Source organism: Trachypithecus francoisi, unplaced genomic scaffold (assembly GCF_009764315.1).
Source record: "Trachypithecus francoisi isolate TF-2019V2 unplaced genomic scaffold, Tfra_2.0 Lachesis_group8, whole genome shotgun sequence".
Lineage (NCBI taxonomy): Eukaryota > Metazoa > Chordata > Mammalia > Primates > Cercopithecidae > Trachypithecus > Trachypithecus francoisi.
Window position 1 is genome coordinate 106459635 of NW_022681473.1, and position 143241 is coordinate 106602875.

Sequence of the window (143241 nt, forward strand, 5' to 3'; positions counted from 1 at the left end):
GTGGGGACAGAGAGACAATTGCCCAGTAGGTGAAGCAGAGGATACACAGGCTTTTGGCAGGAAGGGAGTGGAGCCAGAAGCCAGGAGAGGAGAAGGTGGCCAGCAGATGCTGTGGCTGTTTGCACAGAGCTGTGGGGCCAAGGGCCAGGCCATGTAGGGGTAGGCAGGAGGGGCCCACCGGGAAAGCGTGGCCTCTGTTCACAGTTTTGCCCTTATGTTGCTGTCCATGGTCACTTTAGGGTTGGCTCCAAGCCACCCTTCCCCCACCCCCAAGTGCTTGGTCTGCAAGAGCCCAGTTCACCGTCCTTTCTCCTGATGTCATGGGATAGCTTTGGCTTCACCAAGCCCGAGCGTGATTTTGGCTCTGCTGTTTCCTAGCTGTGCCACCTTGTTTGTACACATACTTATAACACCACAGAACTTTGTTTCCTCATGTGTAAAAATGAGAAAAGGATGCATTTGGGCGGGGCGTTGCCCTGAGGATGAAGTAAGCTGATGTACATCGAATACCTAGGTCAGCACCAGGCACAGAGTAGGTGCTCGGTAAATAGTGGCTCTTCTTTTTTTTTTTGTATTTTTTTAGTAGAGGCGGGGTTTCACCTGGTTAGCCAGGATGGTCTCGATCTCCTGACCTCGTGATCCACCCGTCTCGGCCTCCCAAAGTGCTGGGATTACAGGCTTGAGCCACCGCGCCCGGCCAATAGTGGCTCTTCTTATTGATCTAGCCAAGAGTCCCATACCTTCCTCCCTCAATGCCCTTAAAGGTCAAGATGGCCATGAAATCCACCCCTTAGCCCTTCCAGCAGGCTCAGCTCCAGTGGACAGCCTGCACGGGTATGAGCGTGCTATGGGGGAGTTGAGGGAGATGTTGACAGATTTGGAAAAGCTGGGGGCACTCAGGGAGAGGGAGGCAGGGAGGACTTGCATCTTCCCTCTACAGTCTTGACTGGAAAGACGGGAGTTTCTGACCTGGCTAGTGGGCCTAGGAAGGCAAGTTAGACTTGGCCTCATCTTTGGAAAGAAGCTCCCCAAGGTCACCTGGCTTCAAATTTCCCACCCTCTCCCAGCGTATTTCTCACTGTACATAGAGGTTTGCCCACACTCCCCACATCCCCACCACGGATAAATCAGATACAGAAGAACCAGGTAAAGTGGTACAGGGGTATAGAGGGGGCCTGGGGAAAACCACAACTGAGTAAGAAAGCAGAGGGCCAGACGCATGTGCATGTTTGCCGGTGTATGTGTTATACTTATCTTCAGGCAAGCAAGAGTTCTATCCCACTTCTATCATTTGAGTCCTAAAATGAGGACTGCAGAGGGCCATTATCAGTAAACTTAAAGGCTGTCTAAAAGTATGCCCTGATATATGAATCTTCCCAACAACACCCCTAAGTTATGCTTAAATACCTTCTGGGATGGGGATCTCATTACCTCAAAAACTCAACCCCCTGCACAGCTCTGATTTACATTGGATCAATATCTGTCTCTCCCTGCCAGTCCTAATGTCTTGCCTTGGGACAGAATGGGACAAGTCTAATCCCTGTCCCTGAGGCTACAGCCTGGGCCACTCTATCGGTCAACAGCTATGATGCACACTTCCTTTCCTGGCTGAACACACCCTCCTCTTCTGCCTATTTGCCCACAGGAAGAACTCTCAATCTGTTGGGGCAAACCGTTCCTAGTCCCTTTGCCACCTGTTTACTGGGAATTTGTCCCACTTGAGAAGCAGAGGCAACTGTGGTTGGGATAGAGGTGACTTTGCCAGGGCCACAGGGGAAAACCCCTCCCATGGAATCCCAAGTAGCCAGGCTGAGTGCCTGGCACCCACTTGCCCCTCCTTCCCCAGCACCTCCTAGACCTCGAGGTCATTATTGCCAGAGAAAAGAAAAAGTTGCCAAATCAGGTCACCAACTCCCCCATCCCAACTCGTCTATTCCCATCACCTCTTCCCCAGGGCCTTGCTCCCTTTTCTCCTAGGCTAGGCTCTACTAACCGCCCCCCACCACATCCATGTGCCATGTCAGGGTGCCAGGATGTGGTTCTCAGTGGCGCTTCCTTCGCCAGGCCCTCCGGAGCCCTCATCCACTGGGCTGCTGGAGCCTGTCCTAAGAAGCAGCTGGCACTCTGGACATCAGCCTGGTAGCAGGCAGCCAGGAATGACTAAAATATGGTGGGTTTCGGGGTGAGATTCTGTAGGAACAGTCAGGGGCTACCAGGGCTCTCTGAGAAGAGTTCCTGCAGAGTCCTTCCCGCGCGGACCTTCTGAGCCCCCAAAGAGCCAATGAAGAAGGCCAGGAGACCTAGTGGGGGCCTGCCCTTCTGTCCTGTGTCCAGTTGCCCAGCCTGCACCCCACCAGACACTACCCCAGGTTCCTGTCACCTGAAGATGTTTTGATACTACCTTCCACCCTTGCAAGATGGGAAGGAGATAGGTAACCTAAGAGGGGCCCCTATGCAAACTGACATGAGGCACGTCATGCTAATGGGGGATGGGAACGGGACTTCAGGAACTAGTGCCAAAGGACATGAGCCTATTTGCCCAGGGACATCAGGTCAGCCTAGGGAAGGCATTTACTGGGGGAAGAGAGACTTGGGTTCTATCCTAGGCTCTGTCATTAGCCAACTGTATGACTGGGCAAATCATGTTCCCTCTCTGAACCTCAGCTTTGAAAACTGGGCCCTTAAGGAAGCATGAGTGCCTCTTCTGCACCAACTCAGGCCAAGCTGGGGAGAGCAGGGGAGGGGCCTGGGCTGGTGCTTGCTGTTGTGTCAAGCACTAGGTGCAGCACCTGTGGACTGCAGGAAACACAGCGGACTCAGAACCCAGTGCCAGACTCTGTCTGTGCTTGACTCATCATGTCGCCTTAAGCATGTCAATTCTCTGTTCTGGTCCTCAGTTTCCCCTTTAGAATAATGAGGAGCCTTGACAGATATTCTGGGGGCCCTCCCATCTCTGCTGTTGCAAAGGTCTACTCTGTCACCCCTACTCCTTTTGACCCAGATTCCTATTCCCTAGCAACCGTCCATGGGCAGGCCGATAGCTATCCCACTGGGATATCCCTAGCAACCGTCCATGGGCAGGCCGATAGCTATCCCACTGGGATATCCCACGCATGGGGTGTCCAGTGGGAACTGGGAGGCTCTTGTACGGGTATCTCCATCCCAATTGAGGGGCACAGGAGACCAATCATTTTGAGCACCAGGGTAGGAGCTATCCCTTCCCCCACCAAGGCAGTTCATTCTGCAATCGAAATTAATCCACCCTGCCCCAGGCAGGCCAGGCCAAAGAACCCAAATTTAGGGGAGATGCCTGAACAAAATCCAGCCTTCCCAGAAACCAGGCCCAGTTCATGACTTCCAAGGCCCTCTTCCCCAGGGCCTTGCTCCCTTTTCTTTGCCCATAGGAAGAACTCTCAATCTGTTGGGGCAAACTGTTCCTAGTCCCTTTGCCACCTGGTCCCCAAAACCAAGTGTTTGGGAGAAAAGCCCAGTGAGGAAGTCCATCCTGAAGACATAAGTAGGAAGGAAGATTACTTGCTTCATCACCCGTTAACTGCACCAAGCCATTCCTATGGCCTGGGACTATCCTTTTGGACCTGCCCAGTATTTTCAGTTGTCTGTCTGCTTAACCTTACCTTGCAAATATTTACCAGCCCAACCTTCCCAAGGAGACTCGCAGAGATAAATATGGATCCGATCAGCTTTTCCTTTTTATAAACTGGCTGCTGGCCTGGCCGAATACCAGGGGCCTGTGTCCATCCTGGAAGGAACCAACCAGAATCCCTGGTGCCTTTTGCAGCTCAGTCCATGTCCCTTGCCCAAATGTTTCTATCTGTTAAGTAGAGAAGCACCCTCCCCGCCAACACCCCGTTCTTGGAAGGACTCAGGCTCCAGGGATAGACATTCTTTTAAACCAAGGGAACTTTGGTGCTGTTGAATACCAGCCACCTTTGTTTAACGCTGCCACCTCCGGTCTGACTTCTCTCCCAAATGGCAGCTGTCATCCTTTAAACCATTAGAACGACCAATATCAAGGTCCTCTTGGCGTATTCCTAACTACTAACCACTGGTGAGGGTCTCTGGATCACCAGGGAGCAGACAGGAATGAGACAGAAACCAAGAGAAAAGTAGGAACCAACTACCTAAGTATGTCTTTGCCATTCAGCAAGTTGAGGGTTTTCTTGCTGAAAAGGGTTAGCCAGCCTGTCTCTCTTTGCAGTGGCCCTTAATTAGGAGGAAGAGACGGATGGGGGGTGGGGAGGCGGGGGGAGGTTCTGAGAGAGCAGGAGAGGCTACAGCGGTTGAGAAACTAGCAGAGTGTGGTGGTGGGAACATGCAGCCAGAAGTGGGGCTCGAACCTTAGGGTAGGAAGAGGAAGGTAAGCCTGGTAAGCCTCCTAGGAGAGGGAGAGAGAGAGGTGCAAGGGAGGGAGGGAGAGATGCAAAGAGACAGAAGAATGGAGAGCAAGGGAGGAAAAAAAGGCCTGTCTTGGACAGTGGAGCCCCTAGCCAGGAGGTTGCCTTTGGTCCTAAACTTCTTAGGGCTGCTTTGGCACATGTAAATAGGATCCAGCAGTATGTAGATGGGACATGAGCCACCTGAACCTTGCCACAGCCACCCTTCTCCATGAATTGCATGAGGGCAGACTGACCAGCTGTCATCTATTCTTTCTGAGTCCAGAGGAGGCAAAAGAAATGTCTAATCCAACACCCCCGTGCAAAGAACAGGCAACATCCGCATGACAGTCAGCCTTGGGAGCTTCCAGGGTTGTCTTCATCTCCAAAATAATCGAGAGCCCTCCAAGAAGTAGGTGTTCAGTCACCCTGTCTCAGGGTGGGCAGAGTCCCCAGGGAGCTGGGGAAGGCAAAGGGATGAAACATCTGTGGGGGAACAAGTGTGGGTTAGACAACATTCCCCTTGTGAGACAGGGGCGTTGAGGCCCTCAGATGCTGGAGATCTGGCAGCACCAATGGGATTACCAGGCAAGGAGCACCTAGGGTTCCAGTTAAGATCCTGGCAAAGCTTCAGCCTACCCTGCCCTGAACCCCTGAATAAAGTCACACTCGAGGGATTTTCAGGGGAGACAGTTTATTGTCGCCAGTAGACCCAAACAATAAGACAAATTGCAAAAGAAACTCAGTCTGCTCCCAAAGCAGATACATCCCAGCAGTCAGGTCATAGAGGGCCATCTCAGTTTCTCTCCCCTTCCAACCACCCCTTCCAACCTCTCTATAGCACACACAACCAAGAAAGTGCATATGTAGTTGGGTTTTCCCCTCCAAGTGCACAAAGCGCAAGAACATTCCAAAATTTGCCTTTGGTGAATCAACTCAAAACACTGAGAAGTGATTACACCTCCCCACACACACACAGTGTAACTTTTGGGGTGGGTGTGGTGAGATGTTTGATATTTGTATATATAATATATCTATACCTATAGAGAGAGACTATGTACAGTGCATCAGCAAGCTTCAATAAAGGAACACGCCAGCAAGAGGCACAGCAAGAGACACAGGCTGTCCATCCTGAAGACATAAGTAGGAAGGAAGATTACTTGCTTCATCACCCGTTAACTGCACCAAGCCATTCCTATGGCCTGGGACTATCCTTTTGGACCTGCCCAGTATTTTCAGTTGTCTGTCTGCTTAACCTTACCTTGCAAATATTTACCAGCCCAACCTTCCCAAGGAGACTCGCAGAGATAAATATGGATCCGATCAGCTTTTCCTTTTTATAAACTGGAAATAACTGAAGAGTCCATAGCTAAGGGGCAGATAGCTATTTCCAAAGCCAGTTCCAAGGCACCTCAAGGCATTTCAGTCCTGAAAAATTGTGCTTTGTTCTTATAAGCTAAATCCCAAGGGTTAGCCGCCCGTCTCTCTTTGCAGTGGCCCTTAATTAGGAGGAAAAGACAGATTGGCGGGGGCGGGGGGCAGGGGGGCAGGGGGAGGTTCTGAAAGAGCAGGAGAGGCTGGAGCAGTTGAGAAAGTCAGCAGACTGAAACCAGCAGAGCATGGTGGTGGGAACATGCAGCCAGAAGTGGGGCTCGAACCCCATGGTAGGAAGAGGAAAAACTTGTCAGCATAAGTTAGGAAATAGGGTAGAGAAATGGCCGCTGTGGAAACATCTCACTGGTTTTCCACCTCTACTTACAGAAGCCCCATTTTGCTCCCAACCTCACCGTCCTGGGGGAGACAGCTCTATGAGTCCTCTGGAGGAGATTCTAAGAGGCTCCAGAAGAAAATGCATATGTGGGCTGAGCACCTGGGACAGAGATAGCTCCTGACCCAGCCCCATCTGCCGGGGCCCTGAGGCCCATGAAGAGACATTGCTTTTCCTGGGCCCCAACTGGTCAGGGCAGAGGGAAAAAAGACTCCAGAAATCTTGGGCTTCTTGATGGAGAGTTAGAACTTCTTAGAATACGCTAGGAAAGCCTGCAAAAAATTCCCCTAAATGTTATGGATCCTGGAGAAAGAGAAGTTTCCAATATCAGCACAGATCCTAACTCATCCTGGGAGAGAAGGACACTTTAAGAGTGACCAAAAAAATGAAATCTGCAAGCTGCAGAAATGTATACAACCACTCTTGGTCTCAGCTGGCATGAGGTGCCCACCACCCACCTCTCTGCCCCCAGCTGGCTGGCTCGAGTATGGGCAGTGTCCATCTGCTGCAGGCATCCTGGTGGCTTAGCCCACCCACATTGGCAGTGTGTTGATTGGCAGTTAGGTACCCAGCTGATGAGTTTAGCATTTCCAGATGGGCTTGACTCACTCACCTCACCCAGGTGTTACCAGGCTGGTTGCCCATCCCCCACTCTGTGCCCACTCTGCCTGGCCTCTGCACCCTTGACCCTGTTGTATCGCCCCTCTTCCCTGCTGTTTCTCCCTTCCCAGGGCCCAGATTCTAGAATCTCTTCATCTTCCCCAATTGTAGCCTTGGAAGCAGTGTCTTGCAAAGGTGGAATTAGATGCACCAAAAAGTTAATCTTGGTCCCTACAGTGCCAACCTGGCAGCCCCCAATGCTTATGGCTTTGTGTATGTCCCCAGTGCCTGGCACAGTGCCTGGCACATAATAGATGCTCAATGAATGGTTGCTGAATTGAAGCGAATTAAGCTGAATCTCCCAGATGATATTGCTCTCTCCCCAAATTGGCCATCTGATGGGCAGAGGCAGGGATTGGTCCCTGAGACTGTCACAGTTCTGTCTCCACCCCCTTTCCTAGACTTATTCCCTACCCTGGGCACCTGACTCCCTGAGCAGGGGTGGGGCTGAGCTCCTGGAAAGGCTGGGAAGTGCTGGGGCAGGGAATGCGGCATTTGCCAGCAGCTGTGCCCTTCATGCTTGCTCCCTCCCTCCCTGCTTCCCTCCACTCCTCCTCAGTCCTGGCCAGAGGGGCTGGGCTCCTGGGACGGGGGCAGGGCTAGAGGAGCCCACCCCTCCACCTCGCCCCATCATGGACCAGGCCCCAGAGGCCCCTCCCACCTGGAAAACGATGGCTCTGTTGATTCAAACTGGAGACTGAGGAGCCAGAGACGGGGGCAGGATCCTCAGTTTCTGTCAGGTGGAACCTCAGTTTCCCCATTTGCAAGTGAGTGACTCGGCTAGTTGATGTCAGGATCTTCCAAGGTCGTGTTCTCAGAGTCAGTGTTTCTGTCTCTTGCTCCTTCTCTCAGGCCTAACCAATTTCCATTGAATGTGAGTGTAATGGCAGTGATGGTTGGCTCCCTTTTTTTGGGGGGGGGAGACGGAGTCTCTCTATGTCGCCCAGGCTGGAGTGCAGTGGTGTAATCTCAGTTCACTGCAACCTCCGCTTCCCAGGCTCAAGCGATTCTCCTGCCTCAGCCTCCCAAGTAGCTGGGATTACAGGCACACGCCACCATGCCCAGCTAATTTTTGTGTTTTTAGTAGAGATGGGGTTTTACCATGTTGGCCAGGCTGGTCTTGAACTCCTGACCTCAGGTGATCCACTCGCCTCGGCCTCCCAAAGTGCTGGGATTACAGGCGTGAGCCACCGTGCCCGGCCTACAATTGCCATTTTTGTCCCTATGAAGGGAGTTGTTGGGAGAGGAGCGAGTAGCGTGGCCACAGATGGGACAGGGCTGCCACTGGGGACTCAGGTTCCAAGGCCTCCCCTCATGCCGGCCTCAGACTTTCCCTTCCCTCTCTGCAGCTAAAAGCCAGGTGGAAATCCCACCGAGGGCAACTGGGAGAGTTCTCACTGAAGCCCCAAAGAAAGCTGCCCCACCCTGCGCATGGCCTCCTCATTTCCCAGCCTTGGCTGCCCCTGCCCAGGTGAGGGTGGTTACCCCAGGGAGAAGTCAGAGCCTGCAGCAACCTGCATTCACCATGGCGCCCACCCCTCAGCCCCTCAGCTGACTTCGAAACTGGCCTCTGTTGGTGGGTGCCCTCTGTGGAACCTGGCCCCCTACCTGGAACTGCTCTTCCAGTCTGGCTTCATCCACAGTCCCAAGGGATTAGGAGCCAACGGGAGCCCCAAGGAGGCCACTAGCAATGGAAGCGAGGGCCCGACACAGCCTCCCGGGCCAGGGCACATGTCCAGCTTTGCCTGCAGCCCTGGCTTTCCTTCAGTGCCCTGGAATGCACAGTCATCCCTTTAACATGCCCCTCCAAATTTCAGGAACTCATCGTCACCTCCAGCGTGACGGCTGCTCTGGGCTGGGAGCAGGGGAGGAGCACAGCCATGCCAGGCCAAGCCCTCCTGAGGGAGCTCTGTCAGCACAGGAAAGCCCTCCCTCCCAACCAGGTCCTCTCTGAAGCCACTGCCAGGCCAAGCACTGGGCAGGTGGACAGCGGCCTCCTCCTCCACCCCTGCCCACCCACTCCCTTCTCTCTGGGGACCCTCACACGTACCTCCTGCCTCCCCCAGGGACTGGCAGGTGGGAGCCCTTTCTCTCCTCTCCCCAGGGCCCACACGTCCCAGAGCATGGCAGGTTTCTCAGATGGAAGACAGTGGGTCACTCTTGGTGCAGGGCGGGAGATACGAAGTGGAGGGTTCGGGAGGCCCCAGGTGGGCCCTGGGGTCCTAGGTCACGGGAAGCACACCAAGAGCGGGCAGGCAGGGTCACTGTACAGGGCAGAGAGGGGAGGAGACGGGACACAGGAGGCTGCAGGGCCGGCCACCCACTACTTGGCGCCATCATCCGGGTTGCCCTCGCCATCCGTCTTGCCCTCCTCCTCGGTCTTCAGGTCATCTGTGCTCAGCTTCTGCTCCTTTTTTCTCCTCACACACTTGACCACCATCAGCACCAAGATGACCACAGCCAGGAAGCCCCCGACGGAGGCACCCACAATCACGGCCACTGTGGAGTCCCGCTCAGGGGGCTCTGGAAAGGAAGGGGAGCCACTGAGCACCAGGGCTGGGAAAGGGGCCTCCCCCACCACCCCACTACCCATGGCATGCGTGGAACCACCCTGACTTTGCTCTCCTCCAGAGACAGGACTTTAGCAAAGCCAAAAAGCAATCCAGGTGACTGCCCCGGAAGCGCCCCCACCCTTAAATCCCAGGACACCCAAAGGCCCCAGAGGAGGTAGTGTGATGAAGTATTTAAGAGCACGAACTTTAAGATCAAACCAGACCCAAATTTGAGTCCTGATTGTACAACTTATGAATTGCATGCCTTTAAGTAACTTATCCTCTCTAAACTCAGTTTTCTAACCTGTAAAATGGGGTTCATAATAATACCTTCCTCAAAGGTTTTCATGAGGATGAAATAATGCATAAACAGAGCTTAGTCCTATGACTGAGACATAGAGGTGCCCAATAAATGAAAGCTGCCATCATCACCGTCATTATTATTATTGTTGTCATCTGAAACAGGGTCTTGCTCTGTTGCCCAAGCTGGAGTACAGTGGCACAATCATGATTCGCTGCAGCCTCGACCTGCTGGGCTCAGGTGATCCTCTCACCTCAGCCCCCCAAGTAGCTAGGAGTATAGGTGCCAGCCACCATGCCCAGCTAATTTTTGCATTTTCTGTAGAGATGGAGTTTTGCCATGTTGCCCAGGCTGGTCTCGAGCTCCTGAGCTCAAGCTATCTGCCTGCCTCAGCTTCCCAAAGTGCTGTGATTACAAGTGTGAGCCATCACGCCCAGCCCCATCATTAAGACCGGGATTATAGTCTATATCATTACCAGGACTCTCTGGGACATGTTCCCAGGTTCTTGAGGACTAGAGGGAAGAAAATGGATTCCTTCTACGCAGCACAAATGGTTGCTCCCACGCTCAGGAAGGCATGGCCTCCCCAAAGAGCCCTGAGCGAGTGCTGCTGAGAGTAGGTGGGTGGGAAAGGTCAGGGCCCCGCAGCTGGCACCCCAGCCTTCACCTTCCATGATGACCTGCAGATGGATCTTGCCATGGCCTCGGTGGCGGTCAGGGGGGTTCATGATGTAGCAGTTGTAAATCCCCTCGTCCTCAGGCTGCACGTTTCTCAGCATCACGGACACATCGTACTTGCTGGGGTTCCCCGAGAACTCCACGCGGTCTTGAAACCGCTCCAGCTTCAGGTTAATGATCTTCATGCGGAACTGGAGGAACTGGGGATGGAGCGAGGGACAGGATGGGCGGATGGGCGGCTGAATGAGCAAGCAACTACAAGGACAGCGAGGATGCCTCCTCTTCCCATCCACCCTTTTCCTGGGGAAGAGAGGCAGTTACCTCTAGGAGGCACCTGGGTGTGCAGCACACCTTGTGTCAAAGCCTCCAGAGCACGCAGCCCACCCAGGGTCCTCTGGGGCCCTAGTCCAGCGCAGGGGCCGGTGGCGGGATGGGAGCTTCATGCTGCAGGGCTCCTGCCTCCTCCCCCACTCCCGCCTTCAGCCCAGGACTCACCATCTCCTCGGAGCAGTTGTTGCACCCCTGGTAAGTCCAGTTCAGGGAGAACTGTTTGTGGTTCACTGTGTAGCAGGAGTTGAAGGTGCAGGGCAGGCGGGCGTCAGAGCCATTGAGGACATTGAGGGTGGCAGGTACTGTGACCTCCATGCTCCGTCCTGGTGGCACTGCAGACGAAGCCACAAGCTGGTGAGGAGTCTGGCTGGAAGGGCTGGGGAGGGGCAAGCCCTCTGTGCCTGAGGGTGTTGGGGGATGAGGCAGAGCAGAGCAACAGGCAGAGAACTGGGTCCTCGATAGCTCCAGTTAGTCAGGAGGTGGGAGTTATTGTTATTTGCAACAGGGTCTCTGTTGCCCAAGCTGGAGTGCAGTGGCGCAATCATGATTCACTGCAGCCTCAACCTGCTGGGCTCAGGTGATCCTCTCACCTCAGCCTCCCAAGTAGCTGGGAGTACAGGTGCAAGCTGCATGGAATTGGGCTTTGTTCTTCCTGGCAGGGGCCCACTCAGCCTCCCCAGTCCATACTCCTGGAGTGGGCAGGCACATATGGGGCACCAGATATGGTCTTTGAGGCAAAGTGGGGTGGCAGAGCAGGTAGGGGAGAAGAGAGATCAAATCATCACGTCATCTATCTGTCAAGCCAGGGGCAGCCAAATGGCCCCAAGCCTTTTCCAGAACCACTGTTAGGCAACCCCCACCCCCACCACACTTGCCCCACTTCTATCATATGCTAGCAGAAGACCACAGACAAGGGGCTTCACTATGCTTACCTCAGTTTCCCCCTTATTCTCACCACTTCGAACCATCTTTGCTGGGCCAAAGCCCTTCCAGCTGAAACTGCAGGGCTCCCCTGCAGTTCTGTTCTCAGGGCAGCAGCTTGAGAACAGCTGGAGATTTGGAAGGCCTCGCTCTCCATATCCCAGGGACAGAGCAAAGCTGTGTCCCAGCACAGCACAGCCCCCTACCTTCCTCAGGCTTGTGACAGACAAGAAAGAGGGCAGACAAGCTGTGGGAGGGAAGAGGTGCCCCAGAAGGTGAGGCACCATTCCAAGGACCAGCTGATGGGTCTACAGGGACAGGAGTCCCTCTTGGAGATGTCAGACCTGGAGACACCACGGCAAGGAGCTGCTACAGGAGGGCAGGGTGGGGGCTGCTGGTTCTGTGGAGGAGTCCTATTAGGAACACCAGATGTAGGCCAGGAGACCTTGGTGCTGGGGCTGAGAAAGGCCTGTCCCACTCTGACATTCTAAGCAGGACAGAGCCTATAGGGAGGTGAGCGAGGGGCCTGGGGCAAGATACTTAAGGGGCATCCACTCTCTGGTCATGGAACTACCTCCTTAAATGTCACGCCCTAGGCACCTCACTGGACTCACCTGAGCCCTGGCCTTCATTCCAAGATGCTCTGCCCATATCCTCAAGAACCTTATCTCAGAAGATTCCCTTTATTTATGGAGGATAAACAGCAGTGTTCGGCGTCATTCATTCACTCATTTACCAAATATTTATAAATCACCTACTGTGTGCCAGGCACTTAGTCTAGGCCCTGGGGGTTACTGCTGTGAACAGGACAGGCAGAGTCACTGCATCATGAAGCTTATATTCTGGAAAGAAGGATAGACATCAACAAGGAAAAAAATCATGGAGTTGTAGGTTAGAGACACACGGCAAGGTAGAGGGGCATTGTCTGACGTCGGGTGGGCAGCGAAGACTGCTCTGAGGGGTCACGCAGGCAGTGCCACCTGAAGTGAGGGAGTGAGCCCGCTGAAGTTTTGAGGGAGTCGAGTTCCCAGGCAGGGGTACTCCCAGGAGCCAAGTCCCAGTGACTGGAAGGAGCTTCGTGTGCCTGAGGCAGAGGGAGCAGAGTGACTGAGGGGGCGCATGGTGAGACCTGAGGTCCGAGAGTAAGGCAGGGACCAGCTCACAAAGGCTTTGTGGGCCAGGATGCGGAATTAGGAGTTTCCTCTTTGGAGTGTGATAGGAGGTCCCTGCAGGGTTGGGGAGTGCTGGGAGGCTGTCCAGGCGAGCCCAGTAGTGGCTGATGTGGGAATAGCGTAGACAAGGGGATGCGACTAGACTTGGGTTCAATCCCAGCCCCAGCATCAGAAGCTGGGGGGGGGGGGGCTGCTCTTTTGTAAAATGCAGCAGGGTTGTTTCCATAATGAAAATAAGCAGTAAGTATTCAGCAAATGGTAGCTGCTATTATCCTCAATTCTCCCCAAGTTCTGCCTTGCAAACAGGAAGGGCTTCTAGGGGAGCATCTGGCCTGGCCTGAGGGCACCTTGGAGACTGTCCCCTCCAGCCAGTCCTTAGGAATTGGCAAGCAGCCCAGGCCTGCAGGGCTCCTATTTTTCAAACTTTTTTTTTTTTTTTTTTTCTGCACAAAGCTGCAGAAGCAGCTGCCCTGCAGCCTGCAGGGAAACCGACGTCTGCCTGGAGCACCCTTCTGCCGGCCCCGCCCCTGGCCCGAGTGATCAGGGCAAGTGGTAGGACTTAAGAACCAGAGATTCTCTGAACTGGAAGCAGCCCTGGATGGAGGCGTAGGCATGGGGACCTCATCTGTTCTCCAAGCTGGGAGACAGGTGTCACCATCTGCGTTTTCTCAAGGAGGAGCCCAGGGCTGAGAATTCCAGGTGTGAGCTTAAGTGCTCATTAGGGGAGTACGGCCTGGGGAGGATGAGTGGGCCCCTGCCAGGAAGAACAAAGCCCAATTCCATCTCCTGCACTTTTATCACCATTCTGAAAGCATCTGGCACCGCACCAGCCAAGGAGGAGGTGTGCAGAAAATGCCAACAGCATCTCTATCTGCAGAGGCACAGAGCTCTGAGGGAAGGCATTGACAGTGCCTGTCCTGAGCTTACCTCCCATCCCAGCAATGTGCTGCCCCTCTCTAGCTCTTCCCTTGGGAGGTCGATCATCTTCCCAGGGGCTCCTCAGGCCAAAAAGTCTGCGTTCTGTGAAACCCGGCAGACTGCGCGGACCTCTGCCCGCCCCCTCCACCAAGCCCAAGGCAGTGCTCCAGATTAGAACTTGAACTCCACCATCTCGAAGGAGCTAGCACCCTGCCGTGGAGGAGGGCAGGGTAGAGAGGAGTGCGGGGGCGCCTTTTCTGGCCCGCAGGACTGGGGCAGCCAGAGAGGTGCAATGCGGGCTCCCCCTCCCCACCCTGCAGCGCGGCACTGCAGAAGGTACCGGGCGGAACACGCGTGCCCTCTAGTGGTCACAGAGGTCAAACGTCAAGTTCCATCCGGCGAGGGAGCGTGGGATCCGGAGCCAGAGTTGGAGCTGAGATCAGAAACCGTAGATCTAGCCCCATTGTTTTACCGATGAGGAAAGAGGCCATGAGAGCCACACGCAGAGAATAGGGACAAGCTGAGGCCAGAATCATGGTTCCTAGCCCCTCATCCAAGATCCCCACGTGAGCCTGTGACCTTACCAGAATCCCAGCAGCTTTAGGGTGCTGGGCCTCAGACCTTCCGCCAGTCCGGGCCCTCATTAAAGACGAGGGGGCCATGGCTCAATAAGATCACAGCTCTGAGCAAAACTCTGGTCTCTTGATTAACTGTCCTGCTTCGGGAAAGCACCCGAATGCATGGCCAAGGCCACAGAAAGGACTTCACAGCCACAAACCCTTACAAAATGCTTACAACGAGCCAGGCACTGTCTAAGCACTCTACATCTATCACCTCATTTAATACTAACAAAACCCTGTTATCACTCCCACATTCCGAATGAGGAAGATGCAGCACAAAGAAGTTAGGAGACGAACCCAAGTTCACGGCTAGTAAGAGGCGAAGCTAGAATCTGAAGCTAGCCTGCCTGGCTCCAGGCAGGGTTGAGGCACTGAAGCTGAGTGGGGAACTGAGCCCCATCCCAAGGCATCTGGGCTACCAGATCTCTTGCTGACTATATGGCAGGTCCAACTCCAGGCAGGCCGGCCAGCAGGGAATGGTTGCATTTAAAGGAACCTCCATACAAGGAAGGCATGCAGTCTTCCTGGTTGTCCCATTTGAGACCAGGTCTGGGGCCTGTGTCTCCTGATTTTCAACTCACAGAAGGGAAACGATCATCAACGGGATGTGACTTCTGATCTTAGATCCAAAATGTCAGCAGTGGTGGGCCCCCTGCTGTCTCCAAGGCACATCTGGGCCCTCAGGCACCGTGTCATCCACTGTTCTAACTAGCCCATCTTGCAGAGACTATGAAAATTTGCTCATCCGCCAAATGCTATCTCTTGCAGAGACTGGAAGTTAATCTCTTCACTCCTCTTTCCACCCTACAGCAAACTATGAGGTAATTATTTCCTCCTTTTTTTTTTTTTTTTTTAAGTGTCTAAACAGATGAACTGTCTCCCAGGGCAGCTCCTGCCTCCCAGGTGAGTGTGGCATCCAGCCCGTATCTCTGCACCTGCACTGCCGTACCATCCAGACCCTTCCTGCTCCAGGGCCTCCCCAGCCCTGGCCACTCCAGTCCATCCCCGTGCAGCCAGGAGCAGCCCACCCTCATCACTCCTCACCTCCAAACCTCCAACGGCTACCCACCGCTTTCAGGATCGAGTCCAGGCTCCTGGGCACGGCTTCCAAGCCCTTTGCCATCTGAGGCCAAACTTATACCCTAGCCTCATCTCCTGCCAGCCCCCATCTCCCCAGGTCTCCTTCACTCCAGTGACCCCAGTTCTGATTTTTTCTGAAAACACCACCTTGCTTCCCTTTTCCATGACTTTGCACATATTTTTGCTTCAGGTTGGGAAGCTCATTTGCCCTCCTGTCCCTGGGGCCCTCCTACTTATCCTTCAGGTCCCAGCTCACAGGGTATTAGCCTCGGTGACTGTTTCCCCAGTGTCCTTGTCCTCACTCAAGCCCTGTTCCTATCTCTTCCACATGACTTGGGGGCAGAATGGCAGGATAGTTAACCCCCCAGTGCCTCAGTTTCCTCATCTGTAATATAGCCGACAATAAGTCCAACTTCATAGGGCTGTCGTAATTACTATCTGCATGAAGTTCAGCACAGTGCCTAGCACATGGCCTGGACAAAAGTTAGCTGCGACTCTGATGATCATTATTGCTATTATTGTTACCATACATACAATGTTGTCTTGTTATTATTTGTTTACGGGCCTGTTTCCCTCAAGAGGCTCCGGGGAACTGATTCTTATTCATCTTGGTATCCCTGGTACCCAGGACAGTGAGTGGCACAGAGTGGGGCTCAATAAAGTCTACTAAAGGAAGAAGAGACAGCTTTCTTGCCATGTCTGGGTCCCTGCCACCACAAGCAGCAGATATGTGCAGTGGGCCAGAGTGAGGACCAGACTTCACTTTCCCTTTTCTTTCTTTCTTTCTTTCTTCTTTCTTTTTCTTTCTTTCTTTCTTTCTTTCTTCTTTCTTTCTTTCTTTTTCTCTCTTTCTCTCTTTCTCTTTCTTTCTCTCTTCTCTTTCTTTCTCTCTTTCTTTCTTTCTCTTTCTTTCTTTCTTTTTCTTTCTTTCTTTCTTTCTTCTGACAGGGTTTGGCTCTGTTGCCCACGCTGAAGTGCAGTGGTGTGATCACGGCTCACTGCAGTCTGGAACTCTTGATACTTCTACCTCAGCATCCTGGAACAGTTAGGACTACAGGCACACGCCACCATGCCTGGCTCATTTTTCTTTTCTTTCTTTTTTCTTTCTTTCTTTCTTTCTTTCTTTTTTTTTTTTTATAGAGACAGGGTCTTGCTATGTTGCCCAGGCTGGTCTCCAACTCCTGGCCTTAAGCGATCCTCCCACCTTAACCTCCTAAAGCACTGGGATACAGGCGTGAGCCACCGTGCTCAGCCCAGACTCCACTTTCTATGCCTCCCCTAACATAATCCATACATTGGTAAGCGGGCCAGTGACTGTGGAGTTAACGGTCTCAAGAAAAACTTGAGGGAAGTCCAGTCATTTGAATTGTTTCTAGCTAAAACTAGCTCATATGCTTCTGTTGTAGGTACAGTTGGTTGCCCACCTGCCCTTTCTCTTATGGCCCTCTTCTCTTATGGCCACCTCCATAGTCATCCCCACAAGCCCAGCCCCGACAGAGTCCCCTCCCTCATCACTTGTGGCATCCTCCATCCCGGGGATCGATGCTACTGCAACACCACCAAAGTTCCATTGTCAACTCGGCCCTCAGCATTGGTGTGCCAGGGACATGCCTCATTACAGCACCAATCAAGTTCAAGTTCAGGATCCCTATTCCTGCATCCTCTCCCACTCAGCTTTGCAGAAGCTTTAGCTGCCTCCCACCACCATCTCCCCACCCCCAACACTCAGACCTCTTCATCCCAGACTCCCTCTTCCTTGCCCTAGCCCAGGGCTCTGGGTCCTGGTCACTGAGCCCCCTTTCTAACTTTACTTAGCCATGGCTCTCACCAGGCGGCTTCCCTCCTGCAGGAAGCGCTTCCTAACTCCTGAGGGAGGGGTCCTGTCCTCCATTTGGGGCTCCTTGCAACAGTCCACTCACCCAACTCCCCCTCTTTCAGCGTGTCCTGAGACTGATCAATTAGGTACTGTTAATACAGCAGTGCCATTTCTTGAACATTGGGGGCAGTAGAATCCAACGTTTAAGAATGTGGTGAAGTCAGACACAGGGAGTTCAAATCTCAGCTCCCGTTACCCGTTACCATAGTCATCTGTTTCCTCCCTGTAACCTGAGGTATAATAAAATCTACCTCAGATTGCTGTGAGGGCTGAACAAGACACACAGTGCCTGGGCTCACAAAAAGCATTCTTACATTAGCCATTCTTGAGTTCCTGCCGTGCCCAGATCACAAACACGCCAGGCAGTAGGCGTTCTTTAGTTTACCCGGGAGGGAACTGAAGCTCAGAGGGGTTGAGTAATTTGCCTGTGGTCATTACGTAAATGACAAAGGTGGCTTGAAACCCAGGTCCTGCCGGAGATTCCATAGCATTCCTGCCCTGATGTTAATATGCCAAGTAACTCAGCAAAGCAGGCTGGCAGGGCCTCTGCACTGTCTGTGTTTAGCACTCCTACCCCAAACCCAGCACATCACGCCACAGAAAGAGAGGGAGGCTTTGTGGTGGCCAATATTTCCATCAAGTCCTTGGACTTGACTCTCAGTTGCTGCTCCAGCAATAAGTAAGTTTAGGAGCAAGAACGAAACTCTACAAAGCAGGCTTGCAAATAACTTTCTAGCCCACTTCCCCACCAGGAAGTCTGTGAGTGGTCAAATACAAATTAATACTTGGGGCCACTTGACAGGACAGTCTGCAAGACTGGGCTGGGCAGTTCTGAGGCTGGATTTAAAGGGCTGCAACCTCGCTCAGCCCGTGGGTTCCATTTTTTCCTGAATCTCTACACCTGGCCCCTCCTCCATTCATCGGGCCCAAGCCAAAGGTGCCTTCTCCATCAGTGCGTGCCTCAGCAGGTCTCCTCCCAATCCAGACACCATTCCCCAAGCCCGCTTCCCACCTACTCCCACACACGTTCCAACAGATCAGTGAGACCGAGTGCCAGGAAGCCAGACCCAGACTCAACTTTCTGCCACCAGCTCCCCCGCACACTCTCCTAACACCCTAAATCCACCAGGATCAAGGTTCCGAAAAGAAGCCCCTTAAGGGAACATTAAGTCCCAGGACCCCACATCTGCGGCAGCTACAAAGAAAAAAAAATCCCTGAAGAGACTGCAGGTCAATCCACTCTCTGCCCCACCCCCACATTGGTCCACTTACGGGAAATCCAGAGAAGATTCACCTCCCTTGACCACTGTCAGCCCCCAGCAACACTCAGATCCCCTGACCCAACATTTCTGTGACTAAGTAGTCCCAGGGTTCTGCACTCCCCAGCAACGTCCCTTCCAGTCCCCAGCACCTCCCCTCCCAAGGACACAGAGGGAAGGGCTAGCAATGTCTTCTTTCCTATCCCCTGCCCCCATCCTCTTCACGTTGCAGCTACACTTCTGAACCCTCGGGAGCATGCAGATGTGAGTCTAACTTACCCAAAGAGAAAAAGAGACTGAGCCCCGTGAGACTGAAGGCAGGGCGAGGTAGCCAGGCATCTCTGTGCATTTTCAGAGACTGAGATGTTAGTCGGGTGGGCTACGGGAGAGGGTGATTTGAGGGGGCGAGGACTACAGGGGAGGAATGGTTGGATGCTAAAAAAAAATGCACGGATGTACTTCAAAGACATATACAACATTAAGGAAGCTTTATTTCCATCTCTCTAATATGGCCGGCTTGTATGTTGCTGCTAAAAAGAGAGAGAGAGGGAGTGTGTAAAGGAGAGAGAGAGAGATGGGGGGAGAGAAGAGGGGGATGGGGTAAATATTGTGGTTGGTGGATTTCAAAAAGCAGGTGGGAGGGCATAAAAAAGTCATTTTGAAAATAACGAAATCCCCAGAAATTTTTACCCTCTAAAACAAGAAATAATACAAATCTTGCCTTTTTACTTCACTGGGATGATTGTTGGATTTTGAAAACTATTAGAGGAATCCATTTATTTTAAAGATTCTGGAAAGGGGAAACACTTATTGTCATTTAAAAACAGGGAATGGTCCCATTTAAAGGAACCTCCATACAAGCTGGCGCAGTGGCTCACACCTGTAATCCCAGTACTCTGGGAGGCCGGATGGATCATTTGAGTCCAGGAGTTCAAGACCAGCCTGGGCAACATGGCAAAACCCATCTCTACTAAAAATACAAAATTTAGCCAGAAGTAAAGTCTCACGCCTGTAGTCCCAGCTACTGCACCACACTCCAGCCTGGGCCCAGCCTCCAAAGGAAAAAAAAAAAAAAACTAAAAAAAAGGAGATGCTTGTTCTTGTGTTATTGAAAAGGATTCAGGAAAGTGAGTTGGAGAGACTTTCAAGTGGAATGATTTCCTTATTCTAGCATTTCCACTGAAAACAGAACATGTTGAAGCAGGCTGATAGAAAAATACCCAAGAGATCTTACAATCGAATGTAACACAGGCCTTTGGAGAAATCTGATCCAAACAAATCAACAGGAAAGAAAAGTTTTTGAGACAATTGGGAAAAGTTAAATATGGACTACATATTAGATTGTATTAATGAATCATTCCTAGTTTTGTTGGGTGTGATAAATGTGGTTTTGTCCTTTAGCATCTCTATCTGTTAAAGATACACATGGATGGCCGGGCGGGGTGGCTCACACCTGTAATCCCAGAACTTTGGGAGGCCGAGGCAGGCAGATCACAAGGTCAGGAGTTCGAGACCAGCCTGGCCAGCATGAAGAAACCCTGTCTCTGTTAAAAATACAAAAAGTAGCCAGGCATGGTGGTGTGTGCCTGTAATCTCAGCTACATGGGAGGCTGAGGTAGGAGAATTGCTTGACCCGAGGGGGGAAGAGGTTGCAGTGAGCCAAGATCATGCCACTGCACTCCAGCCTGGGCGACAGAGTGACACTCTGTCTCAAAAATGACAACAACAAAACAAAAAACCAAAAAAAAGGACACATATTGGTGTGTTTGTGGGTGAAATAATATGATGACTGGATTTGCTTTAAGATATTCAAAGAAGCCGGGTGCGGTGGTTCACGCCTGTAATCCCAGCACTTTGGGAGACAGAGGCAGGCGGATCACTTGAGGTCAGGAGTTTGAGACCAGCCTGGCCAACATGGTGAAACCCTGTCTCTACTAAAAATACAAAAATTAGCCAGGTGTGGTGGCAGGTGCCTGTAATCCCAGCTACTCAGGGGGACTGAGGCAGGAGAACTGCTTGAACCTGGAAGGCAGAGGTTGCAGTGAATGGAGATTACTCCACTGCACCCCAGCCTGGGCCACAGAGGGAGACTCCATCTAAAAAAATAAAATAAAATTCAAAGTAAAAAAGAGATGGGAGTATAGGTGACACAAGACTAGATGTTTTGCTTGATAGTTGAAACTAGCTGGTGATGGGTGTAAATATAGTTCTCTCTTCTTTTGTGTATGTTTAAAACTTTTCTTTTGAAGAAGGAAGAAAAAATATGCGAATGTCATAAGCAGGAGGACTTGGGGGGTGGAGTCCAAGGTGACCCTAAGCAGAGGTGACTCCCATACTCCTGGGGAGATAGTTAAGTAGGGCAGAGATTTGCATGCAGCAGTCACTTGCATTTGTGATGGGCCCTTTGTGTACCAAACAGGGAACAACTAATACTTTTGAGCCTAAACTCTGTGCTAAGCACTTTACATGTGATATCTCAATTTTTTATTTTTTTATTTTATTATTATTATTTTTTTAGACAGGGTCTCGCTCTGTCACATGGGCTGGAGTGCAGTGGTGCAATCTCAGTTCACTGCAACCTCTGCCTTCTGGGTTCAAGCAATTCCTGTGTTTCAGCCTCCAGAGTAGCTGGAACTACATGCACATGCCACCACCCCCGGCTAATCTTTTTGTATTTTTAGTAGACACAAGGTTTCACCATGTTGGCCAGGCTGGTCTCGAACTCCTGACCTCAAGTGTTCCACCTGCATCAGCCTACCAAAGTGCTAGGAGTACAGGTGTGAGCCACCATGCCCAGCCAATGTCAGTTTAATCTTTTCTTTTCTTTTCTTTTCTTTTTTTTGAGATGGAGTCCCACTCTGTCACCCAGGCTGTAGTGCAGTGGCGCAATCTTGGCTCACTGCAACTTCTCCCTCCTGGGTTCAAGCGATTCTCCTGCCTCAGCCTCCTGAGTAGCTGGGATTACAGGTGCCTGCCACCATGCCTGGCTAATTTTTGTATTTTTAGTAAAGACGGAGTTTCACCATCTTGGCCAGGCTAGTCTTGAACTCCTGACCTCATGATCCACTCACCTTGGCCTCCCAAAGTGCTGGGATTACAGGTGTGAGCCACCATGCCCGGCCCTGTCAGTTTAACCTTAACCCTGGGATAGGTGATTTCTTTTTCCTTTTTCTTTGTTTTAAAATTTATTTAGTATTATTATTATCATTATTATTATTATTATTTTGAGATGGAGTCTCACTCTATGGCCCACATGCAGTGGCATGATCTTGGCTCACTGCAACCTCCACTCCCAGGTTCAAGTTATTTTCCTGCCTCAACCTCCTGAGTAGCTGGGTTTACAGGCTCCTGCCACCACGATTTCTTTTTTCTTTTTCTTTTTATTATTTTTTGTTGTCGTTCGGACAGAATCTTACTCTGGCCCAGGCTAGAGTGCAGTGGCACGATCTTGGCTCACTGCAACCGCCACCTCCCAAGTCCAAGTGATTCTCCTGCCTCAGCCTCCTAAGTAGCTGGGATTACAGGCTCCTGCCACCACACCCAACTAATTTTTGTATTTTTAGTCCAGACGGAGTTTCGCCATGTTGGTCAAGCTGGTCTCGAACTCCTGGCTTCAAGTGATCTTCCCGCCTCTGCCTCTGAGATTATAGGCATGAGCCGCTGCGCCTGGCCTTTATTTTACTTATTTATTTATTATTTATTTATTTATTTTGAGATGGAGTCTCACTCAGCTGCTTACGCTGGAGTGCGGTGGTGTGATCTCGGCTCACTGCAACCAGCGTCTCCCAGGTTCAAGCGATTTTTCCTTCTCAGCCTCCTAAGTAGCTGGGATTACAGGCACCCATCATCATGCCTGGCTAATTTTTGTATTTTTAGTAGAGACGGGGTTTCACCACGTTGGCCAGGCTGGTCTCGAACTCCTGACCTCAGGTGATCCACCCGCCTCAGCCTCCCAAAGTGCTGGGATTACAGGCTTGAGCCACCGCGCCAGCCCTATTCTTTTTTAATGGCAAATGAGGAAACAGAGGCTCATGGGGCTCAACCCACTCAGGTTTACATATGAGAGTTTAAGGGCAGAGTCAGGATTCAAACCAAGGTCTTCATGAAACCCTGGGTGTCTCCAGCATTCCACATTGCTTAGCACCAAGGGAAGGAGACATGGAGCTACCCCCAGGTTGTCTAGAAAGGCACCGGGAAGAGAAGACCAGCAAGACATATGAAGCAATTAGCCTCTGCAGGTGACATAAAAGCAAGGGCTAAGAGGCAGGCTATGGAGGAAGAGTAAGGATCCAGCACAGTGCCTGGCTCAGGGCAGAAACTCCATCAGCAGGCGGTGAGTGACTGCACAGGGGCACAGCTGAATGAATTAATGAATCTGGAGAGGGAAGGGGGAAAGTCGACATTGTGGAGGAAATGAAATCCTGCCACGGCCTCTCAAGCTGTTCTGGGCTGGGGAGGAGCAAGGGGGCCAGGGCTTTGAGGCAGAGTTGCCAGAAGGCAGAAGGGTGGGTAGTCTAAAAGCCCTTTATGGTTGTCCCTGCCCAGATCACACACAGACTTTGTCCCCAAGTGCCTCTGTCCCATCCCTAGGGTCTGGCTCTGGCTGGCCCATTCACAGAACACAGGGCCCACAGGGCAGAATTGCAGGGAAGGAGAGGTGGGGCAGCATGGGAAGAAAAGTGCCCTTCAGTGGCCACACCTGGCCCCATCCCCAGTGCCCTCTGGCCTTGAGGTCCACCCCGCTGTCAGCAGCTCACAGCTGTGCCCCGAGGGATGGACTGGCACAAGCCGGGCCTCAGCTCCCGCTTCGGCGTGCACTGCCAAGTCCTACTCTGCAGCACAGCCATCCATGCTGCCGCAGACACATGTCAGCCCTGCCCCGTTGCCAGAAATTTTTGGTTTGACGTAGCCGGCCTCCTCTTTTTTTCTTAATGCAGCAGAGGGTGCCCGTGAGGCCCAGAAACTGAAGGAAGCTGCTTGCCTGTCTCACTTGGTCTCACATTAGGTCCAGAAGCTTCTATTTTGGAGGCATCTGAGGCACGAAGTGGATCCAGAAGATCTGTTTCTATCCAGAATTCAGCAAAGAGAAACTAGATGTCCAGACTTAGAACAGTCTTCATCCAACTCAGCTCCCCAGGACCAAGGGTCAGGAAGAGCCAGATCAAGGGCGAGGGGCAGTAGCAGGCAGAGCCAAGGGGGGAAAGGAGGAGAGCTACCCCGGAACTTCCCCACAACCCACTTGGGCCTCCAGACGCCCATTTGCTCCGAAAGAGTAAGCCTGCCCGAGGAGCCAGTGAAAGTCGGGGAAGCAGCAGCTCTAAGCGGTGTTTTGCCGAATGAAGACACCAGTGTCAAAGATGCACTTTTTTAGGAGTGGAACCCTGTGGTTTGGGCATTTGTGCCCAGGGTTATTTATCAGTGAAGGTTTTATTAGACAGCACTCAATTACCTACCCTGTTGGCAGAAGCAGTGTTACAAATAAATCAAAGAAAAGTAGTTTCCTTTTACCTTTGGAATGCCTGGTTGAGGCTATAGAGAGCCTCCTTAGTTATTTACTGTAGAGCCTTACTTTTCAAAGTGTGGTCCCCAGGCCAGCATCATGGGTGTCACCTGGGAGTTTGTGAGAAAGGCAGCACTACAGGCCCCACCCTAGTCCCAAGGAATCCAAAACTGCACTTTTTTTTTTTTTGAGACAGAGTCTGCGTCTGTCGCCCAGGCTGGAGTGTAGTGGCTCAATCTGAACTACAGGTGCCCGCCACCACGCCCAGCTAATTTTTTTGCGTTTTTAGTAGAGACGGGGTTTCACCGTGTTAGCCAAGATGGTCTCGATCTCCTGACCTCGTGATCTGCCTGCCTCGGCCTCCCAAAGTGCTGGGATTACAGGTGTGAGCCATTACGACTGCCCCGAATCTACACTTTTAACAAGATCTCCAGGTGATTCTTGAGCATAGTAAAGCTTGAGAAGCACTGCCTTCAGCCAATATCAAAAGGTTTGCATACCATGAGCAAGGGGCCATGAGAAGCCAGGTTTGGGGGTTCAGGGAGAGGGGAGTAGGAAGCAGGAACAAGCCTTGGATGAAATGCTGGCCTCAGTGATCTGCAGAGCACTCCGCAGTCTGTTCATGAGCTGCGAGGTAGGGATCCATTTCACTCACCTTTCTTCTCTGCCCTACACGCCTCTGAAGCCCTTCCTTAACAGGCAAGGTTTCTCTAACCCCGCATGCAGCCTCACATCTCTGTATTTGCCTTCACCATTTTCTCTTATAGGAATGCCCTTTGTCTCCTGCCTGCAAACTCGTGGTCTCTCTTTAAAAATGTGCTCCAAAGTCACCTACTCCTGCTCTTCTAAATACCTCTTCTCTCTGCTCCTGTGACCCTGGGTACATTCACTCATTTGTCAATCAGATCTCTCAATGAACAAACTCAAATATCTATAGAACAGCCCCTATATGCTAGACTCTCAGCTAGGAACTAGAGACCAAGACATGAAGGAGATACAGCTCGCCCTTAGAGAGTTCACATTCTAGATAGGGAGATAAATGCATACACTCGCAATACAGCATGGTGAGTGCAGTCCCATCTACCGGAGACATGGGGACCCAGGGACACCTTATATTGAACTAACGGGAGTCAAAGAGTACTTTTATTAGTTACTTACCCATCTGACCTCCCCAACTAGACTGTAGTTCTTTAAGTACTGAGATTGCATCTTATTCTTCTGAGCATGCACTGGGCCTCTACTGGTCCTTGAGCAGATGAAAATGAGTGAATATCTACTTTACATCTGGGGAAGGGGCAGAAATTCCATCAGCCTGACCTCCCCAGTCAAGGTATGGTAGAACTGGGAATGGGAGCCAGGTCCAGCTGCTCCCTGCGCATGCTGTTCCCCTCCACTCCCTAGGAATTTCATTCGACAAGGGATTGTCCCCCTTGGGGTCAAATGCTACAAGGATCACAGAAAAGACCTAAAGCAGAATTTCTTTTTTCCCCCTCAAACAGGGTCTCACTCTGTCGCGCAGGCTGGAGTGCAGTGGCGAGATCACGGTTTACTGCAACCTTCACCTCCCAGGCTCAAGTGATTCTTATGCCTCAGCCTCCAGGGTAGCTGAGACTACAGGTCTGTGCCACCACGCCTGGCTAATTTTTGTATTTTTAGTGGAGACAGGATTTCACTATGTTGGCCAGGCTGTTCTCAATCTCCTGGCCTCAAGTGATCCCCCTGCATCGGCCTCCCACAGTGTTGGGATTACAGGCATGAGCCACCGTGCCTGGCCTAAAGCAGAATTTCTAAGAGTTGGAGATTTCTAAGAGAAAATGAAGTATCACACCCATGAAACAGTTAGAAGACAAGGAAAGACAAAAGCAGATCAAGTGCAGACACATCTAGGAAGAGCTGAGAAGTAGATCACCCAGGTGGATGATCTAAAGCAGGGCCTTGAAGGAATGTTCATGTGGGGAGGCAAGAAGGAAAGGAAAGGGGCATCCAAGGCGAGAGTACACCAACAGCAGGAAAGACAACAATGCATGGAGCACAGGGTTCCTGTTATGGAAAAAAATGAGGGATGCAACATCACTAATCATCAGGGAAATGCAAATTAAAACCACAATGAGATATCACCTTTCTCCTGCAAGAATGGCCGGAATTAAAAACTTAAAAAACAGTAGATATTGGTGTGAATGCAGTGAAAAGGGAATACTTTTACACTGCTGGTGGGAATATAAATTAGTACAACCACTATAGAAAACAGTGTGAATATTCCTTAAAGAACTAAAAGTAGGCCGGGTGCAGTGGCTCACACCTGTAATCCCAGCACTTTGGGAGGTGGAGGCATGTGGATCACCGGGGGTCAGGAGTTCAAGTCCAGCCTGCCCAGCATGGCAAAACCCCATTTCTACTAAAAATACGAAAAATTAGCCAAGCGTGGTGGCAGGCACCTGTAATCCCAGCTACTCAAGAGTCTGAGGCAGGAGAATCGCTTGAACCCGGGAGGCGGAGGTTGCAGTGAGTCAAGATCATGCCACTGCACTTCAGTCTGGGTGACAAGAGTGGAACTCCATCTCAAACAAAAAGACAAGAACTAAAAGTAGAACTACCGTTCAATCCAGCAGTCCCACTGCTAGATATCTACCCAAAGGAAAGGAAATCATTATATGGAAAAGACACATGGACATGTATGTTTATAGTAGCACAATTCACAACTGCAAAGATACGGAACCAACAGCAGTGCCCATCCACCACTGAGTGGATAAAGAAAATGTGGTGTATATATACACCATGGAATACTACTCAGCCATAGAAAGGGATGAAATAATGTCTTTTGCAGCAACTTGGATGGAGCCGGAGGCCGTTATTCTAAGTAAAGTAACTCAGGAATGGAAAACCAAACACGGTATGCTCTCACTTATAAGTGGGAGCTAAGCTATGAGGACTCAAAGGTGTAGGAGTGATGTAATGGACTTTGGGCACTCCGGAGGGAGGCTGTGAGGAGGTGGAGGATAAAAGACTGCATACTGGATACAGTGTACACTGCTCAGGTGATGGGTGCACTAAAATCTCAGAAATCACCGCTAAAGAACTTATCCATGTAACCGAAAACCACTTCTTCCACAAAATCTATTGAAATAAAAAATACATATATCATTAAAACTTTTTTTTTTTTTTTGAGATGGAGTTTCACTCTTGTTGCCCAGGCTGGAGTGCAATGGCATGACCTCAGCTTTCTGCAACCTCTGCCTCCCAGGTTCAAGCAACTCTCCTGCCTCAGCCTCCAGAGTAGCTGGGATTACAGTTGCTCACCATCATGCCCAACTAATTTTTTGTATTTTTATTAGAGACGGGGGAGTGTCACCATGTTGGCCAGGCTGGTCTCGAACTCCTGACCTCAGGTGATCCACCAGCCTGGGCTTCCCAAATTGCTGGGATTACAGGCATGAGCCACTGCACCTGGCCTAAAACTTTTTTTTAAATGAAGTATAGATGGGCCGACAAGATGGCACCAACACACAGAATGCCATGAACATACAAGGCAGAGTTCATCCAGCTTTGAAAGTTCTCAGACGGGTAAATCACTATGGCTTGCACCATCTTTGAAATGAGAAAGGTCTCAGCTTTCTGAGAAAACTTTAAGTTCCCTTATTTTTTGAAGAAGAGATGTTTTGGTAGTTGGGTTTTACAGAAGTGGTCATGGATTGCCTGACCTCCCTAGACCACATCTGCAAACCAGCTGGCCAGAACAGAAGGTCAGTGGTCCTGGGAAACTTTGTTTATGCTGAATTAAGAGGATAACTGCAACCTAAGTTTCTGCAGCTCTAAATAACTGAGCTAACTCAGTGGCTGCCTCCAACCACACACACACAGAGCTAGTGTTTTATGAAGGAAAATGGCCAATTACCAACAGACAGGTGAGAATACCGACTAGTCAAAAGGGAGAAAAGGACACTGGTGGAGGACAAACCAGGAACAGATAACTAAAGGTCTGGCAGAAGGCTGCAGCCCTTTTATTTATTTATTTATTTTTTTGAGACTGAGTTTCACTATTGTTGCCCAGGCTGAAGTACAATGGCGCAATCTCAGCTCACTACAACTTCTGCCTCCAAAGTTAAAGCAATTCTTCTGCCTCAGTCTCCCAAGTGGCTGGGATTACAGGCATGCGCCACTACGCCCAGCTAATTTTTTTTTTTTTAATGCAAGTACCTTTTTTATTTTTTAATTTATTTGTTCACGTTCATCATAAATCTGTTTAAAAATAAACAAATCCTTGACAAGGGTTTAACAGGATTTTCAACATCTGTGCAGATAAATGTAATTTATTCCTAAAGAAAAAACAGTTAAGAACATGCCAGGAAACCTGCTTTTAACATTTTTGTATAAAGTGTGTGTGTGTGTGTGTGTGTATCCAGGCAATACAGTAGTGGTTTCAAATCATTCTATTTCACGCAGAAGCCTGCAGGATGAATTTTATACTGAAACAGAAGTTTGGCTGATACTTCTCTAGCATTTCATCTTCTTCCTCTCTCTTTTGATTTAATGCACCCCACTCAGAGTTAAAATCCACACATGTTTGGACCAGGTTTGTGTTCTTCAAAAGGAAAGGCAGCAGGCATATTTTTCCAAACCTTCTTTGGTAGAAAATGAACAAAGTATAAATGACATATTTAGTCTTTTGAAAAAAATCAAGCAATGTATATAAGTTACAGCTGTCTGTAAAAGTTACATTGTTGTTGTTAGTATTTCCCAAATCATCTATTCAACATTATAAAAGTTATGTTTTATAATGTTGTAGCAAATATTTTACTAAATACGTTTTGGGTACAGATTAATATTCAACTTCCCAAAAGATAGGTTTATTACTAACTTATTGATGTTTCTCTTTAGACTGAAATCTGATTTGCAGTATATAAAAGTACATGAAAGTGAATAAAGTGAACAAATAGAAAAATCTCCTTTATTTTGCTTATTTAAAAATTGCTCCAGGTTTATTTCTGGCACACTTAGTTCATACAAAGCTAAACATTTCTAATGCCGAACTTATTTGAGTGTTATATAATTACATGGTATAAAATGCATATACTAAGCAGTATACAGAATGTGCCTTTAAAAAACTCTACTCATAAAAATACTAGCTCACGTACATACTGACAACTAGCCATGTTTAAAAATAAACTGTCCTCAATGTTGGGTCGTCTCCTCTCGGCCCCCAATCTAAAGGAGTGTGGTTTCCAGGCACAATGGAACTAATACTTTCAAATAAGATAAATCTAAAATATTTGGTGTTCAAAAGACATTATTAAAAGAGGAAATTCTCATCAAGTGTATTTTTGCAGCTTGGCTCACAGAAGTCAGGAAGCCATAAAGATCGAATACAGCAAACACACAGCATGGGCGGGCTGCCATCAAGGTCTTCTGGAGCTCTGCAGGTGAGTGCAAAGGTGGCTTCGGACTTTGTGGCTTCAGCTTTCCTAGGTTTGTGCTAGATTATTCCATGATGGTAATGCAACGCTGGGTCTCTTTTCCTCCCAGCTTCTCTTCCAGGATCTTCAGGGTCAAGCTATGCTGTGGCATAAGGTGACAATGTTCGTAGGGAAACAGGCTTTGAGCAGGATGCCCCTTTCCCGGTTGCAGTTCAGCTCCTATTCCAGTAGCTCCAGAACTGGTCATGCAGGTAGGCGTGGTGGCTACATTCATCACCAAATGAGGCTTTGCTTTCAATCCAGTGAATTATGTGCCCTTCTACAGCAACTGGTACTTGTAAAATAAAGTCTGGTGTTTTGTCATAACCCTTTGCACGGAGCTGATCTTCATCAAGGAAGGACAGGTTTTTCTCTAGAAGTAAGTCTCTCAGCAGGACTTCATGCTCATGACCAATGGCATGCTTGATGCAGGCCACCAGTAGTCCATAACAGCAGTCGTTCACAATGCACTGATAGACCTGATTTGCTAGAACTCCATCTGGAATCTGAGAAGGGTCCCGTAGCATACTATTTATAACAGACTTGGAGGGTGCAGTTTCCTCATGTTCCTGTAGAAACCTCTCCAGGATAAGCCGAGCCATTAATGAGGGTACATAGTCCACCTCATTGGCCAGGTCCAGGAGCACTGGGGCAGCTCCATTTTTCACCACTCCATTCAGGTACCTCTGGTAATAACTTTCAATTGCTTCCGAAGTATGATGTTTGGCATGTGTTCTTTTAATGTGTTTCTGGTACTCCTGGGAGAAGATGCTCAGCAGAGTGGCCTGCGATTGACTGGGAAACCTCTGCTTCAGCTTCCTCAGGCTCTGCCTGGTGGGCGGCACAGACACTAGGCACTGGGCTATCTCCTCGTACTGAGCTTTGGTCAGTATCATGTTGGGCCAGGGACTAGGAGGTGGCGGGAACAAGGAAAAAACACCCTGGGGCTCGAGTAGCCTTGGTGCCGAGGGATGAGGGATAGGCAAACAGCGGCACAGGCCTGGGTCCTCGCCTGCCTGGTTTGCCCCAATCCCCCCTGAAACACACCCCTAGCCACGCCCAGCTAATTTTGTATTTTTAGTAGAGATGGGGTTTCTCCATGTTGGTCAGGCTGGTCTCGAACTCCCAACCTCAGGTGATCCACCCACCTCGGCCTCCCAAAAGTGCTAGAATTACAGGCGTGAGCCACCACGCCTGGCCAACAAAAGGCTGCAGCCTTTTAAAGGAGACTTAGCTCATCTTCTACCAATCCCCAGTGGACAGGCAGAACTGTTTTCAGTCACAATAGCCAAATTCTGAAGTTGCTAGGTTCTCCATTATTCATGAGTAGCTCCACTCCCTCCACCCTTGGGGCTGCTTTCTGTTGGCAAAGGCCTGTGTACTTCTGCAAACCTTCAAATAGGAGAGCATCTGGTGTTCCAGAGATCTAAAATACTGCAAAGTCAGGTAACAAAACTGCTTTCCAAAGGCTCTACTACAAGGATCTTCAGTAGCTTTATGGTCCTTCAAAATCTGTCTCCTCAGAGCTATACAAAGCCTTGGCCTAAGCTCAGCTTCCTAACTCAGTCTTTCTTTGAATAGGAAGAGGGATTTAGGGATTTTGGTAAAGGGTCTTTTGCCCATAGAAATCAAAATTAAGAGATGGGGACTGAATCACCAGAAGATATTGTTGTCCCTACTGTTAATTGTGTTATTAAGATTGAATAGCAAAGACTGACTAGCATTAAATAGAAGATAAAAGAACCCATTGCTGAGTGGGTTCTTCCTTTCTGAGTGATGTTAAGAAGATACGTCTACCTGGGAAAACACATTTGAGGGAGATGGAGGGCTCAGGCCAAGCACTATCCCCTATACTACCTCATTCAGTCCTTGCAAAAACAAACAAACCTCCGTGAGTCTCCATTTTACATACAGGGAAAACAGCCTCAAAGGATTTAAATACACTTTGCAATACTGAAGAGTAACAGGCAGCCAGGATTTGAACCAGAACTATTAGATATTGAAGCCCATTCCCTACACAATTTCCCTTCATGTTCCTGGGTGTAATGGATAAACCACCTCTAGCAGAAGGGGTGAGAGAGAAGCGGGTCTCTTTCCCAGTCCCCTGTAGGGCTGCTTTGGCTTTAGGTGAAATTAGTATTTGATAGTTGTGGACTTCCACCCTCGACCTTGGCTCCATGCCTGTGGATAAGAAGGTTTGTGGGGAAGAAGCCTTGGAGCAGAGATGTGGGCTTCCTCTTCCTCCCCCTCAGCCACAACTGCCGAACCCAGAATGGAAGCCAAACTCTGAATGAATCAAATGTGAATTTGGCCACACCTACACTTTCGCTGTCAAAGTGCCTGCTGGGGATCACGTGGATAAGTTGTCCAGCCCACCCTCCTGCTCTTATCCGAATTATTTTCTTAGACCCTGATCAACAGATGTAAAATCACCATCCACCCACCTAACTCTGTATCCTGAAGGCCATCTTCCAATGCACACAATATTTGAGGAAGTGGAAAAGGGTCCCTTATTCCAGGAGAGAATGTTACTTAATAGCTCAGAAATGAAACCACTTCCTCTCCATAAACACTCCGGATATAAGAGAGCCCTCTTCCCCCTCTACTCGTCTCACCAATCTGCGTCCCTGGTATGTCTGGGACAGGATACTGCCTTCAATACCCATATGGAAAACGCTGACATACTCCTCATTGAGAGCTGGCAGATAGGAAGGAAGCATTTAATGATGCTTATCCATGTCTAAACTAGAACATAATGGGTGTGTTATGAGAGGATCCTAATATTTGGATAGTTGGGGGAATCATTCAAAAATGTAGCCTCACCAGGCGCAGTGGCTCACACTTGTAATCCTAGCACTTTGGGAGGCCGAGGCGGGTGGATTGCCTGAGCTTGGGAGTTCAAGACCAGCCTGGGGAGCATGGTGAAACCCCATCTCTACTAAAAATGCAAAAAAAATTAGCCAGGCATGGCAGCGTGCGCCTGTAATCCCTGTAATCACCTGTAATACTTGGGAGGCTGAGACAAGAGAATCGCTTGAACCCAGGAGGCAGACGTTGCAGTGAGCCGTAATAGCGCCATTGCATTCCAGCCTGGGCAACAGAGCGAGACTCCGTCTCAAAAAAAGAAAAAAAAAAATGTAACCTCATTTAAGACTGGATCAGAAATCAGAAAAACAGAAAAGACCTCCTCTTTATCTGGCCCTGCATGGCTAAATGGGAAGAAAGGGTTGCAGAGAATGAGAAAGGGTCTGTGGCAGTCAAGGAAAGAGACCGGAGCTGAGCCCAGGCTGATCCCCAGAGGCTGGAAGTTGTTCAGAACCAAAGGATTTTCTTTTGTTTCTTCTTTTCCTTCCTCTTCCCTTTCCCTTCCTTTCCTCTTTCTTATTTTGAGACAGGATCTCAGCCTGTTGCCCAGGCCAGAGTGGAGTGCAGTGGTGCAATCATATCTCAGTGTAGCTTCTAACTCCTGGGCTTGAGCAATCTTCCTACCTCAGCCTTCTGAGTAGCTGGGACCAAAGGAATGCACCTCCACACCTAGCTAATCGATTTTATTTATTTTATTGAGATGGGGGTCTCACTATGTTGCCCAGACTGGTCTTGAACTCCTGGCCTCAAGTGATCCTCCCCCTCAGCCTCCCAAAGTGCTGGGATTACAAGCATGAGACACTACACCCAACTCCAAAGGATTTTTTTTTTCAATAGGTTTTTGGGGAACAGGTGGTGTTTGGTTACATGAGTAAGTTCTTCAGTGGGGATTTCTGAGATATTGATGCACCCATCACCTGAGCAGTGTACACTGTACCCAGTGTGTAGTCTTTTATCCCTCACCTCCCCACCCTTTCTGAGTCCCCAGAGTTTATTGTATCATTCTTATGCCTTTGCATCCTCATAGCTTAGCTCCCACTTATAAGTGAGAACATAACGATGTTTGGTTTTCCATTCCTGAGTTACTTGACTTAGAAGAATGTTCTCCAGTTCCATCCAGGTTGCTGCAAATGGCATTATTTCATTCCTTTTCATGGCTGAGTAGTATTCCATGCGTATATATATATATATATACATATATACTATATTTATTTACTTTATCCACTCATTGATTGATGGCCAATTGGGCTGATTCCATGTCTTTGCAATTGCGAATTGTGCTGCTATAAACATGCATGTGCAGGTATCTTTTTTTTCTTTTTCTTTTTTCAAGACAGAGTCTTGATCTGGTACCCAGGCTGGAGTGCAGTGGTGCGATCTCAGATCACAGCCTCCATCTGCCAGGTTCAAGCAATTCTCCTGCCTCAGCCTCTCGAGTAGCTAGGATTACAGGCATGGGCCACCAGCTAATTTTTGTATTTTTAGTAGAGACAGGGTTTCACCATGTTGGCCAGGCTGGTCTTGAACTCCTGACCTCATGATCCACCTGCCTTAGCCTCCCAAAATGCTGAGATTACAGACATGAGCCACCATGCCCAGCCTATCTTTTTCGTATAATGACTTCTTTTCCTCTGGGTAAATACCCAGTAGTAGGATTGCTCGATCAAATGGTAAATCTATTTTTAGTTCTTTAAGGAATCTCCACACTGTTTTCCATCGTGATTGTACTAGTTTGCATTCCCACCAACCATGTGAAAATGTTCCCTTTTCACCACATTCATGCCAACAACTATTTTTAAAAAATTTTTTTTTATTATGGCTGTTCTTGCAGGAGTGAGGTGGTATTGCACTGTGGTTTTGATTTGCATTTCCTGATAATTAGTGATGCCGAACATTTTTACATATGTTTCTTGGCCATTTGTATATCTTCTTTTGAGAACTGTCTGTTCATGTCCTTAGCCCACCTACTTATGGGATTGTTTTATTCTTGCTGATTTATTTGAGTTCCTTGTAGATTCCGGATATTATAATAGTCCTTTGTCGGATATATAGATTGCAAAGATTTTCTCCCACTCTGTGGGTTGTCTGTTTACTCTGCTGATTATTTCTTTTGCTGTGCAAAAGCTTTTTAGTTGAATTAAATCTCATCTATTTATCTTTGTTTTTGTTGCATTTGCTTTTGGGTTCTTGATCATGAAGTCTTTGCCTAACCCAATGTCTAGAAGGGTTTTTCCAATGTTATCTTCTAGAATTTTTATGGTGTCAGGTCTTAGATTTAAGTCTTTGATCTATCTGAAGTTGATTTTTGTATAGAGGAGAGATGAGGATACAGCTTCATTCTTCTACATGTGGCTTGCCGTTTATCCCAGCACCATTTGTTGAATAGGGTGTCCTTTCCCCACTTTATATTTTTGTTTGCTTTATCAAACATCAGTTGACTTGTAAGTATTTGGCTTTATTTCTGGGTTTTCTATTCTATTCCATTGGTCTACATGCCTATTTGTATACTAGTACCATGCTGTTTTGGTGACTGACTCTATAGTTTAGTTTGAAGTCAGGGAATGTAACGCCTCCAGATTTGCTCTTTTTGCTTACTCTTGCTTTGGCTATGCAAGCTCTTTTTTGGTTTCATATGAATTTTGGGATTGTTTTTTCTATTTCTGTGAAGAATGGTGGTGGTATCTTGATGGGAGTTGCATTGAATTTGTAGATTGCTTTTGGCAGTGGTATTGTTTGACTCTGTGTCCCCACCCAAATCTCATCTTGAATTGTACTCCCATAATTCCCACATGTTGCGTGAGGGACCCAGTGAAAGCTAATTTGAATTGTGGGGGCAGTTTCCCCCATACTGTTCTCATGGTAGTGAATAAATCTCATGAGATCTGATGGTTTTATCAGGGGTTACTGCTCCTGCATCTTCCTCATTTCCTCTTGCCTTCCCCATGTAAGAAGTGCCTTTTGCCTCCCATCATGATTCTGAGGCCTCCCCAGCCATGTGGAACTGTAGCTTCGATTTTTCTTCCCAGTCTCAGGTATGTCTTTATCAGCAGTGTGAAAACAAACTAACACAGTAAACTGGTACCAGTAGAGTGGGGCATTGCTGAAAAGATACCCAAAAGCAACTTTGGAACTTGGTAACAGGCAGAAGTGGGAACACTTTGGAGGGCTCAGAAGAAGACAGGAAAATGTGGGAAAGTTTGGAACTTCCTAGAGACTTGTTGAATGGCTTTGACCAAAACCCTGATAACAATATAAACAGTAAAGTCCAGACTGAGGTCGTCTCAGATGGAGATGAGGAACTTGTTGGGAACCAGGGCAAAGGTGACTCTTGTTATGTTTTAGCAAACAGACTGGTGGCATTTTGCCCCTGCCCTAGAGATTTGTGGAACTTTGAACTTAAGAGAGGTGATTTAGGGCACCTGGCAGAAGAAATTTCTAAGCAGCAAAGCATTCAAGACGTGACTTGGGTGTTGCTAAAGGTATTAGTTTTATAGGTGAAGCAGAACATAAAAGTTCAGAAAATTTGCAGCCTGATAATGTGATAGCAAAGAAAAACCCATTTTCTGAGAAGAAATTCAAGCTGGCTGCAGAAATCTGCATAAGTCACAAGGACCTGAATGTTAATCCCTAAGACAATGGGGAAAATGTCTCCAGGGCATGTCAGAGGTCTTCATGGCAGCCCCTCCCATCACAGGCCAGGAGACCTAGGAGAAAATGGTTTCGTGGGCCAGGCCCAGTGTCCCTGTTCTGTGTGCAGCCTAGGGACTTGGAGCCCTGCATCCCAGCCACTCCAGCCATGGCTGAAAGGGGCCAACATAGAGCTCAGGCCATGACTTCAGAGGTTGCAAGCCCCAAGCTTTGGCAACTTACATGTGGTGTTGAGCCTGCGAGTGCACAGAAGTCAAGAACTGGGGTTTGGAAACCTCTGCCTAGATTTTAGAAGATGTGTGGAAATGCCTGGATGCCCAGGCAAAAGTTTGCTACAGGGGCGGGGCCTTCATGGAGAACCTTTGCTAGGGCAGTGCAGAAGGGAAATGTGGGGTCAGAGCCCCCACACAGAGTCCCTACTGGGGCACTGCCTAGTGGAGCTGTGAGAAGAGAGCTACCGTCCTCCAGACCCCAGAATGGTAGATCCACCAACAGCTTGCACCATTCGCCTGGAAAAGCTGCAGACACTCAATGCTAGCCTATGAAAACAGCCAGGAAGGAGGCTGTACCCTGCAAAGCCACAGGGCAGAGCTGCCCAAGACCATGGGAAGCCACTTCTTGCATCAGTGTGACCTGGATGTGAGACCTGGAGTCAAAGGACATCATCTTTGGAGCTCTAAATTTTGACTGCCTCACTGGATTTCAGATTTGCATGGGCCCTGTAACCACTTTGTTTTGGCTTTGGCCAATTTCTCCCATTTGGAATGGCTGTATTTACCCCCATTGTATGTAGGAAGTAGCCAGCTTGCTTTCAATTTTACAGGCTCATAAGTGGAAGGGGCTTGCCTTGTCTCAGATGAGACTTTGGACTGTGGACTTTTGGGTTAATGCTGAAATGAGTTAAGACTTTGGGGGGCTATTGGGAAGGCATGATTTGTTTTGAAATGTAAGGATATGAGATTTGGAGGGGCCAGAGGTGGAATTATATGGTTTGGTTCTGTGTCCCCACCCAAATATCATCTTAAATTGTACTCCTAAAATTCCCACATATTGTGGGAGGGACCCAGTGGGAGATAATTTGAATCATTGAGGCAGTTTCCCCCATACTGTTCTCATGGTAGTGAATAAGTCTCATGAGATTTGATGGTTTTATCAGGGGTTTCTACTTTTGCATCTTCCTCATTTTCTCTTGCCACCACCATGGAAGAAGTGCCTTTCACCTCCTGCCATGATTCTGAGACCTCCCCAGCCATGTGGAACTGTTAAGTCCAATTAAACCTCTTTTTCTTCCCAGTCTCAGATATGTCTTTATCAGGAACAGGAAAACAAACTAAATACAGGAGTATGGCCATTTTCACAATGTTGATTCTACCCGTGCATGAGCATGGGATGTGTTTCCATTTGTGCTGTCTATGATTTCTTTCAGCAGTATTTTGTAGTTTTCATTGTAGAGGTATTGCACCTCCTTGGTTAAGTATATTCCTAAGTATTTTAATTTTTTTGCAGCTATTATAAAAGAGATTGAGTTCTTGATTTGATTCTCAGCTTGGTTGCTATTGGTATATAGCAAAGCTACTGATTTGTATACATTAATTTTGTATCCTGAAACTTTGCTGAATTCATTTACCAGTTCTAGGAGCTTTTTGGATGAGTATTTAGGGTTTTCAAGGTTTATGATTATGTCATCAGCAAACAGAGACAGTTTGACTTCCTAATTACCAACTTGGATGCCCCCCCCAAAGGATTTTTAAGACTAACTTTATCAAATCTTACAATAGCAACCAAAAGTATAGGAACCGCACATTTCAGACCAAGAATTAAATCAGTAACTGTCCACCATGGCAACTCATGAGTATCAAGAAAGACAAATGCCTAAGCTTCACTGAGAAATTTCAAATTAGGAGGCCTGTGTTGAGGCCCCGCAAGGAGCCACCAGCAATGCCCAGCAGGAATGAAGAACCACTGAGTTAAATCCCAAAGCTGTATTCATACCCCACTTCCAACCCATTAACCCCAAACCTTTCCCAGGACCAAAACCATCCTCTAGTGTGTTGGCACGGTTTGGCTTTCCTCCAGGAACTTCAGTTTTTCCAGAAGTTTCTAACTGTAAATTCCTCACCAGGACTTTACTTCCCCCATCAACCAAGGCATAAAAAAAGGACGATTTCCACAAACCACCCTTATTTAGAAATAATGTGCCAGAGGAATGATTTAGGTTGGTTTTTATCTCTGATTCTTCCCAGTAACTCATCCACTAAGAACACTGCCCACAGGAGGGTCTGATCCAGTGGGAGGCTTGAGGCCACTCAGCTCAGCCTGGTTCCTAGGGCCAGTGTCCCACTCTGGAGGCCAAGTCCCTGCTCCCCTCCCCTCACCAGAGCCTGTTCCTCCAGAGCTGTCCAGTCTCTCTGCCAGGCTCCAAACTCTCCACCTTCAGTGCATTGACCAAACAACGAGACAGGAGGACAGCTGGGAGGGCGGGAGTCTGAAATCACTGGTAGAGTGGCCCAGGACACACAGGGGAGTCTCCACTGCTGCTGAGATGAACGGACTCTCCATTCTTCTCAAAAGGCTTGTTGTGTTTTTGACACTCCCCCACCTGACTGTTTTTCAAGTGAGTTTTTCCGATCTGACCTCAGAGAAGGCCAAACTGGGTGCTGTTAGGGAAGGGCAGAAAGAAACAAAACATGCTTGTAAGAAGTAGTTCGTAATCATAGCAGCTGCCATTCATTGAGCTCTTCTCATGAGCCCAGCCCAATACTGAATTTCATATGCATCATCTCATGTGATCCTTACCACCAGGAGGTAGGTATTATGATTCCCATTCTAAGGATAAGGAAACTGACGCTCAGACAGGCCAAGTTACCTGCCCAAGACCATCTGGCTGCAACACAGAGTTAGAATTTGGACCCAGGTCTGTCCAACTCCACAGCTTGCAACCTTAACCACTGTGTGTACAGCCTCAGAAAGGGAAAACAGCAAGGTGCCACTACATTTACATGAATTTCATCAATTCAACAACAAAATACAAAGGCTCTTTGTTACCTCTGCTCTCTATCGGAGAACACCTTTATAAATGAAGTCTCAAACAAGTGGCCTGCAGTCCCAAATTCACCAACAGGCTTATTTAACTTGGCACATCATATTTTAAAATAACTTGACCAGCCCCTGCCGGCCTTTGAGTTTGCAGCGCAGGCCTCTCCTCTTACTCTATTGGATCTGGATCAAGAGGAGAGGAATGGTGTTTTCCACAAAATCGAAACCATAATCGCCTAGCATTAAACCTGGGGAAGGGAGCTGTGAAGACAATTGTTCCTCCTGCATCGTCTCCACCTCAGGGACTTTCTGCAAACAGTGCCACCCTGGCTGGTGACGCACTCAGCAGGAGCCACAAGGCAGCTATATCGGCAGGTCTCCAGGAGCCAGGATGAGGTCTCGCAAGTTACTGCAGCATCACATAACAAAATGGGAGAAAAATACAGGGGGAAAATGATTCCATTCAGCTGCAACTTCAGAGTGGAGTTAATGTTTCACTCGGTGGATCCAGGCCAGGCCTCTGATCTCACACTTCCCTGGCAGACCTCTCTCTGCTGCAATCAGCTGGGAGTCATGTGTCCTCAGGGCTGGTGCGACAGGAACAAACAAAGCCCATCATTCCACAAGCAGAGGAGGCCAGCCTTCCCAAACCCAGCAGAACACTGCTCCTTAATGGGCTGGGTGCCTATAATTAGTCTACAAATAGCACCATGCTCGTGTCGCCAGCTCACTCCTTTTGTTCCTACCCCTACTCACTGCACGCCCTGCAGTGCCTTTTCCAGGTGCTGTGGTTCTCTAAGGGCCTAAAGTCTAAGCAATGGGAAAGTAGGAATCAGACTCCAAAATATTGTATGAGATCCAGCATGTAGCCTGCCTGGCAGTTAGATTATGAGAAGGTACAATAAGTCACAAAATTAAGAAACAAAATCTAAGCAGTGGAAGGAACCCTACTTTGAGCTTTTGATAGCAAGGAAAACAACTCACTGCAACACAATACTTGACCAAGGATCTTATCCTATTTATCCTAGTTTCTTTCTCTCTCTCTCTCTCTCTCTTTTTGATGGGAATCTCGCTCCATCTCCCAGGCTGGAGTGCAGTGGTGCGATCTTAGCTCACTGCAACCTCCACCTCCCAAGTTCAAGCAATTCTCCTGCCTCAGCCTCCCAAGTAGCTGGGATTACAAGTAGCCCGCCACCATGCTTGGCTAATTTTTTGTATTTTTAATAAGACAGGGTTTCACCATGTTGGCCAGGCTGGTCTCAAACTCCTGACCTCAAGTAATCCACCTGCCTCAGCCTCCCAAAGTGCTAGGATTACAGGTGTGAGCCACCGCACTCAGCCTTTCTTTTCTTTTCTTTTCTTTTTCTTTTTCTTTTTTTTTTTTTTGAGACAGAGTCTCACTCTGTCACCAAGACTGGAGCGTAGTGGTGGATCTTGGGTCACATAACCACCACCTTCTATGTTCAAGCAATTCTTGTGCCTCAGCCTCCCAAGTAGCTGGGATTACAGGCACACATCTCCACATCTGGCTAATTTTTGTATTTTTAGTAGAGAGGGGGTTTTGCCACATTGGCCAGGCTGGTCTTGAACTCCTGGCATCAAGCAATCCACCCACCTCGGCCTCCCAAAGTGCTGGGATTTCAGGCATGAGCCACTGCACCCGACCGTGTTTTCTTTATTAGATTGAACTGATGAGGCAAAAGACATTCTCCCTGCCCCCAGTAAAGGCCACTCTTCACTTCTTTTCACCACTAATGTAAATAATCTCTGGTGATAACCTTTAATCCTTGAACTTGGGTAAGAAAGTTTGATATCACTCTTCTATCCAGCAGAACTTCAGTTTCTCAGACTTTCCTGCTACTTAGAAAAATCACTGCCCTCAGCAGCCTCCCTGGGCAACCCAGCCACACCCACCACCACCACCACCTGAGCCTCTGACACCTGGCTCAGCTGGGGCCAGAATCATTCTCACCATGGTCATGTAGGTGGCCTCTGATTTTTCACTTGGTTCTTCTTCCTCGATCACCTCCCGTATAATTATTGAAGAGTAAATGTTTTTCTAGAGGGGGAAAATGGTACAAAAATTCCTAAAAATTAGATGAATCTTATACACCAGAGAAAAGGCCACCTATTCCTATTTGCTGGGCATCGACCACCCAAACTGGGAGGTTCAAAGGTTACTGAGAGCTAGAGAATTCCCAATAATGATAATTCAGTCTTCGGTCTTCTTGAAAAATAACTGTCAAAGAACACAGTCTTAAGAACCAAACTCTTTGCTTCAAAAGCCAAACATCTTTGTTTAGATGGATGTTTAGGTAGCAGCAGGGGTTCCTTATCTTGCTAAATTCCTTGTATTCTGGGGTTATTTCCTTCTAATTACGGTAAAGGCAGAATGGCATTAATCAACAGTGAATTGTTATCGTTTCCTTCAGAGGGTTTATGTGGCAGGGCCAGCCCTCATTGAGCCTCACAACTGTGAGGTTCATGGTCCTGTCACTCGTTGGGAAAGCAGCAGCATCCAGTGGCCCATTCTTGGACTACTGCACTCTACTGGGAGAAAATCCTACTCTTGGGACAAAAACAGCCCAAAACAGAGAAAGGTAACTATTCAAAGAGCGTTTTAAAAATTACAGAAAGAAGAGAAAGGAGAATAGGAGTTAAAGAAAACCAATCAATTTCTCAGTCTCTAGAAGCAATTATTTATAACTCCATTACTAATCAATAAGGAGAGAAAAGTCCTTCTTAATCCTTTCTTGCTAAGGTCTTAGACTATTTCATTTTAAGCATTAGAACTCCTTAACTCCTGAATGTATTATAATTCCCCATTAGACTTTAGACAAACAGTACCTCCTAGATTACAAAGCATTTGAGTATCATCATCTTATGTGAACCTTACAACAACCCTGTCAAGCAGGCCAGGCAACTATAATATCTTTATCCTTATCATCATTTTGCTGGTGAGACTGCGGGGGTGGCAGAGCTTTCTGACTCCAAGCGCAGTGCTCTTTCCTCAGCCCAATACCAGAAATTGCTGCCTGGTTCTGGCCCAGAACCATTCCCATAGTTCCCGAGGGAATGAGAATGGCCCAGGCCTGCATCTGCTTAGTGTTTTAGGCTGAAGCGTGTGTTCACCTCCCCTTCACAGCTTTCAAAATAGCAGGGTTCTTCTTTTATCCTTGGATTAGTCTTCTTCGTGTTCTTCACCAAGACTGTAGAATTCACTAAACTGCAAGACATAAAGAGCATGTGGAATTAACCAGTTGGCATGGTTTATTCAAGGGTCCCTACATGAGACCCCCTCTTGGCTTTGTGAAGAGAGAGACCCCAGAGAAGAAACTATTCTCTCTGGACTCCTATAGCCAGGGCTACCCGGCTCACCTGGAAACCTGAGAAGCGCATCTCTTCTAATGAAGAACAACAAGCCGTTCTGGAGATAATTTAGGCTGAAAAACGGCTTTGACTTCTCTATTATCACTCAAGCCACTTTCAGTCCTTATGGGAGAGGTAATTTTAAGTGAATGAAGAGAGAGAGGGGAGATAGGATTCCACTTGACCATCGTCTCTACATTTCTGAGGACCAGGGAGTGCCGCGGAACCAGCAGGGGGCAGCAGGAGCTCAGCAAGACGCCAATCCGAAGGGCTCCTGGCCTCTCCACGGGGCGGAGCGGAATAATCCCCACAAACACCCCACCCAAGCCCCAAGCCCCAAGCCCGGAGCTCCGCGCCTGCCTTGTCGGGGCCCCTTGGCCTTTGATCTTATGACCATTTGCCTTCTGAATATACTTTCTTTTTTTCTATTTTGGCCCAAGGCAGAACTAAAAAAAAAAAAAAAAAATCAAGGTTTAAGCTAGAAAAGAAACCATATGTTTTGGTCTCAGTGGAAATACTTTCTCTTTTTTTTTTGAGACGGAGTCTCGCTCTGTCGCCCAGACTGGAGTGCAGTGGCCGGATCTCAGCTCACTGCAAGCTCTGCCTCCCGAGTTTACGCCATTCTCCTGCCTCAGCCTCCCGAGTAGCTGGGACTACAGGCGCCTGCCACCTCGCCCGGCTAGTTTTTTTTTTTTTTTTTTTTTTTGTATTTTTTTAGTAGAGACGGGGTTTCCCCGGGTTAGCCAGGTTGGTCTTGATCTCCTGACCTCGTGATCCGCCCGTCTTGGCCTCCCAAAGTGCTGGGATTACAGGCTTGAGCCACCGCGCCTGGCCAGAAATACTTTCATTGTATTTTCTGCTTTTAAAGTTGTATCTTCTCATTGTAAAATAATTCAGATAATACAGAAACGTAAACAGTTGGAAGTGGAAGTTCCCTGCAACCCCTCACCCCGTGGGATCCACCTTCTCCTTCATCTCAAATTCCACGCCATTACCCACATTTTACAACTATCCTTCCCAGCCTCTCTCAGTGTAAGCATAAGCTCACATAAAATGTATTTAGTACATATACTGCTGGAGTGAGCGTCATATTATTTTCTCTTTTATAAAAATGAGGTCATACCATAAATTCTGCAATTTTACCCCTTGGATATCTTTCCATGTCATTACATAGAGGGATCTGGAGTGTTTCATTGAGTGAAACACTGGTTCACTGAATCACTGCCTTTCTGACAGACACTAGCAATGATCCCTATTTTTAATTATAAGCATGATTGCAGTTTTGCACAAACCTCAGCATATCCATCTAATTATTTCTTTAGAATAAACGACTAGACATGGAAGTGCTACCTTTCCTTTGGGGGGGAAACTGAGGCTCAGACAGGAGAAGTAAGCTGAGAGTGGAACCCAGGTCGTCTAGCTCAGTGCTCCGAGCATGCCCAGGGCAAAGACCTTCAGAGAGGCCAGCCAAGTTCAAAACCAAATCAGGAAACCCTAGGGAGTGGAAGTGAAAACTTAGCAGGTACAAGTGTTTTCTGCACGATCAAAGACCCACTGGGAAAGAACACTCAAAAGTCAGGATTATTCATGAGGCCCTTTCCCACTGACACTATTTCAACAAGAGAGTCAATCTGCGTCCCTCATCGATAGTTGGATAAACTGAGGGGCGTGTATCTGCCAAGAGCCAGTGAAACACTAGTGTCCCTGTTGGAGCATCTGGGCACTTCTGAGACCCTGGGAGAACTACTAATGAAATCCAGGCCTTTAAAAGCACTTTTTTTTTTTTTTTAAGACAGTCTTTTATCTTTTAGATAAAACCACTGGCAACCCTTAAGATCTTAGCTTCTATGCGGAACGTACAGTGTGGATAATTTTAAAATCATCTCTTAGGCAGTGAATGGTACCATGATAGTTCTTGTGTAAGATTTATGCTCTGAATTATGCCCTACTGAGACCCCCATTTCTAAGGGAGTTTGTAGTCTTTACATAATACCAAAGTGAATGAGGAGAGTGTAGGAACACGAAATTCTTTTCCAGGCACAGTGAGCAAAGTGGGCAGGGTTACCACAGTGGATTCCATTTTAAAACACCCCCTTCTGTAGGACCCTATCACCTCTTCCACTTTGGGTAGAGGCAGCCTTGCACCCCCAGCCTCCCAACCCAAGGGGCGGGGGCAGCCCTGTACCTCTTATTCCCACAGGTTCTCTTCACGATCAATATCAGAACAGGGAGCAGCAAGATTGTGGCGCAGACAGTTCCCACGATGATCACCAGCTGATTACCACCCAGGACTAGAGGCCTCAGGGCTGCCGGGGTCACCAGTGCTGGGAAAGGAGAAAAGCAAGGAGAGGGTCTCAATAACTTTAGCAAAGAGCCGAGAGCCCCACAGCCCTGTACAAAGTAGCACCAGCCAGGTCAGGAAGTGGAGGGAAGGCCAGACTCTACCCCATATGTGGACACCAGGGTCACTTTCTCCATGAGATTGAGAACCAAAGTCTAACCCCCTTGTTTACCCTAAAATGTAGATTAAGGTGGGTGGGAGAAGAGGCTAGCACTTCACCTGTAGTAAAATTTCCTTTCACGTCAACAATTTTGTTCTAAAATTTGGCTTAACAAGTGACCGAGAAATAACAGGCATCTTAGAGGCTACTGATCTTCCCCAGGGCAAGTGGTTGTCTTCAAAAGAACACATGCCGCAAGACTCAGCCCCACAGCGACGATACCAAGGAAAGCCTCTGGAGGTACTTCTGCCCATAGGGTACCTTCTACTCATCTGCATGGTTCTTTCTAAATACATAAAGCAAGCACCTCCTCAGGGCCAGACAGCACTAGGTACAGGGGATTCAGAGACAAATGATGTGTGGTCCCTGCTTCCAAGGAAGGAGACAAACACGTCAACAGAAAACCCCAGGCTGCTGTAGGCACTACAACAGAAGTCTGTATGGGGAACAGAGGGACACAGAAAAAAGGGTGCCCAATTCTATGTGCAGCAAATGAGAATTTGCCAGCAAAAGTTCTAAAGTTTAACCTGAGACTTATAGGAAACATCCAGTTTCTTGGGCAGACAATCTGGGGAAGGACAGAGGGGATGTTCTGCATGGGATCTGAAGGCCTGACAGGATGGTGATTTTAGAAACTAGAAAGAGTTCAATGGGTCTGGCACAAAAGTGGCATCTGTGAGTGTGCTGGAGAATTTGGCTGGAGAGATGACAGGGTCCAACTCAAGAAGGACCTTAACTATCTCAACCAAGAATCTGGCATTTTTCTGCAGGCAATGAAAAAACCATTGAAAGATTATTAGCAGTGGAAGAAAAAGTTCTTAATGTGATTTAGAAAGATGGCACCAAGAGCCGTGTGAAGAATGAGGAGCAGTGGCTGAGAGAGAAAGCAGAGACTGGTTAGAGGCCTATAGTTCAAGAGAGAGATGAAGACAGCCAGAACTAAGGTGGCAGTGACAGACTGGAAGGAAGGCAACTTCAAGAGTCTGTAGTAGGAGTCAAGGACTTGTTGACCTGACCTGTTAGATTGGGGTCTAGGAAAGGGAAAGAATCAAGCACATCCCCAGGCATCTAGACAACTGAGGTTGGGGAGATGGGCTGAGGAGGGGTGTGCAGGGGTAGGTTAGACATGTCACATATGAAGGATTTGTGGAAAACTTGTGTAGAGTTTACTATGTATATCCATGAGTCTGTGTGAAATTGGGTCCAACATAGAGTGCATACAAAATATAGTGTCCAACGCTACTGAGGGAGAGAAGGCTGAGGATGGATAGTTGCAGTGCCGTTGGTGGGCTAAGCTGGAGTAGAGGTAGAATAAGCCAGAATGCAGTGCACTGAAGAGTTAATGGGAAATGAGACAGTAGTATTCCAAACACAGACCTTTAGCAAGCTATTTGGCTATGTTGAGAAAGAAATACATGATTGTGGTGGTGGCTGTACAACTCTGAATGTACTAAAACCATTGAGCTGAACACTCTAAATGGGCAAATTGTATGGTATGTGAATTGTATCTCAGGAAAGCAATCTTTTTTTATTTATTTATTTATTTTTTTTTTGAGACGGAGTCTCGCTCTGTCGCCGGGGCTGGAGTGCAGTGGCCGGATCTCAGCTCATTGCAAGCTCCGCCTCCCGGGTTCACGCCATTCTCCTGCCTCAGCCTCCTGAGTAGCTGGGACTACAGGCGCCTGCCACCTCGCCCGGCTAGTTTTTTTTTGTATTTTTTAGTAGAGACGGGGTTTCACCATGTTAGCCAGGATAGTCTCAATCTCCTGACCTCGTGATCCGCCCGTCTCGGCCTCCCAAAGTGCTGGGATTACAGGCTTGAGCCACCACGCCCGGCCCAGGAAAGCAATCTTAAGAAAAAGAAAGACATAGAATGGAGCTGAAGAAAAAAAGACATAGAAGGGAGTTGGAGTAGGTAAGTGGTAGAACTGAGCAAATTTGAATGGTAGAAGCCAACAGAAAGTAAGAGCTCAAAGAGCCATGTTGTGAGGCTCCTGAGAAGGATGCCACCTGGGCACAGGGGGCCAGATAAGCCCAGGGCAGAAGGGACCCTCCTCTGCCTCAGGATGGCAGGGCAGAGATAAGGATGGGGAGACATAGATATGTTTGTGGGTAAAGAAGCTGCATGAGCCCCCATAATAGCTCGATTTTCTCTGTGAATTGGACTTCTGAGAAGGAAGCACACAGAGAGATGATGGTTCTTTAAGAAACCCATCTGCCCTGCTCCCCTCTCCAGCTGGAGACAAGGTGCCTCCACAGACTTAAACCTCTGGCCTGAGGTATGAGGTATGTTCCATCCTCACCCCATCTTCCCCGCCCCCAGTCAACCACAACCAACTCCTGAAGGCCCTCGCAAGGGGCAAAGTCCACAGGCCACATCCTGATTGCTAACTGGGTTATGATTTAACTTCAACCCCTCACTTATCAACCTCTCTCTGTCAACACAATCGAGTCTTTCCTCTCCTACACACCACTGGCCTTGATGCACACTGTTTGCCAGAATCGAGAACCTCTGATCAGAAAACCCCTCCATTTTTGGCTCTGGTGCCTGCATGTTCCTCTCTGTTCCTGGCTGTCTCCCACTAGCTTAGGATCACTTCCCGCTCCACTCTAGCGCATACAGCACCTCCCTTGAAACCAAGTATGCTGACTTTGGACATCAACGCAGATCCTTCCCTGAGCTTCTGTATCTTTACATCAATAGACGACCCTGGCAATGAGTGGGGTCTGGCAGAGGATTGGTATTCACTAAATTAGCTCCCCTGTCCTTGGCCTAGCAGCGGGGCCAGAACTAGGGTGAGGCAAGTCAGGCACCTGAGGAGCCACCTCTGAGGAGGCATCATTCTCAGGGTTGTGCAAGGCCAGAGTCAGCACCTGAGAGGGATGCCTTCTTCAATTTTGCATCCTACGAACCTCTCCAGCCTCACTCTAGTCCTGGCCCCATGCACCAGCCAGGAGGTCCCTCAGTGCCCCCCAGCCAAATGTTAGATACCTCGAGGCTCTTCTGGGCTGACATGCAGCACAATAGTTTTCTTGAACACCAGGTTCCCTAGGTGGATACTGCAGGTGTAGTTTCCTCCGTCTGACTCCCTCACTCCTTGAAGCATGATGGAACCGTCATTGCGGAAAATGTCCCCCACCAGGTTCACACGATTCTGGAAGTGGCCCCAGCTCTGGGAGTACCCCACGGACATATTGAGTTTGTGGTAGTAACGAAACACAATCTCCTCCTAGAAGGGGAAGGCAAAAAGTATGAGATTGTGAGGACTGGAGTGGAGCGGGGAGCGGAGAAAATGGAGGAGGGAAGATCTCAGGACTCCCAAGGCCCTGCTAGGTGAAGGCAGTAAGGGTATTTTCAGAAAGCTTTAAATAACACAAAGTCATGTACACATACACATGTGCATGTGTGTGTGCTTGTGAAGGACATCACCAACCCATGAACAGTTGTTCCATCTGAACAGAAGGATGAGAAAAGGAGGACTTTCATTTTGTGTACCTTTCCAATAAAAAAAGCAAAAGTATACTTTTATTCTTGATGACATTTCTAGTTGGATTTCCAATAGGAACCTGAAACATGTCTAAAACGGAACTCTTCATCTTTCCCCCAAACCAGTTCTTTCCAGTCCATCCCATTTTGGTACATGGCAATGCCAGATACTCAGGCTAAAAATCTTGGAGTCATCCTTAATTTCTTTCTGGAAAAAATCACATCAAATCCCTCAGCAAATCCTATCACCTCAACCTTCAAAATATATCCCCAATCCAGCCAGTCCTCACCTCCTCCACTGATACCATTCTGGTCCAGCTCATCTCTCACCTGGGTTCCTGCAACAGCTTTCTTACTTGTCTCCCTGCTTATTCACTATGACAATCTATTTTCAGCAGATGAGCCTTTAAAAATGTAAGTTAAATCATGTTACTCCTGTGCTCAAAACCCTTCATTGCCCCTACTCCCATTTATACCAAAATGCAAGGCCCTGCATGACCCAGCCCATCTCCCTTTTCCTCTGACTTCAACTTCTACTTGCTCTTCCCTCACCTACTTAGGTCACTGCACTCCAGCCACATGGACCTCTTGGCTGCTCTTTGCATACTGACTGCAGGGCCTTTGCACTTGCTACTGTCTATGACTGCAAGAACATTCTTCCCCCTACACACATGCAGGATTCACTCCCCGACTTCCTTCACACCTCTCCTCAAATGTCATCTCAGTATGGCCTCCCCAAGCACCCACATAACAAAAACCACAAAGTCCAGCTTTATTGTTCCCCATAGGCTCTTACTATTGCCTGATGTATTATACACTTCTTTATTATTTTATGTGTATCTCCCTCATCTTAGTTGTAAGTTTCCCATCAGGTCAGGGGTTTTGAGTATTCTTCATATAGCAGATGCTTTAAAAACAACTTGTTAAATGAATATTGGCATTTAAAGAAAAGGCATGTAGATTGCTTTTTTAAAGCTTTTAAGAAAAGTTCATGGGTATGTAGACACAAACGTGAATGAAGTGACCTGGCCCCTAACATTTGTCTCTCGTGATTCAAATTCAGAACCTCAAAATGTCAACTCTCATCCTATTTTCTCCTGTGAATCACTCAATGGATGACATTTAAATGCATGGCAAGCTCTCAGGGGTGAACCTGGGACCGGATGTAATTCCCCTTACTCCATCATGATGTCACCCACTGTGACCCACTCAGATAGTATAGAGGAATCAAGTGCAAATGACTTTGTTAGAGAGATGACCTGGAATATGTTTTAATTTATAAAAGTTAATCTTTAATAAATTTTGCACCTTAACTTTTATTAATAACAAGTTACTTGGGATATCCCCATAATACATGTCGACCCATAAATATACGACCACATCATGTTGAGATCTACTGGTCTAATGAATGAACTTGCTGTTTACTGCTTTATAGATCTCCCAAGAAATACCCCTCACCCTGGCCCCCAGGATTGATCAATCCCAGCATGTGAAGTACCCATGAAAACTCCTTCCATCACATAAATGGGACAATGGAGCACAGATGAAAAGTCACAGAACTAACCCTAGTAAGAATAAAAGTGTAATCATTTTTATGCCTAGCCCATTGCTTTCCTGGCTGGGCCACAAAAATCATCTCCCTCATTCTCCCACGGACTCTACACAAAGGAAAAGGGAGAAAGAAGGAAACTAAAATGTAGGGGCCAAGTCATGTACAAAATGCTTTACATGTACAATTTCACATTGGCATCTAAAAGTTAAGCATCATCATCATCTTCTTGTTCTTCTTCTTCTGCATTAGAGTTATCTTTCCCACCAGAAAGCTGAAATTGCTAGGAGAAGATCCAGTTCTGATAAGCCCCAAAGCCCAGGCTCTTGCAACACCTCCTCATGTGCCTGATTCTACCTCTGTCCTGACACCATCAGCCAGAGCCTTCTCTAACACAGTGATGTTTCCTCCTTGTTACCTTTGCGCGCCGTCCTGAAAATATCCATTCTACCTTGGTCACGTGTTTCACTTCTGTGCTCTGGAAAACACATCCCATCCGAATCATTTCACCCACGTGGACCATGAGCTCTGAGGATAAAACAGTAAATCAAGTCAGACTCAAGTTATAATCTATAGAAGTCAAAGACTTTCTAGAAGAGATCATGGTTAGCCAAAGACCCTCAGCAGCAAAAATCACTGTCACCACCAAACACTATATATATTCCCTCTGTAGGTGATCCAGAGGATTCCATGTGGGCAAAGTACTCAGAGCCTCCTCCCTCAGACCAGCACAGCAGCATCCCCAAGATGAGAATACCCTCTAGCTGCCCACATGTACCAAACCCGAGAGTTTCTGCTGTCTCCATACCGCCATAAACACTTTCTGGTCCTCTTTGATTCCTTTCTCTTTCCCCTTTTTCAGAATTCCTCCCATGAACTCTAATTTCACATCAAGTTTGTACTAAAGGAAGTATGGAAAATCTCAAAGCCCCTACTTTATGTTCATCGTCTTAGATACCAACATCTGCTTAGCATAAACAGGAAGTGGAAAGTTATAGAACTCTCATTCTTATATTTAACCCACTGACTCTCCCAACTAAAAAATGAACCATGGGTAACTTTCTTCAACTTCTTTTATTCTTTTTCTTTTATTCTAGGACCTAGTTCTGGCCTTGGTACAAGTCACAGGACTTCTTGCTAATTAGGCCAAGACAAAAGACAGCTTTCTCCTTGACTTTTCTTTCTGTTTTAATCCTGCTCTCTCCTGCCCCCACCCTCCCCTCTTCCCCTGCTTCTGGCTTTCCAACTCCTAGGCTCTTCCTTCTGCCTATTGTATGTACAAGCAGCTGACCCACCATATGTTTATTACATAAGTCATTTTAAGTGGCCCGTGAAAAAGAAAAGAAGTGGAAAGATATTTCTGATTTTTCAGTAATGCTCTATGCAAATCAACCACAAAGTTGATTAAGCAATGAAAGGCAGGGTGGTGTATAAGGAAGACACAAGTCTAGGTCTTAAGTGCACAGAATTCCTTCAAAAGAGTGTTAAGCAAAGATCACGAGGGAACAGGGTGCATAAGCCACCCTTTTATCCAAACTGTTTCCCTGGGAGAAGAGTAACTTCCTGCCCAGCAGGAGAAATGCACAATAGGAGGAAAGCAAAAGAAAATATTATGAACTCTAAAATCTATGGAAGGAATTATTTTGAAAGCGATAAAAAATTTACTCCAAAGAATACCAGCAAGGAAGCAAACTCCCTTTAAATCTATCAGCACATTAAGAATTAAACTCTATTTTTAAAATGCAATAATAACAACTGAACATTCTGAGTCATTTCAATGCACCAGCCATGTGCTAGACACCCTGTACACGGTAGATCAGTTAGTCATTACAATATTTTGAGGTTTGTATGACTACTCTCCCATTTTACAGAGAAGGAGAGTAAAGGAGCCCAATGCCACATGGCCAGTAAAAGGTAAAGCCAACATTTAAGCTCAGACCTGAGTGAAGGCAAAGCCCAGGTTTTCTCACTCACTCTACTGTGGCACCCCAGATAAGTAGAATGATGGCTGATTCTAGAGCAAAAGTAGAGGACATTAATCTAATTATTATTTTCATCTATAGTATTTAAATTAAGAACTATGAAAAAAAGAATTGAAGTGGTAGAATCATAGACTGTCAACTGAAGGGTAAACTTTGTAGAGAAAATTATAGATGACTGCAAAAAATGGAGTTGCCACATTGGTGGAGGCAACTTACATAAAGCAAGTTGGAGCACTTTCCACTAGGCAAAATTGTTAGGGGTTGGATCTATTCCCATTCTAGCTGGAATTAAAAAAAAAAAAAAAATACAGTTTGCTCCACTAGCCACTGGGGAAATATCTGACTACCTCTAACATTGCCCTAGCCTGTTCCATGGATTCCTGAGCTCTTGAAATGGACTCCTTGTAATACCAGCAATTTGGGGAGGCTGAGGCAGGAGGATCACTTGAGCCCAGGGATTTGAGACCAGCCTGGGCAAGGTAGGGAGACCCCGTCTCTACTTAAACAAACAAACAAAGTCAGGCATGTTGATGCATATCTATGGACCTAGCTACTAGGGAGACTGAGGCAGAAGGATCACTTGAACCCAGGAGTTCAAGGCTATAGTGAGCCGTGATTGTACCACTGCAACTCCAGAGCCTGGGTGACAGAGCAAGACCCTACCTCAAAAAAAAAAAAAAAAAGAAGAGAGAATCCTTGGGCACAGGCATCTGATTTGCTTCTTCTTCCGGGAGAACCAGAGCTTTGGAATTAAGAGGAAAATGACAATAAGGATAATTAGGAGAGGGGCCAGAGGCCACCTCCTACAACTCCATTTTTTAGAAATTGGATTCAAGCAAGGGATGCTAACTCAATAACTTCATTCATTCCACAAATGCTTATTAATTGCTTACTCTGTACCAGGGGCTGTGCCCAGGCAAGCAGGGAAGACACAAGGGAATGGGTGTGATGAGTGTCGTAAGAGAGGAAGGAAGGGTGCACTGGAGGAGCTCATGAATAAAGCTGGGAGGCCAAGGACCTAAGCTAGCTACAGGTGGGAAATGGCCCCAGATTCTAGTTCCCTAACTACATTGCAAAGTTTCCTGGGGTCACAGACCGTTCCTTCTATTTCACAATCTTAAAGAATGCATCTAGTTCTGCAGCTTGCAAACTTTTACTTTCATTTATGTATTTTTTTGTAAGTGTTTATATCAATAAGCAAAACTAAATTTTAGAGACACTGGCTGACATTAGTTTGGATATCATTAGTTTATTATAAAAGAGAGACATGGAAATTATTTACACGATGAAAGATTTCAGAACTCCAGTGGAATGAGTGGCTTCACATGAGACTTTTTCAACAGTGATTTATTTCAATATATATACTTTCCAAGAATCCACCATCTCTAAATAAGGAATGATCCCTGTCATCCAGAACTACTTTGGTGCCTCCATATTCTAGATCCCGGGGAAAGAATTTTATCTCCAGCTTTCAGGCTAACTGGTTGAATCTCTCCACCCTTTCCTTTGGAGCCCAATACAACAGCTTCTACAGTTGCTTGCAATATTTTTGAGATTTTTCTGGAAGCATAATGCCTCCTTTGGTTACAGTCTCAGCTGCGTTCCTTTCAACTAATATCCAAAGAGGCAAAAAAAAAAAAAACTTTCTAAATGACTCGGGCCACCGTAGCTTATACTCTCCCTTTCAAACTGCTTGAAAGCAGCAGAATCCTTATTCAAACCAAATCTTACCTGGTAGCTCAATGAATACAACAGGAAAAAGGAAAAGGACTTTGGTTGCAATGCAGGTGGGAGCCTGGGGTCCTATCTGAGCAGATATGTCTGCTACCAACCCCCTGCCCCACTTTTACCCTTCATGTTCCTTGGAACTTAAGGTTTTACAGAGCACAAATTTTAAAACCACCCATCTACCACTCCCTCCACTTATAAATGGAAAAATAAAGTGCAAAGAGTTAGAAAGATCTGTTCCTTTCTTCTTTTTTTTTCTTTTTTAAGAGTCAGGGTCTCAGCTCTGTTACCCAGGCTGGATTGCAGTGGTGCAATCACAGCTCACTGCAGCCTCCACCTCCTGGGCTCCAAGTGATCCTCTCACCGCAGTCTCCCTAGTACATGAAACCACCACAGTCATGTGCCATCACGCCCAGCATTTTTTTTTTTTTTTTTTTTTTTTTTTTTTTTTTTTTAGACATAGGGTCTCGCCGTGTTGCCCAAGCTAGTCTCAAACTGGCCTCAAGTGATCCTCCCACCTCAGGCTCCCAAAGTGTTAGGATTACAGGTGTGAGCCATCACACCCATCCTTTTTTTTTTTTTTTCTTTTTTTAGATAGAGTCTTGCTCTATCACCCAGGCTAGAATGCAGAGGTACCATCATAGCTCACTGCAGCCTTGAACCCCCGGGCTCAAGAAATCCTTCTGCCTCAGTCTCCCAAAATGCTAGGATTACAGGCATGAGCCACTGAGCCTGGCCTGCTCATTTCTTTTCTATCCCCCAGAACACCTAACATAGGGTACCTATAAAATACAGATGTAGCATCAATGTGGATAACTGATGAAAGGTATTAGGGCATAGTAAAAAAGAACATGGACTCTGTTGTCAGAGGTGCCAGGGATCAAGTACCAGTTATGCCATTTAATAAATATGTGTCCAAAACATATTTGGACACATATGTGAACAAAACATCCTTCACAGGGCTTTTGGGAGGAGGAAATGTGTTTAAAGTAATAATACAATAATTATCAATATTTTATTTAATAAAATAACTATATTTTTATTATGATCATTTTTTGAAGATTCACTCTGTGGTAAGTACTTAGCCCAAAGGCTGGCATTTGCTCAAGGTAATCAGTTTCCTTGCCTCTTGCACATGAAATCTCTTGCCCCTTGGCCCCTCTTTAAGTAAGCATTTGCGTACCTTTAGGCTCCTCTGGTAGCACATGCAGTACCACCACCTTCTTGAACACCTGGCTTTCCCCTTTGACGCGGATTTCACAGGTATAGGTTCCCTGGTCAGCCTCTTGCACATCTTGGAGCAGGAGAGAACCATCATTGTATAAGATGTCCCCCATCAACTGTACGCGGTTCTGGAAGCGCCCTATAGGCACACTGAGATTGGAGTAATAGTATAGCACATATTCATCCTGAAGGGCAAAACAGTGTTGGAGAAAATCAAAAGAGGTGCCAGACCGAGGATCCTGGATCCCAGAGACTCTGTTATGTGGGGGTAGCAGAGCTATCATCATGATCATGATCCAAAAGCATTTGGTACCCAGTTAATAAAAATAATGTGCCAGGCAACAGTCCGACTTGCACAAGCTCTGCGGCTCACTTTCTACAAGGACAAATAGAGAAATGTGGTCCACATTTTATTTCTTACAGTTTAAGGTAAAATATAGCACCCACTCTGAAGATCACTCTACGGTTTTAAACTTACAACTTTTGAAAACCATCTCTCATTTTCACCCTAGTTTCTACCACGGCCCCAGATTAGATGGCATTCAGATGCATGATCTATTTTCACTAGTGCTGTGGCTGGTGTTGGCGTGAGAATTCCAGGCATGGCCGGCTGGCTGCCACTTCTCTCATCTCTACCCTCCTCCCGGCAGCAGTATCATAACACAAAAGGAGTCATCCACAGGCAATGGTTCCAGGCTGGGCCCTGGGGAATTCTTTTGTTTTTGGTTTTGGTTTTGTATTGTTTTCCTCCGTCACCCAGGCTGGAGTGCAGTGCACAATCACAGCTCACTGCAGCCTTCACCTCCTAGGCTCAGGTGATCCTCCCACCTCAGTCTCCCAAGTAGCTGGGACTACAGGTACATGCCACTGCAGCCAGTTAATTTTATGTTTGTTTTTTTTGTAGAGATGGGGTTTTGCCATGTTGCCCAGGCTGGTCTCAAACTCTTGAGCTCAAGTGATCCCCCCGCCTCAGCCTCCCAAAGTGCTGGGATTACAGGCGTGAGTTACCACACCCAGCAGAAATTCTTACTCTACTTACACCATGGACCTATCCCTCTTGTAAAAATAAAGGCCAATAAAAATTTGAGTGAGAGTAGCGTTATAGGGACAACAGGGAGTGTGCTCTGAGCTACAAAAACAATATTTTATTTGCAAACATTGGGAGTTTCTTGTTAGTAACAAACTACTTGGGATGTTTTTCACAAATGATCCTGATGTACGAGTATCTATACAGACTCTCTGATGAGGCTTAATACACTGTTCCTCACTCCAAAGAGCTCCATGAAAGACCCTCACCCAGCCATGCTGCATCTGCTCATCCCAACACTTTCAGCAGCCACAAAAGAGAAAAGGATGATTCCCCAGCACATAAATGGAGCAGTGAAAAACTCTGAAAGAATCTGTTCTCCTCCCCACCACAAAAAAGATCACTGTGGTATAGTTCTTATGCCTAGTTCAGAGCCCTCCTTTCTAGAACCTTGGAATTTACCCCTCTCACCCGCTTCTGCTACTTAACAAAGGGTAGAGATAAAGGAAGGAAACTAAAAGAATTTCATGTGCAAGAACAAGGAACCTCTCATTTCATGTGTGTGTCTCCCATTAGCCCCTTAACTGCTTGAAAGATAAGCATTACCATTATTGTAATTGCCTTCCTCTTCACAGCTCAGGAAGCTAAGATCAACAAGGTTGAGTAACTTACTTACCTAGCTGATAACATAGCCAAGTTCCTGAGCTAGTGCGAGGCCCAGTTCTGATCATCTCCAAAGCCCCGGCTCTTGTAACACCTCCTGGTGGCACCTGATGCCTGACTCTCACACCACTCTGTCCTGACACCAGCAGTCAGGGGCTTCTATTACATAATGATGTTTCCCCCGCGTTACCTTGGCATGCTCTCCTGATGAGAGAATCCAGTCTATCTTGAATATGCATTTGTCTTCTGTGCTCTGGAAAACACATCCCATCAGAGCTGAATCACCCACATGGACTGTTAGCTCAGTGGGGGAAACATTCAAGTCATTCAGGCCCAAAGAATAATCTATGGAAGTCAAAGGCAAGAGGACACATCATTTAGACAAATACTCTCAACAACAAAAATCAATTTCAATCATGGAGTACTAAACACCCCTCTCCCTGGATGATCCAACATAGACAAAGTCCTCAGAGGCGTGTTCAAAGGCAGCATGGCATCCCTGTCCTCTAGTTACCTATATGGCTCATCAGAAGGGTTCTGCAGTCTTCATACTACAATAAATGCTGTCTGGCTCCCTCCTCCTATCTAGTCCCTTACGCTTTTCTGGAATTCTTCCTCCCAACCTTTCTAAAGAAATAAGGGAAACCCTGGAAGTCTCTCCTTTCTGATCATCAATTTAGACACCCACCTCCACTTACCAGGAAATGGGATGTTCCTTGCTCTTAAGTCTCCCACTGGTCCCCTCTCTGAAAAAAGATCCTTTTGTCTACTTCCTCTTCGTCTTTTAGTTCCTTTACAAAAGCTTATTTCTGCATTTGCTGGCTGATTCTGGCTGTAGGGCAGGTCCTTATAATTAGGCCACCACAGAACATAGCTTTCCTCCTGCATTTCCACTGTGTTTGTCCTCTCCCTGCCTCACCCCTCCAGCTTTGTCATCAGCTTTCCAGCCTCTAGGTGCTTCACACAGGGACCCCTGTCCATTATCTCTATGTTGCTCTAGCAATTTCAAGAGGTCACTACAAGAAAAAAACACTACATGGATATTTCTGTTTTCACATGATATGCTCTATGCAAAGAGACAACAAAATCAAAAAAGATACATTTAGATGCTGCCCAGTTCATATCAGAGAAGAGCCAAGTGACGGAAATGAACAGAAAATGTGCCAGTCTTTTCATGCAAGCTGTTTCCCTGAGAGAAGAGAGTTAACTTCCTGCCCAACAGCAGGCTCACACAGCAGGGAGGACACAAAAGAAAACATCAACTCTAAACCCTTCAGAGGGAATTATTTTGAAAGAAATCAAAATTATCTCCAACAAATATTTGGAATTTTCCTGTAAGGAAGAATTGAGCAACTCCACGTGTGGTTGAAAGTGTAATAAGCGAATTTAATACTAAGAACACCGTGCGTAGAATTAAATGAAGAACTGCTAGGAAGCAACAACAGCAACCAAAGCAAAGAGAAACTGATGTTTGAAGGGCAATCTTAGTAGAGAAACAGCTGAAGAAGATGAGATTTTCTGCAAGAAAAGAAAACCTCTCCACAAAAACTACAAAACCCCCAGTGCCACCAAGTCACCACACACAGGGGTTGGACTAGTGGCTTTCTGGATTGGAGGGCAAAAACCTGCAGGCTGCTCCACAGATCTCTGGGAAAATGTCTATATGCCTTCTGAGATCATTATAACCCTGCTTCTTTGAGAAAAATTCTCTAATGGGCCGGGGGCGATGGCTCAAGCCTATAATCCCAGCACTTTGGGAGGCCAAGACGGGTGGATCACGAGGTCAGGAGATCGAGACCATCCTGGCTAACACGGTGAAACCCCGTCTCTACTAAAAAATACAAAAACTAGCCGGGCGAGGTGGCGGCGCCTGTAGTCCCAGCTACTTGGAGGGCTGAGGTAGGAGAATGGCCTAAACCCCGGAGGCGGAGCTTGCAGTGAGCTGAGATCCAGCCACTGCACTCCAGCCTGGGTGACAGAGTGAGACTCTGTCTCAAAAAAAAAAAAAAGAAAAGAAAAGAAAAATTCTCTAATGAACACCATTTTGTTGTGCGTGCATTTGTGCATGTTTGTACACACTCTGTATTGCCTAGAATAGGAACAAAGGCAACCCTGTTATATACTTTGCTGAGTCAGGGTTTAAATCACTGTCCAAAGTTCAAAAAATGATGATAAAGAGAAAAAGAAAAGGCTATGAGAGCAAAGCACCTGATTAATTTCTCCTCCTTCCAGAACTACACCCATGGGATAAAGAAAAAAGCATGGGGGAAAGGATGAAAACCTGGAAACCAGTGGAGATGAGCAACAAGAAGCCCAGCACTTAGGTGGAGGCGTAAAGAGGAGACTAATCTGGTCCGAGGAGATGGCCAGGTCAGGCTCCTCAGAAGTAAGTGGAGCATAAGGGGAAACCTGAAGGGTAAGGAAGCCTTGGGCGGGCTTGCTAGGGTGAAGTGTTAGGAGGAAGGTTCCAGGCAAAGGAAACCACCACAAATTGGGAAAGAGCTCAGTGAATTTGAGGAACCACAAGAACACTAGCATGGCTGTAGCATGAAAACAGCTCTGGGTCTCTCTTTGGTAATTTCAGTTCCTGATTCAAGGCGAACTGTGGTTTTAAAGAAAACAATTTAAAGTGCAGGAATGCCACAGAGAAACTTTCTTTTTGTCACGTAAGAGGGTCCCAGAACACCCTTTAGGACCCAAAGCCATTCTGTTTCTAATGGAAACAGGAAGATTCAGCTTCCCAAGAAACCATAAGCTAGCTGGCTTCAAAAACAGCTGCTTCAACAAAACTGTGAAGTTCCACATTAGGATTTCCACCTTCAAGAAACCCAGGGGAACTGAAAATATATAAAATTGGCTTTTAATAATGCACAGAACTTAGGAGAAATCAAATACCCCACACAGTTCCTTAGCTTCTACTTACCCAGTAACACTGGCAGCAGGATGAGTTTCAGTAGGCAAAACATGCTGCTCTCAACTTTCAAACCTTAAGGTAAAAGAACAAAAATCAGAAAATCATGTCAAGAGAAGTTCATTAACTTAAAAAACCAATAGTGAAGGACTATATGGAGCAGCCTCTGTTTGAGACACTGGTATGCAGCATTGAACAAGAAAAACAAGACGAGATCCCAGCTCATTTGCAGTTTGCATGTAGCGGGAGGTGGAGAAAAAAGAAGCAAATGAACGAATGAATAAGAAAATACCAGATGTCAATAAGTGCTATGATGCAACAAAACAGAGTAGTGTTTGAAGAGTCACTTGGGGGCTGCTTTAGATTGGCCGTAAGGCAAGATTAGATGAAAGTTGCTTTTATAGAGGAAAAAAAAAGCAAACGATTGCAGGATGCCCTTGAGATGACAACCCTAGACCTTCCACTACCTGTGTGTTTCACACAAACAAAAAATTACAGGATATCCAGTCTGAAATTTTCCCCCATCTCTCCACCTAAATTAGAATTACTGCTTTTTTGGGAGGAAGAGGTGGGGGGCAGGAACAGAGTCTCACTCTGTTGCCCAGGCTGGAGTGCAGTGACGTGATCTCTAGGGCTCAAGCAACCTTCTTATCTCAGCCTCCCGAGTAGCTGGGACTACAGGCATGTTACACCACGCTTGCTAATTTTTGTTTTTTAGTTTTTTGGGTTTTTTTTGTTAGTAGTAGAGAGGTCTCTCTGTGTTGCCCAAGCTGCTCTCAAACTCCTGGGCTTAAGTGATCCTCCACCTCAGCCTCCCAAAGTGTTGGGATTATAGGCATGGGCCACTGCGCCTGGCCCACGGTGAACTTTTTATCTTTTTTTTTTTTTTTTAACTTTTTAAAGGCAGGGCAGTGTGGCTAGAATGAGAATTGGGCTGTGCATTGGACAAAAGTATGTGTTTGATATGCATGTTATCTCTGTAGTATTCATTTCATTGCATTCACCAGTCCCTGGAAAGGGATTCACCGTTCTACAAACTACCCCCAAATTTTCTTAGCTAAACAGAAGAACCCTGACTCTCAGGAGTTACAGTGCAACCAGTCTTGGGTTCCCACCTACTACTGCACCTGGTCTCAGCCGAGGTCTTTACCCCCGGCCACCCGGCCACTGGCGAGATTCCACCTCAGGATCTGCTAAGAGGAACAATGTGTTTTTTGCAATAACAACAAGGTACCCCGCCCAGCTCTGCTGGGACATCTGGCACATATGGTAGCCGTTTTAATTAATAAAAATTGATTACTTAAGACCTTCCTTAATCGTATTTTCCAATCAACAAAATCCTCTACCTGGAAAATCAGAGTTAAGCTATTCAAGGAAGTTCCTACCTTAGGTCCCACTTACACAGAGAGGTCAGCTGATCTTGCTGAACCTGTTTCCTTGCCATTAAAAGGGATTGAAAAGGAAAGGATCTAATAGGATAATGTAGATAACAGTGCTTTGAAAATGGGAAGCATTACCATGGAAGATTCTTTATATAGATAAGAGTCAGAAACAGAGTTTGTAGTTTTAGGGGAGATTTCAGGTTCTGAGCTTCTGCCTTACTAAGAATGGCAAATGATGAATCAGAATGAACTGGAAACTTAAGTTTCCATTTTTGAACCTTGTTGTAACAATGTGGATAATAATTACACTGAGTGAGATATACCAGGAGTCACATAGATTCCCCTAAACAAAAGAAGCTCTAATGAAAACACAGACCTCTCTCAACATAACCAAAACCCCATTCCTGCTCCATGCCACCCACCTTGCCCCATACATACATGGATGAGGGTCATAAGGGGCTTCCTTTATGGTATGTCCTAACGTTAGTTCATCACATCTGGGACATCTGTTGCCTTCCCCAGGGAGTTGGTTGTGCTCCCTCCTCTGCCCAGAAAATAGCACTTAGCAGTGGGACATTCCCCCAGCAGCTCACCAACTGCAAGGAGGAGTAATGACTAATTTATGTGTCTGCCACCAACTCAAGTCTGCAGACTCTAAAAGGTAGCACCATACGTGCCTTGTTTATACGTGTGTCCTGGTACCATGTTACAGTGCCGGTAAAATGCCTGGCATATACTGAATAAATGCTCATAGCTGACAATGTGACCATTAAGTTGAAATCAACTTAAAGGCATCTTGCAGCAGCCCCCGCTCCACTCTATTCTAGGAGGAAGCCAGCAACTCTAAAAAGATTCTAAATTTCGGCACTAAACCTGAGTAACTCAGAGCCACACCCAAACCATCTTCAAACAAATTCTAAGAAACATAAGTATCATGAATAGAAGACACTCATTGTCAGTCCTACATACTCAAACGCACCATTAGAATTCGGTGAAGAGAGAAGCAATGATTTTAGCGGAAAAATTACTAAGAGTTTTTTTTAAACGCTCTTCTGGGCTCAGAACTTCCTTTAACTAACTCTTTGATCTTTGGGAAAATCACTGGGCCTTGTTTTCAATATTAAAAGATCAGACCTTTTTCTTAATAGAGCAGCACACTAGTAATCAGTAGTTGATATGTAATAAAGCCGAGAAGGTTAATGCCAGGCCCTGGGTGCTTTACACATTAACTGATTTAATCCTCACAACCACCTCATGAGGTTTTACAGATGAGGAAATGAGGCAGAGAATGGCAACGTGACTTGCCTGAGAACACAGAGCAAGTGGCAGAGCGAGGATTCAAACCCAGGCATCCTGGATCCGAGCCTGTGCCTTTGCCACACTATGCTGTTCCTCCACATTTGAGAAAGTAACCAATATTTTAGAGCAAAGCTTTTCTGAACTTTATTTGTCAAAAGAAGATTAATCTGTTCCTCCTGACTGAATGGTCTTCCAATCCGCCTTGCTCAGGCCTTCACCCAGTTAACACCTGCTCATCGCTCACATCTCAAGTTAAATGTCATCTCCTCGGGAAACCTCTCCTCAACCATTCATCCCAGGACAGGTCCCCAAGCCACATGTCTTTTTTCTTTATCTTGAGATGGAGTTTCAGTTTGTTGCCTAGGCTGGAGTGCAATGGCATGATCTGGGCTCACTGCAACCTCCGCCTCCCAGGTTCAAGTGATTCTTCTGCCTCAGCCTCCTGGGTAGCTGGGATTACAGGCATGTGCCACCATGCCCGGCTAACTTTGTATTTTTAGTAGAGGCAGGGTTTCACCATGCTGGCCATGCTGGTCTCAAACTCTCCACCTCAGGTGATCTGCCCACCTCAGCCTACCAAAGTGCTGGGACTACAGGTGTAAGCTACCACGCCCAGCAGCCACATGTCTTAATAGTACCTCTACCTTTCCTTTAGGGTATGAGCCACTATGTCTATTTATTTGGGTGCTCATTTAATTAAGACCTGCTCTCTACCTCCACTCCCAACACTATAAGCTCCATGAAGCCAAGAGCCATGCCCATGAGCCACCACCCTTCCAGGGCCAGCGTGGTGTGACATACAGGGACATGCTCAGTAACTACTTGTCAAATGAGTTCATAACACCTTGGACATTTACCAAGAACACTGAGTTTGAATTTCCTAGTTCGTTGACAGATATTTGCAAATTCCTCTCTATATATTCACCAACACACACAAATTCTGAATTTTTGTATACATTTAGCTGAATAACAAAATTCTGATTTCACATATAGATAAATAAAATGAATCTCCATTTTTTTAAAAATCCAGCAAAAATATTCAGAAGCACCTTAAGCACCTTGATAAGAGACACCATTGAAATTCTCAGCTTCTACCCTACTTCCTTCTCTTTCCAGATACTAATTTATCTCCCCAGCAGATGTTTTGAGATAATTCTCCATAGTAAGTTACCTCATCTGTTGGCCAAATATTTTGACCTGAGCTCATGGTTCTTTCACAATGTAAATTCTGGCAAATACCTTCTGTCTTTCTAGGGGGTTATGACTATCAGGATCTTCTTTTCTATTACTAATAGTGTAGGAGGGTTAAAAATGGGCAAATGGTCTGAACAGACATTTCTCAAAAGAAGACATACAAATGGCCAACATATATATGAAAAAAAATTCTCAATATCAGTAATCATGGAAATGCAGATGAAACCCACAATGAGTTATCGTCTCACTCCAGTTAGGGTGGTTATTATCAAAAAGACAAACACACACACGCACACAAATGCTGGTGAGGATGCAGAGAAAAGGGGACTCTTACACATTGTTGGTAGGAATGCAAAGTAGCACAGCCACTATGGAGAACAGTATGTGTGTAGTCCTGATAAGTAAGCAACAATGAGGAGAGGCCCCAGTTCGGGGAGGGCCCAAGTGCGGAAGAACAATGAACGACTGTTCTGAGACACAGCTAATCAACCTGAGGGCATAATGACTTCTATGGGCAAAATGACCTCTTTCACAGGTAGCCCCCTCCAGCACCACCCTATAAAACTTCCCTTCAGCCTCTGCCTCTTTGCAGACAGCGCTTTCTCTGCTGTGCTGCCCATTACAACCTTGCAACATATTTTCATACCTTCTCTAATAAATCTGCCTTCTTTCCTATGACTGTCTTGGTAAATACATTTGCTGCCAGTGACGTCGGCCCTAGCTAGTCACTACCCGCAACATTTTGGTGATCCAAAAGGGGATTGCTTGGGGACCTCTCCCCTACTCTCTCCCTTGCCTCTCCTCCAACTCCAATGTCTCGGTGCACAGCATCCAAGTTTGGAGACAAGTGAAGGTCCTGGCCAGGGCCACTCCCCAGTGGACCAGAAGGTCCTGGTGAGAAGTCGTCACCCAACCAGAGTTTGCTTTTCTTTTCAGTTTTCAATGGAAACAAACTCTAGTATCCCTCTGGCAACTTATGACAACAGGCCAGGGCCACTTCCTGGTGTGGCCTGAAGGCCAGGGGCTGAAGAGTCTTGTCTGCCTTGCCCAGGAGAGAGGAAAACCCTCTCCTACCTTTTCTGGTCAAAAGTCCCTCTATATGTCACAATTGGCACATGTGGTTTGGGGGACTCACACCCTCCTCTTTCTCACTCTAAATTCTCACCGTGAAGACAGGCAGACCTCCTGCTCTGGATATTCCCAAACTAGGTGAGCTCAAGCAACCTCAGAGCAGTGAGTCTCCCCATTCCCCTCCCGTCCTCATACCTGAACCAATCATCCGGTGCAAGGCCCCAGTGCCGAGAGGTCTTTCTGATAGCTGGGATGCCCTTTAGAAAGTGCACCCAAGTCCGTCAGTGAATGTGAGTGGAACACGTATCCTCAGCGAGAAGCCCCAAGAGAAAGCAGTTTGTGTCCCCAGCAGACACTAGCCCCCAGAGGCTGGCTCATCATTTTCCAGTCCCACCATGGGACAAATCCCATCTGTTCCTTCAGACTCACCTCTGCATTGCATCCTAAAACATTGAGACAAATTTAACCCTCAGACTCTCAAAAAGAAACACCTAACTTTCTTGTGTAATACAGCATGGCCCCTATGCAAAAAAATCTTCAACTTAGCCCCATCAGTCTTTTACAACCAAGAGCAGAATGAGGAGGGCAGGGCTAAGGAGAAAGAAAAATGCAGGGACAAAAGGCAGGCTCAATTGTTGGCTGATTTAGAAGCCCTCGGCCCCCAGTTGCCCTAAGGACACTCCTCCAGGTAAGTGCCCTCAGTACAGATGGCCAGGCCACTGGAAGGCAAACCGCCCCAATGGGATACATGGGAAAAAGCCCTTCACAGCTTGCCCCCTCTGCCACAAGCTCAGCTGCTGAAAATGGGACTGTTCTGAGGGCTGAAAGGCCCTGAGGACAGAATTCTAGCCCCTGATGGCCTTAAACTGAAGCGGGCTCGCTGCCCCGGCTGAATTCCAAATCACAACAAAACAAAGCCAAGGGTGACTCCGGAAGTGGCAAGTAAAATTATCCATTTCCCCTTTGAGTTCAAGAGCTGCCTGTCATGGAGACGCCTCCTCTCCCCCTTTCTGGAACTACCTTTTGCCTATATGGTAAAAATCTGGAAAATCACTATCTGGAGTTTAACAGGCTTTAAGACTGAGTCACTGTTGGAATTGAGTACACCATGTAAAGGAAAAGGCTAAATTAAAAGAAGGTGTGTAATAATATGGCTAGTCCTAGAAAGTTCTCTTGAGCAGTTAAAATTCTTTGCAAGCTTGCAAATACTCTAAACTCCTCCTGGAAAAACAACAGCGGTCACCTTGCACTATAGGTCACTGGTCCCCAATCTTTTTGGCACCAGGGACCTGTTTCATGGAAGACAATTTTTCCACAGACCAGGGAGGGTGGAGGATGATTTGGGAATGAAACTGTTCCATCTCAGATCACCAGGCATTAGATTATCATAAGAAGCATGAAACTTATATCCCTCACATGTGCAGTTCACAATAGGGTTCACACTCCTATGAGAATCTAATACCCTCGCTAATCTGAAAGGAGGCAGAGCTCAGGCAGTAATGCTTGCTTGTCTGCCTGCCACTTACTTCCTGCTGAGCGGTTCGGTTCCTAACAGGCCATGGACCAGTGCCAGTCTACTGCCCAGGGATTGGGGACCCCTGCTGTAGCTCAACTACTAGGGCTTTGCTCTCTCAGAGTGGTGCGCTGGGTTCAATTCCTGGCTTCAAAAGTGAGTCTTTTGTGGTTTAATCATTTATTGATTCTTTTCCCTTCCATGGACAGCTCCTAATTTCCTGTCTTGAAATTTTTTTCTCTGAGTTACCTTTGGGGCAATTCTAGATCTTGTAAATTGCTTACCATCTCTTTGGAGACACCTTGTGTCTCCAGACACACATGGACCTTGTGTGTCCATATTTAAGTTATCCCCTTACTTAAGGTTTATTAATTTCACATAGGAGGTTACCTTTAGGTAAAGATTCAAAAGCCAGAAATATTGGCCATTTGTCCTGGCTAAAATCTGATAACAAAAGATTTTTAAGAGATTTTTATTTTGAGAACTCCATAGTCAGAAATCAACTTAATTAAAGATGATATTTGGGCTGTATGTATACAGATATTGTTTTAAAAGCCCCTGCTAGCCAGGCACAGTGGCTCATGCCTATAATCCTAGCACTTTGAGAGGCCGAAGTGGACAGATCACTTGAGCCCAGGAGTTTGACAGCAGCCTGGGCAACTTGGCGAAACCCCATCTATATAAAAAAAAAAAAAAAATTACCTGGGCATAGTGGCAGGCACCTGTAGTCCTAGCTACTCAGGAGGCTGAAGTGGGAGGATCACTTGAGCTCAGGAGGTTGAGGCTGCAGTGAGTTGTGATCGCACCACTGCATTCCAACCTGGCAACAGAGTGAGACTCCGTCTAAATAAACAAACAAAAAGCCCCTGCTCTCCCTCTAAGAACTTCTCAGTCAATGGAATTTTGTCTTGATTCTCCATTTCTGTCTGTGTGTTTATATGTGTTGTGTGTGTAGTATTTATATAAAAGAGCTCTAATTAATTGGTTTAAAGAAACTAAAATCAAACATATTATCAGAAAAAATTGAAACTTTAATCCCTTTTAGGTCACATGACTCTAATGATTTTTAAAAATAAAGACAGTGTAAATAAAGAATGTGTTTTGGTGGGAGGTTATTAAGAAGTCATGTGAATATGGTTTCTGTTAAAGAGAATGTAATTTTGTCTAGCTCAGAGGGTTTTAACTATTGGCCTCACCTAAAAGAGTAATGGGACAGCTGGGCATGGTGGCTCACGCCTGTAATCCCAGAACTTTGGGAGGCTGAGGTGGGCAGATCACTTGAGGTCAGGAGTTTGAGACCAGCCTGGCCAACATGGCAAAACCCCATCTCTACTAAAAATACAAAAATTAGTCACGTGTGGTGTCAAGCACCTGTAATCCCAGCTACTTGGGAGGCTGAGGCAGGAGAATCACTTGAACTTGGGAGGCGGAGGTTGCAGTGAGCTGAGATTGTGGCACTGCATGCCAGCCTAGGTGACGGAGTGAGACTCTGTCTCAAAAAAAAAAAGAGTAATGGGACAAAACTGATGGTTTAAGCAAGTTGAAAAGGGTTTGTGAAGGGTTAATCTTGTGGAAAGTTCTGTAGGTACAAGCAAGTTGGCTAAGATTTAAAGGGGATTACATGGCTTTTCCATAGGTCAAACACTGAAATAAAAGCACACTGATGTAGGGCCAGAATCTGGACCCATGTGTCTGAATAATGGTTTTCTAGAGAATTTATTTGTTTAACAGAAAATTGTAAAGAATTATGAGAGGTGTGTGGACATTTTACCTTATGGTCAAACTAACTATGATTGTATAGATTTGCATATAAGGTTTTATTATGAATTGGATATAACATTATTGCATTAATAATATACTAATGCAAAGGTGAAATTTTGCTTTCTCTCTTAAACAAGATTTTTGCATAATATTTTAAAATAATGAGAGATTTTTGTTTACCTTTCAATAAACAACAGAAAAAGGAGGGGAGAGGAGACAGATTCGGTTGGTGTCATGCTGTCTTTATTGCGACCTGCTTGGAAAGTTGACTCTCCCCTCTATCAGCAAGTAAAGATTTTTGCCTTTTAGAAATTTTGGAGTTATCATTTTGGCTACATAAATGACTTGTAGTGACGCTATACTATAATCTTCTCTGAGCAACTCTCCTCCAAATCCTGTTGGGTAATGAGAACAAGTGGCACCCCCCCCCAAAAATCCATACCCCTTTATATTATTTAAGGGACCAATGACCAATCTCCCACCAGTCCCTGGTAATATCCAAATACCCCACACCCCTTTGGGGCAAAAATATCCTTTCCAAGATGGGTGCCTGCTTAATGTTTACCCAACTTGTGAATTCATCTTTCCCTCTAATATCCCCCTTTCTCCCAGGAAAGCTACCTAAATCTTCAACCAATAGCTTCAACCTGGATAGTCCTATCTCGGGGGTTTAAAAATAGCCCACACTTATACAGACACACCCTAGCAAGAAATCCAACCTAGAAATCTCTTGAGGGGGGATAATGTCCTCACATGTGGCCCCTTCACAGAACTTGCACAGCAACACACAGTATAAACCTTAACTTGCTAACAAAAGGAAAATTTTTTTTTGTCTAATTCAAAGATTACATATAGGCCAGACGTGGTAACTCACGCCCGTAATCTCAGCACTCTGGAAGGCCAAGGCATGCAGATCACCTGTGGTCAGGAGTTCAAGATCAGCCTGGCCAACATGGCAAAGCCCTGTCTCTACTTAAAAAATACAAAAATTAGCTGGGTGTGGTGGCACACACCTGTAGTCCTAGCTACTTGGGAGGCTGAGGCAGGAGAATCGCTTGAACCCACAAGGTAGAGACTGTAGTGAGCTAAGATGCACTCCAGCCTGGATGATAGAGTGAGACTCCATCTCAAAAAAAAAAAAAAAGTTACATATAAAACAAGGTAAAAGGAATGAGGAAATAAGAGAGACATAAAGATGGTTATAAAGGTGAAGACCAAGTGCAGTGGCTCATGCCTGTAATCTTAGCACTTTGGGAGGCCAAGGTGGTGGATCACTTGAGGTCAGGAGCTCAAGACAAGCCTGGTCAACAGGTTGAAACCCCATCTCTACTAAAAATACAAACATTAGCCAGGCATAGTGGCTTGTACCTGTAGTCCCAGCTACCTGGGAGGCTGAGGCACAAGAATCACTTGAACTCAGGAAGCAGAGGTTACAGTGAGCTGAGATCGCACCACTGCACTCCAGCCTGGGTGATAGAGTGAGACTCTGTCTCAAAAAAATAAAAATAATAAAACAAAAAAGAAGAAGAAAGTTATAAAGGTGAAGAGGTATTTTTGATAAGGAGAGTTATAAAGAAAGAAATTTTATATAAGAATGGATCTTGTGGCCGAGACGGGCAGATCACGAGGTCAGGAGATCGAGACCATCCTGGCTAACCCGGTGAAACCCCGTCTCTACTAAAAAATACAAAAAAACTAGCCGGGCGAGGTGGCGGGCGCCTGTAGTCCCAGCTACTCAGGAGGCTGAGGCAGGAGAATGGCGTAAACCCGGGAGGCGGAGCTTGCAGTGAGCCGAGATCCAGTCACTGCACTCCAGCCTGGGCGACAGAGCAAGACTCCCTCTCAAAAAAAAAAAAAAAAAAGAATGGATCTTGTGTGGTAAATTCTTGTCATAAAGTAAAATGAGGCCAGGCACAGTGGCTCAAGCCTGTAATCCCAGCACTTTGGGAGGCCGAGACGGGCGGATCACGAGGTCAGGAGATCGAGACCATCCTGGCTAACACAGTGAAACCCCGTCTCTACTAAAAAATACAAAAAAAAAAAAAAAAATAGCCGGGCGAGGTGGCGGGCGCCTGTAGTCCCAGCTACTTGGGAGGCTGAGGCAGGAGAATGGCGTAAACCCAGGAGGCGGAGCTTGCAGTGAGCTGAGATCCGGCCACTGCACTCCAGCCCAGGCAACAGAGCGAGACTCCGTCTCAAAAAAATAAAAAAAATAAAATAAAAAATAAAGTAAAATGACTGATTTTGTTAAGAAAGAGGGAAGTTTAGGACAAGTCAGAAAGTTCAAGCCTATCATAGATAGTCATGACCGGTGTAAGTCATGAGAAAATTCATGAAAGAAATTTATAAAAGGAATGTTGTATGTAATTAAGGTATAATAATCTGTCTAAAATTGGTTCCCTATGCTGTGTTTAAATTCAAACACTTTTTCATCAAGTAACTTCCAGGTTATCTAAATGGGCTTTCAACAAGGAAAAATAGTCAGACTGCAAAAGGTTTTGCTTCGCCTTTTCAGTAACTGGCTTAAGAAATAAAATTGTATCTTCTAAAATTCAGCAGTTTCACCTTCAAATGATGCTGTGAATGGGATATCAGTCTCTCCCCAATGATGCCTGCTACCTTTACCAGTCTCCCCTGAATTCAGTTGGACACCAGTTTTGCCTTGACATGCTCCCCCTCTCTGATGAGACCCTTCCTCCAGCAAAATCCAGTATCCTAGGTCCCACAATCCAGGATGGGTCTCTTGACAGATCAACAATCGTAGGTAGGGAGAACTCTATGCCCCTGGTCAGCAGGAAGTAGTTGGAAAAGGAGACCTCTGCCCAGTGCCAAAGATATGTCATTGTTGTTCTGCCAAGGGTGGAATGTAGAGTCCTGATAAGCAAGCAACAATGAGGAAGGGGCCCCAAGTTGGGGAGGGTCCCAGGTGGGGAAGAACAATGAACAATTGTTCTGAGAGTAGCTAATTAAACTACCCAAAGGCACAATGACCTCTGTGGGCACAGTGACCTCGTTCCACAGGTAGCCCCCTCCAGCATGACCCTATAAAACTTCTGTCTAGTCCCTGCCTCTTTGCAGACAGCCCTTTCCCTGCTGTGCTGCCCAGCAACCTTGCAAGGTATTTTCATACCTTCTCTAATAAGTCTGCCTTTCTTTACTTATGGCTGTCTTGGTAAATACCCTTACCACCCATGACACCAGCCCTGGCTAGTTACTACCCAGGAAAATATGGAGGTCCCTCAAAAAACTACAAATAAACTACTATATGATCTAGCAATCCCACCACTGGACCTTTATCCAAAGGAAAGGAAATCAGTATATTGAAGAGACATGTGCACTCCTATGTTTATTGCAGCACTTATTACAATAGCCAAGACATAGAATCAATCTAGGTGTTCAACAATAGATAAATGGGTAAAGAAAATGTGATATATGTACACAATGAAATATTATTTGAGCATTAAAAAGAATGAAATCTATGATTCACAGTAACATAGATGGAACTGGAAGACATTCTGTAAAGTGAGATAAGCCAGGAACAGAAACTTAAACACTGAATTCACTCCTATGTGGAAGCTAAAAACATTGCTCTCACAGAAGTAAAAAGTAGAACAGAGGATACTAGAGGGGAAGGGACATAGGGAGAGATTTGTCAACGGAAACACAATTACAGCTAGATAGGAAGAATACATTCTAGTGTCCTATACCACTTTAAGATGGCTATGGTTAACAACAATGCATAGTTTCCAAGAGGTAGAAGGAGGATACTGAGTGTTCCTAACACAAATAAATGAAAAAAAGTTTGAGATGATAGATATGCTAATTAGTCTGATCCGATCACTATACACTGTATGTATCAAAACACCCCTGTGTACCCCATAAATATGTGTAATTATTATGTGTCAATTTTTAAAGTTACTAAACAGTGTAGGGGGATTGTTCTCCTTGGCAGTTACTACAGAAAAAACATCTTCGGAAAAGAGACATGCCACAATGAGACTACCATACAAGATGCCAAAGTTACCCCCCAAATGACAACATCATGAGACAAAATAAGGGAGAGCTGCTGTCTCTCAGTGTTTGTCCCTAGTAAGGACAATTAACCACTGAGCAAACAGACAACTGCACAGCCTTCTTTCACTCACAGAGTGTTGTCCACCTGCAGTGCCGAGTCCTCTCAATCCATCTGCATACTGCTGTGCACTTCTGGGCTCTCAGATGTTTTTAGGTCTACAAGTCTATATAACCACTCTAAGCCATGCCTCTTAAAATGTGCCCTCATTTTCCATTGTTAAGCCATTGAATACAGACTGGTAGGTCACATGGCTTCTGTAAGACAGTCTAGGTCACATTGGTTAACTCTCTACATGAATGGGACCCTGGAGGTCCTTACTCCTGCTCCCTTCTTCAGAGTAGGTTATACCTAAACCATCCTGCATGAGCCTTTCCCAAGGTCAGGGCTGTGTTGAGGGTGTAACAAGTATGGACAGTTGTCTAGCTCTCTTGGGAGATTTAAGCCTCAGGCTTCTAAAGATTAAATATTGGCATGTCTATAATGGGGAGAAGAAAAACAGTGGTACAACTATGTAAAATGATGGATATATTAATCTGCTTCACCATAGTAAACTTTTTACTATCTACATGTATCCCACAACATCATGTTGTTTACCTTAAATATACACAATGAAATTTGTTTAAAAATAAAATTTAAAACTGTCTTCTAAAAAGAAAAATAGTGAAGAAAGAGCTCTGCTGTGAGCTCAAGAACAGCCAGTCACAGCTTTACCTAAACCCATGGGTGACTTAAAGCTGAAGCCTTGTCATCATCACTGTCACATACTCTTATTATGAGGAAACTTTGCTCCTCTTTTTGCTGAGGAGATTCACCTAAGTTACTCTACGTGACAGTAACTGAAACAGCACCCACTAGACTACTTTATGACATCCCCCTCCAGAAATCAAGAGTTCTGCAATCACGGCTTCACAATCCTGAGAGACTACCAATTCAACCAGCCTTCAGGACTGGCACACTTCTGCATGAGAAAAGTTCAAATAATGGCTTAAGAAATTCAAAGCAACTGCTTACCCAAGATGAAGAGCACCCAGGAGAGGCAGTGCACTGAAATCTCCCCACAGCTGCAGTTCCCAAGCTCAACTGAAAGACTGCTGCGAGCACTCTAGGTTAGGCTCAGAGCAAACCAAACACGTGCCTTCTGAAGTGGCTGCAGAGATGCAAACAGGAACCTCTAACTCAAGGTTCTCATTTCAGTCATCATTACCCAATTTTTATGTATACTTTCATTCTAAAAAGAGGTGACAAATTCAACCTACTGAAGTGAACCTCACACTCAGACTTCTTCAGGTGCCATCTTCCCTTTTAGATGACAAGCCCTCTGAGGGTAGGAGCTTGAATGGCACCAGGCAAGTAGGTGCTGAGAAAGAAATCCGTTTCATGCAAACAAAATACAATAAATGTAATATTAACACAAAACATTCTGTCTTAAAGATATGCAACCTCTTTTATTGTTCCTCTCGAAACAGAGGTGCAACCTCGCCAGGCAATCACCCAATCCCTGCTTCCAAAGATATGCCTGCCCAGTCCTCCAACTCGCTACGTAGACATGAATTTCCTCTGGCCGTGTGATATCAGCATTTCCAGAATACAGGCAGCCATTGATTCCCATAGAGAACCTCTTGGGTGACTTGGACATCCTAGATTAGAACTCAAGGTTTCTTCACTTCAAGATACCTCTCAGTCTTAGTCACCACTTCAAAAATAGATGTTCTCAATGTATGTACCTTCAACCTCGGCTAGATTGGCTTGACCTAGGCATGGGCAGACTCATCTTATGGAACTTGTCCTGTATCATCTGAAAAGCTGTTGAACGTTTGCTCCCAAGCACTATGCTGCACATGGTACTTTAGAAGTGATGTGCTGGAGAGCCAGCAATCTCCACAGTATAAATATTCCCATCATGGCCTATTTCAAGCTACCAACAGTTTAACAACTGGCTTGCAAAATTCCTAAAAAATGTAATACAGGTTGAGTATCCCTTATCCAATATGCTTGGGACCAGAAGTGTTTCAGATTTCACATTTTTTTTCAGATTTTAGAATATTTGCTGAATACATACCAGTTGAACATCCCTAATCTGAAAATCCAAAATGCTCCAATAAGCATTTCTTTGGAGCATCATGTTGGCACTCAAAGTTTCAGATTTTGGAATTTCAGATTAGGGATACTCAGCCTGTAATTAGCTCTTGCTATGTGAGCTGGTTCCAGCATACCACGGAATCTCTGCAGGTTCTTGCGGGGGTACAGCTCAGACATGACTGGTTGCACAATGCTGAAAACCACCGTTAAATCAAGTTCAGCCTAAGCTGCCTCCTTACATATCTTAAGTGTGGTCTAAAGGTTTCTCTGTACATCATGAACTATAACCTAAATGGAATAGTACACAGACTATAGTCTACTCTTGTGCCAATCACTGAGTTTGGCCAATCAAAGATGACCAATGATTCAAACTGTTCAAATAAGGCAAACACTGAGCTGTAACCAATCCAACTGTTTCTGTACCTCACTTCTGTTTTCAGTACATCACTTTCCTTTTGCTGTCCATAAATCTTCCACCACGTGGCTGCCCTGGAGTCTCTGGGCCTACTCTGGCTCACGAGACTGCTGATTCATGAATCATTCTGTGCTCAATTCAACTCTTTTAAATTTAATTCAGCTGAAGTTTCTCTTTTAACACCACAAACCGCCATCTTTTTCACACGACAATTCCCACCTTATATGTAGATATGCACACACCAAAAGGTAGCCAAAGGGTGCAAAGAAGTTTATTGACTATGATTCAGTAAAGACACCAAGAGTTACAATATCTGTGCATATGGCCCAACAGCGCCTACCCTCCTACAAAAAAACAAAAAAAGTCAATGACGTGCAGCAGTTAACAGCCCAACAATGGAGTCAAAGGAATGGAGCTGCCTCTTCAGGCAGTAAAGTCTCAAGTTGTACAATTAAATAATAGTCTTGGTCCACTCCTTGTGGGTCTTCTTATGGTTTCCCTTTAGAACCATAACTGAGTGACTTAGTAGAACATTCATATTCAGGATATGGCCTCCAGAAGTGGTGTTTTGTTTTGTTTTGAACAAAGACGTGCTACCTTCTCTCTTGAAGCACCAGTGCTGGGTTCAGGAGCTATAGAGGACTAAGATGTTCCCCAAGTAGCCTGAAGTAACAAGTCACATGGAAAACACAAAGCAATTGTTAAGTTCACATTTTGTAATAGAATTAAGAGCCTAATGCATAAAACTTAAGGTCATGTAACCACGAGTAAAAACTTCAGCAGCTAAAGAAAAACTCTGGAAGGCTTTTAACCCCTTCTGAACTAAGTTCCCTTTCTAAATAAGGCTGGTTTCCATGGCTGTGACAAGAGCTCATGGGGTAGCAAAAAGAGAGAGAGAATAGCACCTTAGAAGTTACTCAAACAATAGATGAAACAAACAAGTAAACAAACAAACAAAAAAACACTTTATCGTCCTTTCATCCTTAAAGAAGGCAGGTGTCTGTACACTACTTCGTGATCCCTCAAAGAATAAAAATCTGTAACCCAAATCTCAACATAAGGGATGAAGAAGGAAAATGATAGCAGCTGATGACTGGGATGTGACCACAAACCCATGAAGTAAACTAAATTATCAATGTACTCCCCTTACCACGAAGGACACCATCCAGTCATTTAAAAAGGAAGGGACTAGTTCAAATCATGATTAAGGCTACAAAATAACATGACTGAGTATTCACAGAGCACCAATTACCTCAAGTTTAGACTAGGTGTCAATCTACAAACATAGCACCCTGCATTAATCTTCACAACACACCTGCAAGGACATTACAAGAAGGAACCAAAACTGGTTCCTCATTTAATGGGATGTGGCTTTCAGTGGGTTCCTGTAACACCACCTCTTTCGCGGAGAAATGAGGACCGACAAAATATTCCCCCTCACAATTAGGTCTCTATCTTCAAATCTCTGAGAGCCCAAATTATTTACTGTCATTGTTCAAGTTGCTTTCCTCTCTCTGTTGAGGTGTCAGAAATGGTCACGTTAGACTGGCCTCAGATAACCACATAAGTTAACAAGCAGCCCCCCAAAGTACCATGGGGTTTAACCAGTGGAAATGTAAACTGCCGGTCCTGTCTTTGCCTCTTCTACTTCCTCGCATGAACACAGTCAAATCACAATGTCCTTCAACCAACCAGATTCACTAATCTGTGGACTAGGTTAACAGAAGAGGCCATGCCAAATCTACGATACAGATCTAACAACCCAAATTTTTAAAATTAGGTCTTTGCAAAAAAAAAAAAGAAAGAAATTGAGATAGAAAAAAATGATTTTTAAACTAACATATACAGCCTAAAGTGCTGTAATATGGAAACTTCCTGACCAGCTAATGAAAAACCATGCTAAGGGATCAACCTATTGAAAGAATAGAGACAGGCGAGGGGATAATTTTTGTCTCTCATCATTGAGAAATAAATCCAATCGCTATTACAGAGGACTATTCATATATGCACTATCCCTCTTCACTGATATGCCATACATATGCCTTACTGGCTTATAAAAAATCCTACATAAATTAACATCTGAAACAAGTTGTAGCAGAATGGAGTAACCTGCTGCAAGGCACTGAGAAACAGAAAGGATAAGTGTGTTATGCGCAATCTCACTTCCTCATCTCAAATGTTTTGTAAAAACCGCTTGCAAATACCATAGCTACTCATAGTTGGTGCATTTTAGAAATCAACAAAGTTTTTGAAAGACAATACACGTGAAAAGATTATTTAATTGCAAAGAACTCCTGAAATACTCCGTAAGCCCCCACTAAAAACCTGTAAAGAGTTTTTCTTGCCTCCGACCTGAAACGTCAAGAAGAAAAGTTGTAGTCACAAGAAAATAAAACAACAGGCCAGGCACAGTGGCTCATGCCTGTAATCCCAACACTTTGGGAGGCCGAGGCGGGCGGATCATGAGGTCAGGGGATTGACACCATCCTGGCCAAAATGGTGAAACCCCGTCTCTACTAAAAATACAAAAATTAGCTGGGTGTGGTGGCGCATGCCTGTAATCCCAGCTACTCGGGAGGCTGAGGCATGAGAATCGCTTGAACCCAGGAGGCAGAGGTTGCAGTGAGCCAAGATCACACCATTGTACTCCAGCCTGGCGACAGAGTGAGACTCTGCCTTAAAAAAAAAAAAAAAAAAAAGAAAGAAAGAAAATAATAAAGACTCCTTGGCCCAAATTGTACCAGCAAGACTAAATAAAATAATTTTTCTACTTCATGATTCCTTTCCTTAACTGTAAATTGATGACATTGTATTTAATACTTTAAAAACCCAGTCAAAGCAAACCAATGACTTGATCCTACCAAAACTCTAAGGAAACTAAGGCTATACACCCTAAATTATCCAAACACAACTGAGGTTGAGGTGATTAAACCAATGAGTATATGCCCTATACTAACTCACAGCTGAAAGTGTACATGGAGCAAAAAACAAAGAACACCTATCCCAAGCAAACATTTTGTCTGGTGACACGTCAGGAAATCATAAGCTCCACTTCATTTAAAAAATTATTTTGGCATCAGCAGTGTGGCAAACACTCAGGATTCTCCTTTAAACAGTTGGAAGAAAACATGTAATACATTCCAGAGCAAAGACAAATCAAACAGTATCTTTTTGCTCAGGAAAATAATTTCTTCATTCAATTACAGCATAATTTATTGAAAGTGGAGTCGTGAGTCTCTTATGAGAGTTCTTGAACAGTTTATAAATACAAGAACATTTCTTCAATAAATAAGTGGTTCCTAAAGTCTTTACTGATGATCTCCAGGATTGTCTGTCACTATGGTCTAGGCCAGCTCCACTTCTCTGACAGGCATTAGCTGCCAGTGGAATGGGATGTTTCCTGTTATTAGGTGACTCTTCTTATGTCATACAGACTTTCATCAATATGTCTCTTCATAGTCTGAATCCTGGAGGGAGAAAAACAGTAGGTGTGAAACACAATTCCAGAGTTGGAATTTAGGCAAAGACCACATGTTAGGATCCTCCAGATGGAACCTGGCTTGGGGAGACAATCACAAGTGAAATGCCACTGACTCAATACACCTAAATTCCCGCATGGAGCTTCACAGGACCTCAACATAATTGGTGTCTATTGGGCAAATTTCTGCTTTGAAGCCCTAGTGGTTTCCTTTCCCTTGGTGAATATTTTTTAAAACCTCAACACACAAGAAAGGATGCCTGTCTACAGCACCGTTTCTTAGCAAAACAAGCATTGGTGGAATCACCCCAGCGATCCTCTCCCCACTCTCTTGCAGAAATGTGCAAAATTGTGGTTAGGAATTTAGACTAGGTGTCAGTCTACCACTTATTTCTACCTCTTGCTGGCTGGCCGTGTGACCTTGGATGAAGTTATTAACTTTTCTAAGCCTCAGTTTCCTCATCTGTAAAATGGGGATAATAAAAATACACCTCATAGAACTGTTAATGAGAATTGAATGAGGCAATACATGTAAATTACTTAGCACTGCCTGGCACTTCGTAAGCACTCATTCAAGACTAGCTCCTGTTACCATTATTATTATTCATACTCATATTCATTACTTCTAACTTCAAGTGGGCCATTAGCACTATCTGGTATACCACATTTCTCTAGTCTATTCATTCTCTTTGATGACTATTTCATACCCTTCTCTCTTTCCCCAAACTTCTAACACCTCCTCTTCCCATCATTCTCAGCTGACGGCCTTGCTTTCTCCCATCACTGGGACTAGAGAAGCAATCAGTAGGGAATTTCCACAAGCTCTATCACATGTGGCCACTCATCTACATCTGGACCCATCTATTTGGCCTTCCCTATTGTTCTTATACACTCTCCCTGTCTTACTTTATGTAAGGTGAACATCTCCACTTACGCACTAGATCCTGGCATTACCCCAGCAATCCTCTCCTCTCTCTCTTGCAGCATCAATTTTTCCTTCTCTACTACATAATTCCCATCTGCATACAAATGTGCTCAATTTCTCCCATCTTAAAAAGAAAAGCCACCCATGACACTGCCCTCCACATATTGCCTGTCTCTCTGCATCCCTTCACAGCAAAACTCCTTGAAAGAGTTGTTTATAGCCACTGTCCCAATGCATCTTTCTGCAATCTTTCTTGACCCCCACCTCAGACAGGTTTTCATTCCCAATATTCCACTGAAGCTCCTTTCGCCAAGGTCACCAATGACTTCCATATTCCAAAATCATCCAATAATCAATTATCAGTTCTCATTTTACTTCACCTGACTCCACAGCAAACGATACAGTTGATCACTCTCTAGATCACTATTTCCTAAAATACTTCTTCACTTGATTCCCAGGATACCAAAATCTCCTGATTTTCTTCCTACCTCACTAGTCACTCTTTCTTAGCCTCTTTACTAATAAGTCCTCTTCATCTTCCCATACTAGAAATCTTGGAGGGCCCAGGCTCCCTCCTCTGACCCCTTCCCTATCTACATTCATTTCCCTGGAGGAAATGTCTCTATCAGTCTCTATCTGCTAATGGCTCCTAAATTTCTATCTTCAGTCCAGACCTCTCTTCTGAACTCCACACCCACAACTGCCTACTCCACATATCCACTTGGAAGTTTAGTAAGTATTTCAAACTTAATATGTCCAAACCCAACTTCTGATCTTCCTCCTAAAATCTGATTCACCCACAGACTTCCACATATTAGCAAATGGTAACTCCATTCTACCAGTTGCTCAAGTCAAGAATCTTGGAACTATCCTTGAGTCCTCTCATTTTTTCATGTATAAACACAAAAGCAGTAAATCCTTCTGGCTTTACCTTCAAACTATAATCAGAATACAACCACTCCTCACCACCTCCACCACCACCACCCTGGTTCAAACTACCAGCATCTTCAGCTACCTGGATTAATGCAAATGCCTCCTAATTGGACTCTCTGATTCTGTCATTGTTCATTACCACCCATTCTCAACACAAAAGCCAGAGTAATACTTTTAAAATAGACATCAGTTGATAGTGCTTCTCTTCCCAAACCCTCCAATGGATTCCATTTCATGGAGTAGAAGTCCAGGTCATTACAATCATCTACAAGGTTCTGTAAGATGTAGCTGCTGCGTTACTTCTCTGATGTCAACAAATACTATTCTTTGCCTTGCTGTCTTCATTCCTGCCATACTGCCCTCTTGTTACTCCAAGAACATGCCAGTCATGGCCCCTCCTCAGAGCTTTTGTACCTGTCATTTCTTCTGCCTGAAACGCTCCTCCACAATAGCCATATGGCTTGCTTCTCTCAGGTGTTTGCTCGAATATCTTCTCACTGAGGTTGTCCCTAACCTATTTAATGCCACACTCCCTATCCAGCCATCCCATCCCCCTTTTCTGCTTTTTTTCTCCATATCATTAAGTACTATCTCATATACTATATATTTTACTTATTTTTTAAAACTTTGTGAGTATTTGTACCCCAATTCAACAGAGTCTTAGAGGATGAGAAAGTTTTCCAGGCAAAGAACATTCAGTTCTCAGAGGGTAAGAATTTTTATCAGTTTTGTTCACTGCTGGTTCCTAAGCACCTAGAACAGTACACATGGCATGTGACAGATGCTCAACAAATCACTGTTGAATGGATTAATATCTGAAATGTGGATAATAACCATATGAACATTAACTTATTTTGTGTTCTCAAAAATATCCGAGCCTCCAAAGGTTGGTATTAGGTCCTCTGCACTGGCAATACCAACCTTTCTCTCATTGTCCCTTTGATACTTAAGTGCATGAGACAAACAGAAATAAAAAACACTGCAATTAGTCATCAAGCCAAGTGTAAGCCTGGCAATAAGTAAACAGGAGGCAATGACAGGTATGTATCATATGGGATCAGAAGTTCTTTATGACCTGTTTTCAACTGCACCACATCAGAGAGTCTTCCCTCCTGCTAGGATCCTAGGACACCCACCCCAGCCTCCTAACTGGACTCTCTGATTCTGTCATTAGTCACAGCGAGTACTCAAAGCAGGAGGGATGACAGCCTTTTGACATTAAAATCAAAACTTGGGCCTTCCGGGGTGCTATTTCTTATTGATAAAAGACATCAAGTTACCTAAAAGGTTATATCTCCCTAACTCCCTGAAAAATACTACGGCTCGGTGGGAAAGTTAAATTCAGGGTTGGGTCCAGCCAGTCGAAGTCTCCTAGTATGAATTCAGTGGCACAGGACACTCCTGTTTCGGGATTTTCTGTCAGTCAGTAGAAACTACTCTACGTGGCCCCCTTCCCTAACCTAAGACCACCACTTTCTGCCCATGAGACATGAAACAAATCATAGTTAGAATTGGTAGGGGTCCCCTGACTCCAAAATGCTTTGGGGGAAGATGCTGGCTCATATCTTGCTTGGACCTAATTGCATATCCTCTGCTGCGTCTGAGGGCATAGGATGGATCCTGTTAGGTAAGCAGGAAAGTGGGACATCAGCAGTAAGCAGAAGGAATGGCATGCACTTACCAGGCACTCAGCGCAACGGACACAGAGCCTCGCCATGCATGCATCTTCCTTCTCCTGATCAGTGCTGTAAAAAGAGGACAAACCACATCTGAATCACCACTATGCTCAATAGAGTAGAGCAGTTAAAAGTACAGGTGTTGAAATGAGACAGGTCTGGTTTTAGATTCCAGCTCTTCCACTCACTAGCTGGGTGACTGGGCAAATTATTTAAGCCCCAGAAGCCTGTTTCCTCATCTATAAAATGCACATATTGGCCAGGCACAGTGGTTCATGCCTGTAATCCCAGCACTTTGGGAGGATGAGGTGGGTGGATCAGCTGAAGTCAGGAGCTCGAGACCAGCCTGGCCAACATGACGAAACCCCATCTCTACTAAAAACACAAAAATTAGCTGGGCATTGTGGCACACACCTGTAATTCCACTTACTCAGGAGGCTAAGGTGGGGAATCACTTGAATCCAGAAGGCGGAGGTTGCAGTGAGCCGAGATTACACCACTGTACTCCAGCCTGGGCGATAGAGTGAGTGACACTCCCATCTCAAAAAACAAACAAACAAAAAAATGCACATATCACCACCCACCCTTAAAGCATAGTTGTTAGGAGTAAATAAAAAATAAATACATGTGAAACACATACCATAGTGCCTGGCACATAATAACTGCTCAATAAATAATCACTCATTCAGAAGTGTAGCGAGCACTGACAAAGTCTCAACATTGTGCTAGCCTAGAGGTAAAAAGATAAATAAAACTTGGGGCTGTAAAGAGCTCATGATGGGGGTGAAAGACCTGTTACAACTTAACAAATATGTTATAATGCAGTGTGATAAGGGTTTTAATAGAGTTAAGGTCAAACTGCTGCAGCAGCAAAGAGCGAGGAGTTCCCTGAGGAACAGGAATTGTTCCCTGAGGACTCAGGGAAACTCAAGAGAAGGGGCTATTTCAGCTGGGTCTTGGAGGATAAGAGTGAGTTTCCAGGCAAACAAGAGAAGGAAGGAGGGCATTACCAGCAAGACAAAAGGCGGGGTCTTAGAGGATGAGAAAGAGTTAGGAAAAATATTTGACCTAAGTATAGTATGTTAGGACAAATAAATAAGTTCATGGCAGCTGGGACATGGGGAGATGTCAGGAAACAATGTGACTTAGAGTAAAATCATAAGGGGTTTTGGATACCATGCTTAGAAATAGACATTAGCATTTTTACCAAGAGTTCTTTGCCTTTTTAGAGTCACAGATTCCTTGGAAAGGGCACAGGATGCTCTCTTATTATTGAATAAATGCACACACACACACACACACAGACACACACACACAGAGAGAGAGAGAGAGAGAGAATTCTGGACCTTCTCAATGTAAGACTCCCCTCCCCTGACATAGATGATGGAGAACAGGAGTTTTATGTAGATTTTTGTTTTGATTTCCTTTCACTACATTTATTTTTAGGGAATATACTAGATTATGCCTGCTCACTGGCAGAATAATGTTTAATAAATCTTTTTGATAACCACAATCCATGTAGCCCCTCACTTCAGAACATATGCTGACCAAGAATAGATCTTGCTTATTCAAATTGCTTTTGCCCTCCACAGCTATTCTTAAAGCCTCTCTCATTGCTCAGGCATTCTCTATCAGGAAACATCATCAGCTCAGTGCCAAATACAAGCAGAAGGAAAAATAATTGACCTGGAATTGAAAGAATGAAACATCAACTTCAGAATTTATTCAGACCATGGCACTGTACAATCTGATTTCCAAAGCAGAAGACCAGGACCATATATCAACTCCCCCATCTCTCTCCAAATTAATATTCACATACTTCACTTTCAACCTTCCTTTTGGCAGCCCTTAGCAGAACTATTCTCTTTGAAAAGAAAGTTCACCAGCAGAACTAAACTCGGTCCAGAAGAAAGGAAGGTGTGGATGTGAGGGTCTGGGTAGGACGCTAAGGAGGAAACAGGCTTGCTGCCCAGGGCTCCTGCTGGACTTACTCATCTGAAACCTCAATAGACGACTTCTTATAGCCAGACCTGCTCCTTTTCTTCAGCCCAGTAGCCTTCCTCCCCATTCTCACCAGCAGCAGAGCAACCACCACGGCTGAGGGCACAAAGACAAGGATGGAAAGAAGGGCCACAGAGGAAAGCATGGTGCCAAAACCTAGAGGTGGAGAAAGAGAAGGTAAAAGACAGGGACATGCAAATATGCCTCCTGTGACATGAGCAACTAGGTTCTACTTTTGCTCTTATATTTGTTCTGATTACAAAAGTAACGAATCATTGTGTAAAAGGTAGAAAATACACAAAAGTACAATGAAGAATAAAAATGTACCCACGATCCCACTCCTAGGAAGAAGACTTTGGTATCTACCCATTTAATCTTCTTCTAGGGGTACTGGGTATGGGGTGCATGGGGGCATATATATTTTTAAGTATGGATCATAAATTACATATTGTTTTTAACCTCCTTTTTAAACTTATTATATGATAAATAATTAACAATTCCTTCCAGATGTGATGTGTAATGGCTGCATAGCATTCTATCATATTGAATAATTTATAGAACTAATCCTCCAATGCTGGACATTCAAGTTGTTTCAAATTCTTAGAATCTATAAGTCACATTCGGATGGCCAGGCTTGTACATAAATCTTCATCTTTAGCTCTAATTCCTTAAGATGAAATTTACAATGGAATTACTAGATCAAAGGGCCTAAACTTTTAAGGCACCTGATTCATACTACCAAACTGCCTTCCAGCAAAACTGTACCATTTTCTTCTTCTGCCAGGAGTACGAATGCACTCATCTTTGAAACCTACAAGTTATTACCTTTAAAAGAAAAGAAGTAAGAAAGTGAGAGAGACAGAAAGCAAGAAAGGGAAAGAGAAGGAAGAAATGAGAGAGGGAGAGAGGAAGGGAAGGAGAAAAGAAGGGAAGTTGGGAAGGAAGAAGGAAGGAAGGAAGGGAGGGAGAGAAGGAGGGAAAAAGGGAGGGAGAGAAACTTGAAAAAGACTTGAGAAATGATGACGAATCTATAATGACCCATAATGTGCCTCTAAATCTTTGGCTCAAATCCAGTTAAGGACTAGAATGACCACTTAATCGTCATCAGGGAATAACATAGAAAAAAAAAATCAGTACTTAATCTACTCTCCTCCTGTTTCACGGTAAAGGGAAACTACTGTTCTTTGCAACGTAAAAGAAAAGCACTACCTCTCATGGTTGGGGGGTACCCTTTCAAGACACAGGCAAGAACACTATCTCATAACTGGGAATATGAACATGCTAGGAAAACTGGAATACTTCCATTTCACAGAGATAACAACCCTATATTTGCTCAGGGGTTTTCTATAAGAACTTTGGTTTTAAAATTTTTAAAAAGGGTAATGGAGAAACTATGACAACATCTGAAGAGAAAATTCAGTTTTTAAAATAAAGATTAAAAATTCACCCCAACATACATATTGGGATGGCAGAAAAATTACTTTGACTCAATGATTTAATGACCCAACTGGCTTACAAAGATAGACAGCTTTGTTTATCATCGAGCTCTCCAGAAAGCACCACCGCGGTCACAGAGCACTGCAGAAGAAGGTTGGTGGCAATGAGCTTACCCCTTTCTGTGACTGTTAGCTCTGTCATGGGAATATTATGGTGCACATCTGGGGGATTCTTCACAGCACAGCTGAATGTCCCATTGTCCTTTATGGTAGGGTTGCTTATACTTATAGATGCATCCCCTTTGTATACATTTCCAACCCAGGAAATCCGATCCTGAAATGTGCCTGCTGTGGTTGGGTACTGGAAAGACTGATAATGAAATATCTAAGAAAGCAACACCACGAGAGAAAAAGTTAACTTGGAAAATGCAATGAAAATATAAACCTCAGTAGGTCCAAAATAAAATACAACTGTATAATGGTGTGTTGTGTTTTTTTTCAGTTGGGCAACTTTTTATGCTTTTTTAACCTCCATCCTATAGGTTAACAAAACTGATCAGAAAAAGGCCCGATGAGAGACTTCTGGGATCCTAATCCTTGAATCGCTTCTAAATTCTCCCTGGAACCCTAAAGTAATAGTTCTCAACCAGAGGCAATTTCACCCTCCAAGAGATATTGCAATATCTGAAGACATTTTCTTTTTTTTTTTTTTTTTTTTTTGAGACGGAGTCTCGCTCTGTCGCCCAGGCTGGAGTGCAGTGGCCGGATCTCAGCTCACTGCAAGCTCCGCCTCCGGGTTTACGCCATTCTCCTGCCTCAGCCTCCCGAGTAGCTGGGACTACAGGCGCCCACCACCTCGCCCGGCTAGTTTTTTGTATTTTTTAGTAGAGACGGGGTTTCACCGTGTTAGTCAGGATGGTCTCGATCTCCTGACCTCGTGATCCGCCCGTCTCGGCCTCCCAAAGTGCTGGGATTACAGGCTTGAGCCACCGCGCCCGGCCAGAAGACATTTTCGATTGTCACAACTGGGGAGATGCTACTGGCATCTAGTGGGTAGAAGCCAGGGATGCTAGTAAACATCCTATAATGCGCAGGACAGCACCCACAATAAAGAATTATCTGGCTCAAAATGTCAACAGTGCCAAAGTTGGGAAACTTGGTTCTAAAGTAGCGTCTCATATTTGAATAGCACTCTACAGTTTGCCAATAATTTCCACACATTTACTCACTTGAGCCTCATAACTACATTGAACTACATGAGGCAGGTATAATTATCCCAAACGTATAAAAAGGGAAACAGGCTGGGCATGGTGGCTCACGCCTGTAATTCCAGCACTTTGGGAGGCCGAGGTGAGCGCATCACTTGAGCTCAGGAGTTCAGGACCAGCCTGGCCAACATGGCGAAACCCCATCTCTACTAAAAATACAAAAATTAGCCGAGTGTGGTGGCATACACCTGTAATCCCAGCTGCTTGGGAGGCTGAGACACGAAAATTGCTTGAACCCAGGAGGCAGAGATTGCAGTGAGCCAAGATTATGCCATTGCACTCCAGCCTGGGCAATGGAGCTAGACTCCGCCTCAAAAACAAAAAAAAGGAAAGAAAGAAACAAAACAAAGCCAAACAAAAGACTAAGTAAGTTGCTCTAAGGTATACAACTAGTAGGTGACAAAAGGGAGATTTTTGCCTATTCTCAAAGGAGGAGGGTGTAATATAATTCAGCCTCTCTCAAGTTATCTACCTTGACAATTAATATAATCCCTAAGTCTAATACGTGATAAGTACTCAATGAATATATGTTGAATTAAAACAATGCTGCCTAGGACTTGATCAGACATTTCATCGCCAAAAGTCTAATTATCAGACACTTATCAAAAGCCTTGATTAGACACTTCATCACCAAAAGCCTAATTATACCTGGGGCAGGCCAGGCAGGTATTACAATACAATATGACTTATGCAATATGGCTTATGCAAAATACAGGCTTTCTTCTTTCTTTATTACTTGGTACCTTCCCATTTAGGAACCTGGGTATTTACAACCACTGAATTGCCCAATTTTGAAAGGCAACTTCCCAGAAAAGATGCTGACTCACTTATTTGTTCATTTGTTCATGCATTTATTCAACAAATATTTGGTGCTGATTTCTAATGTGCTAGGCATTGTTAAGCAAAAGGATACGGTGGGAGCCACACAGGCATAGTTCCTACTCTCATGGAACTTACGTTTAGTGATAAAGACAGATAATGAGAAATAATAACTGTGTTGAACATTTCAAAGGGGGAGGTAAAGAATCCCTACTAATTATCAGCATCAGTGTAAAAGAGTTTGGAACTCCTTATTGACAAAACACGGCCCATTGTATATCCCCAAGATTAGTCTAGCTCGTAAATTCAATGTTAAGATCATGAAACTCATATCCTTGCTTATTGATTAATCTGACACAATCTTGACTAATTCCATGACTGCAACATCATGTTATGTAACTTTAATTCCAACTTGTATGAGTTTGCTGATTTTCTGACCAGTCTCGCAGAGGGCAGCACTAGAAGAGAGCTGCTGTTTCTCACCCAGGAAGTTCCCCATTGCTTGCTCTGTCCTACTTTTGACCAAGGAGGCAGAGCCAAATAAGGCCAGCCACAGTTTCCTGATCACTCGGAATCAAGTGAACTATTTCAAGTCTGAAAAAAAAGTGGGAGGGGAGCATGAATACAGCCTAGCTTCTTTCACTGGAGTCACCTACCTAGCCTCAAGCTATGTGGCATTCTACAATGGCTCCTAACACAGAATGCAAAGCTTATTTACACAAAGTCAAAGAGGACATTTTTCCAGTGAAGGAAACAGGATAAATAAATTAACAATACTTAAAAAAATACAATCTTCCATACAGCTATGACATTCACATTCTTGAATAACACCTATCCTGAGCTAAGGATACTGCTGGAAGCTTAAAGAGAAAAAAATTTTATAGCATTTTAATCTTCAATTAGACACCTACAATGCAACTTGGACCATAAATGTGTTTTATATGTGTGACGAAGGTTTATTGCTTCCAATATTGCAAGACCATCTGTCACCAACATCTGTCACCAACACGAGGTGCCACCATTTCCTTCAAAGGCAGCCATATAAATCAATGCAGATGTTTATACACTGGAAAAAAAGTGTCAAGATAAATCCACAAAGCACAAATATGCAAAGAGATACACCCACTGAGACAACTTAATATGACAGAAAATGAGCAGCCTTAAGAGAAAGGACGTCTGTGACTGGACCTATAGAATTTTTCTATTCAATTGTCCTGAAGGTACCCTTCTTAGTACATTAAATCTGAAAATGAAGCTATGAAATAATGCAAAAAGAAACAACAAAGAGGAAAAAAAATTAAACCACATTTCCTCTGAGTTTCTGACAGTTTTTTTCCTGCAGCTTACTTACAGAATTCTTACACGGGGCCCTATGTGACCAAATGAATGTCATATAGGATAAAAGTTCATCTATCTCTATTAAAGTAGAAGCCCATCTTCTACTCTGAGATGAGATGGCCTCAGGCATGCCTGTGATTTGCAGTAAAACAATTCCAAAACCGTTGACCAAAGGAACGTTCCAAAAAAGTACACACTTACTGATACTGTGCGGCTGCTGCTGGGAGGGCGATATGTCCAGTCTATGGTAAGCTTGTCAGTGACATCTGAAGTTGACTTGAAAGTGCATTTCAACTTGATCTTTTCTCCAACATAACCTCGGACATGGGCATCTGTGTGAATCTCCAAGGAAAGGACGATATAAACACCTAATCAAAGCAAACCCAAACACTTAAAATGCATTCATGTGGGTGGAATAGACAGATGTGAGTGAATAATTATTTTTAGAGCCCTCATCAAAAAGCCAGGGCAATAAATATGAATAAATATCTTCTCAGGCAAGCCCACAAGGGATAAGGAATTGATAGTTGCATTAATCAAAGATAGTATTTTTCAATCATTTTCTAATCTGAAATCATAACTGAAGGCTTGTGTAAAAATTTAAAATCTGGTCACACCAGCATTTTCCCAGATACAGGCTTGTGGTTCAGTTAACTACAAACAATGGGTCTGCCCATGACTGGCTAAAAGGCAACATCACCCATCCCCTTCCATCCCCCGCAGACACACACACACACACACACACTGGGAATATGGCAGTTTTTGTGGTCTAAGGGACTTACTCCAAGTATAGCATGGTTGCATCATGAAGCTACCATTGCCTCATCAACAGCAAAATGAGAACTGGAAGTAAGAATGGGAACATTTATTTCGAATAATTTTCTGAAACTGCCTCCAAGGTACTATCTAGTTTTTCCCTTTTTCTTAAAGCTGGCTGAGGAATCACACATCCATTAAAAGTAAATCATGGGGAAGAAAACAGAATAGGTGAACGCATTCTAGCAAGTGAAAATAAAGTATCATTTTAAAACCCACTAGAGACTTATTTTTTCCAAAACCACTCATGTACCCAAATCTGACACTTTATCTCCCTGAAAAGGGCTGGCACTTTATTCTAACCAGTTCCTTCTGCTTTCAGAGAACAAAATCTTATCTTTCCCTACAGAGCCATATTTTAGGAAATTACATTGCCAGTACTTTGTTCTTCCTGCTTCCTTATCTACCTCGAGAAGCCATGAATCTTCTGGTGGCCAAGACAAACAGAGCAGCAAGATTTCAGAAGAGTGCAAACCCACACGCTGTCCTGAAAATCAGCAGTACAGTACAGACAGAACGGTGTAGTGATTGAGCACGCAGGTCACGGCTCCTACGCCAGAGGGTCTGGGTTCAAATCCCGGCACTGTTACCTGCTGGGTCTGCAACCTTAGCAAGTTACCGTACTGCTTCAGTCTCCTCACCGTCATGGGAATGGTGATAATAGTACTTACCTCAGAAGGCCACTGGGAGGATTAAAAGAGTTAAAACACATAACACACTATGGCGGGCGCGGTGGCTCAAGCCTGTAATCCCAGCACTTTGGGAGGCCGAGGCGGGCGGATCATGAGGTCAGGAGATCGAGACCATCCTGGCTAACACGGTGAAACCCCGTCCCTACGAAAAATACAAAAAACTAGCTGGGCGAGGTGGTGGGCGCCTGTAGTCCCAGCTACTGGGGAGGCTGAGGCAGGAGAATGGCGTGAACCCAGGAGGCGGAGCTTGCAGTGAGCCGAGATCCGGCCACTGCACTCCAGCCTGGGCGACAGAGCCAGACTCCGTCTCAAAAAAAAAAAAAAAAGAAGCCTACTCAAACCAGAGTAAGTGCTCAGTGCGTGTTAGACAGTGTCACTGTCATTATTGCCACCTCTTCAGTCCTGCCCACACACTCTCAACCTTTCCTGTCACAGTTATGAGTCATCAGTTCCACTGCCTTTACTTCTGCCAGCTTTGAGTCATTTTTCTTGCTCCTCTCTAGACAATCCAGTCTGTTGACATTCCTTTTGAAAGGAGGAGACCAAAACTGAACCCACTAATAAGAACTCGTAAGAATATGACCCATCCCAAAGACGAAGATTACTTCTGGTATGCCTATGGCACCCTTTCTGACTTTGCCATGCTAAACCTGTCCTGCCTTCTGTGCCTTTGCAAACGCTGTCCCTCTGCTGGAAAGCTTTTATCCCTCAGTCCCCACTCTCTTAGGCCTGCAATCCTGACCCATCACTGTAAGAAAATCCTTATTCATCACTCAAGATCTAACTCTAAAAACTGGGAGATGGAAATGAATGGACAATGTATACTCTTCCCATGTCTATTCCTTTATCCTAAAACGTAAGTATAGTATAGAGATTTAAAATAGAGATTTAGAATTAGCCAGACCTGTACTTGAGTTCTAGCTCAGCTACTTTCTGGTTATGAGACCTTGATCTCGGTTACCTAACCAGTTCAAGCTTCAATGTCTTCACTCAGTAAATGGGAATAATAACAAGATCTCCTTCACTGGATCACTCTGAAGAGCGACCATAATCAAAAAAGATAACTTTTTATTTTGATCATGTTGTTCATTTCACAACATGAAATGCTTGGCACAGCATCTGGAATAAAAACTTTAATAAATGTTAGCTATTATTATTAAAATGAACACCACACATATTCAAAAACGTTCAATAATTTCCTATTGGGCTACAAAATAAAATTCAAACAGTGGCAATCTAGCCCCACACTTCTGTCACTGCATCCCATCTACTTTCCCAATCCCTTCATCATTACTTGAATGTCCTGCCATTTCCCACATGTACTGTGTCCTTTCAAGTCACTGAGCCTGTCTTTCAACAGCTCTCTGTCTGAAAGGCTCTCCCCACCTCTAACAATCCTGCCTGGGTTGTTCCCCACCACACCACATCCCCAACATTCACACACCTTCAAATTCCAGCTCAAATATCAGCACCCTTTGTGGTGCCTTCCCAAATTCCCTGATGCGGTTCATCGCCCTTTCTCCTCCTAACACTAGGTACATAATCCTGCACAGGCACAGATGCCATCGATTGCACCTAGTTACAAAGGCTATTCCTCTATCAAATGTTAGCACCTTCAGGGCAAAAATTCAGAGTGAGGGGAGCAGGCAGAGAGACACTGAGAGAAACAGGCAGACAGGTCACCAGAAATTCTAGTATAGGAACAAAGCATGCTTATAAATCACCCACTTTATTCCTATCACCTTATTTATAGTACATTCAATACTCTTAACTCCCCTACACTCCTATCTTTCCATTGCACCCTTTCAGGAAAAGCTCAGCTCTAGATGACCACAACTAGACTGGGCTAGTATACCCTAAACAAGAAAAATCACACAACTGGACAATTACCATAAGAAATGTGTTAATGTCACCCACAGCTGAGTCCTCAACGAGGCCTGGCAAACCTTTAACTGGCCTTGGTTAGCTTCCCATTCCATGATTCCTCAAGCCCTTGTCATTCTTCCTCAGTCCTCCATGCAACCTCCAAACCCCTCATTCTCAGGAGAAAATGTTACCTCTTACATCGTCATGAAACTTGAGGCCATATAAACGGCCCAGGCACACATTCCTGCATCTGCTCCCATCCTTACTTCCAACTGAAAGGATGTGGTGTCCCTTTTCCGACGCAAGGCCAGATCCTCTGCTCTGCCTGGATTCATCCCCTCTATTCCCTGCTTTAGCAGAAAAACCCTCTTTAGGCCGGGCATACTGGTTCACACCTATAATCCCAGCACTTTGGGAGGCCGAGGCAGGCGGATCATATGAGGCCAGGAGTTCAAGAGCAGCCTGGGCAACACAGCGAAACCCTGTCTCTACTAAAAATACAAAAGAAATTAGCCGGGCATGGTGGCACACGCTTGTAGTCCCAGCTACTCAGGAAGCTGAGGCAGGAGAATCGCTTGAAACTGGGAGGCAGAGATTGCAGTGAGATGAGATCACACCACTGCACTCCAGCCTGGGTGACTGAGCAAGACTCTGTCTCAAAAAAAAAAAAAAAAAAAGAAAAAACCCTTTCTACTGCCTTCAACCCCTCCCCTTCAGCCTCTAAATACACAGGTTTCTCCCATCCTTAAAAAACAAATAGCAATTTTTAAAAATCTTTCCTTAACACTGTAATATTACTCTAGTTACCAACTACTGCCCTTTCTCTCCCTTCTAAGCCAAGTTTGTGAAAGAGTGGCCTATACTTGAGGTCTCCATTTCCTCCTTCCCATTCACTTATGGACTTTATGGTACAACTGAACTCCACTACCACTTGTGGTAAAAGGCATCATATATCTTTAAATTGTAAAATCCGAGGGATAAAAACTACAGTAAACACTTTTCTATCCTTATTTTACTGGATCCTCTACCAGTGACTAATGAACTTCTCTATCCCAAAGCTTGCATGTCAATTATCTCATTCATTCACTCATTCTTCAAACATACATTTACTGAGCATTTGTTCTGTGCCACCCTCTGGGTTTGGAATTAAATGCAAGCAAAATAAATACACTCCCTTGTATACTTGAAACACAGTAGAAGTTTGATACATTCATTAACTAATCATGAAGACAAATGCATAATTACAAACTCGGATAACTACTATAAAGGAAGGGAAAAGAAAGTGGCTACAGGTACGGCCCCTGTTATGTTGGGGGAGAGGAGAGTGGTTAATGAAAGCTTCCCTGAAAGTTACTCTTGAGCTAAGATCTGAAGGAAGAGGTAACAAGATGAGGAGAGGGAGGGCATTCCAGGCAGAGGACACAGCACATGCAAAGGTCCTTCACCAGGAAGGAGCTTAGTCAGTCAAGGGGCTGAAAAGGAGTGTGACTGCAACACAAAAAATACGAAAGGGAGAGAAAAGAGAATGAGATGTGGTTGGGAAGTAAACAAAAACCAGACCGGGGAGGACCTTAGAGATTTGGGTCCTTATCCTTAGAGTAATAGGAAGCCATGGAAAGTACTTAACTGTGGGACTGAACAAGAAGAGACCTGATGAAATTTGCGTTCTTAAAAGATCACTTTAGAGAAGACACTTACTTACAAGGAATCAAGAGTGAATATGGGGAAATTGAGCACGTTGGGAGGCCCAGGCAGGTGGATCACCTGAGGTCAAGAGTTCGAGACCAGCCCGGCCAACATGGTGAAACCCCGTCTCTACTAAAAATGCAAAAATTAGCTAGGCGTGGTGGTGGGAGGTGGAGGTTGCACTGAGCCGAGATCACACCACTGCACTCCAGCCTGGGTGATAGAGCGAGACTTCGTCTCTTAAGAAAAAAAAATTGTGAATGAGTGAATATGGGGAAATTGAGCACGTTGGGAGGCCCAGGCAGGTGGATCACCTGAGGTCAAGAGTTCGAGACCAGCCCGGCCAACATGGTGAAACCCCGTCTCTACTAAAAATGCAAAAATTAGCTAGGCGTGGTGGTGGGAGGTGGAGGTTGCACTGAGCCGAGATCACACCACTGCACTCCAGCCTGGGTGATAGAGCGAGACTTCGTCTCTTAAAGAAAAAAAAAATTGTGAATGAGTGAATATGGGGAAATTATTGAGGAGGTTACTATGGTAGTCAAGTAAGAAAGAAGGGAAGTTTGAACTAAGTATGGCTGTGGAATATTAGGGAAAGGGAGATATGAAGGATGACTCCCAGGTTTCTGACTTCCTGATGCCATTCACTGAGAAGGGAAGACTAGAAAAGTACTAGGCTTGGCAGGGGAACAGGAGTTTGATTCTGGATGCATTTAAGGTGCCTCTGAGATACCCAAGGGATAATGTCAAGGGAGTGGTTGGTTTAGGGCAAAGGTCAGCAAATTATGGCCCATGAGCTAAATGGAAGCAAATGGATCTAGTAGAAACGGAACAAACTAAAAATAACCAGCAACTGACCTGACTGCCAGCTCTGGGTGTGACCAGATTGGCCTAAATCAATTATTAACAGCTAAAAAAATTTACAATGTCTTTTAAAATAAGCTTTTATTAGAACACAGCCATGTTCATTTGTTGATGTATTTATCTGTGGCTGCATTTTTTGCAGAATTGAATAGTTGCCACCAGAGACCATGTAGCCCACAAAGTCTAAAATACTCTCTGGCCCTTTACAGAAAATGTTTGTCAACCCTTGGTTTAGAACAAAGAGACATGGATTACAATTTAAAATCAGAATCTCTTTAGTTTCCCTCCAACCAACTCCACCACTGATTGTGTTACACATACACACACACAGGTACTCACTCACTCTCTGTCTCCCCACATCTCTGACAGTATGTATCAAATATCTAAGGCTGTTATTTTCTTATCCATCCTTTAAACACTGGTGTTCCTTAGAGATCTAGCCTGAATATATAGTCATTCAACATATTCTCCTTGGACAATCCTATTCACTTGTAGATTTAACAACCACTAATAGGATAATGATTTCCCAATCTATATTACTAGCCATGACCTGCCTCTGAGTGTTCAAGTGTTACCGGATATACTCTCTTGAATATCACCACCACATGACCTCAAATCGAATGTCGTAAACATTTGTTTGTTGCCAGCTCAACATCCATTTCCCCTGATCTCCTAATAATATCCCTTTTTTTTTTTTTTTTTTTTTTGATACCTACCTTTTCCCACATAGCCTATTAGAGCCTATGAGCTAGGAGGAAGATGACACTATCTGTCAGGATCCAGGCAGGAAACGGAAGGCACAATCAGTTGAGGTTGTGAAAAGTGTATGGGCCACTTTTCTTTTTTCTTTTCTTTTCTTTTTTTTTTTCAAGACAGGGTCTCACTCTATTGCCCAGGCTACAGTGCAGTGGTGACATCTCAGTTCATTGCAACCTCTGCCTCCCAGGTTCAAGTGATCCCCCACTTCAGCCTCCCAAATAGCTGAGACCACAGGTGTGCCACCACACCTGGCTAATTTTTTGTATTTTTGGTAGAGACGGGGTTTCGCCATGGTTGCCTGGGCTGGACTCAAACTCCTGAGCTCAGACAATCCTCCCACCTCAACCTCCCAAAGTGTTGGGATTACAGGCATGAGCCACCATGCTCAGCCTAGGTCACTTTTCGAAGGGACTTTTCCCAAGGTTAAGGAAGCTGACAACAGCACAAAGCCTTTACCATCCCCAGGTCTGAAGGGCAAAGGGAGGAAATGGTGTTACTAGATCCTGATAAGAGTGGGAGCTGTGGGCTACCTGACAGTGGCTGTTGTTAGACGGATACAAGCACTGTGGATCATGGCACCAAGAGAGGGAGGGAGCAGGAAATAAATATCCTGATCTTCTCTCTCCTGCCCTCCAATCTCCTGCCAAAGCCTCCCATTGGCCAAATCTAACTGCAAACCAGAGGAAGAGAGCCTGAATGATGTACTCTATACAGTCAGCTTTCCAAAGAGTAGAGTAGAGCAGAGAATGAGTCTGGCGGGAGGGGAGAAAACTAAAAGTAAACAGTAACTGACTTTACTGCCAGCTGAGGCTGACTCGGATTTACTTAAACCAATCATTACATCTAGTGGTGTACTGGTAAACAGCAAAACATTTTTACAAAAAATAAAAAGCGCCAGATACATAGGGTTGGACAATTTCTGTGGTGCAAACACTCCTATCATGGTCAATTTCAAGCTATACATGTTAAGTCCCTAATGCTGACATAGGAAGAGATGTATTAATATTTAATTGGCTCTAAAGAGCCAATTAAGTATTAATATACCCCAATCATATCATCCCAATCACAAAGATAGGTTTTGGGTCAATATGTGATCTAAGTTAATCCAATCAAAGTGAGTTTCAGAAAACCTGCTTTGAAAGTTATTTAATGCCCTCCACCCCATGCCCGCGTTGTTTATTTTTTGTTTTTTTGAGATGGGGTCTCGCTATGTTGCCCAGGCTGATCTTGAATTCCTGGGCTCAAGTGATCCTCCCATCTTGGCCTCGCAAAGTGCCAAGATTACAGTCATGAGCCACCATGCCCAGTCCTCCATGCCTTGTTTATGCTCCTCTCTACGTCTAAAATTTTCTTCACTCCCTATCTCTAACAAACTTATTCCTCTTTCAAGATTTAACTTCACCTCCAGGAAACCTTTCCTTTATTCTCATGCCAGATCAAAGCATCTCTTCTCCATCCTCATGGTTTCTAATGCATTTATTTCTTAGTATCAGACTCCAAAATCATCTATTGACTTATGTCTTCTCCAGTAGATCCTGAGCCCATCAAAACAGAGCCTAGCGTACTATGGATGTCTAGTCATATTTATTCAACTAGACCAAACAAACAACGGTTTTCTTTTTTTTTTTTTTTTTTTTTTTGAGACAGAGTCTCACTCTGTCACCCAGGCTGGAGTGCAGTGGCGCAATCCTGGCTCACTGCATCATCCACCTCCCGGGTTCAAATGATTCTTCTGTATTTTTAGTAGAGACAGGGTTTCACCATATTGGCCAGGATGGTCTCGAACTCCTGACCTCGTGATCCGCCCGCCTCGGCCTGCCAAAGTGCTGGGATTACAGGCATGAGCCACCGCGCCCAGCGTACTTTCCTTTTTATAAAACAAAAATTATTACAAAATAAGCGTTAAAATTACACATTCTGGTTACTATAGTAAATTTTGGTTACTAAACCAAATTTTGTTTGCTAAATTATAGTAAGTACACCATCAATAAACCCACCTACCTACCAATTTTTTCCTTGTTAATATATCTGAACTCCATATTTATGAGCATGATTTTGCCACAAAGTTATCAACATTTAAAGTCACTTTGTTGAAATCTAAATACTGGATATGTGGGGTCTTAATTGTATAGTTAAAGAAAAATAAGAAAAGTAATAGTTTATCCATGGATGAACTAAAATTCAGGGCTGGTGAAAAAAAAATCAACTCCAAATGATGATAATTTTGTACAGTCCTACATAAAACTCTGAGAACTAGAAGAAATTATTACCTTTCTTCTTTTTCTTGATTTTTTTTGGTTCTAATTCACTTGTTTATTTTGGGGAAGGAAGACTTTGGTATGGAGCAAAGAAATATCAAAACTACTTTAAATGGAATAAAACCAACTTTATTCTTTTTTTCCCCCGTACTGGTAGATAAAGCAAACTTTATAAGTGGACTGTTGAAAGAAAAGTGCCTTTTAAGAGTGTTTACTTTCCCAGTGTCTTTCCAAGTTTAAGATACAGAAGCATTTGTTCAAAGGACAGAAAACATCTAAAAGTTTAGGCTCAAGATCAATCTTTACAGACTGATATTTTCAGTTTTTTGTTTGTTTGTTTTTTGAGACAGAGTCTCACTCTGTCACCCAGGCTGGAGTGCAGTGGGGTGATCTCAGCTCACTGCGTCCATGGATGAACTAAACTATTCTATACTGTTAGACATCAGGGTGTTGACTCCTTTTTGGGGAGAAAGGATAATGACAGGAAAGAAGTACAAAAGAAGGCTTTTGGAATGCAAGAAACATTCTATATATCCTGATTTGGGTGCTAGTTACCCATGTGTGTTCAGTTTCTGAAAATTCATTGAGCTGTATACACTTATGACATGTACTTTTCTCTACATATATTATACTGAAATTAAAAAGTGATTTAAAACCAATGGATGTAAGATAGTTTGTCTCTTCTACTCATAAAAAAAAAAATACCAATCCCACATTAATTCACTCAGAAATGTCCATCCCAGGCCTAATGCCCTTACCTCTTCATCTGAGCAGAAAAGCATTCTTGCCAGGTAAAAACAGCCAACTATAGAAATATTCATAATAATTAACAAAAACTGTTTAGTCTGGGGGAAAAATAAGAAAATCATATTTTAACATAAGTAATTTTACACATGAAAGAATTAAATGTGTCAATAAAGCCCCCAATCTTGTATGCCCCATTTTCTAAAATATAAATCTACTGATATTTCATTCATATTGCACACTTAAGTAAAAAAGAGAAAAGTTTAAGAACCCTAGGTCCCCTAGTCTACCATTTCTAAATACTTAGATAACTGATATAGCAGGACCAGACTTATAACTTAAGGAGAATTCAAATAATCTAATAATTTAAGTGGCCTTATTTTTGAAAACAAAAGGCAAATAAACACTGACATGAAACCAAACTCTACCACATAAGATTTAAAAGACCAAACACATGGATGAACCTTGAAAACAAGCAAAATGAAAAAAGCCAGTCACCAACTCTACCACATAAGTTTTTTTTTTTTTTTTTTTTTTTGAGACGGAGTCTGGCTCTGTCGCCCAGGCTGGAGTGCAGTGGCTGGATCTCAGCTCACTGCAAGCTCCGCCTCCCGGGTTTACACCATTCTCCTGCCTCAGCCTCCGGAGTAGCTGGGACTACAGGCGCCCACCACCTCGCCCCGCTAGTTTTTTGTATTTTACGTAGAGACGGGGTTTTACCGTGTTAGCCAGGATGGTCTCGATCTCCTGACCTCGTGATCCACCCGTCTCGGCCTCCCAAAGTGCTGGGATTACAGGCTTGAGCCACCGAGCCCGGCCAACCACATAAGATTAAAAGACCAAACAAATGGATGAACCTTGAAAACATGCAAAGTGAAAAAAGCCAGTCACCAAAAGCACACATTGTGTAATTCCATTTACTTTATTTATTTATTTATTTTTTTAAGGTAGGGTCTCACTCCATCACTTACGCTGGAGTGCAGTGGTGCAATCCCAGATCACTGCAACTCCCACCTCCCACGTTCAAGTGATTCTTCTGCTTCAGCCTCCCAAGAACTGGGATAACAGGGGCATGCCACCACACTCAGCTAATTTTTTTTTTTTTTTGGTAGAGATGGGGTTTTACCATGTTGGCCAGGCTGGTCTCAAACTTCTGACCTCAAATGATCCACACACCTTGCCCTCCCAAAGTGCTGGGATTACAGACATTATTCTATTTATATGAAATGTCCAGAATAGGCAAATCAATAGACACAAAAAAATAGACTGGTGGTTGCCAGCGGCAAAGAGAAATGGGGAATGAGATGTGATTGTTAATGGGTATCAGGTTTCTCTTTGGGGTGATGAAAATGTTCTAAAATTGATCATAGTAATGATTGCATAACTGTGAATATACTAAAAACCATTCAATTATGCCCCTTAAGAGAGTAAATTGTATGGCATGTGAATAATATGATAAACCAGTTGTTTCTTTTTTGTTTTTGTTTTTTGAGACGGAGTTTCACTCTTGTCGCCCAGGCTAGAGTGCAATGGTGAGATCTCAGCTCACTGCAACCTCTGCCTCCTGGGTTCAAGCGATTCTCCTGTCTCGGCCTCCCGAGTAGCTGGGATTACAGGCGCCCGCCACCATGCCTAGCTAATTTTTTTTTGTATTTTTTAGTAGAGACGGAGTTTCACCATGTTGGTCAGGCTGGTCTTGAACTCCTGACATCAGGTGATCCAGCTGCCTCAGTCTCCCAAAGTGCTGAGATTACAGGCAAGAGCCATACACCCTACCACCAGTTATTTTTTAAAAGGCAAAATATCTATTCCACAAGTACACAGACATTGTAAAATCAACTTTTAATGTTTCATTGAATTATATGATCTGCTGGACTTGACACATGCTCTTCAAAGCAAAATGACATTAGATTTAAGAAAACACCATTTCTAGATTTTTTTTCTCAATAAGACAATATTTGAGTATTTCTTGTGTGTGTGTGTGTGTGTGTGTGTGTGTGTGAAAGATAGAGAGAGAGAGTGGATTGGGTGTATTAGGAGTGACAGTAGGCCAGCCTAAATACCACATGGCAAAGTAATTTAGCTAAAAAAACTGGAGACTTATGATGACACAGGCAGCTGGGAGGGATCACGGGGTGTGCTGGCAACATGAATATTAGTCACCAGTTAAAATAAAAACTTTCCAGCCTTATCTGCTAAGATTTAGGACACCTGAAGTCTTTACATTATTTATATTTATATAATATTAAATATCTTTCAGAAATCCCCATTACCCTCAAGGAAATTTTATAAAGCTAGCAATTCACTCTAATGCTAGATATACCAATATTTTATTTCCCAGGAAGACACACATACATAAGGTAATTACGTTGAACTGACATTTATGCAATTTGAAAATTATATGAAAGCAAAACTCACCTAAATTTTAAGATGTGAATGTCAGTGTGAATACTCTACTTCTGATACTACTTAATAGATTAAATTTTAACAGAATTAAATGCTCTTTCTTGTATTAAAAAAGTTATTAAAATGCTAAAGTAGTTGATTTTCATCAATATGTTTCTCTATAATGAATCACATCACATCTCTTCTGTGACTAACAAAAATTTCATTTTACAGACCACAATAATCACCTACAAAAATAAAATTACCAACTGTCATGATTTTGTTTCCCAAAACTACTGGGACAAACTACTGAATGCTAGAACTGTCATTTTTCTAATCAGGGTATACAGCGCCCAAACCACAGCAGTCAACCTCATCACAAAATAACACCAGGTGCTCCCAAAGCCAGAGCGCTTTGTGGTTCCATCAAGTATGCCATCACCAAACTACAATGACAGGTCACGCAAGGTGGAAAAGCTCCCAAGGCTCAGACAAGGACTGACAAAATACCAACTACCCTCAACGGTGTGGTGATGACATCGTCCCAACGTCCCGCTCCCTCCTTGCCTCCCAGAGCTATGCCGGGGCTTTTCGGAGACCCTCCCCACCCGGAACCGGAAAAGCGACCATCTTCCCTAACCCCTCAAGCCGGAAGTGGAGCGTAGCCGGCCGGAGCACTCACCCTGGAAGAACAGGACGCCCAGCAGAGGGAAGAGAGCGTAGCCACGGCCTCCTGCTGCTCCGCTCTGCTGCATCCCGGCAGCTCTCCAGATGCTTGCACACCTTGTTTACAGCTCCCAGTAACGACACAGGTAACGCCGGAAGTGACGTCAGGTCAGGGGGCCGAGAGACAAATGGCGATCCGAAGTTACCATAGGAACCTGGCTTCTTTCCAGAACCACACCTGGTTTCACTGACCAGCGATTCATTAACTTTCAGGCGGGAGCTAATTGCTTGAAAATGAAGTAGGCTACAGACTTTAAATATTTACAAGTTTGTTTTTGTGGAATTCTGCAGAACTAAATAATTTTGATGCTCTGCATATCAGACATCGTTTTTTACGTCTCGAGATTTAGTTGAAGGTTCTCAGAATACACTCCCGTAAATGTAGAGTTCAGAAACACCTGGGAGACCATACAGCATAGATAAATATATATTAGGCGCTTGTAGTGATATGTGCCACAAGCCTCATTGGTTGTTGTCCTTTTTAGGGTAGCTATCACAGCATCCAAAATTAGGGGTTTATTAAATTACTTTTGGCAGTGGCAATGATGATCAAATCATTACAGTCTGTATTAGAGGAAAAGGAGAACTGGGATTTGTGTGTCTTTGGTTGGAAAAGTAAGAAAGTTATGTTATCACAGTACTTGAAGTGAGATAGCGTCACATACTTCTGAAAAAGAGATGGTACAATAAGTACACTGCTGTCATAATCAGTAAGCCTCTTCCCTGGAAACAGCCACGTGTCAATGAAAGCAGGAGGAGAATAAAAGTATGCTTTCGCTTTGGGAAAGAATAAGTTTCCATTTTTCAGTTTTCATTCCTTTACTAGACTTGAAAGCCAGTAGTTTTCCCTATTAAAAATGTAATGCAAAGTACTAAATATAATCTTTGATACTTTTCTTTGAAAGAACGCTCAAACTAAGTAGTATTGTTATGCCCAATTCCCAGCTATCCAAAGCAATGTGAAAATTCTGTGGAAATCTGTATACTTCTGTTTACCCAGTAGAAACTAATTGTATCCATTATTGACTTACAGGTTGTCTCTACTAAGAAAACTTGTCTTTTTTTTTTTTTTTTTTTTGAGGCGGAGTCTCGCTCTGTCGCCCGGACTGGAGTGCAGTGGCCGGATCTCAGCTCACTGCAAGCTCCGTCTCCCAGGTTTACGCCATTCTCCTGCCTCAGCCTCCCGAGTAGCTGGGACTACAGGCGCCCGCCACCTCGCCCGGCTAGTTTTTGTATTTTTAGTAGAGACGGGGTTTCACCGTGTTAGCCAGGATGGTTTCGATCTCCTGACCTCGTGATCCGCCCGTCTGGGCCTCCCAAAGTGCTGGGATTACAGGCTTGAGCCACCGCACCCGGCCAAGAAAACTTTTCAGTAAAGATAAAATATATATCCATCTGTTTTCCCTGCGGTGTAGAACTTTTAGATATGTATATACACAAATTATATAATTGATAATTCTTTATTACTAAAGGTTTATTTACATAGTGTTTAAGGCATAATAAAAAATAAATTACAATACACAAGTGCTCTTTAGGAAGGAGACACTAAACAACAGGCCCATATTGCCCCTTGACTATTTAGCCAAGACATAAGCTGCAAATTTTGCTGAAAAAAACTGTCCATACATTTTTAACTACTTCTTCATTATTCTTATGGACCATCATCTAGGACATCTGTTTGAAGAAATATCCAGTTATAATATTTTCAAAGGTTAGAATTGTGAAGAAAAAATATAAAATGTGTTTAAAGGATATATAGCCTTCAGATGTAATTTACAGTTTTAAAATTGCACTTTAAAACTTTGCTTTTTTAGACAGTATAAAAGGCAGAATGAAACAGATATGTAATGAATTTCAGAATTGAGGTTCAGATGTAAATCAAACAATTTTTTAAAAAATAGTATTGGAAAAATATCAAGGTCCATACATTTAAATACAGATAATGTTTGAAAATTCCAGTTTGTTAAAAGAAATAACATCTGCAGCCCAGTCAATTAAAAACTGAAAATATCAGTCTGTAAACATTGATCTTGAGCCTAAACTTTTAGATGTTTTCTATCCTTTGAACAAATACTTCTGTATCTTAGGCTTGGAAAAGACACTGGGAAACTAAACACTTTTAAAAGGCACTTTTCTTTCAATAGCCCACTTATAAAGTTTGCTTTATCTACCAGTATAGGGGAAAGAAAGAATAAAATTGTTTTTTTTTTTCCATTTAAAGTAGTTTTGGTATTTCTGTGCTCCATATCAAAGCCTTCCTCCCCCAAAATAAACAAGCGAATTAGAATTTAAAAAAAAAAAAATTAACAATTTCTTCTAGTTCTCAGTTTTATATAAAACTGTACAAAATTATCATCATTTAGAGTTGATTTTTTTCACCAGCCCTGAATTTTCAAACTTATAATATACTGCTTCACAATATTTTTATTAAATTGCTTAATGATTCCAGTCTGCAAATGAGCATAGGCTTTGCTCTGTTATTATAGATCATTGAACTGGGGGGCAACGTAGTAAGCTAAACAGTCCGTCACTGCTCATGAAAGACCCGCATTGTTGATTATTTTTCCCAGCACAGAAGAAAAGTGACAGGTGATTCATCCTGCAATGGCATCTACCAATCTTTTCATATCTATGCAACCTTTTGTAGTTACTGTGTGATTTAGCATTGTGCTTTTGTAAATCTTGGATTAATTAACAAAACAACAACAAAAATCTATCACCTAGAATATTGAAAGAAATTCAATAAAACAAGATGTGTCTCCTAGTTAAGGAGAGACATAAAAATCAAAATATTATTTAACAGTTTGAATTTACGATTTACTGTTAGTCAAAAACACCAAGGAGGCTTAGCTCACCTTTTAATTGAGAATATGGGAAGGAAAGAGAGTAAACACATTAACTTTAGTAGCAGAAGTGCTGCTAGAAGAAATACATGAAAGGAAATATAATAGACAAATTGGCTTTTATCTCCTTTGATACCAATATATGTGTATACAAGTCATAACACTATAAGTAGTGTCTTAAGGGCAAAAATGTAGCTTCTTGTTTATAAAACCTAATAAGCACTTGGAAACATTTACACTCTGAAATTAAATAAGACCTTAATAATGAGGCTGTGTATGACTGGTGATATGGAAGAGCACTGTGCTGTCTCCAGAGGGATGTTGCTTGTATATGCGGTAGAACTGGTTGGAAAACAGGTCACAACTGGAAAAGCCAAAGAAAAGTTTCCATTAACTTCAAGAAATACTAGGGTTCTTGTTCTTGGAAATCATCAGCTTCCTAAAACACAAAACAAAAGTTTAAATGGATAACATATTTGAGAAGAGTGCAATAGGAATACTTGGCATTATGAATTACATATATGTTATTAGAAAGAAAATATTCTGAGGGAAAATATTCATATTCTCCCCCAATTTAATTTTTAAAAGAAGTTTCCTCATCTTTATTACATAATTTTCAGAGTTAGTATCCTTAAATCATAGCCTCTAAGTACCTTGCATGGACACTTGGATGACCCACAACTTGCTCACACACATACATTCCATATTCTCCCCACTTCTCACTCTCATTACAAACAAAATCAGACATACAGAAAAGTAGAGAAGGGAGTGTGTGGAATTTACCCATCCCTTAAATTCATTAATTCATTCTTTTCTTACCTCATCTCCCCCATCACCTAATTCTGAAGCCTTTTTTGTTTTATTTGCTTTTTTCCTATGCTTTTAAAGCAAATTGCTGACATTTACCCCTAAATACTCCAGTAAGCGTTTTTCAAAATAGGTACATTTTCTTTATAACTACAATACCATCACTATACTTAATTCAAACTAAAAATAATTCCTTAATATTACCCATATATTTAACATTTTCATATTCAAGACTTTCCCAATTGTCCCTCTAAGCTTATTTTTTACAACTAGCTTGTTCACACTATTATTCATCCAGTTGGGGATCACACATTGCGCTTTGATTGTGTTCATCTCTTAAGTTTCTTTTGATCTAAAACATCTCCCATATTTATTTTCCACGACCCCAACTTGTTAGATAATCCCCTTAATTTTAAAAAGACAATAACCGTTGGTTGGTAAAGACTCCCTGATGTTAATTTTGGTTTTCTGGTTTTACAATACAATCATTTTTCTCCATATTCTATTTTATAAATCCTTGAGGTCTTTCACTGGAACTTTAGCCTATAAAAATGTGACCCTCTTTGCAACTAATAATGGTCTATAAAAATTTTCTCCCATGTAAGAGAGCCAGAGTTTTACAGGATCAAGTCATTAATATCAAGAACTTTCTTATGAGTGTAAAATTTAAGTTTGCATGTCTGGATTTATAACATCTAGAAATTAAATGTGTGGACCTATTTCAGAGAATGGGAGAAATTCTGAGCATATGAAAAATAAATTGGCCGGGTGCAGTGGCTCACACCTGTAATCCCAACACTTTGGGAGGCTGAGGCAGGTGGATCGCTTGAGCTCAAGTGAGACAAGCCTAGGCAACATAGCGAAACCCCATCTCTACAAAAAGTACAAAAATTAGCTGGGTGTAGTGGCTCGCACCCATGGTCCCAGCTACTTTGGAAGCTAAGGTGGGAGGATCACTTGAGCCTGGGAGGGGGAAGTTGCAGTGACCTGAGATTGCACCACTACACTCCAGCCTGGGCAACAGATTGAGATCCTGTCTCAAAAACAAAGAAAAGAAAAATAAATTATCCTACTTTTTAAGTCCGATGAACCTGAAAACTGGAAAAATAAAATTATACACTACTAAAACTGTATTCATTTCATGTAATTATTAGTGCCAATAACTAAATGAGAAGAGTTGAAATCAATTCCAAATAGTACAAAAGCTCTCCTGTAAAAACTGCCAGATACATCTGTTGAGTCACTCTCTTAATACCATAATTGGTTTACAATTAAAAAAAAAAAAAAACCAGAATAAGCAGATACTAATCTTTTGATTTAAAAAAGATTTATTTACTTGTTGAATATTTATTGGTAGTAGTAGTAATAAATACAACCCCGAAGCCACAAATAACCTTAGAATTCTCTCAGCTTTAATGGCAGTAGAGTCCAGCTTCTTAATCTTTTGCACAAAATACACTTGATGGAGGAGCTATCTATAAGACTAAGAGAAGACTTTTGTCTCCCTGACCCAGCTCCTCTAATTTCATATGGGAGACACCTAACAGCCATAAAGTGATCTGGGAGTCCTCATTAGAGATGGGCTGGACACGTCAGAAAGCTGAGGAAAGAAATCAACCTATTTGTGAACCTTACCGTCTAAAAATGTTAGTCTGTGTCTTCTAAATAAACAGAGACCTTTTTCTCTTGGTTGAGCCTTTCCTCTTCTTTTCTGTAACAAAGAAGCGGAAACTGAATGTCAGGTGAACAAGACAAGAAGCAAGTAGGCAAATCCCACAGAAGCTTCAGGTAAAGTATTTTCCCCCCATATTTTTGGAAGAATTACATGCACTTGGGAGTCGATTGAAGTTTACACAGAGCTAAACTGGTGCCATCTAATTAATAATATTCACACCTCTGAACTTAGAGACTTTTCAGAATATAAAGGAATACAGTTTGGATTCTGATTCGGGAACTCCAGAGTTTTAAAGCAGACACCTTATTTTACCATGAGTATCCCACCTCTAATTTATATTTGTTATTCAAAAAGAAAAAAAAAAAAGTTTTGTGTTGACCTAAGTCATCTTTATTGATTCTATTCAAACTAGAACTTCAGAGTTGAGTTTGTTTAGGCTTCTTAAAATCAGTTCTGTTTGGTCGGGCGTGGTGGCTCATGCCTGTAATCCCAACACTTTGGAAGGCTGAGGCAGGCAGATCACTTGAGATCGGGAGTTCAAGACCAGCCTGACGAACATGGTGAAACCCTATCTCTACTAAAAATACAAAAGTAGCTGGGCGTGGTGGTGCATGCCTCCCAGCTACTTGGGAGGCTGAGGCAAGAGAATCGCTGAATGCAGGAGGCAGAGGTTGCAGTGAGCCAAAATCGTGCCATTGCACTCCAGCCTGGGCAACCAGAGCAAAACTCTGTCTCAAAAAAAAAAAAAAAAAAAAAGGTCTGTTTATTTCAGTAATTACTTATTAAGGAAATGAAATAAATGTTGCTGGAACAACTAGATATCCACATGCAAAAAGGTGAATTTGCACTTCTGTCTCAGCAATATACAAAAATGAACTCAAAACTCAAAAGATATAAATGTAAAAATTAAGACTATAAAACTCTTAGAGGAAAACATAGCCATAGATCTTCATGGTCTTGGGGATTAGGCAATGATTTTTTAGATGAGACTCAAAAGCATTAGCAACAAAAGAGAAAAAATAGATAAATTGGACTTCATCAAAATTTAACTTTTGTTCTTCAAAGGACACTATGAAGAACATGAAAAGACAACCCACAGAATGGGAAAAAATGATTGCAAGTTGTATATCTGATAAGGAATTAGTATCCCTTAAAGAACTCTTACAGCTCAACAAGAATAAATGAAATAATGTACCCCATATTAAAATGGGCAAACTCTGAATATATGCATCTCCAAATAAGATATACAAATGGCCAATAAGAACATGGGAAGATGCTCAACATCAAGTCATTAGGAAAATGCAAATCAAAACCTCAATGAGATACCACTTCACATCCACTAGATGGCTTGATATAGTTTGGATATTTGTCCCCGCCCAAATCTCATGTTGAATTGTAATCTCCATTGCTAGAGGTGGGACCTGGTGGAGGGTGTTTGGGTCATGGGGGCAGATCCCCTCATGGCTTGGTGCCCTCTTCAGTAGTGAGTTCTCACAAAACCTGGTCCTATAAAACTATGTGGCACCTCCCCCAACTCTCTCACTTTCTCCTGCTCTCACCATGTGAAATGCCCGCTCCCATTGTGCCTTCTGCCATCGGTGAAAGCTCCCTGAGGCCTCCCCAGGAGCCAACCAACGTTGGCGCCATGCTTCTACATCCTACAGAACCGTGAGCCAATTAAATCTCCTCTTTATAAATTACCCAGTCCAGTCTTAGGTTTGTTTGTTTGTTTTTTTTATAGCAACGCAAAAACGGCCTAATACATGGTTATGATAAAAAAAAGACAATAATGAGTGTTGAGGAGGATGTGGAGAAATCAGAACCCTCATATATTGCTGATAGGAATGCAAAATAGTCCAGCTGTTTAGAGAGAGTCTGGCAATTCCTCCAAAAACTAAACAGAGTTACCATATGACCCAACAATTCCACTTTTAGGAGAATTAAAAACACATGATCTACACAAAAGCTTGTAAATGAATGTTTATAGCAGCGTTAGTCACAATAGCCAACAAGTAGAGAAAACCTAAATGCCCATCAATTGAATGGACAAACAACATGTGGTATATTCATACAATGGAATATTATGCCGTCATAAAAAGGAAAGAAATACTAATACATACTACAACAAGGATGAGCCTTGAAAGCATTATGCTAAGTGAAAGAAGCTGGGCATAAAAGGCCACATATTGTATGACTCTATTTAAATGAAATGTCCAGAATAAGTAAATCCATAGAGACAGAAAGTAGATGAGTAGTTGTCAGGGGCTGGTGGGAGGGGATAATAGGGAGTGATAGCTAGGGATATGGGGTTTCTTTAGGGGAGTAAGCGTAAAAAGGTTCTGTAATTAGTGATGATTGCTGCACAACTTTGTGAACATGAAAAGGGTGAATTTTATGGTAAGTAAATTTTATCTCAATTTTAAAATACGTTTAATGAACACCTGCTATCAGCACAACAGACTTTCCTAGGCACTGACTCATAGTGGCCCTGCTGACTGCCTAGCCCAGTGGGTTTTACAAATGTATGCTTCACTTTAAACATAAGGGATTTTTAAGAAAAGCTTTACATACCAGATTTTAATAAAATCAACCCCCCCCCCGCCATAGTAAAGAAATCTCATAAGGAAATATTTTGTAAAATCGAGAAAACTTTTGTAAAGTTACTAGTTCATACCTAATTTATCTGTCCTGCAAATGTGAATTATTTTATGTAGGATTTACTTAAAGGGAAAAACATCTGTTCAGCAACTGTTTAGCCCATTGAAAAATACCAAGAGTCACCATTAGAGTGTTAGAACTTTCCCAGAACTGCCCAGCCTTACGATTTTATCTCCACCACTTTATGAGCTCTTTCAGCCCATCGCTTTTTCCGGTAATGCTGGAAGAGGACCACTACAATTACTATTATGATCATCAGTGCACAGGCAGAGCCAATGGCCAGAGCCAGGAAGTGAATCTCAGAGAAGCGTACTGTAAGGAGAAAAAGATTAAGTTAGGATTCTAAAAAGAAGAGGACTACAATGAAATCTAATGACATAATAGGGATGCGTTTAATCAATAGATGGAATCTTCCTTTCTCCTATCTTTATGCATAAAATACTATATTACCTTGTAAATCCTACTGGCAATAGGAAAGCCATACACATACTTTAGTGGTTCTCAAAGTGTGGTCTTCGAAGTAACAGCAACAATATCACTTGAGAACCTGGAAATCTTAGGCCCCACCCCAGACCGGCTGAATTAGAAACACTAGGGGTGGGGCTGAGCAATCTGTTTTAACATGTCCTCCAGGTGATTCTGATGCAGCTTTGAAAACCACTGGGTGAGTTGAACTACCTATGGGGTAAGGTTTTTGCTAACCTCCTCAGACCTAGTGCCCAACTCATTTCTCCCTGACTTCTCACCACTTTCACTCAGTCAGTCATTTATTCAGATTTATTGAGGGCCTGCTACGTTCCTGGCACTGTGATAGAAATACAGAGCCAAAAAAGACATCACCTTCAAGGAGCTCATGCCACTGAGAGGATAGGAAAGTTAATCAGAAGCTACAGTCTAGTGGATAAATGATGGAAAAGGGAAACCAGAGGGAAGGTCCCCTAAGCCACACTAGAGTCTGTGAACCCTGGTTTTCTTGTCCTTTAGCTTGATTTCTGATTATACTTTCATAAGCCCTCAGAGCCAGAAAGGACATTAGAGAATGTCTAGCCCAGGATTCCCAGCCTTGACTCCATGAAGGAGGGTGGGTAAGAAGGATGGAAGGTAGTCTGCAAGCCCACAGAATCCATGTCTCATTGTGTATGTCTCCATTGTTTTATGGGAAGCAGGGCCATGGCTTTCATTTGATTCTCAAAGAATAATTACCCACATATGTTTAAGAACCACTGATTTTTTGTTTGTTTAACCTGTTCATTTTGCAGATGAAGAAACTGAAGTCCCAAACCATTACATTACTTCTTTCAATACTCAAATGACTTCTGCAAGGTCACACAGTCTTCTATTGGTGGGGCATTGAGAAATGGTTTCAAACTGTGCTATGAATGAAAGGAAATCATACCACTTCTCAGGCTTATATGTTTGGGGTAGTGTTGGTTAAGAGCACACACCAGAGAACACTAGGTTGAAATACCTAGCTGTGTGATTTGAATTAACTTCTTTGAGCCTCAGTTTCCTCATGTATAAAATAGAGATAACGATATTCATCTGTTGAGTTCTTAATAAAAAATAAAATAATTCATGTAAGTTGTTCCATGCTGTGCCTGTACAAAATAAACACTCAGTGTATGGTAGCTATTAAGTACAATTCAGAGGTTGGGACATATTCACATTTATTATCTCATTTTATCCTCATCATGATCCTCACTGTGTTACTCTCACTTTACAGATGAGGAAAATAAGACTTATTGATAGCTGGTAAATGGTAGCAATGACTCAAACCCAGATCTACCACTTGTAAGTTTCGTGTATTTTGCTCTTTGTTGCTTGGCATGGTTTTCCATATTGTCCTTTATAGGGATACAGACAATACAATGCACCAGTTTAGAACACAGTTTTAGATTCAGAGTTGATTGGGTTTGAGTCCTAAGTTACTGTATTTATCAGCTACATGACTCAGGGCAAGTGACTTAACCTCTGTGAGCCTCGTTTCCTCATTGGCAAGATGGGAGGCATTAAATGCACAATAAACTGATGAGATATGTAAAGATTAAATAAAATATGTCATGTAAAGCCCCTGACATTTGGGAAGTACTCAGTAAGTGTTAGCTACCATTATTAGTACTTGCCTCCTAGAGTGGTTTGGGGGTTCAATGAGATAGAGTATGTCATGCACTTTTGACAGTGCCTAGCATTGGAGTAGGTATTCAGTGTCTCGAATAAATGAGCGAGTGAACAGACCTATTGTAAGCTTTTTATCAAAGAATTGCTCCCTCTCCCTTTCACAATCTCAATGCCATTTTTGTAACAGATTCTCTGAGTTCCTTTGCTTTACTTTCTGTTTCTTTCCACGGCCAAACAAAGCCTTTCTCTTTTTACCCCAGAACTCTTCAGTCTCCCTCTGAGGCTCCCAGTTCTGAAGGGCTAGTCCCTCTCTCTATCCATCAAAAAAGATTGTCCCTCTCTCTCAGCCTTAACAATGATTGCCCCTTTTTTTCTACAAGCTCTCATCCTTTCCAAAACCACTGTTCCCTGAATAACCTACCAGTGTGCACGACGCTGAGCCGGATCTCCCCTATCACCCCATCAACATCAGGTGGGTTCTTCACCTGGCAGGTGTATGTCCCATTGTCATCGAACTGCAGTTTCCAGAGAAAGATGGAGGCATCATACCGCTCAGGGTTCCCGTCCCAAGACACCCGGTCCTTAAACCGCCCACTCATGGGTTGAAAGGGATCTATGTGGTAGTAGAATACCTAGAGAGGGGAAATGGCAAAAGGTCTTCTTACTCAGCACCCAGGCAAGGAGACCAAGATGGTGGGAGCAGAACTGAAACACCAGCAAACCCAACTGTCCTGTCTGCAGCTCTGTCACTTGCTTTCCCCTTCAACGGCCTCTCAGTCTCTGTCCCAGGAATTGTTTCCCAGCTTAACCTTGTGCTTGCTGCTAAGAAAAATACTGGAAGGGAAAGGAGAAATGGACTGGCTTATTATTTCCCTAACCAAGAGTACCCTGGAAAATGACAATAATCTACTTACAAACTGCTCAGGTCCCCCATCTAGAGGACGAAAATTCCAGGTCACTGTTAGAGCATCACCCACAGGGGCAAAGCTGGAGAAAGTGCATTTTAACCGAGCATCTGTCCCATTAACAGCCTCCAGCACCCGGGAGGTATAAATTTCCACAGCTGCTATAGGCCAAAGAGCTGCAATGAAAAAGAAGAAAAAGAAGGGTTAACAGGGGATGTAGTATTGTGAGAACTTCTGCTGACACTTCCAAAATAAATATCTGAGTAGGACTTAAAGTGAAGTGAAACTGAGATGCCCCAGCTCCCAAACTTACTTCACCCAGAATCTACATACTCCTACCCGTATGCAATCTGGACCCTCCCATTCCATGTGACAACTAAACTACCACACAGCAAGCCTTCATAGTGCTCTTGCTTTCTGCACAGCATGGTAGCCTCGCCTCGTGGTACTGACTTCAAAACTGTTATAACAGACTACAAACATCCGCCAATAGAATTGAAAGCATAAACAAAAAAATTAAAATGAATCATAACATTGATTAGACATTACATTATGTATTAAGGTTAAGTATTATGTATTGTATGTAAAGTGGTCTCCTAGCAGGTAAGTTTTCCAGACGGGTCCTTATGTGGATGTCGTACGGTTACTAGTCTATTGCAGAAACCGAATGAATCAACTCCAGACAGCTTATGTTTGCCTGCACCCCTGGAACCTTTATACCACGTGGCATTTTTTTTACCTTGATATTTACATTTAGAATGCCACAGGAGGTCTCTCTCTAACAATCTGCACTTTCCTGGTGTTGCTGAGAGTCACAGACAAGACCCACACACAGAAATCCAAATGCCAAGTCCTGCCAGCAGTGGGAGGTTGCGAACAGCCACACACACAAAAATGGCATGTAACCTGAGATTAGAAAGCCCTCTGTGTGCCTGAATCACTGGCAGCTGAACACACCTAAACCTGTTTGTCCAAGAGCAATTCTCCAAAAACAGTCCACCAACTTTGGTTTCAGTAAAATCCAAAGTAAAACAAACTGTATCTGTGGCTCAGACTCCCAAACAAAAGTCTTACAACTTCTAAGACAATTAGCTAACTTTATAGAGTGAGTAGTGAAGGAGGAAACGCTGAGAGAAGCCCGCCGGCTCTTACCTGTGAGCTGTATGCCAAGGAGAAGAAGCACCGCACGAATAGCGCTCTTGCCATACATGAGGGAAACCCAGCCTTGGCCCCCGAGACCAGACCGGGCAGACCGAGGGCTCCAACACCCTGCCAAGGCCACTCCAGGAGGAGCAAGCACCGCGTTTTCCCAAAGAGAGGAGTTTGAGTTGAGTTCCTCACCTGTGCCTGTGACTCAGCCCGCTCTGCCTGTGCACTTTTCTGAAATGAAAGGAGGGGCCTCAGCTCCCAATGCCCTCCTTCCTTTCCTGTCTCCCGCCCTCTACTCTAATGAGCAGGAGCACGTCTGCACAAAGGTCCCAAACTCCCGCAGTCCTCTCTTTACTTTCATTTAATCTGACTGGGCTCTGGCCTCTAGATGGCCTCGGAAACAGCCAGAGGAGGTGTCTGAAATGTCCCAGACTGTTATGGGTTTGGCCCCCACACGCCCTTTTAAAACAGGCTTTAGGCTTGCCTGGGAAGTGAATGTTGAAACTGTCCTGCAGTGATTCCACTTCTCAAAGCACCACCCCAGGGCCACATTCCCCTGGGACTGGATTCGATACAATTTCAAAACGGGAGTCGGAATTCCTTAAGACCCTCTGTGGACCAAAAGCTGATACCCTTGTTACCACAAGAATTTCTGCACTTCTTCTAGTTTGTAGCTTTCCAGGAGACCTGGCAGAAACAAACCAAATCAAATCTCCACGTTTAACAATCCTTTACCTTTGAAGAATTTAAAGACAAATCAGGACACCATCCCTGCTCGTTCACCCTACCATCCCAGAGCAATCTACAAAGTGCTGTCCTGCTGATTGTTTCATCTCCACAACGCCCCGTGAAGCATTCCCGTTCGACCAGTGAGGACGCTAAGAACCCGAGGAGGTAAATGATTTGTCCAAGGCTGCACAGCTACCATGTGGCAAAACCAGAACTTTACTTAAAAATCTAGTGCTCTTTCCACCAAATATCAGCTAATGGGAGCAATCAGACACGGGGCTCTCAAGGAAAAGGTTTTCATGATAACTTTGTTGTGCCTCGGATTTCATCTGCCGTTTTTAGAATAGCTAAATGACTGAGAAGTCTAAAGAGCTGAGGAATCTAAACAAGAAAAGATGTCTCCTTGTCTGGAAAGAGGGTGGGTCATCGTTACAGATTAATGAAGCGGCACAGAAACATCGGTAGGAGGGGGATGAAGCTTACACAGGCAGTTAAGAAGTAGGCTGGACTGGGAATCTAACCCTGAAAAGAGACAGATTGCCCTTCTCCCTGGATTAGCAGTCTAGAAACTCTTCAGTCACTCATAAAATCTCCTAGTTGAAACCACAGCAAAAAAGGGTGGCAGGAGCAAGAGAAGGTGGCAGGGTAAGTAGAAAAAAAAAAATCATAAAGAGGGAAGAAAGGAGAAAATTCTACCAAAAGAGAGAATACGGAAGTGCAGAAAACAGCAACGGGAGAAAGATGACATGGGCATGGAGCAAAAACAGGTAGACAACCACAAAAATCCATTGTGTTGGAACTCAGAAAACAGAGGCTGCCCCAAATGCAGACCAGCTGTGTGCTAGTGAAAATCTGTTAGCATGGGGAGAGTTTCTGAAAACTGTGTGGCACCTTTGTCAGCTTCTAGGTCGGAAAGGGACCTAAAATCAGTGTGCTGGGGGAACCTTTCAAATGGTGGTGAGGAAGGATAAGATACAGCCTTTCGGGTATGTAGGTCAGAAGAGTTCAGCTCCAGGACCCTGAAAGAAAAAGAATTAAGGAAACTTGATCTTGGTTGGCTTCCAACTTTGCAGGGAAATACAGCTACAGAGGAAGGAGAGGTAGAGCCAGGATTTTGAAGTCTACAGCAAATTGCAAAAACTAGTGAGAGGTAGAGTTACCAAACAGCTCAGGGATGCAGTGAAAAGCAACAGAAGAATCAGGGCAGGAAGAGCTGAACAAACTGCCTGTTGTCAGGAGCAGAAATCCCTCCCCCAGGTAGCCAAATGCCCATGAGCTGGCTGCCAGCCTTGCTCTAAGGGGCAGGAGTTATCCAGATCCCAATTCTCTGCTGAGTTCAAGTTCCTGGCTTAGTGCCTGGCAACGCCCAATTGCTTTCAGTTAGCAGGAGTGGCTTCACCGTCAACCACTTCATCTCGCTGGGCAAGGAAGAGGCTAAGGGTAGAAGGTTCAGAAGAGAAAATGCTAAAGAAAAAGGATGTTTGCCCCTCACAGTTTTCTGGACGTCAGTCAGCCAGACTTAGACCAAAACTGAAGGCAGCTACATAAGGCCTAAGTTATGTTTGTGTCTAGGCAAATGGAAGGAAAGGAAGAGGAGTTCTGGAAATGAAAAAGAAAAGTTTTCAGAGACACCATTTTCTTTCTAAACTTTTCCAGAGAAAGATCCTGATTGTCATTTAAAATTGTGACATACCAATAGTTTTTGAAAGAATCTCATCTGTCCCATCCCTCTACACATTTCCCAGAAAATGATTTCTAGTGAGTATCTAGACCTTAACCAGCAGGAGACTCACTGGGGGCACAGGAGACCGAAGGGACAGTGGGCCTGTATCAATATTTGTAAAAGTTATCTTTCTCAATATCTTAGGCGAAAATCTTTTTTTCACCTAAGATGAAATTAGCATTCTGTGAAGCAAGGAAAACAAATAATTTAGCTCTTAGGTGATCAAATAAAGCATTCGTTTACTCAAAAGTTTCTGTTCATATGTTTTTAGTAGAAAAAATTCAGACAGACATAGAATATTTCTACCTGGAAGGGAATCATATAAGATAGGAAGGGGAAGTAAACAAATAATTACCGCATTCTTGATTTTTAAATTCAGTCCTTAAAGGATGAATAGGAATTCTGGAAAGAGGAGAAACAAAGGCCTTCCTATTGGAACAAATGGGTGGGAATGTGGTACCCACAGGGACTAGCATGCAATTCCTCAAACCTAGAGCACAGGGAGGAGTGGCAGTCCAGGTGAGAGGCTAGGTCCACCTGGACAGTGCCCTCATCCACCATCCTAAGGAGTGTGGACTTGATCCTGACAAATATAACCATTGGGGATGGCTAATGTGTGACCCGAGAAGAGCATCTCTAGAAGTAGAATTACTTTGGTATTTCCCAGAACCATTAAAAACGAGAAGGAAAGTTTTGGGACACCAACCACCACCTACTCTCCTGGCTTTTGTTTGGGCTCCTGGCTTATGAGCCAGAATGAAAGTGTAGACCTAACATCTGTTTTCCGAAGACTCAGGGACTGCCAGCCTTCCCCAACCAACAACTCCAATCTCTAGCATCCTTTTTCAAAACTTCCCCTGGTTTAGAGAGCTTTTCAAAGATGAGAGAGGGAGGCTAGGCTGTCAGGAGTCCTAGATGAGAGATGGACTCTTAGCCCAAAAGAATTGTTGTGTTCCCTGTAGCCCTCCTTCTTGCCTCAAGTTTCCTAGAGATATTCCAAAACAGGTCTGGGCCTGAGACTGAGCCTCTATGAATTTAGAAAAACCGTGGGAGGGAACGCTGTCCTGCCCCACCTCGTTACAGCTGATATGCACCTCTCCAATAAGCCTCAGGCTCCTCTGGTAATTATAGAGGAGAGGCATCATGCCCTTATTAACCAGCCCAAAGAAGAGACTCTGAAGTGGTTTAACGCTTCACTTATTCTCAAGGGAAGCTACGTAGATTGTGCAGGGCTAGAGAGATGGGGCATTTTTGAAGATAACTTTGAGGAACCTCTCAGGAGGATAAAGGGACCTTGATAAATGAATTTACCTACCTCCCTGTTAACCATGCACACCACCTCTAAATGGTGGTGAGAATTTACATTATATTGTGTTTATTGATGAACACAGCATCTCTTGTTATTATTGTTCCAGTTATCTCTTGTTAAAATTGGTTACCATGACCAATTTCTTATTCTTAGGAAGTTAATTAATTTCCTGAGAAAAGAAATAGTCACTTTTTTTTTTGCTACTATATTCTAGGAGGCATGAGATATAGGAGCTAGAGTCCAACCTGCCTAGATCCAGATCCAAGCTCAGCTGCTTACTAGCCATGTGACCTTGGTCAGTTATTTAACTCTCTGTGCCTCAGTTATCTCATATGTAAAATGGGAACAATAACATTTACCCCATAGTCTGGATGTAAGAACAAGTGAAATACATTAACTAAAGCTCTGCGCTCAGCACCCACAGAAAACATTCAATAAATTTTAGTTGTTTGTGACTATACTTAGTTAAGATGTTTGGGAAAAGGGCTGGCAGTTTCTTATGAAGCTAAACACTCAGCCACCCTGGCAATTCCACTCCAAGATGAATGAAATTATATATACAGAAATATATTTGTAGAAGAATAATCATGGAAGCTTTATTCATAATAGCCCAAAACTGGAACAGCCCAGGGGTCCATCAACAGAAAAATGGATCCTCTGTAGAATATTCATATCGTGAATCCTACTCAGCAATGAAAAGGAACAAATCACTGATACATATCACCACAATGAACCTCGAAAGTAAGTTCAGCAAATTAGCCAGACACAAAGCAGTATAAACTCTTTGATTCCATTTATATGAAGTTCTGGAACTGGCAAAACTACCTTGTCATAAAAAAAAGTATAAAAGTAGTGTTTGCCCCTGGGGGAATGGGGGCAGGGATTGACTGGAGGGGCATGAGAGAACATTCTAGAGTGATATTAATGTTCTGCATCTTGACAGGGGTTTGAGTTACGCACTTGCCAAAACTCTTTGAATGGTATACTCTTAAGACTTGTACATTTCATTGAATGTAAGTTTTACTTCAGTAATTTTTTAAAAAGAATTGTAAACAAATTCTAAACTCTCATTAATGCTGAAGTATTTACAGGGAAGCATCCTGATGTCTGCAATTTAATTTAAAAATGCATAAAAAAATAAGACTCATTGATAAATGGATAACTGGAAGGAAGGAAGGATGGGTTGATAAATGGATGAATAGAAGGAAGGAAGGATGGGTGGGTGGGTGGGTGGGTGGATGGATGGATGGATGGATAGATATGTGATCAAGTGTAGTAAAATGTCAATTGAAGAACCTAGGTGGGATACACAGGTATTTACTGTATAATTCTTTAAATTTTTCTGCATGTTTGAAATTTTTCATAATAAAATATTGAGGGGAAATTTGCTTCCACATTCACCAAGTTTCTTCAGCATTAAGTAAATGACAACACAAATTCAGTAATAAAGTGTTGGAGAATCATTACATTTTATCATTCTAATTTAGACATACCTTAGAATGCTGGTAGATTTTAACAAACAAAAATTACCCTTAATGATTTTAAATTACTATTTTTCAAGTGCCTACTATGTACCCAGCACTGTGGTAGGCATATTGCATATATTAGTTCTGATCTCCATAACTGTAAGACGATACACAGATATCTCCATTTTATAGATGAGGAATTGAGACTCAGAGAGATTGATTCATTCTAATACCTATTGAGCCCTGTTGCTAGAAATTGTGCTAGATGCCAGACAAGAAATTAGTGTGTACCCTCAAGTTGCTAACTATATCTTGGGAAACACAGTCAAATAAGTAGACAATTACAATGCAATGTGACAAATGAGTTGTGATCAGAGAAACACAAAGGCCAAGGTCCTTCAGCCAGCCTTGGAGGCCTTGGGAAGGCTTCCCAAACAGGAACCATCCAGTGTAGCTGGCTAGCAGCTACAGGCTCTAGGGTCAGAGAAACATGGGTGTGAATCAAAGGTCTACATCATTTATTCATTCATTCATTTAAGAAACATGTTTTGGGTACCTATGACATGCTGGCAATTTTCCTGGGCACATAAGGAATAAAGTAGTGAACAAAGGGCAAAGGGGTAGTCAGGGAAGACCTCTCTGATAAGATGAAACTTAAGAAACATCTGAATGAAGTGAGGTAGTGAACCATGTGGATCGGGAGGAAGGACATTCCAGCAGAGGAAACAGTAAGCACAGGACCTGAGGCGGAAGCACATGTGGAGTATTTGAAGAAAAACAAGGAGACCATTGTGGCTGGAGCAGGGTGAAGGGGCAGTGGTGAGGTGCTAAGGATGGAGGGGTACAGGGCAGACCAGACCACCAGGGGTACAGGGCAGCCATTAAAGGGTTATGAAAGACAATCTCTGGAAAGGGAGAAAATATTTCATATTTGCAGATCAATTTCTGCGAAAGGATTAATATTTGGAATACACAAAGAATTCCTGCAACTCAATAACAACAACAGCAACCAACACCCCCATTAAAAAATGGGTAAAGGACTGGAATAGACATTTCTTCAAAAAGATAAAATGGCCAGTAGGCACAGGAGAAGATACTGAATATCACTAGACATTAGGAAAATATAAATCAAAACCACAGTCCATTGGAATGCTATTATCACACCCACTAGGATGACTATTACCAAAAAAAGACAGAAAATATAATAAGTATTGGCAAGAATGTGGAGAAATTGGAATCTTTGTGTATTGCTGGTGGGAATATAAAAGAGTGCAGTCACTGTGAAAAATAGTATTACAGTTCCTAAAAAATTAAACATAGAATTACCATATGACCCAGAATTCCACTTCTGGCATGTACCCAAAAGAATTAAAAGTCAGTACTCAAACAGATAGTTGGACACTGATGTTCAAAGCAGCATTAATCACAATAGCCAAAAGATGAAAATAACTCACATGACCATCAAAGTAAGAATGGATAAGCAAAATGTGACATATACATACAATGCAATATTTTCAGCCTTAGAAAGAATAAAATTTTGACACGTATTTCCACATGGATGAATTGTGAAGGCATTATGCTAAATGAAATAAGCCAGTCACAAAAGGACAGATATTGAATGATTCTACTTATATGGGAGCATCAAGAATAGTCAAACCCATAGAGACAGAAAGTAGAATGGTGGTCACCAGGGTCTAGAGGAAGAGGGAAATGGGGAGTTATTGTTTGATGGGTACATAGTTTCCATTTGGGGAGATGTAAAAGCTCTGGAAATTGATGGTAATGATGGTTGCACAAGAATGTGAACAGACTTAATGCCACTGAACTGTACATTTAAAAGTGGTTAAAACGGTAAATTTTTTGTTATGTATTTTTACTACAATACAAAAAAAAGAGAAAGCTTATGAAATGAAAAGTAAAATGCTCTGACTCGTGTTTAAAATGATCACTCTGACTGCTGTGTGGGTATCTGGATCTCAGTCTCTTCAACCATTCAATGAGGATAATGAGGCCTTCCTCATGTGGCAGTTGTGAGGATTGAATACGACAGTGCAGATAAATGACTTAGCACATAATGGCACTCAATTAACATTATCTATTATTGCAATTACTATTATAATTCTTCAGTTTTGAAGATACATACAAGGTAGGCAATGGGAGGTGGCATTTGAGAGGTAAGCCCAGGTAGTGGTAAAAGTAGGTACAAAGCCCAAGAAAGAAGAGAAAACGTGGCCTTTTTGGCAATTAAAAAACTTGAGTGTGAGTGGAGAGAAAAGGGAAAAAAGAAAAGTGAATGACCCGCAGAAATGAGGCTGAAACTGTAATCAGGGGCCAGACCCAAAAGGCCCTTGATAAGAGTTAAGGAGTTAGGGCTTTATCCTGAGGGCACTGAGGAAACATTGAAACTGTTTAAGCGGAAAGTGATTTGATCAGGTTTGTGAATTTAAAAGATGGCTCAGTTACAGTATGGACAAAGGCACTGGACAGGAACAAGGCCAGGGAAGAGGCTTCCGGGAACCCAGGCAAGAGATTATTTGTCCTGAGCTGAAACAGTGGCAGAGGGAATTGAGAGAAGAGTTTGAGAGCTGTCAAGGAGATGGAAAGGAAGGGAATTGGTACATGATTAGAAGTGGACAGAAGGGATATTAAGTATTGGAGGATAATTCTCGAGTTTTGAGCCTAGGTCACTGGGTGGAAGGTGACTGCCTTTCTCTGAAACAGGGAAGATGAAGAGGTGTTGCATTTGATATTTCTATGGGACAGCCAAGCAGAGATATTTAGTACAGCACTATTAAATAAAGTTTATGGGAGCCCATTATTTTGGACTAGCCTCCTGCACTAGGTCCCAGCAGACCAGACCAAACCAGAATAGAGCTACTCATGGTAGGTGACATGTTATCATACTGAACTCTGAAATGGGCCAGTGTAAAACAAACGAACAGAAGATTCATGGTAACCAATCAAAAGGGGCCAGCACACCTGAGCTGATACGATAAGGAAGTCTCCTCTGTTTTTGTTTTGTTTTGTTTTTTGGTGTTTTTTGTGTGTGTTTGTTTTGTTTTTTATTCCTTTGAGATGGAGTCTCTCTCTTGTTGCCCAGGTTGGAGTGCAATGGCATAATCTCGGCTCACCACAACCTCCGCCTCAGGGTTCAAGTGATTCTCCTGTCTCAGCCTACCAAGTAGCTGGGATTGCAGGCATGCACCACCACGCCCAGCTAATTTTGTATTTTTAGTAGAGACAGGGTTTCTCCATGTTGGTCAGGCTGGTTTCGAACCCCCAACCTCAGGTGATCCACCCACCTCAGCCTCCTAAAGTGCTGGGATTACAGGTATGAGCCACCGTGCCCGGCCTGTTTTTTGTTTTGTGTTTTTGTTTTGTTTTGTTTTGTGTGTTTGTTTATTTTTTAGATGGAGTTTCACTCTTGTTGCCCAGGCTGGAATGCAGTAGTATGATCTCGGCTCACTGCAACCTCCATCTCCCGGGTTCAAGCAACTCTCCTGCCTCAGCCTCCTGAGCAGCTGGGATTGCAGGTGTGTGCCACCATGCCTGGCTAATTTGTGTATTTTTAGTAGACAGGGTGTTTCACCATGTTCACCAGGCTAGTCTCGAACTCCTAACGTCAAGTGATCCACCTGCCTTGGTCTCCCAAAGTGCTGGGATTATAGGCATGAACCACTGCACCCAGCCAGAAGTCCCCTCTGTTTTAGCCTAAGAAAGAAAGTCACTTCCAAACCACCCATAGGCTGGGTTCAGTGGCTCATGCCTGTAATCCCAGTGCTCTCGGAGGTTGAAGCAGGAGGATTGCTTGAGGCCAGGAATTCGGCACTACAATCAGCTGTAATCATGCCACTGCACTCCAGTGTGGCCATCAGAGCAAGAACCTGTCTCAAAAGCAAGCAAAAAAACTTCATCCACTTTTTGTTCCCTGTATCTGCTTTCTTCAGCCCCTTTCTACCTATACAGCCAATCCCCTGTGCTCAGCTCATCAGAACACTCATTCTGTTTTACGAAATAAGGTGTTGCCCTTTTCTAGAATTGCAAATAAAAACCAATTCAATATTTAAGCTAAATCTGTGGTAATTTTTTTCTTTTGACAGTAGTACCCAACACAGATCTGAGCTCTACAGAGAGTTCTGGACTGGAGATGCCAGTTTGAGGTCTTTCGCCCTTCTAGAAGGTAATTGTGAGAATGGGAATGGATGAGATGGCCCGAGACCACAGTAGAGTGGGAAAGGACAGAATCTAGAGGTTGAACAATACCTAAGGGACAAGTGGAAGAGGAGATGTCTAAAGTCACTGAATAAGTGTGTCCAGAAGAAAGGGAGAGAGAATTACCAGGAGAGAATGGTCACAGAAGCCAAAAGAGAAAGGTATTTAAATAATGAGTGAATATTGGGGCCAGGCACGGTGGTTCACACCTGTACTCCTAGCACTTTGCGAGGCCAAGGCGGGCAGATCATGAGGTCTGGCCCACCTGGTGAAACCCCGGCTCTACTAAAAATACAAAAATTAGCTGGATGTGGTGGCACACACCTGTAGTCCCAGCTACTCAGGAGGCTGAGGCAGAAGAATTGCTTGAACCTGGGAGGTGGAGGTTGCAGTGAGCCAAGATCGCACCACTGCGCTCCAGCCTGGTAACAGAGCAAGACTCCGTCAAAAAAATAAATAAATAAAAAGAGCAAATACACAAAATATCAAATGCTGCTAAAGTCAAAAAATAAACAAAGACTGAAAATGTCTACGAGATTCCCCAGTTGGTGATTTTGGTGGAAGCAGTTTCATCAGAAAAGTTGTGAAGCAGAGCCCATTTTGCAGTAGATTGAGGAATCATGGTAGACTAGGATGTAGTTTACTCTTCAAAGGACAGAGCTTACAAAGGGGGCAGAGACAGAGGCAGCTGGAAAGAAATAGGCGTAGAAAGAAGTTTTCAGATCTTGATTTATTTGTTGGTTTTAACTTTAGCATGTTAAAATGCTGTTAGGACTGAGGCCAAAGACACAAGGAAGTGTACCTCTTGCATTGTTAAGAAGAAGTAAAGAATGTTCTGGCTGCTTAAATCAGCCCTGGCTCATACCTCTTATTCCACTGTAATAATTAACTGTACACCTTTTACGCTGTGTGTTACAGTTTGGAAGAAAATTTATATGGTCAATCTAGATAAAGAGGAGCCCCCAGATGGGGCACAGGTACAGTTAACTTTGAAGGTAAAAGGATTGGGACAAAAGTTGAAGGAGTTTTTGAGCTGGGCGTGTGTGTGTGTGTGTGTGTGTGTGTGTGATATTACAGAGTTTTTTCTCCTCTGTAAGGGAGTTATCATCCAGTGATCTCTACTTTCCTTGTGTAATAGAGAAGGAAAGTCACTGTCCTAGAGTAGAGGAGATGGAGAGGCAGAAGTCTTGAAGACAGAGGTGATCCAACGGTTTTTTGACGGGAATAAGAGAGGAAATTGGCCTAAGGCTGAGACTTAGAGATCAAGTAGTGTAACCAGGGTCACCCAGCTAGTGATATAGTCAGACTCACAACAAGACCTGCCTAACTCACAGGTCAACTCCAGAGACAACTTTAACTCCTTCTGCAACATCAGTCTCCCTTCCTCATTAGAATCGACCAAACACATCAACAGTCAACTCTCAGTTGTATGTACCAACCACTCTTTGACCAGTAGTACCTTCTTTCCCTCCCCAAAACTGAACCTCCACGATTCTGGAAGACTTTTGAAGCAAAAGCAAATGAAATAAACAGTAGGTATCCTTTTCTCAGCATCTCTCCTGAAAGAAAAAGTCGATGGGAAAATACTTGGAATTTTTGTCTACAATGAGGTTAGGATTGTGCAAAATCTCATTTTGTACCATTTGCCTCTTCCATTTGCCTCCTATTACTTTAAAAAAAAAAAAAGTTTTGAGCAACTACCAAGTGTCAGGCACCATCCTCAGGAATTCAAGGGTGAAAATGATAAGATCTTAGCCCTCAAGGAGTTCTCAGGTTAAAGAAAAAAAAAATTAGTCACAATACAGGGTGACGTCAATAATAAAGGAAATGCCACATTCAAATGATAGCACAGGAAGAACAAGCTCTGCCTGGAAGCACAAGGGAAGCTGTCCCTGAAAAGGCTAACCATACATGGCATCCTTTAGCCAAGACCAGTTGATAAAAGAACGGGGGGCTGGGTTACGGTGAAAGAGCATGGCCCATACAGGAGCTTCAAGTCAGAGGCCAGCTTGTGGGAATCGCAATAACTACCATTTGTTAAATAATTTTCTTTCTTTTTTTTTTATTTTTGAGACATAGTCTCACTCTGTCACCCAGGCTAGAGTGCTGTGGCTCTATCACAGCTCACTGCAGCCTCCACCTCCTGGGGTTTAAGCGATCCTCCTGCCTCAGCCACCCAAGTAGCTGGGACCTCAGGCATGCGCCACGATGTCCACACTTGTATCCTTTGTAGAAATGGGATCTTGCCATGCTGCCCAGGCTGGTCTTGAACTCCTGGGCTCAAGCAATCCTCCCACCTTGTCCTCTCCAAGTGCTGGGATTACAGGCGCAAGCCACCGCACCCAGGCAGTAATTTTCTTTTAATATCTTTACATCTCACAACAACCTTAGAAAGTACTTTATTAATCTCTCATTTCACAGATGAGGAAAACGACACTAGGACATTTAGTAACTTGCCCAAGTTCACATAGCTGGGAAGTAGTACAACTGGACTTTAATTCCAAATTCCATGGTCCTTCCTCCACAAAACAAGCTTAAGACAGAAGAGGCAGAGCAGCAGGAAAGGAGCTGTCGAAGGTGAGAGTCGTTTGTCTCCAGTTTAGTCCAAGGGTTTTTCACTGAAGTCTGATGATGTCAGGGAAATTCTAAGAAGTGATGGGTATTTTAAATAAGTGTGAAAGAGAAAGGCAACAGAGACTTGTCAGTAATGCTAAAGAAGTTTTACCTTTTTTTCTAAAAATAATAGGCATTATTAATGGGTTTTGTACACATATAAGGATTTAAGCATAGGTATGCAAAAGTGGTTGCATGGAGCACTCACTGAATCAGAATAGGAAGAGGGGTAGAGGAAAATCTGAAGGTTAGGTGGAGTCTCTGCAAGAGGTACACCGTGCCCGGCAGAGTGGAAAAAGGCTCCACCTTTTCCAACACCATTAAACATTTTGATCCATCAACACCACTGAGACAGTGAGCTTACGTTTGAAAACAGACATCAGCTTTTTGGAGGAAAGCTGATCTTGCAAGTAGCCTACTTGAAGAACAGCAAGTGGAAGCTTAGAAGCTCATGGCAAGACCTGACTTGTAATCCCCACCAGTAATTCTTGTTTTCCCTGGCCTCAGCCTCAGCAACTTTCTGTCCGGGGTCCTTGACTTACTGTAACTCCACCTCTTGTTCTTTGCTCTTTTCACAACAGCCATCTCAGGGGAGAAAAGAGGGGCAGCAGACGCGTTTTGTTTGAGATAATGTCATAAGCAGGGAGGAGTATGGAATCAATAACTCAAGCAACGGGAAGAGTTTGCCTGTTTAAAACTCAGAATTGCAAGAAGCCTTGGAGACCTATTACACTAACATCTCCTAGATGGGCGTCTGGACAAGACACTACTCCTCAAGATATCAGTAGATATTGAACAACAGAAAAGATTCTCTACATAAGGGAAAACGCTAGATTAAACTAATGAAACAGAATTTTGTTTTGGTTTGGTTTTAGCTACAGTACTCCTCAGGGCTTTCAATATGCTAACACGGGACCAGATTCTTTTACACCTTACCTATTCATCTTTCCAGAACTTTCTGTTCACTGAAAAAAATTGGGACAATGCATCTCAAAGTGTAGCCTGCAGACCACCTGGAAACTGTCACTGGTCCTTAAGGAGATAAATACAAAACCTGAGAGTAAGTATTTAAAGTTATTACAAGTAATTTGACATTGTCACAACATCCAAGGCTGTGATCAGAGGACTCACTGGACAGGTTATAGAACAGTGCAGGTGTTGCAAATTGTATGGCAGGAGGCGTCATCATAGATCTGCCAAATGCTGAAAAGCAGCAAAGGTGCTGAGTTAGCTAAGGCGTTTCAGCCTTTCTACCTTCCCCTCCATTTCCCATTGAGGCCTGAAGCTTCAAGAGAACAAGCAGGTTGGACTTGTCAGTTGAGAAGCCTTTCTGGGTAGAAAGGGCAGCCAGCTGCTTGTCCAGGCAGACAGGGTATGAGTCTTCTCAGGTGAGTCAGAGCTAAAGAGGGAAGGCCTTCCTGCCTAGCTCAGTGAGGGGGTCCACCCTTAGCTTTGGAAAGCTCAGGAAAAAGTCCCAGCAACATCGCTCTTTTCTTGCAGTTTGTTCCAATGTTATATGCTCTCTTGAGTGTCAATATCTGCTGAGCTACATTAGCAGTAACCAAGAGGAAAGGAGACTTTTAAAGCCAAAGAAAAATTTTCATTTAAAGTTGTCACCTTGGGTACAAGCTTTTATTCTAATGATGCTGACATTATTCCAAATATTTCTAGAACATTTTAAGAATTGCCCTAGGAGTTTGAATCATAATATTTTTCGATTTTTTTTTTTTTTTTTTTAAACCAGGGTCTTGCTCTGTTGCGCAGGCTGGAGTGCAGTCGCGCAGTCTCGGCTCCCTGCAACCTCTGCCTCCTGGGCTCAAGCGATTCTCCCACCTCAGCCTCCCTAGTAGCTGGGACTACAGGCACGTGCCACCATGCCCGCTTAATTCTGTATTTTATTTGTATTTTTAGAAGAGACAGGATTTCACCATGTTGGCCAGGCTAGTCTCAAACTCTTGACCTCAAGTGATGCATCCGCCACAGCCTCCCAAAGTGCTAGAATTACAGACATGAGCCACTGTGCCCAGCCTTGAGATTTTTAATGATGGCAAATCTTCATGCTTTTGAGAATGGGCTTTTTGGACACATTTAAAAGTCATGTAGATCAAATCCAAAGAAAGTGAGAAAGTGAATGACCAAACTAGGCACTGAGTATAAAATCATAAATATGATGACTAGTGAAGTGCATAAATGGCCCCTGAGCATTCTTTAAAAGACAAAATTCTCTTTAAAAGCTCTTTAGGGGGCCGGGCGCGGTGGCTCAAGCCTGTAATCCCAGCACTTTGGGAGGCCGAGACGGGTGGATCACGAGGTCAGGAGATCGAGACCATCCTGGCTAACACTGTGAAACCCCGTCTCTACTAAAAAATACAAAAAACTAGCCAGGCGAGGTGGCGGGCGCCTGTAGTCCCAGCTACTCGGAGGCTGAGGCGGGAGAATGGCGGTAAACCCGGGAGGCGGAGCTTGCAGTGAGCTGAGATCCGGCCACTGCACTCCAGCCCGGGCGACAGAGCGAGACTCCGTCTCAAAAAAAAAAAAAAAAAGCTCTTTAGGTCAGGATTGGTGGCTCACACCTGTAATCCCAGCACTTTGGAAGACCGAGGTGGGCAGAGCATTAGATCAGGAGATCAAGGCCATCCTGGCCAACATGGTGAAACCCCGTCTCTACTAAAAATACAAAAATTAGCTGGGCGTGGTGGTACGCGCCTATAGTCCCAGCTACTCAGGAGGCTGACACAGGAGAATCGCTTGAACCCAGGAGACGGAGGTTGCAGTGAGCCGAGATCATGCCACTGCACTCCAGCCTGGGCAACAGAGTAAGACTCTGTCTCAAAACAACAACAACAACAACAACAAAAAACTCTTTAAAAACTGTTTTGTGCATAACTATAATAAAGGTATAATTTTCCATTTACTTTAAGGTCTCTTATCTTATTGAGCTGGATGTATACATTAACTGGCTCTTCTTAATTAACAGATTAAGCCCTTTCATGATCTGCCCCTGTTAACTAACCAGCCCCTCTTTCCCCATTTTCCAGGCTCCTTAAGCCTTATTCATCACTATGGCAAACTAATCACATGCTTGTTCTTACCTCCACATATGTATTTGTACATATGTTCTGTCTACTTTATCCAGCTGATCAACTCTTATTTGCCTTTCAAAATTAAGCTCACATTCCATGAAGCCTTCCCTGTCGCCTGGACCTGGAGTTAATAGTTCCCTTAGCACCTTGGGACACCTTTATTATAGCCCTTGCTGCACTGTGTGGTCATTACTTGTTTACACGTCTGCCTCTACTGTAGACTGAATCCCTTCAGGGCAGGGTTCATGTCTCTATATCCCCAACATCTAACTGTTAGGCACATAGTAGATGCTCGATATGCACTTGCTGGATGAGTGAATGCGTTCTTACTGAAGCATCTGTGTGCCCCACACCGCAGTGATGCTAAGCAGTATGGAGCTCCCTCTGTTGGAACCTAAAGAAGTTTACTAAAGAAGTGGAGTGGCAACCTAAAACTCAGTCCCAGCTTTAACTTGGCTTATCTTTATATCTAAGTGAAGATCATCTCTAAGACTGGGATATCTACACTGAACAAGGGCTTCCCACCTTCCTCTGTTTTCAGCCTAGGAGCAACCATGAAAGGAAAGGAGCAAATGTAATCTGTATGATAATAGATTCTATTTGAACATGATTAAATTAAAGCTAATGAATAATGTTGATTAAATAATAAACACTAATTAAATACTAATTGTCAAAATGTGTCTCCTACTTTTATTCACTCTTTATAAGTTTTAATTACTAAGTTAATGATCAAGAATGGCACTATGTTGGGCTGAAACCTAGGATTTGGAATACACCCATTCATTCATCTACCAAATAATGTTTAAATTGAATTTAAAAACTGAAGCTGAATAATTATAGAGCACCTGTTATATGTCCAACACTGTGCTGAAAAAAATATATGAAGATGCCATATTTAGCTTCATGGAAGTCACAGCCCGGATAATAGAACCTTCCATCTGCAAAGCTCTTTGCAAAGCATTTGAATACGTTGTATCATTTAATTCTCACTATTCTATTTTACCCAACTTTCCTCATCTTATTTAGATGAGGAAAATGAGGATGACAAAGATGAAGCAGTTTACCCAGCTACTCAGCTCACTCTGGCTAGAAAATAAATGGAAAAATTAGGGCTCAATTTGGCAGTTCTATCTCTAAATCCAAAGCTTTTCTCATGGGCTCACACAAAGTCAATAATTTTTTTTTTTTTTTTTTTTTTTTGCTTTTTACTGTGGAACATTTCAAACATATACAAATGTAGATAAAATAACATAACAAACCCCATGTCCTATCCACCCAGCCCTTACTATCAGCAACCCATGGTCAACTTTTTTTTCATTTGTGTCTTTATCCACCCACCCTATATTATTTTGAAGCAAATTGAAGATACCATATCATTTTGCCCATAAATATACCTTCTGTTAAAAGATAAACTTTGGCACACGTTGAAACTTTGAAGAATTTATTTGAGCAAACAGCAATTCATTGATCGGGCTGCTCCAAACTGGAAATGGTTTGGGCTTTGAGGACAGAGCAAGAGGGGAAGGCTCTAATAGGGTTAATGCAGAAGCAGAGCAAAGAAATTATTTGATTGGTTAAACTTTCAGTAATTGCCTTATTTGGACTATCCAATAGGAAGTTAAAGACGATATAACTAATGCCCAGTTGGCCTTCTGTAATTGGCTAAGTTTCTTTTAAATTAACTGCTTATGGGAAATGAAACTGAGTTAGGTTTTAGCTTGCTTAGTGGGAACTTAGTTACAGCCACCTCAGTCTAATGGCCCCCCATTTAATTATTTAAATACTTCAACACTATTATCATATTTTATTTTATTTTATTTTATTTTATATTTTTAAAGATAGAGTCATGCTCTGTCACCCAGGCTGGAATACAGTGGTGCAATCAATTATCTTGCCTCAGCCTCCCAAGTAGCTGGGACCGCAGGAGTGCACCACCATCCCTGGCTAATTTTTTTTTAATCTCATAGTAAAGACAGTCTGTCTATGTTGCTCAGGCTGGTCTTGAACTCTTGGCCTCAAGCAATCCTCCTGCCTTGCCCTCCTAAAGCGCTGGGAATACTGGCCTGAGCCACCACACCCAGTCTCCGTTATCATAATCTAAGAGAATTAACATTTCCTAAATATCAAATAACCAGTGTTACAATTTCTAGTTATCTCATAAATGTTATAACATGTTTTTACAATTTGTTTATTTGAATTAAGATCCAAATAAAGCCTAAAATTTGCAATTGGTCTTTATGTTTCCTAGATCTCTCTTAATCTATGGGTTCCTTATTATCTTTTATTATTATTCCTTATTATTTTTTATTTCCTTGCAATTTACATTTAAAGAAACTGAGTCATTTGTCTGATGGTTTCCCACAGCATGTTTTTTTTTTTTTTTTTTTTGCCTGCATCACCAGGGTGTTGTTTAATATGTTCCTCTGTATTTCGTATAAATTGGTATTGTATTTAAAGCAGTAGTTTTCCATTTTTAGTGAGCATCAGAATCACCTGAACGATTTGCTACAACAGGTTGCTAGGCCCCACCTTCAGAGTTTCGGATTCTGGTCTAGGAAAGTCCCAAAAGTATGCATTTCCGGCAACTTCCTGTGTGATTAATGCTGACCACTCCTTGAAAACTATTGATGTGGACTGAACTGAGGCTCAATCAGATTGAAATTTGACTTTTTTAAAGCAAGACTACCTCACAGGCAGTGTTGTGGTCTTCCTTCAGGAAGAATATAGTATGTGGTTGTCTCTTTTGTGTGTTTGATGTCCATAGCCTTTGATGCTTGATGCCTAGATCCATTCATTCATTTGGTGTGCAAAGTGATGATCTTCTAATCATATCATCCCTACTTTATTTATTAGCTAGACTATTTCTAGAAAGAGAAACTCCCTCATCTACTAAGTGACTACTCACTGGGATCGTTCATATAGAAAAGATCAATTTTGAGCACAATGCATTGGTTCACTAGCGTCTTCCAATGATTAGCAATGAGAGTTTTTTGTTTTTAGTGTTATAATGCATAATGACATTGTGACATAATGACTGGCCAGTCCCCAGTCTCTCTCCCTCTTCACAGGCCTCCCGATTTTCTGAGACACATGATATTGAAATTAGGTCAATTAAACCCTACAACGGCCTCTAAGTGTTCAAGTGAAAGGTAGTTAACACGCCTCTCACTTTAAATTGAAAGCTAAACATAGCATTAAAAACATTTGACATGTTTCAAACCTCATAATTATTATTCTTATTGATTCTCAAATTATCTCATCTTTGGCCATCGGGAGCCTCTTCAGGTTGGAAGAGGGTCTTCCAACTTCAAGTGCATCCTTGTAAGGTGTGTTTGCTGTATTCTTTATGAATGTTAAAGTCTGCTACAGAAAGTAAGAGAAGGAAACAAATATGGAGACTAGATGAAATTAAGTGTAGAAGCAAGTGGCGTGTAAGACATGTTATACCTTGGTAAGTAGAGCAGATTTTGCTGATGTACAAAGGGATGGAATGGACAGACCAAGTAGACACAAGACACATGAAACACCAGATATTTATGAGGCACTGAATATTCACAAAATTATAAACCAGCCATCCCTTTGTGACACCCATTCTGGCAATCTGCATCCTCTGCCTGAAATATGCAGATAAAACCCATAGCTGGCCAACTGGGTAATTGGCAAGCTAGAGCTGTAGCCATGGATTCTTGCCCTCGCCTTCCTACAATAGAACAAGATTGTTTGAGGTCCAACCCCAGTCAACCTGCTGAGTCCTCTTGCTTATCACAACACATAGGGTGCTTCATCCACCCTGTGCTAAGAGTGTTTACCTTCCTCATCTCTTTACCATTGCTTCTTACTAAACGTTTTAATTGAGTTGATAAACCAAGTGATTCAGGATTATAATTTTGTCTGTGAGCCATTCTGTTCTGTGACCTCTGGGATAGCTTGTTATGTAATATGTTAGAAGGTTATCATTGTATCAAGGTAATTCCTCGTGTGACAATCCTTTTGACCCACATGACAAGATGTTCCAGGCTCATCTTGAACACTTCTTGCCATAGACTTAAAATCATCCACAATTCTTCAAGGATCCCTGATTCCTTTTAGTGAGAAATGGTGTTTGAGCCTACAATCTGGGCATTAAGGATACACTGCCACAGGGTTGTTAAATTATTTTTGTGACTCATCTGCTGCTTTATGCTATACAGGCAGACCTCATTTTATTGCACTTCACTTTATTGCACTTTGCAGATATTGTGTTTTTTACAAATTGAAGGTTTGTAACAACCCCATGTAGAGGAAATCATTTTCCAACAGCATGTGCTCACTTTGTGTCTCTGTGTCATGTTTTAGTAATTCTGACAACAGTTCTAGCTTGTTCAAGATGTTACTACTGTAACATGAAAGATTCGTTTTGGGACACAACAAACCATGCCCATACATGATGGCAAACTTAATCAGAAAATGTTGTGCGTGTTCTGACTGCTCCACAGACCAGCCAGTCCCCAATCTCTCTCCCTCTTCTCAGGCCTCCCTATTGCCTGAGACACAACAATATTGAAATCAGGCCAAGTGAACCCTACAATGGCTTCTAAGTGTTCAAGTGAAAGGCAGTCGCATGTCTCTCACTTTAAATCAAAAACTAGACATGATTAAGCTTAGTGAGGAAGGCATATGGAAAGCAGAGACAGGCAGAAATCTAGGCCTCTTGCACCAACGAGCTAACCAAGTTGTCAATGCAAAGGAAAAGTTTTTAAAAGAAATTGAAAGTGCTACTCAAATGAATACATGAATGATAAGAAAGCAAAACAGCTTTATTGCTGATATGGAGAAAGTGTGAGTGGTCTGGATAGAAGATCAAACCAGCCACAACCTTTCCTTGAGCCAAAGCCTAATCCAGGGCAGGGCCCTAACTCTGTTCAATTCTGTGAAGCCTGAGAGAGGTGAGGAAGCTGCAGAAGAAAAGTTCGCAGCTAGCAGAGGTTGGTTCATGAGGTTTAAGGAAAGAAGCCATCTCTATAACATAAAAGTACAAGGTAGGCCAACAAGTGCTGATGTAGAAGCTGCAGCAAGTTATTCAGTAGATCTAGGTAAGATAATTGATGAAGGTGGCTACACTAAACAACAGATTTTCAATGTAGTTGGGTGCAGGGGTTCACACCTGTAATCCCAGCACTTTGGGAGGCTGAAGTGGGAGGATCACTTAAGGCCAGGAGTTCAAGAACAGCCTGGGCAACACAGTGAGACCCCATCTCTACAAAAAAATAAAAAATTAGCTGGGCATGGTGACGTATAGCTGTAGTCCCAGCTACTCGAGAGACTGAGGCAGGAGAATCGCTTGAACCCAGGAGTCCCAGGAGGCTGCAGTGAGCTATGATCATGCCACTGCACTCCAGCCTGGGCAACAGAGTGAGATCCCATCTTAAAAAAGAAAGAAAAAAAAAACGAAAAAGAAAACTGGGCATGGTGGTGCACATCTCTACTCCAAGCTACTCAGAAGGCTGGGATGGCAGGATCACTTGAGCCCAGGAGTTTGAGGATGCAGCCAGCTATGATTGTGCCACTGCACTCCAGTATAGGCAAGAAAGCAAGATCCTGTCTCAAATTTTTTATTATTATTATTATTATTTTTTTTTTTTTTTGAGACAGAGTCTCATTCTGTCGTCCAGACTGGAGTGCAGCGGCACAATCTTGGCTCACTGCAACCTCCACCTCCCAGGTTCAAGCAATTCTCCTGCCTCAGCCTCCCGAGTGCCAGGCTTCTGAGCCCAAGCCAAGCCACCGCATCCCGTATACACCCAGATGGCCTGAAGTAACTGAAGAATCACAAAAGAAGTGAAAATGCCCTGCCCCTGCCTTAACTGATGACATTCCACCACAAAAGAAGTGAAAATGGCTGGTCCTTGCCTTAAGTGATGACATTACCTGCTGAAATTCCCTTTCCTGGCTCATCCTGGCTCAAAAAGCTCCCCCACTGAGCACCTTGTGACCCCCACTCCTGCCCGCCAGAGAACAACCTCCCTTTGACTGTAATTTTCCTTTACCTACCCAAATCCTATAAAACGGCCCCACCCTTATGTCCCTTTGCTGACTCTCTTTTCAGACTCAGCCTTCCTGCATCCAGGTGATTAAAAAGCTGTATTACTCACACAAAGCCTGTTTGGTGGTCTCTTCACTTGGACGTGCATGACACCGAGTAGCTGGGATTATAGGCACGCACCACCATGCTCGGCTAATTTTTTTTTTTTTTTTTTTTTGGTATTTTTAGTAGTCAGAGTTTCACCATGTTGGCCAGGCTGGTCTCGACCTCAGGTGACCTGCCTGCCTCAGCCTCCCAGTGTGCTTGGATTACAGGCATGAGCTACCATGCCCAGCCATAAAATCTTTTTAAGTTAAAAAAAAAATTTTAATGTAGACAAAACAGTCTTACGTTGGAAGAAGATGTCATCTAAGACTTTCATAGCTCTAGAGAAGTCAATGCCTGGCTTCAAAGTTTCAAAGACAGGCTGAGTCTCTTGTTAGTGGCTAATGCAGCTGGTGACTTATTTATCATTTACCATTCTAAAAACCCTGCGGCCCTTAAGAATGATGTTAAATCTACTCTGCCTGAACTCTATAAATGGAACAACAAAGCCTGGATGACAGCACATCTGTTTCTAGCATGGTTTACTGAATTTTTTTTTTCTTTTTCTTTTCTTTCTTTTTTTTTTTTCTTTTTTTCTTTTTTTGAGACAGAGTGTTGCTCTGTCGCCCAAGCTGGAGTGCAGTGGCAAGATCTCAGCTCACTGAAAGCTCCGCCTCCTGGGTTCATGCCATTCTCCTGCCTCAGCCTCCCGAGTAGCTGGGACTACAGGCACCCGCCACCACGTTCAGCTAATTTTTTGTATTTTTAGTAGAGACAGGGTTTCACCATGTTAGCCAGGATGGTCTCAAACCCCCTGACCTCGTGATCTGCCCACCTCAGCCTCCCAAAGTGCTGGGATTATAGGCGTGAGCCACAGCGCCCAGCTGGTTAACTGAATATTTTAAGCCCACTGTTGAGACTTACTGCCCCCCTAAAAAAGATTATTTTAAAAAATATTATTGCTCATTGACAATGCACCTTGTCACCAAAGAGCTCTGATGGAAATGTACAAAGAAATATTACTGTTGTTTTCATGCCTGCCAACATAACATCTATTCTGCAGCCTATGGATCAAAGAGTAATTTTGACTTTCAAGTCTTATTATTTAAGAACTACATTTTTTAAGGCTGTAACAATCATAGAGAGCGGGATGGATCTGGGAAAAGGAAATTGAAACACTTCTGCCAAGGATTCACCATTGTAGATGCCATTTAAGAGCATTCATGATTCATGAGAGATCAAAATATCAACTTTAACAGGAGTTTGGAAGAAGTTGATCCCAACCCTCATGGATGACTTTGAGGGGTTCAAGACTTCAGTGAAGGAAGTAACTACAGATGTGGTGGAAATAGCGAGAGAACTGGAATCAGAAGTAGAGACCGAAGATATTACTGAGTTGCTGCAATCTCGTGATAAAAGTTTAATGGATGAGGAGTTGCTTCGTATGTGTAAGCAAAGAAAGTGGTTTCTTACAATGGAATCTAGTCCTAGTGAAGATGTTATGAACATTGTTGAAATGACAACAGAGAATTTAGAATAATAGATAAACATAATTGGTAAAGCAGTGACAGGGTTTGGAGGATTGACTCCAATTTTGAAAGAAACTCTATTGTAGGTTAAATGCTATCAAACAGCATTGAATGCTACAGAGAAATCTTTCATGAAAGGAAGGGTCAATCAATGCAGCAAACTTCTTTTTTTTTTTTTTTTTAATTTGCCTCAGCCACCCCAACCTTCAGCAACCACCATCCTGATCAGTCAGCAACCATGGACATGGAGGCGAGATCCACACCAGCAAAAAAGATTATGACTTGCTGAAAGCTCAGATGATTCATGCTTTTTTTTTTTTTTTTTTTTAAGACAAGGTCTCACTCTGTCGCCTAGGCTGGAGTGCAGCAGCGCAATCTCAGCTAACTGCGGCCTCCACCTCGCAGGTTCAAGTGATCCTCCTGCCTCAGCCAAACTGTAATCCTCAGCCTGGGATTACAGGCACACACCACCACCTCAGCTAATTTTTGTATTTTTTGTAGAGATAGGGTTTCGCCATGTTGCCCAGGCTGGTCTCGAACTCCTGAACTCAAGCAATCCATCTGCCTCTGGCTCCCAAAGTGCTGGGATTACAGGTGTGAGGCACCACGCCCAGTGGATCAATAGCATTTTAAAGCAAAAAAGTATTTTTAATTAAAGTATGTACATTATGTATGTATATTATTTAATTAAGGTATGTACATAATGCTATTACACACTTAGTAGACTACAGTATAGTGTAAACATAAACATAACTTTTGTAGGCATTGGGAAACCAAAGAATTTGTGTGACTCACTTTATTGCACTACTCACCTTATTGTGGGGGTTTGGAACTAAACCTACAATATCTCTGAAGTATGACTGTATAGGCTTCTTAGTTTTTCCATTAAAATGAACAATTTAAAATTAAACACCCAGGCTCAGACTTCAATCTACTCTTTATACAATCAACTCTCCATTAGTCAAACTTTATAGATAAATTAATTAATAGGAAAGGAAACAGAAATACCAGATTTTAGGTTAAATATGGCAAAGTGAACACACACGTATTTTGCTTCTTTTAGCTCCCAGAAAGCCTGTTCAAATGGCATATACCCGTAAAAGACAAGGACAATATGAGAATAATAGCAGACAAGAAATGGAATAAAACTTTGGAAGCTGAAAAGTGAATGAGTGATAAATAAAATAGAATGCCAGAAAAAAAACTAAATTCTTCAGAAAATAGAAGAAATAAAATGTCCTCAACTCATTTATTGAGGTCATTATAACACTGATACGAAAGAAAATAAGATAAGGACACTTAAAAAAATTCCAAGCCAATTTATCTCATGAAAAATAAAGACCACAATTCTAAAAAAAAAATTAGCAAGTTGACTCAAATGGGTAAAAAATTTTAAAAAGATAATACACCACTACTAAGTAGGACTTATTTCAATTACATAACAGTGGTTTAATATCAGGAAATCTATAAATGTAATTCATCATATAAACAGCTTAAAAGAGAAAAACCATATGAACCTGTCTGTAGAACCGGAAAAAGTATTGGCTAAAATCCCATGCCTATTCAGGATAAAAACTCTTTATAAATTAGAATTAGAAGGGAATTCCTTAACCTGATAAAGAGTAACTATTAAACCCCCACAACAAATATTATTCTAAGTGGAGACATATTAGATCATTCCCAAGTCAATAATTAAAGAAGAATGCCCAATATCTTTGTGGCTATTCAGTGTTATATTGGAGGCCCCATCTGGTACAGTACCAGAAAAACAAATTAGAAGCTTATAGAACAAAAAAAGAGAAAATAAACCTGTAATTGTTCGCAGATGACATGATTTTTTACATTGACAAAGCGAAAGAATATAGACAAATGTTTAAGAATAATAGAATTTAACAATGAAACTGAGTATTATACCGGTATACATAATACTAAAAGCATTTCCATAAGGCAACAACAATCAACAAAAAAAAAATTTTTTTTTTTTTTTAAATGGAGTCTCCCTCTGCCGGCCAAGGCTGGAGTGCAGTGACGCAATCTCAGCTCACTGCAACCTCCACCTCCTGGGTTCAAGTGATTCTCCTTCCTCAGCCTCCTGAGTAACTAGGATTACAGGAGTAAGCCACCACACCTGGTTTTTTGTATTTTTATTAGAGACCGGGTTTCTCCATGTTGGCCAGGCTGGTCTGGAACTCCTGACCTCAAGTGATCCGCCTGCATACCTCTCAAAGTGTTGGGATTACAGGCGTCAGGCACTGTGCTCAGCCAAAAATACATAACTTTTAAAAACATACTACATACTATAGTATCAGAGTATATCTAACACCTAAGAATAAATCTAATAAAAATATGTATGACCTACACAAAGGAAATTATAAAACTTTAGTGACATTTAAAAATACCTTCACAAGTCAGGCATGGTGACTCACGCCTGTAATCCCAACAGTTGAGGAGGCCGAGGCGGGTGGATCACTTGCACCTAGGAGTTTCAGACCAGCCTAGGCAACATAACGAAACTTCCTCTCTTCAAAAAATACAAAAAATTAGCTGGGCATGGTGGCATGCACCTGTAGTGTTAGCTACTTTGGAGGCTGAAGTGGGAGGATCGCTCGAACCCAGGAGGTTGAGGCTGCAGTGAGCTGAGATCATGCCACAGCATTCCAGCTTGGGCAACAGAGTGAGACCTTGTCTCAAAAAAATAGTAATAATAACAGAGAGCTATGTCATATTCATGTATTTTAAATAATATAATAATATCATAAAGATATAAATTCCCTCCAAATTGATCTACAAATTTGTTTCATTTCCTATCAGAATCACAGCAGGGTTTTTCATGAAACTTATGATTCTAAAATTTATATGGAGAAGTAAAAAGCCAAGAATAGCCAGGAAAAGGAAGAGCAGGGCAAGGAATAAATCTATGCCAGGATTTATTATAAATCTCTAATAATTAAAATGATGCGGTATTGATGTAAGGATAGAAAAATTAACTGATGAGACAATGCACAGCCTATAAGTCAGGCCTTCATGCATATGAAAATTTGATATAATGGAGGTGGCATAGCAGATGAGTGGGGAAAGAAGAATATGTTCAAAATATGGAGCTTGGAAAAATGCCATGGGGAAAAAATGAAATTGAATCTCTAGTTCACATTGTACACAAAATCAATTCCAGATGGTTAAGGAGTGGAGGAAGCAGGCAGGAGATTGTTGGTTTTCATTATAAACTTTGCAATACTATTAGACTATTATGTTAGTTAGATTAATTTAGATTAAAATACAGACTACTTTTTAAGAAAGCAAAAATTCCCAGGGTTAACAAAGATGTAATGAAAGAGTAACATTTATATCCAGTGTTAATATAAATTGGTATGACTTTTTGGAAGGGTAATTTACAAATATCTGTCTAAATTTTCAGTACATGTGTCCTTTGGTTCAGCAATCTCTCTTCTAGTAGCTTATCCTGCAGCTATAGTTGCTGAAGAGATATGTACATAGATGTTTGTTGCAGCTTTGGGGGTGTATTTGTCCATTCTCAAATAGCTATAAAGAAATACCTGAGACTGGATAATTTATTAAGAAAAGAGGTTTATTTGGCTTATGGTACTCTGCAAGCTGTACAGGAAGCATGATGCTGGCTTCTGCTTGACTTCTGGGGAGGCCTCAGGAAACTTACAATCATGGTGGAAGACAAAGGAGAAGCAGGCACATCACATGGCAAAAGCAGGAAAAAGAACCAGCAAGTTGCCACGCCTTTTTTTTTCTTTTTTCCCCAGGCTGGAGTGCAATGGCACAATCTTGGCTCACTGCAACCTCCGCCTCCCGGGTTCAAGCAATTCTCATGACTCAGCCTCTCGAGTAGCTGGGATTACAGGTATGCACCACCATGCCCATCTAATTTTTGTGTTTTTAGTAGAGACGGGGTTTCACCGTGTGGGCCAGGCTGGTCTCGAACTCAACTTCAGGTGATCTGCCTGCCTCGGCCTCCTACAGTGCTGGGATTACAGGCTTGAGCCACCACGCCTGGCTGAGGTGCTGCCCTTTTAAACAGCCAGATCTCGAAATAATTCATTTACTATCATGAGGACAGCACCAAGAGAATGGTGCTAAACCATTCATGAGAAATCCACCCCCATGATCCATGACCCATCTCCAACATTGGGAATTACAATTCAACATGAGATTTGGGCAGGGACACACATCCAAACTATATAGCGGACAGGGGAATGTTTAATGGGTATACAGTTTCAGTTTTGCAAGATAAAAAAATTCTGGATATTGATTGCACAAAATTGCAAATGGTCTTAACACTACTCAACTGTATACTTAAAATGGTTAAGATGATAAATTTTGTTATTTGTATTTTACCACAATCTTTTTAAAAAATAACAATTCTGAAAAAAAAAAAAAAAATAGGGCCACTGCTTGAGGACTGCAAGTTTGCTAGAACCTGAGAGGAGACAGGAATCATTTGGGAAGGCAGAGAGGAGAACATGATTAAGTAGAATGCCAGAAATCAGAGCAGGCTTCAAGCTGGTCCAGAGGCTTGTGGTGCAGGTTGAGTGAGGGCAAAGTTCAGAGAAGCAGGACACCTCATGCCAAGTATATTCGTGTCCATGATAGTGATTTTCCAGTCAGTTGCTGCCTCCTTCTGTTCATTTTGGGAGGGATCTCGATTCTTGGTTCTGCAAACCCAGGTCAGAGGAAGGTTCTAAATAGTGATTCTTAACTGAGATGGCACAGTTCCCCGGAAGATGTTTTGGAAATACGTGGGACTGTTTTTGAGAGATGCTAGAGACATTTAGTGGTTGGGGGCTAGAAATGCTGGCATCCTGCAATGCATGGGAACAGTTCAGCAAAACAAAGAATTGTCCTACATCCCACACGACTTTCAAATGGCACATGGGACATTAATGAAGCTGGAAAACCGAAATGTGTAATATCTGATCCTAGACCCTAGCTCCATTTTACTCAATATGTTTTGCATGGTTTTAATATATGTTGAATTTTCCAGGCATGCAACTACCACATAATTTAAAGGAAGATTGTTTTGTTCAGAGCTTTACTAATCGTCGTTTACTGCTTTTGAAAATTACATCACTAAAGTATCCGTGGTATTTGAGTCACCGGCACCACCCAATAGCATACATTTGAAGCTGAGCATTTACATGGATAATACATACACGGCAAGAATCTGACTCTTACTCTGTCTTTTAATGGAATCATGCCAAAGGATTTATTTCATCATACACTTCTTGTATTTCTTCTTTACAAGGAGCACTGTATTGATTTAAGGGAAAATTGTGTGTGAGGGTTCGCTTTCTTCTCTGTGATTTCCTTTCAGCCTAGTAAAGGGGATGTTACAGATAGTTGTTATAGGAAGGGGCATGTGTCTTACGAGTTGAGAAGCACTATATTACACTAAGGTGGCCAGATGTTGTTCTGGGCTGTGCCATCTCAACTAATTGAGAACTGGATGGTGCTGGAAGGGAAAGGACTTCAAGCTAAGGAGAGGACCTAGGAACAGAAGCATGAATGACATGAAGACTGAGTCAAAAGAAGCAAAAATTAACAAATAAATGCATAAATAAGTAAGACATGTGAATGCTAGGAAAAGCAGGATGGGTGTGTCCACATGCTGATATCAAAAATACATGCACATTAGGCAGGGTGCAGTGACTCATTCCTGTAATCCCAGCACTTTGGGAGGCCAAGTCAGGAGGATTGCTTGAGCCCAGGAGTTCAAGACCAGCCTGGACCACATACGGAGATTTCATCTTTACAAAACTTAAAAATAAAAATAAAAATAGCTAGGTGTGGTAGCACATGCCTGTGGTCCTACCTACTTGGGAGGCTGAGGCAGGAGGATCACTTGAGCTCAGAAGGTTGAGGCTGCAGTGAGCCATGTTCATGCCACTGCACCCCAGCCTGAGTGACAGAGTGAGACTGTTTCAAATATATATATATTATATATATATGCACATTAAATTCATACCTATTTGAAAATTAGCATCAGGGCCGGGCGCGGTGGCTCAAGCCTGTAATCCCAGCACTTTGGGAGGCCGAGGCGGGCGGATCACGAGGTCAGGAGATCGAGACCCTCCTGGCTAACACAGTGAAACCCCGTCTCTACTAAAAAAAAATACAAAAAACTAGCCGGGCGCGGTGGCGGGCGCCTGTAGTCCCAGCTACTCGGAGGCTGAGGCGGGAGAATGGCGGGAACCCGGTAGGCGGAGCTTGCAGTGAGCCGAGATCGCGCCACTGCACTCCAGCCCGGGCGACACAGCGAGACCCCGTCTCAAAAAAAAAAAAAAAAAAAAAAAAAAAAAAAAAAAAAAGAAAATTAGCATCAATTATTCTTTTTTAAATGCTTATCTTTAGTTATATAAGTAATAAATATTCATTACAGAAAATTTCAAATGTGTAGAAAAGTATAGGAAGAAAATGTAAATTGTTCTATTTATATTCATGTTCCATCTTTGTAGGCATTTTACTGTAGTTTTTTTCCAGTCATTTTCATAAATATACGTTTGCATTGTACATGGTAAAGATTATACTGTGCAATTCTGTCTTTTTTATATCATTAAATTGAATTAGTTTTGAATTTTTTTAGATTTAACTTGTAAATTCCTTTTGGTTCTATAATTGTAAAAAAGATATAAGCATATTGAGTTCTTGCCTAGTTTTATGTATCTATCATTAAAAAAAGAATTCCCATGAAATCACATCCCCTCCAACCAAAGCCCCATTCTCTGCTCTTTCGCTGAAAAACTTCTCAAAAGAGATGTCTACATTCTGACTCTACCTCTTTACCTCTCATTTACGCCTAATTTTTTTAGTGAAGAAGTATAAGGACATTGTTTTAAAAAAATCAGTTTACTTGGCCAGGCAGAGTGGCTCATGCCTATAATCCCAGCACTTTGGGAGGCTGAGGCCGGTGGATTGTGAGCTCAGGAGTTTGAGATCAGCCTGGGCAACATAACGAGACTCCGTATCTACAAAATTAAAAGAATTAGCTGGGCATGGTGCATGCCTGTAGTCCCAGCTACCTGGGAGGCTCGGGAATGAGCCTAGATCATGTCACTCTACTCCAGCCTGGGTGACAGAGCAAGACCCTGTCTCCGGAAAAAAAAAAAAAAAAAAATCAATTTGCTGAAGGCTTAGAATGAAAAAACACAACCAACCAATCCTTGCCCCTCCCCTTTTACTCTATGATCTATTACTTTGACATTGTTCTGTAGTCATTCTCCTGTGAGTGCATATATGTCTATTTGTACATTCTTTTTTGAGGTTTGATTTACATACCATAAAATGCACCCTTTTAAAAATATAGGAATTTTGACAAATTTATACATTCGTGTAACCACCGCCCCAGTTAAGATACAAAACAT

The 143241-nt window shown here is 43.8% G+C and overlaps 5 protein-coding genes and 1 long non-coding RNA gene across 11 annotated transcripts; 1 reads left to right on the top strand and 5 right to left on the bottom strand.

The window, feature by feature from the left end:
* Positions 1-5069: 5069 nt before the first annotated feature.
* On the bottom strand, positions 5070-19170 carry SCN2B (sodium voltage-gated channel beta subunit 2). The gene is made up of 4 exons (XM_033205900.1): positions 18809-19170; positions 10849-11015; positions 10343-10553; positions 5070-9345 (listed from the first exon to the last, which is right to left on the bottom strand). Exons 1-4 carry the CDS (start codon positions 18876-18878, stop codon positions 9146-9148), a joined length of 648 nt encoding a protein of 215 aa, XP_033061791.1. The 5' UTR covers positions 18879-19170; the 3' UTR covers positions 5070-9145.
* A 9777-nt stretch (positions 19171-28947) lies between these two features.
* LOC117080686 (protein C15orf41-like) lies at positions 28948-32397 on the bottom strand. Its single transcript, XM_033205898.1, is given in 2 exon segments — positions 28948-29661; positions 29664-32397. Coding segments are annotated over 2 exon segments (801 nt in total). The 5' UTR covers positions 30376-32397; the 3' UTR covers positions 28948-29572.
* Positions 32398-38197: 5800 nt separating this feature from the next.
* JAML (junction adhesion molecule like) lies at positions 38198-72934 on the bottom strand. 5 transcript variants are annotated; one of them, XM_033205894.1, is made up of 10 exons: positions 72776-72934; positions 59482-59544; positions 56749-56903; positions 54828-55053; positions 50353-50462; positions 47891-48128; positions 44583-44721; positions 42161-42254; positions 41001-41087; positions 38198-38649 (listed from the first exon to the last, which is right to left on the bottom strand). In XM_033205894.1, exons 2-10 carry the CDS (start codon positions 59522-59524, stop codon positions 38557-38559), a joined length of 1185 nt encoding a protein of 394 aa, XP_033061785.1. In that variant the 5' UTR covers positions 59525-59544; positions 72776-72934; the 3' UTR covers positions 38198-38556. The 5 variants fall into 5 exon arrangements, with proteins under 5 accessions (XP_033061785.1, XP_033061787.1, XP_033061786.1 ...); XM_033205896.1 differs by lacking the exon at positions 72776-72934 and adding an exon at positions 71835-71985; XM_033205895.1 differs by lacking the exon at positions 72776-72934 and adding an exon at positions 60585-60659.
* Positions 72935-74507: 1573 nt separating this feature from the next.
* On the bottom strand, positions 74508-101861 carry MPZL3 (myelin protein zero like 3). The gene is made up of 6 exons (XM_033205899.1): positions 100885-101861; positions 88334-88500; positions 84882-85092; positions 83262-83427; positions 81276-81339; positions 74508-77725 (listed from the first exon to the last, which is right to left on the bottom strand). Exons 1-6 carry the CDS (start codon positions 100955-100957, stop codon positions 77699-77701), a joined length of 708 nt encoding a protein of 235 aa, XP_033061790.1. The 5' UTR covers positions 100958-101861; the 3' UTR covers positions 74508-77698.
* Positions 101862-102372: 511 nt separating this feature from the next.
* On the bottom strand, positions 102373-113520 carry MPZL2 (myelin protein zero like 2). Of its 2 annotated transcripts, none has more exons than XM_033206272.1 (6): positions 113087-113520; positions 111944-112110; positions 111451-111661; positions 109076-109223; positions 106214-106289; positions 102373-104135 (listed from the first exon to the last, which is right to left on the bottom strand). In XM_033206272.1, exons 1-5 carry the CDS (start codon positions 113142-113144, stop codon positions 106226-106228), a joined length of 648 nt encoding a protein of 215 aa, XP_033062163.1. In that variant the 5' UTR covers positions 113145-113520; the 3' UTR covers positions 102373-104135; positions 106214-106225. The 2 variants fall into 2 exon arrangements, with proteins under 2 accessions (XP_033062163.1, XP_033062162.1); XM_033206271.1 differs by having other exon boundaries at positions 102373-104210.
* An 11862-nt stretch (positions 113521-125382) lies between these two features.
* LOC117080879 lies at positions 125383-128832 on the top strand. Its single transcript, XR_004435999.1, has 3 exons — positions 125383-125919; positions 126088-126195; positions 128577-128832. It is a non-coding gene; the product is annotated as an uncharacterized LOC117080879 (long non-coding RNA).
* Positions 128833-143241: the final 14409 nt, after the last annotated feature.

What these genes read in the sequence shown, in the direction of transcription:
- SCN2B (XM_033205900.1), bottom strand. Translation starts at nt 18,878, where the DNA reads ATGCACAGAGATGCCTGGCTACCTCGCCCTGCCTTCAGTCTCACGGGG. An exon ending in ACAACTGCTCCGAGGAGATG is followed by an intron (nt 10,554 to 10,848) that starts GTGAGTCCTGGG and finishes CTCCATCCCCAG; the next exon opens with TTCCTCCAGTTCCGCATGAA. An exon ending in TCTGCAGGTCATCATGGAAG is followed by an intron (nt 9,346 to 10,342) that starts GTGAAGGCTGGG and finishes CTTCCTTTCCAG; the next exon opens with AGCCCCCTGAGCGGGACTCC.
- MPZL3 (XM_033205899.1), bottom strand. Translation starts at nt 100,957, where the DNA reads ATGCAGCAGAGCGGAGCAGCAGGAGGCCGTGGCTACGCTCTCTTCCCT. An exon ending in GCTAACAGTCACAGAAAGGG is followed by an intron (nt 83,428 to 84,881) that starts GTAAGCTCATTG and finishes CTCCACCTCTAG; the next exon opens with GTTTTGGCACCATGCTTTCC. An exon ending in TCCGTTGCGCTGAGTGCCTG is followed by an intron (nt 77,726 to 81,275) that starts GTAAGTGCATGC and finishes TTCTCCCTCCAG; the next exon opens with GATTCAGACTATGAAGAGAC.
- JAML (XM_033205894.1), bottom strand. Translation starts at nt 59,524, where the DNA reads ATGTTTTGCCTACTGAAACTCATCCTGCTGCCAGTGTTACTGG. An exon ending in CATCAGGAGAGCATGCCAAG is followed by an intron (nt 55,054 to 56,748) that starts GTAACGCGGGGG and finishes TTTGCCCTTCAG; the next exon opens with GATGAATATGTGCTATACTA. An exon ending in GCTACCAGAGGAGCCTAAAG is followed by an intron (nt 50,463 to 54,827) that starts GTACGCAAATGC and finishes TTTTATCCTCAG; the next exon opens with AGCTCATGGTCCACGTGGGT.
- MPZL2 (XM_033206272.1), bottom strand. Translation starts at nt 113,144, where the DNA reads ATGTATGGCAAGAGCGCTATTCGTGCGGTGCTTCTTCTCCTTGGCATA. An exon ending in ATGGGGGACCTGAGCAGTTT is followed by an intron (nt 111,662 to 111,943) that starts GTAAGTAGATTA and finishes TCCCCTCTCTAG; the next exon opens with GTATTCTACTACCACATAGA. An exon ending in AAAGTGGTGGAGATAAAATC is followed by an intron (nt 106,290 to 109,075) that starts GTAAGGCTGGGC and finishes TCTTTGTTACAG; the next exon opens with AAAAGAAGAGGAAAGGCTCA.